The following is a 141,304-nucleotide window of genomic DNA, read 5'->3' as shown; positions in this document are numbered from 1 at the left end:
GCTGCAAGTGAGAGGGGAGTCAGGCCATGCAATACATGCAGCAAAGGCTACACCACTTTGACCCTTCACCACAAGCAGCCCACTTAGAAAAGAAAGAAACTGCAGGACACGTTCAGCCACACAACAGCTGGGATACTGAAGTATAAGATAGCCATCCCATTCAAAAGCTCAAAGATAAAAATCCTCCTCCAGTGGCACTGTTGTTTTCAGGAGCACCTTAAAGACGCTTTGATTTTTCATTTCTTATGTCCTTGTTATACAAAAGTAATGGAACAGCTCTCCACACAAGCACCATTAGCTGCTTAACACATCGGGGTCAGAAGGAATAAAACCTGGGTTTATGGCTATTCTTTGGGCCCAGCTCATCCAGCTCTGCAGAAATGTACCAAAATCCAAGGGACACACCACCCCTGTAGCCATTTCCATGGAAAAGACCATTGTGAGCTGATTTTATCATGATGACTTGTGGGTTTCATCTGATTTCAGCCTTCTTTTGAGCAAAACAGAATACATGAAGTGCAGGCTCCAAGCTCATTATAAACAGGGTTCAGCAAAGCTGCCCTCCTGAGCCACCCAGGCATACAACAGTGTAATTTGTTTTGGGAGATAACCACAAGGAATCCCATGCACAAGCCAAATTCCATGAGATGAAGGATTTGCTTGCCTATAGACAAGTCTATCAAACGCAGGGTAAGTCAGACCCAGATGTCAGACCCAAAACCACAGTGCAAACCATTCAGTGTTTCCCAGCAGTCATGCACGTTGCCTTTTTTCTGCTCCTTGCCTCCTGGCCCCTGGGATGCCTTGTAAAAAAGTTCCACGGTGAAACCAGCCAAAGGCAAGAATTTCCAAGAGATATGAAAATAGCAGAATGCAAATTTTGTGGAGGCTTGAAATTTCAAGTGATTTACCAGTGTCAAACCCGTAAAATCAATTTGGCAGGTGTTCACTGGTTAAAATTAGTTTTAACTGAAAGCTGGAGGCATTATTGTGGGTGTCTTTGAGCATTGTTTTGGATGCACAAGGCATAAGCATGACTGTGTGCATACAGCGCCTGCATGCATGTTGTAGAGTGTAATCCTTCTTGTGTGCCTTGTAATGGTTTTTGTGCATGCTCAGAGATCTCTGCGGACTGAAGCCATGTGGCTGGTTACTGCAAAACAGTATTTGCAGAGGTTTTCTGGCATTTAAAAATCCCTGTTTTGTTATGGTCCTGGGGTGGTCAGTGTGTGGTCAGCAGGGTGATGGCAGCAGGTCCCTGCCTGGCCCCTGCCTGCAGGTCTGCTCCCAGGCTAAGCCCAGCCCAGGCAGCTGGGTTTGAGGGCAGCGAGGGTGAGAGAGACCTGATGAACTTGTGGCATATAAAGGCAAACGGGTTTTGCTTGCCCTGACCGAGGCAGCACGGTCTGTGCTGCTTCCCCGTGGTGGAGCTGCCCTTCCCTCAGACCTGACTGCCTGTGGGCTGTGGGGTGGAATCACTCTGTACCCCTCCTGCCCCAGACACTGTTAGCTGCCCCCCCAGCTCCTGGCTTTCCCTGGCACTTCGCTTTCTAGGTTTGTCTCCACTAAGCATCTGGGCTTCTCGGGAGGGGTGCACAGGATTTCTGTGGGAGGGTGGAGCATGGTACTCTCCAGACAGAGCTACATGACACAACCCCATCTCTTCAGAGAGGCACTAGGCACTGCCTGCATGGACCACCAGAGCATCCTACCTGCCTCAGCATTGGCTGTGCACGCCTCCAGCAGCAATGGGAGCAGAGCACATCACGACCAGTTCCTCCAGCTTCTCCCCTGCCCACATAGGAGTAGGAACATGTCTTCTCCTGACTACTTATTCCTTTTCCCAAGGAGCATGAGAGATGCAGGAGGGGGATTCGGGGCTGCCACAGGAGGAAAGTGGCTGTGTTTTGCAGTGGTAGACGTCAGCGGCTGCACAGAGAAGGGGGTCAGTGGGTCTGGGGTGGACATGAGTGCAGACCTGTGCAGGCCCCACACCCCACCTTGTGAAAGAGAGGAATAGGTAGAACTCCTTCTTCATCCTGACTGTGCAAGTCTCACTGATAGTGTCTGCCATTGCAGTTCAGCCCCCTGGTACTCCACAGCCCCCCCTCAGACCCCCTTGGCCTTGGATTCCCCTTGCAGGACCTGCTTCTCTATTGCCTTGGGCACTTGGCTGGGAAGCCCAAAGCCAGTGCTGGAGGACTTGTCTGGAGGAACAAGCATCCTGCAAAATCAAGCAAGAGGGCCTGACTCTGCCCTTGCACAGCAGGCCAGCGGGGCACCATCTCCCTCATCAACCTTCATGAACTGAGAAGGGTCAGACTCCAGCTGCCTGTCTTGCCCTTTCCTCAAGTGGAGATGCCATTTCATGACAGTCCTGCTGTCACCAGAGAGCTGCTGCACAGCACTGCCTGCACATCCTGCTGTCTCTTGAAAAACCACCACATCCAGTGACCCTGGTACATCTCATCTACCTGCACAGCTCAACTGTGCCACTGCCTGGCGAAGTCCACCCCAAGGAGGAACTCCCACACTATGTCTCATCCTCCCAGAAGACCCCAGTGAAACCCAGTGGAATCCATTATACAACCCGCTATGCATTCCAGCATCCCATCACCTGGGCAGGAGCACCGTATGCAGCAGTGCCAGCAGACTCTTCCTCCCTCTGCTATTCCCTCCTCTCCCCATTCCTCACACCCAGCTGGTGTCCTGCAGGTGACTTCTTCCCACCAGCAGATCATCTGGCAGGGACTCTGCCTGATGCTGCCCTTGGCCAGTGCCTGCTGCAGCAGCGAAGTCAGGTACTTTTGGGAGCTGATGCTAAACATGCCAGCAGCTGGGTGGCCCCCCCTCCATCATGGTGCTGTATGGTGGCAAGGGCCCTGGGCTGTGCAGAAGCAGCCTTCAGAGCTCAGGTGATGAGTCCTTCAGCACATTTTGCATGAGAAACTTCATGAACTCCATTGCCCCTGTGAAATCCTCCTGCCATGTTCATGTCTGACCTCCTCCCTGCCCTCTTGGCTTATGGCTGGAAAACAAACCCTTCCCACCTCTCCTGCTGCTGCTGTGCAGTGGGGCTGGAGCCATGGGAGGCTCTGATGGTGCCTCTGCCTCTAGGCTAGGTACCACGTCCCCAGGCAGGCTGGCACCTGGGACTCCTTTTGGGGGTTTCCAGGCTCTTTTGCTCAGGCAGGCCCCTCTCAGACTGGCTAAGGCTCTCCAGACCCCTGAGCAACCCCTGCTCTCCTTTGCTCCACACCTCCAGCATGGACATCCACTCTCCATCCACTCCTCTCCAAACACAACATCTCTGCCCAGCTTCCCATCGTGCTGGGCTCCTCTTCTGCCTGGGGCATCACCCCCTTCCCCAGACCAAACCCATTCTCAAAGGCTTCCCAGGGAGCAGAAGCTGCTTCAGGACCCCAGGCCCGTGGGAGATGGGTTCAGCAGAGCAAGACATGCCCAGGTCCAGGGGCTCTGGGCTGGCTCTTCAACAAGCAGCAGCAGGGCTGGACCCACAGCACTCCTGTCCTCACTCCAGGGTCAGCAATGAGCCCGGAGGGCAGGGCAGGGACCCCTTTATCTCCCCTTTGGAAACTGAAAAAGAAGCAGAAATGGTTTTGTTTTCATTAATATTTTTCTTCAAAAGTTTTCTGGCTTCCCTTCCCTGTCTTCTGCCAATATTTCTTTGAGGGGGCGGGCGAGTGAGGAGCAGGGAACGTCTGGCAGGTTTTTGTTTTCAATTCACACAAACCAAATTTTTGTGTGTGTTTTTTCTCTTTCTGGAAATTCACTGCAGACAGGCACTTCCTGCAGAAATCATCATTTTCAAGGGAAGAATACCTTGCAAAGACGTTTTGTCCCTTTCGGTTTGCCCCAGGTCTGCAAAACCCTGGCCCAGGCTGCTTTGTGTTCCTGGTCCTGAACCAGCCCGTGCACTGGCCACCAGCACCAACCAGCACCGTGCTCCCACACCAGCCCTGCCCATCCCATCCCTGCCGTTCCCATCCCTGCCCATCCCATCCCTGCCCGTCCCATCCCTGCTGCCTGCCCCCTTGCTTCCAGCATGCTGCCTCCCCACGCTGCCCATCGCTCCTGGGGGGCTCAGGCTGCCTTTGTCTGGCTCCCATGAAGTCAAAGACACAGAGGGAAGCTCCAAGCCTGGGTGATGGATGTGACTTTTGGGTTTGGCCAAGAGAGGGCTCATGCCAATAGGTCCCCACCATGGTGTCCTGCCCCGGTGGGGCGGAGATGCCCTGCCTTGGCAGAAGGCCGCTCCAGATGTTTTACAGCTATTCACCTCTGGTTTTCTCCCTGCTGTCAGTGCTACCACCTGCCTCCACAGTGCTCTTGAGGTCAGGCAGGGTGATGGCTGCAGCAGGCTGGGGCATCTGGGGAGAGCAGGGGCATCTGCAACTCGCAGACCCAGCATCGACTCTGGCCTCTCCCCACCCGGGGTCCCCTGTCAGCCCCATGCCACGGGCCAAGCAGCATCGGCCACACGTTGGCCCATCTGGACCTGGGCTTCCTCAAAGTTCCCTGGTCCCAGAGTCTGCACTGGCAGGCAGGTGCGGAGGTAGCCAGGAGTGTGAGGTTAAATAATTCATTCCTCATAAATCTTTCCTAGAAACATTTTTTTTCTTCCCAGGGAGACACATTACCACCTTGCACATACAAACCTGACCAGGAATTATAAGAGTGGGTTTCTGCAGCAGCGAACGGGGCAGAGAGAAGGGAGAGAAGGGAAGGAATAAAATATAGATTCTTGAACTCAGACCTGGGAAGCAGCAAAGCATCAATCTTGTTAAAGGACTAGTGTGGACTCTCCAGCCAGCCCACTTCATCCTGACTCCTGACAGGCCCCAATGATTTGTGCCTGCTCAGCAGAGGAGAAGTCCCATAACTCACCCGCCAAGACGGCGTGGGATGGAAGCGCGACCCAGCAAGCAGGGAATGACTCACCGCGCGCCGCATCCTGCTGTGGCACTGGGGCTCCCCGCACGCCAACCGCCCACACCAGCCAGTGGGCTCCTGGGACAGGCGAGGGGTCCATCCCCCTCCCGCACCTCCAGGGTGGCACAAAATCCTTGCAGAGCCTGGCAGGATTTGCTCAAAGATTTATGGGGCTTGTAGTAGTTTTAGCCATTGCACGGTCTGGGTTTATAACTGGGGGCGAAATTCCTGGGTTGTCCCAAACTACTGTGCTGCTTGCCCCAGGAACAGGTGCAGCAGCTGTCCCCCATCTTGCAGGCTGGAAGGATTCGCTCTTTACACCCAGCCGTTGATAAACTGGAGGAATCCTGCCACTGCTTCTGACGGTGGCGGGTCGAGCCCGTAGGGCTCTGCGGAGATGTGCTGAGCATGGTTATCATCTCCGAGATGGACGGTACCTCTGCTCTGAGCCCTGCCCGCAGGCACCGGGACTGCATCGTTGATTAGCACAGAAGCCTGAGCAAGGAGAGGAAATTCTCCCTGGAGCCCTGCCAGGGCAAGTCCGCATCCAAAAATACATCCTGCCGTCCTGCTCGGAGCCCAAAGGTTTTTGGAAGGAAGGCTGCAGCTGCTTCGCATGCAAAAAATAATAGCAGCCCTGAGATCCCCACATCCTCATGAATAGCACTGGAGTCACTTTCAAATCACAGCATTTATTCCAAAAGAGAGATGGGGAGAAGAAAAAGAAAAAGACACACATGCACCACCACAGATCTGGCAGGCAAACACAGCTCCAGGGCTTCTGTTTGCCCATCACAGGAAGATTTACTAGGGGAAAAATATAGGCTGATTAATTATGCAGCCGGTTTGGTCCATTATATCATAAAACCCAGCTGTGTAGGACAACCTTGGAGATGCTACCTCTCCAGCATTATCTCAGCCCGGAACCAGGCGCCTGGAGCCAGAAGAAGCCGTCTCGGCACTAAATACTCGCCACCACGCGGAGCGATAGCATCTTCCGAAACCCACCTTTTCCATTTGAGATTAGGAGTGCAGTGAACTTTGATATTGTACCACTGCTAATTTCAATCGGCAGGCCCCTCGCTGGTGTCACCGGAGGCCTCGGGTTCATTCAGAGAGCTGCGGCAGCTCGAGAGGGGAGGAGGGAAAACAGCCAAAGACTCTCCTTGAATATTAATGAAGCATCAAAGCTTTTAGCTGCATGGCCGTGTCTGAGCGCGACTGCTCTCCAGGGCTCTGCTATGCTTGGCACAATAAAGCCTTGGTAATTATTTCCAATAACTAATTTAGATTATCATTAGCCCCACATTGGAGGCACAGAGAATGCTGCCCTTTCAAACACTTGAACCACTGAGCCTCAAAAATAAAACATTCGCTCTCTGCAAAGAGATCTTTGCCAGCTCTAATAAATTAGAATATATTTGTGTGCGTTAGCGCCTGTGGTGGCTCAGGATAATGAGAGCAGGTTGTGTCTGGGAACAGAGGAGAAGGCGGCACCTCCTCTGCCCCCCGCCTCCCCCTGCTCTGCACAGTGCACATTCCTTCGGGCCCCAATTTGTCCCCATTATCCTCCTGCACCCACCAACCCCGGCTCACCCAGGCCTGGCAGCCGACCCTGTCACAGCCACTAATAACCCATAAATCATTCCACGCCTTGGAAGAAAATTTCTACACGGTGTTAACAGCCCCTGTGCCCCAGCGCACACCGCAGCCCCATGTCAAGCTGGGCTCTGCACCCCATGGCTGATGCTCTGCCCTGACCCTGCTGCCCTCTGCAGCCAGGGGGGACCGGCAGCCCTGCTCACCCCCCCTGCAGTGCCCAGCAAGGCTCCCCAGCCGGCTGTGCAGCCATCGCGTCCAGCCCTGGGCACAGCCAGGAAGGTCCCAGCGCTGTGGTCCCCAACACCGTGGGGCTCCTCCAGCCACTGACAGGCAGCTCTCTGCCTGCCTGCCCACAGAGCCAGCCCCCTCAGCAGGGATGTCCCAGGGAGGAGGTGGGAATGAAGCACAGCTCTGGCCCCACACCAGCCAGCTGACCTCCGACTTCCCCAAGGTGAAGGAGAAGCTCTGGGTGCCCCCCCAGAGCCTGCCCTGCACCCCTGCCTGCACTGGGCAGACCTGCCTGTAACTCCTGCCTCTGCCACCGCAGGGGCCTTGGGACCTTGGGTGAATCACTCCAGCTTTCACAGCCTCCGTTTCATCAACCGTGTCATTAGGCTAATGATAATTAATGCCTACAAAGGGCTTTATGCTCTTCAGCTGGAAGGTGATAGTGAAGGGTAAATTATTGTTATTACCATAAACACAGGGTACCTACCACTTACCACGGGTGGGACCTGCTTTCTGACTTGCCTCAGCTCCTCTTGGATTAGGACCAGGGTCAGGTGTGAGCTTCGGTTCCTCCATCATTTCCAAGTGAACCTGCGTTTGAGACAGACACGGCTGGGGTCTGATCCTTTCTCATGCAAAGACTCAAAAATAAGGGTTGAGCTCATTTCAGGGAAGCGCGCGTGGTGCAGTGCTGCTGGGGCAGGATGCGAGAGCCTCCTCCACCATCTCCATGCCCGTTCTCCAAGGGGACAATCGCCGCCTTCTCATGGCTTTGGCATCTACCCCTTTAGTGGTGAAACCAGCTGAGCCGCATTCCCTTTCTTTGGTACATAAACGCGTGTATGTGCGTGTGTGTGCGTGTACATCGAAAACACACGTGTGCTAGGAAACGTGTGCATTCCTGGCAGGGATGCAGTGGGCAGCGTCCGGCAGGTGTGCAGGCAACCCGCCCTGCTGACCTGCCACAAAGCAGCCGTGACCCAGCACAGCCACTGTCCTGGCAGCTGCAGCCATCCAGTGTCCCCATGTGCCACCCACAGCCGCTAGCAGTAGGATGTGAGCAAACCCTCCAGCCCCGGGGGGGCACCCCACATCGCACAGTGCAATTCCACCTGTTCCAGATCTTCCTGACTTCCACTTGTCCATCCCTTTCTCCATCATGGCCACACATGTCAACATCTTTCCATCATTGCCACACCACTTCCCACTTTTTTATTAAACTTGTTTGTGGCTCAAATTTGGTTGGATGGTTGATAGATGCCTTTTTTTTAGGCTTGTGCTCCCTAAGGACAGTTTCAGTTTTCATTAAAAATCTTTCATCAGAATGAGCCAAAATTGTCAAAATCTGTTTCTGGTTTTTTATTAAAAACTGAAATCTGCAGTGGGGAAAAAAAAATATATATATATATATATATTTCCCTTCCTCTCTTCCCACCCCTCCTCACCGTTTTTATCGAAATTCTCCCTACAGAAGATTCCTGTTGCTGATCTGTGGGATCGCCTGCCGTGTAGGATGGAGTGGGAGCTCATTTCTGCCAGGCGGAGAGAGCAGGAGCATCCTCTAGACATGCCACCTCCTCGCCAACCCCACAAGCACTGCTGAAGGCTGAGAGCAAGTTCAGATCAGGTACGTGGTGACTGCTGCCATCCTTGGCCATTGTGACCAAGTTGGGACATCGGCAGGAGCAGGATGGCACAAGCAGGCGCACTGGTAGCATCTGTGCCCGCTGGTGGGCTCTCCCCAGGGCTGTGTCTGGCTGCATGGCTCATCTGCTCCGTCTGCCCACCCGCTCCCAGTCTTTGCAGAGTCAGAGCAATGCTCTGTGTGTGTGTGTGTGTGTGTGTGCGGATTCTGGAGGTCCCAATCCATCCTCCCTCTCGGAGCAGGACTGTCCCCAGCTCTAGGTCAGGGTAGGCGTGGCTCTGCCTAGCCAAGTCTCACCAAGGATGGAGAAGCCTGTGCCTCTGTGACCCTCCTCAGAGCTGCACCACGCTCCCGGGGAAAGAGGTTACCCTTGTCTCCAACCTGGGCCTCCCAAGCTGCACTCCGTGGACACTGTCCCTTGTCACTGTGTCTGCCACAGCCAGGAGTTTGGCTCCATCATCTCCGTATCTACCCTTCAAGCAGCTGCAGGCTGTCACCATCCCACATTTCCCTGGCTAACCCAGCCCAGCTCACTCTTGCTCTCCTCGCAGGTCCTGTGCCCCAGGCCCCAAACCACCCCTTCGCTTCAGTTTCCCCACATCCCTTTTGAACTGGGGGCCCAGCACTGGACACGGTACTGCAGATGCAGCCTCACCCATGCTGGGGGGGGGGGGGAGGGGGGGATAACTGCCCTCCATCTGCCGGCCGTGCCTGTCCCAGCACAGCACAGTGCCTTTGCCTTCCCTGCAGTGAGCGTGGGCTGCTGGCTAGCACTCAGCCCAGGCTCCACCAACCTCCAGGTTCTCCATAACCCGCTGCTCAGCCAGTCGTGTCCTAGTCCGGATCAGTGCACAGGGCTAACCTGCCCCTGGTGCACTGCTCTGTACTCCTCATTGCCCTCAAGAGAAATCAAGCAACTCCGGTTGAACCACTTTTCACCAGCAGCTGGACCAGCCAGCTGGTGTGCACCCAAGCTCGCAGCTCCTGATTTCTTTCCATGCTTGACCTGAAGCTGCCCCTCAAATTAACCTCTAGTCAAATGCACCGTTCCTGCCTTGTGTCGCAAACCAGGCATCTTCAAAGACCTTTGTAATCCACCGTTCACAGGTGGACCAGGAGCACCTGCCACTGCTCAGAGGGATGCTCTCCAGCCCCACCGCTGTCAGTGCACCCCTCCTGCCTCCTTACCACAGGGCCACGTTCTTGGTTCATGCCATATAAATCGTTATCTATGAAATGTAATTACCTCTTCTCCTTCCCTCTCCTGCCCTGGTTCCTCTCTCTCGGTCCCAAAGTGATTTCTTCCAGCCCATGTTAATGTTCTTAGAGGAAATGGGTTATCTTTCCTATCTTCCCATATGTGCAAAATCTCAGCTCCTACCCCCCTGGCTCAGCACTGCATACTAATAGGGAGGAGGCTGAGATTGAAATGTATCAAAATGCAAGAACTCAGCTTTGCTTTTGCATCCTCAGAAGCCTTATTTTGCTTTTTGGGCCAAACATATTGTGCATTTTCTGTAACAATGAACTTATCACACTTATTATGATAAACTGAGAAGGCACTTTCCAGAGTAGAATAAAATCCTGCAGACTGACTTCAACTCCAAAAATATTTTTGGATACACGTACATTTTTCCGTGGCTTTTCTGACAAGGGGAGTATGCTGTCTGCAGCTAGTCTTTGTGTGAGCACAGCAGCTAAGCCCCAAGCTATGGGACCTCTCGCTGCTCCTCCATGCGCTGGGTGTGGGCAGGTGATGTTCTGCCCTTGCTCCCTGGGCACTGCCACAGCATTAGTTGCCCTGCATAGGACTCATCTAGAAGTCCTGGAAAATGTTTATTTTGCCACTAGGGTAAGTCCAGTCCCAACCCTGTGACCATCCAAGGCACAGGGGCATTTCAGCCCTCCACCTGCCAGGACATCCCAGCCAGCCTGTGCAACAACCCACTGAACCGCACTGCAGAAATCATCCCCCTCTTGAACGCTGTCCCTTGGGTTCCTGATTAGTAGGAGGCACGGGAGAGCCTCTGGAAAACTAAGCCAGGCAGATACCCCTGTAGCTTTGTTCTCTTGCTAAGCAAGATGAGACAAGAAGTCTTGTTCTCCTAATGCCCCACCACAGCTAAGCCGCCACCTCAAAATCCCAGGCTAAGCAAACATCTGGCAATTACAGCTGGAGCATTCCCTGCATGGCAATCAAAGAGGATGGTGAACGCATCCCTCATATCCCACACTGGCCAGCTACATCCCAAAGCATCTGTATCTCCTTGACTGCACTCACCCAGTGCCACCTTGACCTGCCCGAGTCACCTTTTGCAGACACTGGGTTGCCCATTTCTCTGGACACCAGAGATCCCCCATCACCTGCACCCATCACATCCCCACCAAGCAGTGTCCAACCACCTGTTTCCAGGGACCATGAGCAGAAATGTGCTTAAAACCACACCAGATACATTAGTGTTTTCCTTCTTCTCACAGACTGGCCAAACCTGGGAGGATGCTGTGGAGACAGATCTTCAGGATGCAGCAGCCCACAGCCAGCTTGTCAGCCAGTCCCCTTTAAGCACATTTGGTGGCACGGGGAAATAACCACCGAGCAAAACTCTTTGGAGTTAATTCCTGGGAAACAAGAGTGCCACGCCGTGGTGAGCGCCCAGCAAGCCCGGAGAGCTCACCCCACAGATCCCGCGGGCAGCCACTCCAGCCCACAGCTTCTACCGAGGGCAAGAGCTGGGGCAGCAGGAAGCTGTACTTTGGCACATCACCTTCATCCTTCACCTTCAGAAATGAAGCGTGCAGAAAATGAGAGCAGAAATGCCTTTGCTGACAGGTTTGAATTAAGAGATTCCAGCTTTTTATAAACAGTCTTCGGATTTCCTGAAAGTTACAGTGCCAGGCATCATTTGTATGCAGGATGTATTCTAGCTCAAAGGTACCAGAACTAATGCTGTCCTGTTAATGAACTGAGTGAGTAATAGCCATGGGTATAGAAAGCTTATGTCTGAAACTAATCCTAGTTAATGAATCTATTGTTACAGGTATTAAATGGTGACAGGGGGTTTCATCCATCAGCCCTCCATTAATCACAGCGTCCCCGCCTATGCTTATTATTTAGAAGCCAGCAAAGGGATCTTAATGATATTAGTAATAGACCGGTTGTGGTACGTGACCTAGGACAAGCCGGGGATTTAAGGTGATAAGTGTCTGATCACATAAGGCCTTTTAGAGGTGATCCAAGCAGCTTTGCTCTCCATGGCATGTTATCTTGTCTCCGCCAGCTTGCTCTGTGCAGACAGTGCACTGCTCCGAGAGCATCGGTGTACAGAGCCACAGTGGCCATGCTGGGAGCCTCACCTCATCTGCAGCTGCCTGCGAGGAAATCCAGCGACTGCACAGGGGTCTGCCCATGTTCTTCAGTGACCCCCTCCCTGCAGACATGCACCAGGTGCCCAAGCGTGCAGGGGCACAACATAGGGCCTGACTATGCCTACAGGGTGCACGCATGGGCACAGGATGAATTTGTCTGCACAAGTAGCCAGGTGCAAGCCCACGTGCATGAGCACAAATACCCACACAGCCTCGGAGCAAATGACTCAAAGGTTTCTCTGGAAAGATGTGAGGAGCATCTGATATTCAACGCTAATTCTCCATCTGGACACTCTCGGCATGTATGTTGGGACAGGATTCATCTCATCATGGTCCCATAAAGTCAGAGATATTTCAGCCCAGCGAAGGGACACCACTATCTCCAGGGCAAGGCAGGCTTTCTGAGCAGGCCAGAACTATGTCTAGGGTAAAACAAGCCACCACCTTCAGGGATGGTCCTCTGCTGCCTGCCTGTAAGGCAGCTTGCATGGTTGGCTTCAACTGCATGCACCGCTTTCGGTTGCTGATGGTGGGAATGAGTCCCAGCTCTACGATTCTTGGCTCCAAGCAGGTGAGGCTGCATCTTATGAGGGTTTTCAATGGGGCAATGGATGGGTAGGTCTGGGAGAAGGTCTTGCACTGGTGGGTTAAATAGTTCCTCTCCAGTCTTCTCCTGAGACTACTGTGCCATGAAGATTACTTCTCCTGAAGATTGCTGCAGTGGCCCTGGGTGAGGGACATACCTGGAGCCACTGCAGCAAGGCTCAGTGGCCACCACAGTAGCAGCAGGGTCAGCAGGTCATCCTGGTGGGGTGGGCAGGGATGCCACCTAAGTCAGGAGCCTTCCCTCAGGATGTGAGTGCAAAATCCCAAATAGAAAAGCCTACAGTAAATGAACAACCCAGAGGTCCCCATGTCACTGCACAGCTTTCACCTTCAGCCACCACTGCAGTTCATGATCTGCTTACAATTTCCTGGTGACAGAGAAAGCTCCCCGGTTAGGTGGGTGCCGTAACTGCAGCAGCCCTGGTCAGCTGCTGGAGCTGATGGAAATCAAGGGATGCCCAGACACACACGGGCAGCCACAGCGCTGGAAAAGCAGTGGTCCCAGTGCTCAGTGCTTGGGTATCCACTGCCCCCACAGAGCTCCCAGCACGTAGGGAGCATCTACTCACCAGGCCAAAGCTGTTGGGGACAGGATATGCTGATCTGATGGCCAAGTGCAATGACTTCAAAAGGTGGCCACTGATTCACCTGCTCAGGGAAGACCACACACTGTTGAAGAATGCTCCAGCAGAGCTGGAGCAGAGCTGGGGGCTGGGGGTGAATCCATTCCTCTCTCCCATCAGATTGAAAGGAAGAGGTGGATACCCAGCACCTGCCACCATGAGAAGCTCTTGGGGAGCTCTGCTGTCAGGACATCTTGGGGTCACCCAGGTGATGGGAGGTGAAACTACATGGTCCAGCAGCCCTGGAAATCTGTGACCCTCCCCTCTTTTGTGGGAAGCCAGGAACTCAAATGGGCTCTAAGGTCATTTGCAGAAGAGGGGTTGCTAAGGTCTGGACTCCCCCCAGGGCTCCTTCTGTCTGCAGCAGAGGAACCTGCTCTGGCAGCTGGTGTGGGAGACCTGTATGATACGCACTGTCCTGCTCCGGGGAAAGAGCTGGGCTGTAACAAATGCTGTGTGTCCAAATGCGGGCTGGGCATCCTCAGTGTTTCTTTCCACCACTCCCATTTCACAGGGTCATCGTGCGGTGCATTAACACTGACAAGGCAAGCACAGACCCTCTCTGGAGACCTGCAGAGTTGATCTGTCCCTTTCTATTCTCTGCAAAGACTCAGAGCCTCGAATTTCCATGAAAAACCAGGAGAGGTAATCTGTCGCTCGGTTATATTTTTAGGTTAATAACAGATGTGTAAATATATATATGTCTCATCTTCACAGGTATTCAGAGCCAGGAGCTCACCACTTGCCAGTGTTTAAAACAAGCTCAGAGCTAACCTGATAAGCTGAGTGTAAACCCGGGCTAGCCTGACACCTTGCTTTGCCAACCATACAAACATCACCCTGGTGCTCTGCTGTTTGCACGATGCAGCCCCGCATGGCTGGAGCCCAGCGGCGAGACTCAAGGCTTTAGAGCTTGCTGCTCTGTGGGGCACCAGCCCAGCCCTGCTTGCTCCCCACAGCCTGCTCTTGCTCTGCTGCCCAGGCTGAGGTTGCGGGGCTTCCCAGGACAGCTGACCCCAAAATCTGCCCACAAGCAGGAAGGGGAGCCCTCCAGCTGAGTGCTCACCCCAAGCCCTCCTGCCACAAGAATGATGCCTTTTGGGGGATATGTTTTCTCATGGTGTCAAGAAACCATCCTCCCTTTGCTGCCTGCTCCAGAGGGAGATGAATCATGGCTCCAAGGGATGCATTGCCATGCTCAGGCCCCCCAAAACCAGGACACTGCCTAGAAATCTCTTTATAAAAGGGTAAGAAACCGTGGTGCCTTTGCTTTGTCAGTCTGTACTCACAGCTTTCTTCCTCACCAAAGAAGAAGGAGACTGCCTTTATCCAGCAAGGAGAGCTGAGGTCCTCCCATCGCCTGCTTCCAAGGGCTGAGGTTTTCAACAAAAACCCCAGGGCTGCAGGGTCTGACGAGCAAGGCTAAGCCCTGGCCAGGCCTGGCCAGAAAAAAAGAAGCAAGGTTTCACCTCCTCATGCTGCACATGCCCTGGCATGGAGCAGGTGGATACCTGGTCTCCAGCAGTATCATGCTGCACTAGGACAGCAGCCAGCAGAGGAGGAAAAAGGAAGAGGAGAGATAATTATTAGTGATTGAAACTGATTGCATGAAAGAAGGACAGATGTTTCTTGTTGTGCTTGTGTGCCTGAGGCTACAGAACCATGCAAGGGACCAGGGAAAACTCCTTCTCAGCCTGGGAATGCTGTGGCATTGAGCTGCATTCAAACGAGGACTGAAATCCACACACATGTTCCCTCTGACTCTTGCAGATTCATACAGGATCTAGTTAAAATGCCAGTCTCCTCGTTTCCCCTGTGCAGGCAGGTGATGTCCATATAGGCACCTGTGGGCCACAGGGTTCTGCAGAGATTGCCCAGCTTCCCCCCACACCCCGAGACGTGCAGCCACTCCAGTAAGGCCAAGGTGCTGGGAATTGATGGGCCTGGAGACAGTGCAGCCAGGTCTGGCAAAGCAAGCAGGGGGTAGAAATTCTGAGCACAGCACCGTATAAAGGCACAGGGCTGAAGGCACGGAAAGGTCCTGGCCATCCTGCTCCTAGAGCAAAACAGGCCTTGCTATGAGAGCAGGAGGATTTACTAGCCATTGTCCTTCGTTGTAGCACCCAGGATGGGGGAACCTGCTGTGTTTTCTTTCAGAAACTATGGGTCACCAAGGGGGAAAGCCAGCTGGTGTCCCCACCAAGCAGAGGAGTTGCTGTCGGGAGGACACAAAGCCCCTGTGGTGTGGTGTGTGGGCTGCAGTGCATGTTTAATGCTATGAAATATGTAAATAGAAGGCTTGTCTTAGCAATGTTACTGATGATGGTGATGCGCTTTTGGCACCAGTTCAGATAGCTTCAGTGCCAAGGCAGGATGGAGCTGGAGTTGTGTTAAGGGGGCTGAGAAGGGGTCTTGCCCCACCATGATAAGGATCAGCTCCCTCTAGCATGGCAGGGCTCCCTTGGGATGATCCAAGCTCCTCCCCTAGAGCCGTTGGGGGGACCATCCATAGTCAGATCTGCATCAGTTTCACTTTAAATAGCTGTTCCAGCACCTTAGTTTAAAGGGAGACTTTAGGGAAGGTCCGTGGGAGACAGTGGGGCCCAGAGCCATGTGGGTCTCGAGGAGGAATAAAAGGGACATTAAATGAGCAAGGGGTGCAGCGGGCTGGGGGAAGGTGGCAGCTCAGCCCTGGAGGTGCCAGCATCGGCACATAACCAGAGGACCCGCAAGAAGGAAAGGACAGTCACCACCCCAGCAGGTCCCTGTCCCCGGGCTGACCGCAGGGCTCCCCAGGTCACAGCAGGATGGCACTGGGTGCCCCGAGGATGAGCAGGGCGTGCTCCCCATCACCCGTGGGGTGCCGGTATCCCACCCCTGGAGCTCCTTCCCCACCACGGGCTGCAGCGGCCTCCGGCGCGGAGGGGCGAGGGCTGGGACCCCATCCTGCACCCCGGCACGGCAGCGGGGCCGGCTGCCCCCCCGCCGCTCGGCCCCTCCCGGGACCGCGGCGCATCCACGAGTGGCCAGTGCCCTCTGGTGGGGACCGCGCCGCTGCCGGGAGACTCCCGGTTGCCACGGAAACGGGATGTTCGCTTCGCCGCGCCGCTCCAGCGATGCCTTCGGTACCCGCGCCCGGGCGGCGGCACCAGGGCGGGCAGGGCAGGGGGGGCAGGGAGGGCAGCTCCCACCCGCAAACGGGCAGGTGCTGGGGGCAGACGTGCGGGGAAGGCACGCACCTGGCTGAGGGCGCCATTGCCTGTCACTTACCCCACCACGAACCCCCATCACAGTCCCTCCAAGAGCACAGTGTTGGCCTTTTCCCACACAAATCCCTGGTCCTGGGTGTCCCAGTTCCTCTCCAGCAGTTCCCTGGTCTGGCACCACACAGAGGGAGATCAAACACTCAACTCTCCAGTCGGGGGGAAAGCAGAGGAACTGGCCCCCAAAGTTTTTGCCACCTGGGGAAAGGGCCTACAGGCTCCCTGGTGCCTGGGCACTTGCGTGTCTCCTCCCTACTTTCCCTGGATGTTTTTTGGCAGAGCTACAGCAGGGCTCAGTGCAAGGACCCCCTTCTCAGCCCAGCGCTGACAGTAAGTGGGTCCCTGCCTCTGTGCAGCCCCAGGAAGCTGCCTGCTGCCCCTGTCTGACACTCAGTCCAAGACTGGCACGTTGCACTCACCCAGTCCTAGCCTGGCCCCTCAGGCTGCAGGACTTCATCCCTTCAATGGCTCTGCTCCAGCCCAAGGATGCTCCCCCAACTTACATCTCTTTTACCCCACGCTGTCTCCAGTCAGGTGCATCCTGCACCCAGGTATGGCAGCCCTCAGCTACTGCCCCACGGGCCAAAAATGGATCGAGAACAATGGGGTGGAGAGACCAGCCCACCCAACATCTACCATACATGGGATACATGGGATGTGCTGCCAAGGCAGGCCAACCTCTTGGTAAGGAACCCTTTGGCATCAGCTGTCTCCTGCCGGCACTGCAGCTCCGTTGGTACAGGCATCGCGTCAGGGCAGGTGATGCGAAATGAGAGCCAAGCACAGCCCCTGGGCCCCTCTGGGTCTTGCTGCTGGCATGGTGCTGCTGGCGGGGAGCAGCCTGTGGGACGGAGAAGAGCTGCCAGGGCTTGGAGCTGCCCCAGGGCATCACCCAGGGCATTCACGTCCTCCACACTTTGCGTGGGAGCACAGATGCAGCTCTGCCATGGCGGCTGGGCCAGGACAGCCCAGCACCCATCTCTGCACCTAGCAGAGAAGCAGCATGGAGCACACAGTGTACACAGGCATCTCACTACAGATGTCCCATGTGCTGGGCGGGAAGGTGAAGCACTGCAGTCCACATGCCTACCTCTCTCCCACCTCACCCCAGGCTCACAGCCCTGCTCCATACAGCTGCTGCCATGGCTGGACTGGTTTTGCCTGTACAGCTCCACACCAGGACCACAGGCCCTGCAGGACAGCCAGAGGGACATCCTGCTCAGAGGCTCAGCGCATCCACCATCCCTCCCTGCACACTGCACCGGGAGCCCAAGCCGGGCTGTGTGCGCTGCTGACAGCTTTGCTGTATCTCCATGCATTTCCTGCAAAGAATAAAACCGTTCACAGAGTGACAGAGCAGCTGAGGCTGGAAGGAGCCTCTGGAGGAGATGGTCTCCTCAGCGCATCCGTACATGTGCGTGTCACCAAGTGCATACCTGTGCACACGTGTCTAGACATGGTGTGCATGTGTGTCCATGTGAGTGTCTCTCCCCCTGCAGCTCTCTGCCTGGGATTACAGTTCTCAGCACAAAGCAGGCAGGCAGCGAAGTTCTGTAATTTGAAAGAGCTGCTTCTCCAGACATCAGTGCTGCCTTTCAAAGCACATAAAAGGCAGGCAGCTCATGAGCAACCAAAGCCCACCTCAGGGAGGCAAACGTCCTTCTACACATCCCCAGCCTTTTCCTGTGACGTGTGTGATCTTTCCCACTCTCCTTGGCGTGGGGGTTTGAAAGGCTGCTATTGTACCGAGCCCATTTGGGAGCATTCGAGAGGATTAGTGTGCCTGGGAAGGGGCTTGGCTCCTGTCAGGGCGCTGCTGGAGATGTGTGCCGCACACCCCACACTGCAGGGAGAGCAGCCACGTCCCAGCACTGGCCCCATGGGCCTCGCGTGTGGGGGTGTGGGGAGGAAGAGCAGCAGGGTCTCAGCCCCCCAGCACTGCCCCGACACCTCCCCGTTCTGGCCTTTTGCAGAGACCAGTTTGCAGCCCCAGTTCCACTTGCAGCAGGCCAGGTGAAGGCTGCGCACCCTGCCTGGGGCGGGATGGCTTGACCTGTCCCTGCGCCGTGCCAGGCTGGCACTGAAGCAGACACGGACCAGTCTTGGCAGGGCAACTGAGCCCTGAGACCTACGGGGGGCTGTGCCAAGTCTCATCCCTGAGGATCTGATGCACCCACTGGACCCTACCTCTCTGCTTTGCAAACCTGCTTTGGCTGCATTGACCACGCTCCAGGAGACCTGTGGTGTGGTGCAACATTCTGCTCCCCAGCACAGTGCCCAAGCACTGGGCTCCTTCCTGAGCCTCCAGCAGGTGAGGCCGCCTCACAGGGACTGCAGGAGGCCATGCACAGCCCCAGCTTCAACCACCCATGGCATCCCCCAGCCCCTGCAAGCTCCCAGCTACCCGCCAGCTCCTGTTCCAACCTTGGCTAGCCTCCTCTGCAGTCTCCCAGGACCAGAAATCACAACCTGGACCAGTGGGAAGCTCCTGACAATGGTTTAACCACAACCAAAGCCCTTCTGCAGCAAGTTTGGGGTTTAGGAAATCGCTGCTCAACTTGTGTCCTGGTGTTACTTGGTGTTCCTGACTTGTCTCAAAAAGCCTTTTGTTCTCTCAACTCTTCTCCTCTCACATTGGAGAATAATATTTTCACTCAGGTACTGAAAATAGATCCTGATGTTTTGGCCAGCAAGTCTTTTCAATTACTTGCTTATGTTCCTGGATGTAATTGCCTGGCAGAGTTTTGGCCCCTGTGCATAGGGGGGCAAGGGTGTGTGTGAAAAAAGACCCATTAATCTCCTGCAGCAGACCTAAGCACATTTTGGCTGCACTGTCGGAGTCCAGACAAGATCCAGAAGAGATCAGAGGGTGAGCACAGAGATGGGACGACCCCTCAGTCCGGTGCCACGAGGATGGGCGAGCTCTGGAGTCGGCATCCCCAGGCTCAGCAGCATGCAGCTCCCTAACACACAGCAGCAGGTTGGTGCAGAGCCCAGACCCCTCCCCAGCAGCTCGTGGCAGGACCTGAGCTGTGTCCCAGCCTGGAGGTCTCTGACAGTGGATGAGGGGTGCCAGCAAGTGGGGTCAGCAGCATCAGTGGCACCCTGCTAGATACAGTAGCAGAGGAAGACCCCCAAAGTGCTGCAGTGCCAGAGATGGGATTTAGTTTCTGGGGCTCCCTGAACTCCCAGCTTTCCCACTCTGCAGCAGCTGGCCAGGCAAGCACCTGGAAGTCCTGATGGTCCCAGCTGCTGAGCATTCTTCCAGGTTGCTGCAGCATTGGGCCAAGACACCCCGGGGAGCGGGCCAGCCTGGGGATGCCGACAGCCTGCCAAACGGGCAGCAAGGAGCAGACGATTCCTGCCAGCCTGGTGGTCCATCTGGCAAGCTGCGGAACGGTTTGGCAATCCCCGCTCTGCAGCAACCTGTGTGGCAAGCTGCTGAGGACTCAGCGAGCCTGGAAGCCATGGGTGCCCATCTGCCGGCCTGGCAAGCGCTGGGCAGCAGAGGAGCCCCGGCTCACAGCTCTAGTGGGGTGGAGCTGAGAGGCAGGCAGAGCATCCCGCAGGTTGCTGCCAGGAGTTTCAGCAAGCTTGGCAGGGGCTGGAGAGCCCCAAACACTGTCTGAGCCACTCTTATATTTCAGGAAATCAACCTAGGGAGGAAGCTCCCTTGCCCATCGGGAAATGACAGTTCTCGAGGCTGCAATTGCAAAGTTAGCCTTGTTATCCACACCTCCAGCCAGGCCGTTACAGCTCTGTACCGATGGCTGGTGCATCTTGGGGACCTGTGGCCATACACTATCTCCTGATGCTCTGGAGATCTGCTGCACCTGTGGCACTGCCTGCACCTCCGCGCACCCTCCGGGGACCAGTCACCCATGCCACCTGCCTGGCTCTGATGCTCAAAACCACTAATGCCCGCAATTTCCCATTTCAAAGCTTGGCAACCCATCCAAATCGTGATATCAAGTGTCAGGGCTCAGTGATGGAGCTGCTGGGTGCACCGAGCCGCCCATCATCGCAGCCTCGGTGGAGGTCATGTCGCTGCTGAACTCCAGCATCTCCCCATGGGCTCTTCCAGCTGCGGACCTGAACTTTTTGGAGGCACAAGAAGTTGATTATAAACAATGGGGAAATAATATCTGTCTCCTCATAGCCTCAGAAGTATCATGGTAATTTTCCTTTGGTTTTCCCAAAACAGCTCACCCTCTGGCGCAGACAGCGTGTGTGAATCTCAGCTGGACGTTTCAAACTATTATGAACATCTAGAAAAATGGATGTAAGCAGTCTCTGCACTGGCTATAGCAGTTTCTTAAACTATTGATGGCTTACTAATAAGCATCAGGATGGAAACAGTTATAGCCCAAGTCCTGCAAATGTTCCACACACAATAAACCTGAAGCTGGACTGTGCCCCCCTGGGAGCAGAGGTGCTGGCTGGCTCAGGGCTAGCAGGGTGCAGCGTGGTTACCCCTGAGCGAGATGATAGTGGAGCCTGAGGCAGTGGGTCTGACGCTGCTGGCACCACTGCTGACCTCCTCCCAGCACAGGGTTTTCACAGGCACCCAACGCCTGCCCAACAGATCACTTCCTAACCTGGGTTCAAACCAGCTCCGGTTCCCTGCTCTTGTTCGGAGGATGCTCTCAGCGCCTTCGAAGGAGGTTTGCAGGAGCAGGGCTGCTAACTTCTGGCTCAAGCCCTCCCAGTTACCACACAACCCAGCTGTCCTGGACAGTCTGTGCCTCCACCCTTGTCATAAACCCACCATCCAAGGAGCAGAGCATCCCAGGGCATGTGGCAGGAGACCTGTGTACACCAGGGAGAGTTGGGCCACACACATCTGAATTCCCCCATAGCATCTGTCAGGGATGGCAGTTGTTTTCCAGCCCTGTCTCCTCTGCTCCAGAGACGATGCTGCTCAGCCTGGGCCCTGCAGCAGGACCAGGAGGTGAACCCTTCGCAGGCCTTGGGGCCAGATGAACAAATGTAATCTGCCCCAGAGGCACGCAGGGAGGCTGCACCACACAGTGCATGGTAAAGGACAAGGCTGGCATGGCAGATCATACTTCCTTCGGTTTTGAAAGAGCACACGTTGCAAGCTTTTCTTTTTTTTAATCAGCTCTTGGAAACTCTGTCTCTTTCTACCTCCAACAGCCTGAATCCCTGCCCGCATTTCTTGTGGTTTCAGCTGGCTGTATAAACGCCTGTACTGGGGAGAAGAAAGACTGTTTGCTTCTCTCACATGAACCACACTCTCCAACAACAGTTGCTAATAATTCATGCCATGATCAAGTGTGTGTAATTCGGAGATATTTCACCTTGCGAGTGTGCTGCCACGGGGAGCAGGGGCTCCCAGGCGGGCTGGATGGCAGGAGCTCACCTCTCCCCTTATTGCAAGCAGGAGCCGCCTGTGAGAGGTCTGGCAGGATTTATTGCCTCCTATAAAGGGGCAGTAGGTGGCTGCTCGCTATTATTACAGGCTGTATTTCTCTTCTGCAACAACCTGCAGCTTTTACCCCTCCAGCAGGTTGCTGCAGCCGTCCCTTGCTGGAGCCTAATGGTGCAGACAGAGCTCAGCCCAGGCTCACACAGCTCCAGCCTCGGCTGCTCGGCTCGGGCATGGGGACCTGCTGTGGCGGGAGCGCGGGGCACCACGGAGCTGCAGCCCGGTGGGTGCCAGGGCACCAGGTGGCCACAGGACCGAAGCCTCCCCAGGGCACCTCTGTCCTCCTCCTCCTCCTCCTGTTGCTGCCAGTCTGCCCATCCCCTTGGAGGGCAAAAGCACAGCAAACAGGACCACGTCATGGTCCAGGTGCTCAGATATGGGGAGAGCTGTGATAGCACAGCCCTGTCAAGGACAGCTTCCGTGACTTCCAGGTGGGAGATTATAACAAATGAACCATCCATATTAAACATGACACCATCCATGCCACAACTTTGGCTGTTGTATGGCTAAAACAGTCAACCTGCAGTCTTTCTTGAGTCAAGGGGTAGAAACCGAAAGCTTTGCATCAGGAGTGTCTGTTCTGGATGTTCCCAACTGGTCTTTCTGCAATAAAACGTGTAGATCAAGTAGAAAATGGCAGGATTGTGCAGAGTCTGGAGTAGATCCGGCAAGTCACTTGGTGTAACTGGTGACTGTAGCAGGGAGGTCCCCAAATTCTCATGCTCCCTCAGTTTCCCCCTCTTGAGCACTAAAAATTGTCCAGCACCAAAGACTCAAACTACTTTATTTCCTAAAAAAGCATCCCTCTCCTCATCTCAGAACAAGCTCTCCAACCCATCTCCTTTTCCTTTTCCCTCGATGGTCTTTAAATACAGCCATGTCCAGCCTCCACAAAAATCAACCTCAGCATAACCCACCGCCCATGGCCAGACCAGATCTTCTTCCAGGCTCTTGCACCTGACGATGGGTACAATTGAGAGTCTTTTTGGAAGGAAGGAGACAAGATAGCTGGGAGCTGTTTGAGTCAGGAACCAGGTCCCTGGGACGTGCAGCCTGCTGAAGGCAGCACTGCCCCTTCCCACCTCCACAGCACTGCAGCCCCAGGCCCATGGAGAGCCCCTCCCTCACCGGCAGCAGCATGAGGGGTTGTTGCTGCACAGGTCGGTATATTGAGCAAGGAAGGAGCACTGGCAGCAAAGAGCTGAAGTGGCTAAAATGAAGCTAAAGGAAAATGCAGGTTTAAGGAAAGTCAACTAGCACATGAAAAGGCTGGAGTGCACCTTGAAAAATATAGGAAAGCAGAAGTTTTCTTTTTCTTTTCCCAAAGACTGGAAGAAATTGTCTTCTGAAATACTTGCATAAGCACCAGCCTCCCCTTCTAGTGAAGGAGCCCATGCACCTCATCACCTGTGCTGAGCCCAGGGCAGCTTCGACCAGGCGTGGGGCAGGTGACACAGCGTGGGGCAGGTGACACAGTGTGGGGCTTTTCCTGGGCACAGGGGTGTGCAAGAAGGTTTCACAAAGGTGAAACCTTCCAGGTTTCAGAGGGACTTGAGAAATCTGTGGCTAACATCGGTACTCTAATAAGCTCACTGCAAATCCGGCTGTCTCTAATTAATGGAGCCTCACGCTAATGTGCTCCAGCAGCGATTCGGAGCAGCCAGGGAGCCTTTCCATTACTGAACAAATATGGCTGGCCCCGAAAGCAAAGGAGCAGCCTGAGCCCAGGCAAGGTACCAAAAAACACAGCAGCTAGGGTCCCCTGTAGCATCACTCACACCTCTGTGCTGCTGCCTCCTGGTGAAGCACCCATGCCACCAGCTCTGCGGCATGGCAAGAACTCGGGCAGTGAAACTTTTAGAGGCAGGAAAGAAATTAACCTGCTGTGGTTACATTTTAAATTTTCTAGCTGTGCTGAGTCAGTATCGGACTGGGTCTTAGCATATTGGCCCGAGTTAGTCCCAGCTGGGTATGTTAGAGCATCCTCTCAGATGAGCTAGAGGTGGGAATGGCAGTCACAAGAGTTTTGCTGCTTTTACCAAAGCTTCAAAATTGTCCTCTCTGCTTAGGCTGAAAAAATGCCCCCGACTCCAACAGTGCTTTGTCTCAGTCCAGCTCCAAGAAGCAAAGACCTCTCTGGTTTTGCAGAAGGATCATCTCTCCACTGCTCTGGGCATCAGATAAGCCCAAGAAGGAGATCCCTCAGCCTGTACTTCATAATCTGGCACAGAAGAGCCAAGGAACGTAAACCTCCCCCAATCCCAATGCAAGCAGAGCTATCTGGTTTCCCAAGGGAGGCTCGTGGATGACCACGGCACCCTGAAGCCTCTTCTGGCTTCTGGGTGTCCACACGCAGCCCCAGCTGGTCCCACCACTGCCCAGGCACCATGGGAGCCCATCCGTGTGGGGCTCAGCTGGGCAGCGTCACCCATCACAGAGCCACATCCCTGCGTGCCACCACAAGGAGACCCACCAGGAGCCCCCGCGCCTGTGCCCTCTCCAGCATGCAGCCCCACACGGGTCACCCGCATGCTGGGGCAGAGCACGTGGAGAGGTCTGTGTGCAAGGGCTATGTGCTGTCTCAAACAGGGGAGAATGTGGATGGGGGTGAATTAATCTGGATGTGGATTTGGTTTAAAACCTTTTCTTCTGAGGATGGTTTCCCCCCAGGGACTTGGTCGGGCAGCCATAGCCCTTGCAGAAAGCAAGACCCCACTCCTCCCACGGCAACTTTCACTCTACACTTGTAGACCTGGACTTGCTAAAAGCTTTTCAAACTGCCAGGCTTTGGGGCAAGTTCACCAAGATTTTACCATTTTCAGATCCAAGCCAGTCTCCTGCAGGACCCTCTCCTTTCCCAGACTGCCTCGTTTCGTGCAGAAGGCAGTACAGTTCCAGCGCCAGCACTGCAAAGGCGATTGCATCAGGTCTGACAGCTTTGAGCATCAAGCGCTGCCTTGGATCACCTCATAAGCCCCTGGAGAGCTGGGCACAAGCTGGGTCACAGCCAGCCGTAAGGGCACGCAGGAGCAGCGCTTGCTTTCCTCCTGTACCCCATCTCTCTCATCCCCTTCAGCACTTACAGTCTGTTTTTCACAGCTTCACCTACTTATTTCCTTCTCTGGGACTACGACGAGAGTCAAGTCCAGACCTTTGAAGATTGCTTTAGCTGGAAGGGAAAATAGCAACTAGTTTTAAAACCTTGATATCACTAATTCCATCAGTTTCAAGAAATAAGTTTTTTCCTACCCTTTGTTTCATGTTGTTTTCCTTTTCTCTTCTAAGCATTTTCTCCCGCCTCTTTTCTCCTTCCTGTGCCTTGCCACTGAAACAGTGTACGCTGGAAGGGCAAAAGCAAGACTCCAAAACTGCCTTTTCTTCATTTCCAGTTTTGTCAAAATGGAAATGTAAAAAATAAGCTTCTCCAGGATTGGTTGGGGTTTTTTTTCTTATTTAACAAAAGGCACTCTTGCAAGGGAAACATAACTCTGAGCAGCTGTGCTTCCAGGCTGCTCAGCACCACCAGCGTGTCTCCTACCTATGAAAGCAGATGGAGAACCATGGTACCTGTGAGGCTTTCATCTCCTATCTGTTTTTCTCTCTCTTTCTCATGAGTATCATGTGTTTCTTTCATCTTTCAGACTCGTAAGTCCCACTGGAGTTGTCCCATGCATTGCTGTACTTCAGCTCTTCCTCTTCAGACATTTTTCCCATATACCATCAGTATCCTGAGATGAACTTACACATCTGCAGATCACTTTTTCTATGATATTTTTATGGGCTTGTTATTCATCCCTTACTGAAATTCCCCCAGGTTTTTTCATCCTCAGTGCTCAGGCACACTCCTCTATCTCTTCCCATGCTTAAATTGCTGTGGCCGCTTGCAGACATAGCCTCTCGGAAAACGTTTGATCTCCTCTGAGCCCCTCCTGAAGCCCGTCTCGTGCTGCCCTTGCTCCGCAGACACGTCATGCTCTTCAGGATCATCAGTGGGAAATCACTGCTGGCCATGTTCAGTGATGCCATGAGCAGCCACAAGCTGAGCTCAGCACTATTTTGCCTCAGAAGTAAGAGATGCTCCCTCAGAGGGAGGCACAGCTCTTAAAAAAGAGCAAGTTTGTAATTTTCAGCCCCTGCGTGACCACTACTACAGCATCCTCTTTATCACAAGATTTGGGTCAAGAGGGGACCTACCCTTCCCTGATCTGCCAAGGTTTTTGCTTCCTTCACATCAGGAGCACTCCTCACCTCCTACTCCTCTGGCTTATTTTTACCTAATTATTAGAAAGCAGGATCAGGAACTCAAGGCACTGGCACCACTCATCCTCTTGTCTCCTGTATGTCACTGCAGGCTCTGAGGCTCCATGTTTAGCATCCTGCAGATCTCACGCCTGTGGCATGGTTAGGGACACTGTAATGATCAGTGAAACTAATGGCAGGTATTTGTGAGCCATGTTTTGTTCTCCACAAAAAGTTAAAAAAGAAAAATATGGAGCACTGTGCCAGGAAATATTTTTATATCTTATTTCCAGAATACTCTAATATCAGTTTGTATCTGCAATTCAATTAATGTTTTGAGAGAGGCAAATTAGCATCCCCAGGTCCCTGCATTCTCAGCAAAGCAAGTTCCCACAGAGGGGAAACGTCTTGCATGGCCTTTCTCAGTGTCTCAGAGCAGATCAGGGCAAGATCCCAAACACACAGCAAGGCTGCGCACCCCTCTGCAGGGTAGTGCACAAAGCACTGCAGGGCGTCGCAGGCAGCGTGCGTGGTGCTGCAGGCAGTGCACCCGTCGATGCACAGCACTGGAGGCACTGCACGGTGGTGCATGGCGCAGGCAGCGCAGGGTGCAGGCACAGCACGGAGCAGCAGGCAGCGTGAGGCGCTGCAGGTGGTGCAGCACTGCACTGCAGGCAGTGCACGGGGCTGGCAGCGCGAGGTGCTGCAGGCAGGGAATAGCACTGCAGGCAGCGCGGGGTGCTGCAGGCAGAGCACAGTGCTGCAGGCAGAGCATCGCACAGGCGCTGCAGGGGGCTCTGGGCAGCACAGGGCACAGGAGGTGCAGGCAGTGCGGGTGCAGAGCAGTGCAGGGTGCTGCCGGTGGTGCACAAGGCAGGCAGTGCATGAGGAGGTGGCACAGGGCACTGCAAGTGCAGCGGGCTGCTGGTGCTGCAGGCAGGACAGTGCTGCAGGCAGGGCAGGTGCAGGCAGTGCCCGGTGCTGCAGGCAGCGTCCCAGATGCCATTGCAATGCAGTACTTTGCCCCAGGACCCCTGTGATCCTCGAGCTGAGGACTAGAAGAGGAGGCTAAACACCTAAGCCAGAGGGTGGGCGATAGGAGACAACCACCTGTCCAACGTCCACACCAAGCACAGCCCGTCGTGGGCAGGTACGGGTTGTGGGCTCCGTAGTTTGGGCAGATGCAAATTCTGTGCAAGCCCTGGAAAATAAAAAAAAATTCTCCTGCAGCTCTCCTAAGCATGCTGGCAGGGGCTGAAAGCAACGTCCTGAGGAGAGCTAAGACATTACATAGGAAAAGTATTTTTGAAAGCAAAGGCAGCTCCATTTCCGTATCGAACAGCCTGATTTCCGAGTTCGTGTCGCGAAATAGCCCTGTAAGCCATTTCCCAGCAGGACTGCACAGGAACCTCCCCCTTTCTTTAACACACTCTCTGTATTCTTGTCTTTATAGACGGGCAATAAATAAGCAAGTGACATATCTGTAGGAAAACAAAGTGATGCCCTGGAAAATTCTCTTACAAGGCCAACCCCAGGGGCTCCCCGCGGCCCCTGGCACCTGCCTGCGCTGTGAGCTGTGTCCCCGCAGAGCCCAGCCACCTGTCAATAATCAGAATGAACAACTTGCACAAATTAATGCACCAAAATGATTTTTCCAATGGGCTTTGGGCAGAGCACACATTCAAGGACCTGCTGCAAGTGGTAACGAGAAAAAGGTAAATGCAGGCTAGAAATGGTTGTCAACTATTGATCCAGCGAGCGAGCAAGCTCAGCAGGGAACATCACCTGTGGCAGCACAGTGGGCATCTGTGCGGCACCACGGCTGGTGCTGCAGGAGCAAGGAGCTTGCAGCAAGGGCTTCCCTGAAGCAGGGGAATTCAGAGCGATGCCAGCCCTGGGAAGGACCAAGAGCTGACCCCTGCTTTCCCACTGTCACTAGTCACGGGATGTATCCCCACCGGGCCATGGCACAGCAGCAGCCAGGCAGGGGGCGAGTGAAAGCGGCTGAGATCTGTCAACTCGGGAGGGGCTTCTCAATGCAAACAGCAAATAATTTTATTTAATGAGGAAGAGATGAATGGGCGGAGCAGCTATTTCTACCCACTGAGGGGCTGCAAAAATTAAAGCCGAAAGCAACCGTTACAGACCACTTACTGCAATTTTTATCTGTCGTAGGTCATAGCCTCACCCAAATACTCTCTACTGAGCCCAGACAGTGTAGTGAGGCTAAGTACTTCAGTTCTGTAGGACCCAGCTGCCAGCAGAAAAGGACCAGCAGGGCCACTGGATCAGGTGGGATCCACCACAATCCCCCCCTGGGCCAATGTGGCAAAGCATGTGCTTCGAGAGAGGTGGAAACCTCTCAGGTCTCTGCCAGCCTGAGGAGCAGATTCCTCCCGGGGTTCATGCTTGATCAAAAGACATCGGTCAGTGCCAGTGGAGACTCTGTTGTAGGTGACAGCAGGGTCCACCATGCTCCATCTCCAAGTGGGATGGGCCCGCAATAATGTGGAGAAAGGAAAGCCCAGACAAGTCTTTCTTCAGTAACAACAGCAGCTCAGTGTGTGATAGTTAAATATAATCACTGCTTCAGTGCAGGAATTCCCCTGTTCCACCAGGGGATGGCGTGGAACAATGAAGGGATAAAGCCCAAGAAACGTGACTCGGAGCACTGCCCGCAGGGAGATGCTCGGTTTCCCTCGTCCTGGTCAGGCCACGCTGGGCACAGGCAGCTCCTCCTGCTCTGCATCCCCCCCGTCTTCCATCCCCAGCTCCTCCATCTCACTGCACCGGCCAGTTGCTTCCCCACGAGAGGGGCACACCAAGGCCAAGATCTTCCAGCTTTCTGCACCAAGCATGAAGAGCTCCTTGACCTCAAGTCAAGGATGGTTTCCAGCCCCCAGAAGACTTTTGTAGCTTTTCTTCCAACCCTCTTTTGTGCTCCTGCAGGCCTCGTCAGAGGCTGACAGAAGAGCTGCCGCAGTGTTCCTGTAATAGCTTTCCCAATGCCATGTGAAGGATCTAGGTCACTCCTGACTTCTTGCTATTCCCCTTTTATAAACCCGATGTCAGGCGGATGCACAGAATGACTCTGAAGCTGCCCTGAATGACGCTTTGTGAGACAGTCTCTCAACCTGGAGAACATGTTTTCCTGCCTCTCAGATGTGGTTTTGTCAATGGCTTTTTAAACACAGTAGCTGGACTGGGACTATTTAATGATCCTGATGGTTTTGCATCAGCAACCTGTCCTGCTCAGGTTTTTTGTCATCTGCAAATGTTATTGTGGAATTCATTATTGGCATCTACATCTTTAAAAAAATTACTGCACAAACTCTGTGGTACCTTGGCCATACTGTTTCCATGTTAATTTGCGTTTGGTCTCCTGATCTCATGGTGCTGCCAAGGTGTCTGCTTAAAAGTGCTCAGACATGGCCTGCACCAGCATGGATGTTCTCACCAGCCCAAATCTCCCACAGCAAAGACCATGAGATTGTCCAGCAAGACTTACTTGCCATGCCAAAAACCATTAATTACTTGTTTAGCCAATGCTTAGCTGTAGAAATTCAGTTATGCTTCCCACCATTTGATCTGGTTTCGTGGCTTCCTTTCCCAAACCATCATGACAATTTTGTAATCCCCCAGTCCCTGGGGACTTTCCAAGTTTTCAAGGCTTGCTGAATCTCACCATTCACAACTCAGACAGCTTCCCAGCTAACCCCCTTGTGAGTCCCAGGTTTAGGCTTTCCAGAGTGTCAACTTGAAAATACTCAGTGTCATTGAGCTTGCACCCTCCTCAGTGCAAAATGACAGGTTTTCCAAGGACAACCAGCCGAGCTGGAGCAGTACTTAGATGAACTCATACCACACGCACAAAGAAAAGCTTCCTAAAAAGATGCATACAATCTTCAGTCGCTTGTGGACTATATGTTTTGGTTTGTTGATTTTGTATTTTTTAAATTAGCATAAATTATTTTTATTTTTTTGTATTCTAAAGGGATATTCTATTCTGAAGGAACTAGAAAGGTGCCGTGCTCACTGGGAGGGTGACCCCAGCCTGCAGTCTATGGGTCTGTTCCTTTGAAGGAGCTGCAAGCTATCAGCCAGGTCTCTGGGGAGGAAAAATTTGTTCAGAGAAATGGAACGGAGATGGAGGCTTCCTGGAAAAACTTTTTTTTAGATGCTCAGGATGGTTACAACTTCAGAGGGAGAGCAATGGCTGCAATCCCATCCTGTTTCACTGTAAAAGAAGGGAAAAAAGTAGTAAATTGATGATCTCAATTGATACGTATGTGTCAAAGAGCAGTAAGGGCAAACAAATAGTAAAACATATAAATAATAACATTTTATATCGATTCAAGTTCAATGAGTCCAAGATGACCCTGAATATAGGCAATGCCAGAAATGTAACAGACAGTTTAAGCAAAGATGAATCAAATTGAATCAATAACCTCAGCTGTTCCCTCCTTCCAATAGTTTATTATGATTCTGAAAAAAAAAATATCTATTGCTTGAAATTTTCTACAGGAACTTGAAAAGCAAAGCAGGTGTTGTGCTGGGGAAAATGGCAAAAAGGAAAGAAGAGAGAAAGTGCAAAAGAAGGACTGAACATGAGAACATTCCCTGCTAAATTAAATACTTCAAACAATCGAAGTTTGGACAGGGCGGGGAAAGTTCTTTTATTCTTTCTTTGTGCAAGAGAAAACCAATGAAAATTGGACCTGCCTGGTGCTGCCCCTGCGTGTGGGGCGTCAGAGGACAGGACTTAGAGACGTGATTGAAGTTCTCCCCCATCCAGCTGCATCTGCAAGCCTCGGGAAGCATCCCTCTTCTCTCTTGGCAGGAGTGACAACATGGGCACAGGCCACCAAGCAGCAAGCAACCATGCCCCGGCTCTTTCACATCCCTGCTGCCCCCTCCCACACGGCGTGAGGCTGCTGGCCCCCTGCCCCTTCCCTGCAGACCGCGTGCCAGTCGCCCCACGCCGCCTGGCCACCAGCCACCAGCCGCAGTGCCAGCGCTAATGACCCATCGGCAGCGGCTCACTATGTCCTGGGAATGGCGCTTCCTTCCGACAGGTGGATCAAAGAGGGCTCCTGAGTTGTGAATCCCTACGGGAGGAAGAGAGGGCAGCTTGTATTAAGACGTGCAGTAATTTGTGAAGGGTACGAAGAGAAGAAACAAGCTATTAGGAGAAGTATTCATGGCTGGCGGGACTAAAGAGCAACAGTAGGAAATGTTTGGAATAAGCTAGGAACAAAGGAAATTCAAATCCATTTGATTCTATTAATAGACGTAGGGAAATTTATTTGAACAACGGTAACAAATCAGGTATTCAATAACTTCTGATGTTCTGCTTTTTGCAGAGAAACAGGATCATTTTTCTGTAATACTTCAGGCTGCAAGACTGCTATTAGCCAAGAAATTTAAATAAATATTTAAAATATACTTCTTTTTTAAACCTAGGCCTGGATAACTGAAACAGAAGCACCCTTAAAGAGTTGATGGAGGTATATAGCAGGCTTCTGAAATACCAGTCAACTGCTGAGACAGGCAGGGTGCTGGTATCGAGCTATCGTGAGAGCCTGAAATCAGACAGTTACGGACTGGCTAGTTTGGTATTAGAATAACAGAAAGTGACACCTTGGCACTTTGTACCCAGGCTTGGTGTCCACGGTGGATGTGGAAAAGACAGAAAACATTGAAAAGAGCCATCAGAAAAAGGAGAAAGAGAAATGTGTTACAATGGGAAAATTCGTTGCCTCAGAAGGAGATTGAAAGGGGAGGGGGTCTGCAGGGCTTTACAGCGTGCAGCCTTTTTTTGAAGGACCACTGCAATCTGGCAGGGAAATGCAGAGCTGCCTCAAGCATTTGGGACATGAAGCTGGACATTTTCCCACTATCAAAGGAGCTTGCTTGTACAAACAAGGGTGATTTTCCAGCCTGTGAAGCCTTCAGAACAAAAATGGACCCTTTTGGGAAGGCACACCCCAGGTAAATTCAACAGCTGGTCTCAATAAGAGACTCCTTTGGGAAGGGGAACATATGGGAGGTCCTTGAGGTGATCTGCTGCTTGTCAGGACTCTAAACCCTGCAAATAACCTTTCTCCTGCCTTTTCAAGTCATGGGGAGGGATTCCCACCTCCCCTCTCCAAGGGAGAGGTCAGGTCAAAAAGCCTGTCAATGAGAGACCCAGAATTACTGTGTGCACATGTTCCTTTAGATCATCCTCCTCTGATTCCATCCCTGTGCCCTGTTATTCACCTTTTTATTAAATATCAGATTCAGAATAAGAAGGTCACAGACCATGAGACATTAGGGTTTTTTTCTAGCAGATCATGGTCTATATTTATATCATCCATGCCAGATTCGGGATCAGTTTCTGGCAAAAAACAGTCAATGGTATAATGGGAACATTGTAAATAGTGGGAACCAGCCTAGAAGGAAGTTTGGCCCCAGATTGCTGAGAGGCAGTAACGAGGGAGGAAGAGGGAGGGGGGAAGTGCAGACAGCAGGAGGTTTTCTTCCCAGTCACATTGGCTTATATTCACCTCCACCCTCTCCTTCTGAAGGTCCTGCTCCGGTGTGTCTGACACCACATGCATCAGGGGATCAGTACCCTTTTGTAGCTGTTAGCTCTCAGTCATTTATCGTGCTGGCACTCTCCAAGATCTGGCCCAAACCAGACTGCAAATGTGCTTAAGCTTTTTTGGCAACACTTCATAATAAATGGCAAACCATTTCTGCGGCTTGTTTCCATTGTAATATTAATCAAACTGAATTCCTGTGGTGCTCATATGGATGTCATATGTAAACCCTTCTGAACTCAGCTAGCTACTAACTCCAAATTAAAGTCAATGAGGAAATTTCTCTCCTGTCCCCATCTTGCAGCTCTTAGCTCTTGCACATTTATTCCATTCATGAAATCCTTGTTTACTGTGGAAATGAGGAAATACCAGAGTTGATGAAACCCATGAGAAGCATTGATAATACTTCTGAATTTATAGGGAAGGTGCTCAGATGCCATGCTGACAGGCAGCATCATGAAGCCCTGCTATGGAGGGAAACCTACCTCTGCATCCCACCGTAACTAATCCACATATTGAAACAAAAGCCCTCACCAGTGTTTCCAGCTGGCCATCCCCTCCATGTGGATATTTTAGGAACAAGAGTTTTTTCAGGCCAGTGCTTGTCTTCAGCAGTGGTCAGTACCACCATTCAAAAAAAAGACATGAGAAATCTCTGCACAGCAGTTCTGGAACAGCTCTGTCTCAAAGAGTTTTCTCCCCAGACCTTAGAAATCCCACCCTGTTTGATGAAGTACATGTCTCCCTTTTTCACGGGGAGAAGCAGGCAAATAGAGGTTGGATTTTGCTCTGAGAGTACTGATCCCTTTTTTTTTTTTTCCTGCAAAAGGAGTCAGAGAGCTGCAGACTAGTTGCTGGATCCCAGAAGTGAGCTACCAGCCAGGCAGAAGCTCATCTGGCTTTGGGCAGGATCTTAGGCCTTGCATAGTCTTGCAGCGTCTGAACTAGGACAGTGTTAGCACCTACACTGTGTCATCTATCACCTTCAGTAGATTTCTGTTCCTTGGGAATCCTCCTGTTGTCCCTCAAAGCAGAGTGGGATCGCTCACCCAGTGTGCGAGAGCCCCCTGACACGCCGAGTTAAGGTATTTCTTTGTTACAGATTTGCACAAACCTGAGGACTACCTGGCATTCTACGAAGCAAGCCCACCTACACACAAAAATCACACCGTATCTATCCTGTTACATGACTAATAAAAAACCCACCTAAATTTACACTTCTGGTCGGTAATTACCATCTTCTTTGCCATTGGTTAGTCACACTTAAATTAGCCCTGCCTGCTGTATGCATTAATTAGTGCACGTGCTTCATGTCTACCCCCTTTTGGGGAGGTAGGTTTCTGGAGCGGGTGGTTGTGATCTCCCCCTGCCAGATTTACCTTTCTCCTAGTTTGTCTCATTCTGCTGACTTCTTGTCTTTGCTGCAATTAACTGGCTGTTGGCACCTCCTGGGGTGGGATGTTTCCCCTTATCAGGCTTGCAGCTCTCCTTCAAGGGCACAGTCATTAACAGAGAGTTACAGATGTATGACTAACCTGACTTCACTAGAAAAAGAGAGTGATTTCGTATTGACTACCGTAAGGTAACGGGGACTGAGTGCATAGCCAGATACTGCTCCTGCAGCCTCTAGCCCAGCGCCGGAGATGGCATTAGCTTCCCTGAAGGAGAAGGGAAGAGCACAGGAATGGCTGAGGGGGTTTCAGACCTTCCTGAGGGGTTGCCCCATGGGCAGTGGGGGGAAGGTCCCTTCTCCCATTGCACCACCAGAGCCCTTGTTTCACCCTGTGCCTCTGCCCAGCACCAGCACGGGTTCCTGCCCGGGAGGTGCTGTGGGTTTGGCAGCGGGCAGTAGACACCACTCACAGCTTTATCTTCCCTCCATCGCATACAGCAAAGCCCCTTGCGGTAGGAAGTCCCACACTTGGCAGAGCCTTCTCAGGCACGACCTTTTCCAAACTCAGCCAAGCCCTGTCTGCACCAGGGGTGGCTCCTTCTGGTCTTTCGCTTCAACTTCGCCCTAAAGTGCACAAGTTTCCGTGTAATCCCCCAGAACAAGAAATCATTCAGGGAGAGACTCAGATGCTGGCCGTGTCACTGCACACACTTTGGAAAGTGTTCAGGTGCTTTCTCCCTGAGAAGACTTGTCACATACGTCTGTGAGTCACACCAAAGGGATGTCTCCATTGTCCCAGCGAGATATCTTGGTCGTGAAAAGTCACCGTTACCTAGCAGGGGCCCTTCAGGTCCATTTGCACGAGCAGCTTAGAAGATGACAACTGATCTCCAGGACCCAATAATTTTTGTTTTTTCTCCAGGCAATCCAGCAAGCAGGGAGAGGATGTGATCTCACGCTCTGTGTCCAGCTGCAGCGTGATGTGGTTGCTGTTTGAGAGGAACGGCTTGCTGAGCTGTGGTACCTTACAGTGGAAGTGGAGCCTTTGGCATGACCAGCCCCGCAGCCAGAGTGTGTGTGTGGAACACATGGGAAACAGCATCCCCAGTTGGGAGCTGGCACTGGGAATGCCGTGGCCTGACTGGCAAGGGTGGGAGATGACTGCCTTGGGTGGGGGCTTGGGGTGAGCAGGCGGTGGGTTCTGCTAATGCAGAGTGCTGGCGAGGCAGCTGCGTGTGTGCTGGTGCATGGGGCTCAGAGGGATGGGGGGGAAAGCAGCACTGATGGGGGTCATGGGGGCAACGGTGGCCCTTGCAGTAGCCATGTGTCAAATAGTTGGTTACACTGGAAAAGATCGTCGAGGCCAACTGTTACCCCAGCACTGCTGAGCCCCACCACCGGCCCATGTCCCCAAGCACCGTATCTACGTGGCTTTTCAGCACCCCCCGGGGACGGTGACTTTCCCCCCATCTCCCTGGGCAGCCTGTGCCAGTGCCTGGCCGCCCCCTCGGTGAAGAAATGTTTCCCAACACCCGATCTGACCGCCCCGGCGCAGCCTGAGCCCGTTTCCCCTTGTCCTGTCACTTGTTACTGGGGAGTTCCCTTGCTGAGGGGTGCTGGGGGCTGTTTTGGGGTACCGTGGGTGGGCTCTGGTTGCTCTACAGGGCGGAGGAGGTCCCCAGGGAGGTCTGTCTCTGGTCGGGAGAGGTCACTGAGGCCATGGGTGCTCCTGGGGTCCCTTGCACAGGGGTCCCTGGGCGCAAGCTGCGGATCGGGCCATGAGGGTGGTGAGACACCAGTGGTATCCTGTTAGCTGGGAGGGACAGGGGGGGCACTGACGTGTGTCTGGGAGAGGGCTGCAGGGTGGGCGGCGGGCAACGTGCTGCCGAGGGGTGGGAAGAAAGAGGGTACTAGGGGTTGCCTGTCCCCCTGGCTGGCTGCGCTTTGGGGTCCAGCCTGGCCCTGCGGTCCCCGGCAGGGCTTGGGGGCAGACCCACACATGGATGGACATGGCTGCCCGGTACCCAGAGGGTCCGGGTGGGCACTGGGGGTCCACCCCCAGGCTGGGCTCACAGTGGGGGGCTGCCCCGTGCCCAGGGTGTCCCGAGTGGGCACAGCGGAGCCTGTCCGCAGGCTGTGGGACCATGGCGTGGGTCTGCCCATACGCCGTGCGTGGGCTCACAGTGGGGGGCTGCCCCGTACCCGGGGTGCGGGCTGAGGGCAGCGGCCTGGCCCTGCGGGAGGCCCGGCCCGAGCGGACACGGCGCGGCGCCGCCCGCAGCGCTCAACGCGCGGGGGCAGTTCGTGAAGGCTGAAGCGGGCCGGGCCGGGCCGGGCCCTACCGAGCTGCCCCCGAGCGCGGCGCGGCGGCGCCGTCCCGGCGGCAGGGGGCGGCGCGGGGCCGGGCCGGGCCGGGCCGGGTCTGTCCGCTCCCTCCCCCGCTCCCCGCCTTCCCTGCGCATCGGAAACATGGCGGCGGCGAGGGACTGAGCAGCCCCAGCGCTCGGCGGCCGCGCAGGTGAGGGGGGGCGGCGGGGGCGGCACGGGGCGCCGCGGCCCGGCGAGGCGCTGCCGGGGGCCGGGCGGGGGTCGGGCCCGCAGGCCCCGCGGCGGCAGCGCGGCAGGCCCGGCCCGGCGCGGATCCCGCCTGTCAGCGCGGCCCGGCCGCCGCCTCACCCGCGGGGCCGGGCCGCGGCGGGTGCGGGCCGGGGCGGCCTGTCACCGCCGGCACCTGTTGGCGCCCGTCAGGGCCCGCCCGGCCCGGGGGCCCTCCCGCCGGCCCCCCGCCGGTCACGGGGCAGAGGCCCCGGGGGTCTGCGCCGGCCTCCCGCGCCTGCCCTGGGCCGCCTGCCTCGTCCCAGCCGGGGCGCAGCTCCCGGCGGAGCCGCCCCGAGGGGCTTTGTTGTTCTTCCAGGTGTCCCCGGCAGGGCCCGGCCGGGACGGCCCCCGCGGCGCGGGGGGGGGGACACGGGGCGCAGCAGCTCTGCCGCCTGCCGCGGGCCGCCGTCACCGGCTTCACCCGGAGGCCTCGGGGCGAGCTCGGCGGAGCGGCCGAGCCTGCGGGGCCCCAGCGCGCTGTGCGGGCCTGGGGACGGCGGTCGGGGGGTGCCCGGGGGTGGCCGCGGGCAGAGCCCGGGGAGGCTGTGCCCTGGCTGCCCCTCGTGGGCTCACGGTCCCCTCCGGTGGGCACGGCGCGTCGCGGAGCCGGACCGCGGCGCGCTGAGCGGGACCTGCCGCCGGCCCCTGCCCCCCGGGGGTCGGGGTGGTCCCGGGCACCGGGCGGAGAAACCCCGTAACCGCCGTCCCTGGGGAAACATCCGCGCCCCCTCCACAGCCCCCCGCACCCCACCCCCCCCGAGCCCCGCGCTTGACAGAGCGGGGGTAAGACGAGGGCTGCGCTTTCCGTGCACTCTAAAGTGTTTAAAAATGAACACAGTGTCAGGCAGGCTCCTGCTGCGCGTCGTTCAGGTTTAATCCGGAGGCTCTTTGAAGCTCCTGTGTAAAACCGTGGCAGCAGTTTGGAATCTTGACGACTAAAGGCAGAGACACCAAATTAAACAGGCAGCCTGAGTTCTGGATGCACTGAGCAACTTGGCTCCCTTTGGCCTGGGATGCTTTAGGATCAGCAGCGAAATAGTAAACTAATTACTTCGGTGCGTAAAGTCAGGACACGGAGACCCAGCTCCAGGGTACCCAGCTTTGATTTTTGGCTCTGTTTGGGTTTACTGTTGTTTATAGTAAACACTGTGCAGTGAGTGGCTGAGAACAGCCATGTGGTAGCTCCTCTCCGGCAGCCAGTAATATCGGGCAAAAATATTCTCCCAGCTCGGTTCGATTGCCTGCGCAATGGCGTGCAGCAGGCTGTCCCGAGGCTGCGGGCAGGGGGACAGCCACCTCTCCTCCTCCTCTTCCTCCCTGCCTTCCTCTTTCCTTACCCTCACCCTTCTGCTGGCTGGGCTGTGGTGCCCCCATGCCCTTGCTGCAAACGTTTGGAGTGCGGGATGGTGGTTTCATACCTCCCTTGTGCTTTGTATCAAGCACCGGCTTGTGGCTTGGCCCTGGGGATAAAACTTGTCTCATGGGGGGCTCAGCTTTGGACAAAGTGCTGTGGGCTGAGCCCCGCAGGGCCTGCGCTGTGCGATTGGGTAGTTCAGGATCTGCCCGGTAGATGGTATGAAAATGCAGACAGAAGTAGGGGAGCCCTTTACAGTGGGCAAGAAGGAAGTACAGGTATTTCTGTGATACTTAAAGTATTTATTAAAGGTAAAAGTGTGTTTTATTTGAGAGAGATACACTGACCCTCAGTCTTCCTGTATCAGTGTTTACATCTTAGGAAACAATAAATCTACATCTTGATGATCTGCTTTTTGGTCAAATAGTTGGTATTAAATAAATCAGATATTCAGCTAATTAAAGCAAATGCAGAGCTTAGAACAGGAGCACAAGTGGCATATCCTGCAAGTTGTACCCTGTGCCCTCTGGTTTTCCTGTGTCTAAAATGTTAGTAATATTTTAATTCTTGAAGTCACATCTCTAGAAAGTTGGTGAATTTTGCTGCAGAGTTTGGTGTCTTTAAATGAAAGATGCTGCTAGGGTATAAATCGTGATATATTATTCGTTAAGTAGTTGTGTTTCAGAGTAGAGTGGATTGTGTCTATGCCATAAATGTAATTTAAAGGAATCTCTGAAACTGTTTGATAGCCTCAGACACAGTGTGCCTAGAGAGGAGTTGCAGAGATGCTGTCCTTGTTTCCCAACCGTGGGGTAAGGTCAGGTGTACATTGAAACCCTTCCTGGGTAATGTTTCTTCTTTTGAAGCTCTTCCTGCTGGCAACTTCACATCCTATGCAGATGATGTATGCTGACACTTGGGCCTCTTCACCATTAAAGAGGTTTTTGTGGTGTTTAATCTAAAATCTTTGTCTTGCACTTTAAGCCTGTTCCTGCTTCTCTGATCTCCAGGGCACGTGAAGAACACTCTACTCCCTACATCTCTGTAGCAAAATTTGAAGTATTTGAAGACTATTTTTTTTTCCCTCTTCCTGAGCTGATTAGACTCTGTTTCTTTGCTATTTTGCATGGGCTTGTTGTCTGCACAGCTGATCTCTGCCCCTCTCTGGACTCTGTTGTTGATCCACACTTTCCTTAAAGCTCTGTGGTCAGGCTGGGCGTGGTAGGACTCTGTTAGTTGAGCTTCTGTGGAGCAGTTGTAATAAGTTGGTCCAAGTGACCCCGTTTTGGGTATGTCTAAGTTACTGTTATGTGAAAAAGGATGCAGATCAGATGTTTGCATATTTGCATGTTGAACCATGCATTTGTGGCAAAGGACTTGGCGTGCTCAGTGAACTCCTATTTGCAAAACCGGGAGTAGCGTGCTAGCAGTGTGGGCTCCAAGCTGGTATAAGTTAAAGCTTGGCATGTTTGGGTCTCTTAAAGCCATAATGTTTGCATCTAGCCCCCTGGTTTTTTTCCTTTTCGTTTTCTTCGCTGCAACTGAAATTCAGTTTGTGATGGGACAAGCAGATTTTGAGTCACTTACTTGTTCATTTATGTTTGAAAAGTTTCCTAACAAGATGGCCAGGAGGGGTCCATGAGACATGAAGCAAGATACATTCAGGACAGAGCAGCAGCTCTGGCTGCCAGCTTCTTTTGCAAGGTGGTTAATCTCCTGCATATGTGTATATTTTATATAATTCAGGAATAGGCCAAGGTAAAAATAATCCCCAGAACTAAACTTCAGTGTAATGGAACTATAACTCTTGACTCCCTCCTTCACCCCAGCAGTATGCCCTGGTGTAGCGTGTGCTCTCCAGGCTGAGTGATATGAACAATGTTTCATCCCGCTTTATTTGCAGGATGACAGGGTCTAGTCCTAAAGGAAAATGCCTTTTATTTGTTGTGGGTTTTTTTCAGATGCATTTGTGAAAAATTCCTTTCTTACCAAGCTTAAGTGTCTTAATAGTGGAAACTTTTATAGAATGCTTGCTTAGTGTTTAAAGTGATAGTGCATGTCTGAGAGGAAGCACGTGAAATCTTCCATCTCTATCACCAGGTCTCACTGGGCTTAGAGCAAAAGACTCATCCATATCTAGTGGCCTGAGACCGTGGTGTCAGACCAGTATCTGGTGAGAGCACCTGAGCACTGGAGATCACCACCACCTCTAGTTTGCAAAGCTGTGCTCTTTGCTGATTGTCCTGCATAGCAGTTTCCATTAATAGGAAATTGCAGAAGTAGCTTCAATTGTGAGCTCTCACCAAGCAGGACAGTTTGGTATAGGGACATCGCTGCAGCCTGGCTGGTACTGAAAACTTTAATGCCCAGAGATCTCCATCTGCATTAAATTTTCTTTAAAAAACCAGAATAGTACTTGACTCTTTTATGAAGTTTTCTGACAGACATCCTCTAGCAGATTTAGACACCATGATGTACAGTATTGCAATTCTGCAGGGTTCGCTCAGACACCTACCAAATGTTTCTGCCACTGTAGCAGGGATTTAAGCAGAATTTGCCTCTGTGCCTCCTCTCCTGCTGCGCATAGTCTCATGGTTTTATGCAGACTCATCCTGAGCAAAAGTTCAAGAAATTGTCTGTGAACTGAAGGGAAAGATGAATGTCCATTTTGCTGCCTCTGCTGATTGCATGGCAGCCTCGTCCAACAGGCCAGATGGACAGAGTGATGTCTTAAGCTGCTGTAGAGGAGTCTACCAGCACTTGTCTTCTTGAGATCTGACTTTGTCAGCAGCAGTAAGTCACCCTTGCAGCTCCACTCTCTGGTTGGTAACTGGTCATTTGAGATAAGGGAACGAGAGCAGACATGAGTCGATATGGTGATTACCGACATGAAGGAGTTGATGTGAGAGTTCAGTGCAGGATCTTTTTTTTTCCCCTGGGACAAGCTTGTGCTGCTGACATATGTACACCTCTCTCCATTTCTTGCTCACAAGTTATTTTGTATGTGTTGTAAATAGAATGGTGTTGGCACCAGACAGAAGCCTACCTCCTTTTGGAGCTACCTCCTCCCAGCCAAGTGCTCCAAGTTAACCAACTTCAGTTAGCTCTTATGTCTTCCAGACAGACACAGTGTGAACAGTCCAGAAACCTCTCAGTGTCTCAGTTGTGTTTTTAGCAATGGAAACCGTAGGAGTAGATGCCAGTGGAAATTTGTGAAGCTCCATCTTTGCCCATTGAGAAACACAGTTCCTCCTCCCTCCTGGCCCTTCCTGTGTTGCAGCGGACACTATGTCAGATCCCTTCTCCTGGATGTTGTGGTGAGGGAACAAGTTTGATTCACATGTTGCTGGAGCTACATCTGCTGTGGTTTGCTTGGGCTTGTAGGGGATAGGTGCACCCTTCTGAGCTCCCTGGGGTACTGCTGATATTTGGCTCCAGGGCAAGGTCCTGCGGGGGGAAGGGGAGGGGGGTGGTGGTGGAAAAGCTGTTGCTTTCCAGCAAGGAATTTGTGTTGGGGAGGGGGGTGGTGGCGGAGCTGGAGGATGCTTGTGCTGTTTCTTTCAGTTTAGCATTGGCAGAGCTCTGTGCAGGGTGAAAAGCCCAGCGTCGCTTCTACACCGAGCAAGCCACAGTCCCTCGGGATGCGGTTCAGCATCGCCCTCCTGCCGCCCGCCCGCCTGGAAGAGGCGGTGCTGCAATGCCTCCAGCCCGCTGCCGGCCTTTGTCCGCCTGACCTCCCTGCGTGCCACGGCTGCACCTTATCCCCTGCTCCTGGGCCTCTCTTTCCCTTCCCTGTTTCGGGTAAGCCCCTGCCTCCTCCCACCACGGCGAGCCCTCTCCGCCTGCCTGCGTTTGAAGCATCCGTGGGATGCGTGTCCAGCTGGGCCGCTTGCCAGAGGCTGCCTGCCCTCCCTGTGTCCCCTGCTGCCAGCAGCCAGCAAGCAGAGCCCTCAGGAAGCCGGGATGGGCTGCACACACGTCGTGGGGGGACACAGGGACGAGCAGCACTTCTCTGAGCCAAGAACCTGGACTTGGCTCTGGCTCCTAGCAGCACAAAAGACCGTCCACACCGTGCTGCTTTATGCCCTGAAACCGGCTGGTCTGCAGAGGTGACTGCGTTAGGGTGAGGTTGGCTCCCCAAGCTCGGATTGAACGTGCTCACTGCTGTTACTGCTGCAAAGAGGCCCCCACCTCTTTGCAGCTCTGTGTGGCTCCCCTCTTGTGCCAGAGCGTGGCCTTTCCTGCCCGTGTGGTGCACGTAAAGTATGAGAAATTTCTGCTGTATGTACACGGAGCGTTATTTAAATGAAGGCGCAGCGATCAGGCAGAAGAGCTGATGAAGTCTGATGTGGACTGAGGAGGAAGTCGCACCAATTCCACTTTCTAAAAATAAGTTGAGCGAACGTTCCTGCAGCCTGGAGGCTGCTGCTCTCTATACACTGAGTGTGTTTGCCTTTTTTTTTTTTTTTTTTTTTTTTTTTTTGGGGGTGTGTGTGTGTCTTGTTCTGGCAAATTTTAAAAAAAGATGCTACAGTCCAGCAAATTACTGCAACGGTTGTGTGATCAGATATATGCTTATGAAGAAAGTCTTGGTTGTTTCAGTGTTTCTAGGAGTGACCTTGAAGGATTAACTCGAGGTAGTGTTTCCTAGAAGTCTGTCTAAGCTGTTCTTAAAGATTTCCAATGATGGTGATTCAGACTTTCCTCGGCAATCTACTCCAGTGCCTGACTATCCAGATGATTAAGGAGCTTTGCTTGATTTCAGGCCGGTATTGCTGTACTTCAACCCCACCGTTTTGACATTTCACCTTCTCTCTGGCAGGCTACCAAACAGAAGAAAAATTCTGTATATGTAAAGGCAATCATTTGTGTAGAGTTTGATCTTCCTTTCTACCTTTCCCTTCTGTGTTCAGAGAATGTCTGCTGGCTCTTGTGCACTGCCGTGCGTTTAATTACACATGTGTGGCAGCTGGGAAGCCCTGGTCCCGACTCCTTGTGTTGTATCGGCCATAACTAACAGTCCTTGATCTGTGCTGATGTCAGTGAAAATGTGGTGCTTCAGGTGACATGTGTTTTATTAAAATTGTATATCATGAATTCCCCAGTTGTCTCATACTTCTATAGAAAAATGCACGTCTCAAACATCTTACAGAGTTTTTTGCTAGTAATACAAAAATCAAGATGACATTAAAAGTTAAATTACTTCAAAACATCATATAGAGACGCTGCTGATAAAACTGTTGCTGAGCAGAGAGGAGCAGAATATTGTTCTCTGTCATGGGGTTTTGTCTCCTTTTCCAGTGGTTGAACATTTTATGAAATGTGCATCTGCAGCTAGTTTCCCATCCCTTAACTTGCTGCAGTGGGTCTTCCTAATAATTTAAAGGCATTATCATAACATTTCTTCATTTCAGTCTGATAAAATTGTTACGATGCATTTCAGAGAGAGATCTACAGTTGAAATGGCTGTGATTGATTTTTTTTTTTTTTTTTTTTTTCAGGAAGGGGAAAGAAAAGGGGTGAGGCACTGAAATTCTTTCATGGGATGAGAGTTACTGCCTTGCAAAGCCCAGATGGGCTGGGGTGGACTGCTGGCCACTTACCATATTGAAGCTTACTGCGTTGCATGAAGATTTCTGTAACACAGTTATCCTGCTTTCTTACCGTATTTTCTAGCCACTAGTATCTGCTAATTGCTATCTCAGGGGCTCATATATTTCCTGGATTGTGTTTTTGTGCTGGCAGTGTGTGACTCTTCAGCAGCCCTGCAAGGCAGGACTTTAACAGCATATGTGCATGATGCATTTGCAGTGCCCCTGCCCTCTTATCTGCCCAGCTCCTGGAAATTGTTGCCGCTGTAGTTTTTAGTCTCATTATGTATTAAACTTCAAAATTTTACTTCCGTTTTGCTTCTGCAGAAGTCCTTGGTGAAACTTTTCACTGTCGCGTGTACCTAGAGCACAATTGTGTTGTCAAGCAGTTGTTTGAACGCTTCTGTTGGCTGGATGCCTCTACAGTCTGATAAGAAACACCCTTCTGCATGTGCGTACGCTGGCTCTCCAGACCTGTAAGACAGGTGGAAGGTACCTAGCAGGTGGAAAGTGATACTCCCTGCTTTTTGCTGGTAGCAAGCCCCATGCGAGGCAGCCCTGAACTGGGAGCCTTGTAGCTGCATAATGCTGTGTTTGGGCTGGGCAGCGGTGTACTGATTGCGATTGCACAGTTCCAGCCCAAGAGTTTCTGGTGTCTGGCAAGCTTGCACCTGCCAGCAAAAAGATGGTGGAATCATCCTCAGCATCAGCTTGCATCCTGAGTTCTTAGTCAGACTCTTGAAGGAAATAACTCTTGAGGTAGGACAGAATCATTAAAAAATGTTTTCAGGTGGGGGTCTCCATTAGAGTATCAGCTGCAGATGGAAGGTTGAAAACTTAGCACATCACTACATTAGCAATCAGCCACCAAATGCTAGGGCTGTTAATTTCCATCCATGTTAGTAGTTCTTACTGGTTCAGTAACAGTGTCATGCACGGTTCCCATGTTGTTCTCTAGGAGGTGGAAGTAACACCATTCAGGTTTTGGTGCTCTTAGTATTTCTGTCTTTAGGTGCAGATTACTCAGTAAAATGCTTTTTTTTCTGTAGCAGAATATCGGCTGTACCTCATGTTATGTGCAGTTGATGTGACATCATCCAGGAGATATGGGTGACTAATTGGCAAGAGGTATCAGCTCTAACCAGCAAGGCTACCACCTCGCTGCTTGCCTGGAGCACCTTGCCTTGACTCTTAGCACAAGGGAAATAAACTGTGGTGGACAGCCAGACCTCCTGGCTTGTCACATGTCTCCAGGGGTGAAATCCATGTTGTCATTTCTGCAGTCCCAAAATGGAGGGGTTTGGGTGGCTTTACAATGCCACATGTCTCCCAGCGTGGCAGGAGACAGTGGCTCACTTGATGGTGAATTGCCTGTGCCCCAGACAGGGCAGGAGGAACTGATTCCACTTGGGCATTATCCAAGTCCCTGCACTGTAAATCTGGGCAGTCCTGCTGTTGATCCAGCATTACAGGGAGGGTGAGGGATGGCTTTGTTATCTTGGCTCATTTTCCATCACCATGAGCTTTGCTCATCTTGTGCATTGCTGGCATGATTTCTGCTTGTGTATGTGGCAGTATATATTCAGTGTTATCCACTCTGCCTGACCAGAGGACTCTGTCTGTTCTGGGTCTGTTCAGTTATTTCATATTGTTGTCAGCTGGAAAAATCTGTAAATGCCCTGTGATATTTTATGGCTTTATAAGCTGTACAAAATGTCCAGCAGGTAGTTTAATGTCTAGCAGATAGAGTCTGTAAGAGTGCATTTTTTTCATTAGCTCTTTGGCAGCCATTGAACATACTTTCATAGCTGCAGGATGGACTTTTGGTCGCTTGTGGTCATGTTGTGTTGTGTTTTTTTATACTGGCGTCTACCGTATGTACATGTTGTTGCCAAAATAAGAGATTTCATAGTGGCTTGTACAGACAACAGTGGAGGGCCCCACAACGTATCTTAGTTTTTCAAACTCTTGGCCCTTCAGGATAGTAAAGTAGCCTAAGAACTTTTTCTTTACATCATTAAAAGCAATCTGCTCAGGGTTTCTTGCAGGATCTGGCTAGTGATTTTTCCTCTCTGGGAGTAATTCTCTTGAGATAATATTCCTGTGTACTGCTAGACTGTTTTTTCTTTTGTTATTAAAATTTACAGAAGTTTTTGATGGGTGCTTGTTAGAATTTTTTCTCCAGACTTTGCAGCCTGTAGAGGATATTTCACCTTTTTCAGTAGATTTACAGTTTTGACTCCTGGGATTTTAGCTCCTTAAGTCACAGACGAGACCAGAGTTATACACAGGATAAAAATAGAAAGCAGTAATTAATACCCATCCTTGGTGAGCCTGGCTCTTCTAGTCTGTCTTGACATGTTGCACTGTTGCAATTTCCTTTCTTTTTCCTAAGAAATGGATGAATTAATATCTCTCTACATGAGCCAGAAAATAAAACAAAGATGTTTGCTTCCTGCCCTGGCACGCTATTCCCCTTGGGGTACAGTGGGTTTCTGTGAGCTGTCTTCTCCCGTGCAGCCCTGGTGCCTTGGCAGGCTGCTGCTGGGCTGGAAGGGGCAGGCAACAGCAGTGGTGCAGCCTCTCCCTTCACCCTTCTGGACATCATTCTTTCCCTCTGTTGGGGACTGGATTATCTGTCTCCACACTCCAAGCAGCGGAGACTGACTCCTTTTCAGCTATAGCAGGGGCAAATCCAGGTTTGTGTGGCTCTGCTCTGTACTATGAGGGTTTGGGCATTTCTTTTGCAGATGGGGCAAATCAGTGGGAACTTTTGTGGTCTGTCCTGCATTTGCACAAGAAGAATCAGCTGCTGGGAGTGTTGGAAGGAAGAGCTTGACTCTGAATCTGGCTGTACTGCTTGACAGGAGAGATCCTGAGATTTGGCACTCTAAGGATATATAGATATAGATATATACTAAAGGGATCATCTTACCTGGTCTTCTTTGCCCTCCTGAACCTGTTTTCTCAGAGGCAGTTGTGTCTGGCAGGTGGGGAAGGTTGGCTGTATGGCTGGTGTGTCAGCGACAGAGTTTTGTATAGGGATCTATGTAAGAATTCACCCTTGAGTGTGTGACTTGAGTCGTTGCCCCCCACAGTGCTGCCTGCCAGTAAGGATGTGACTGGGTTGGTGGGGGACCCCAGGAAGTTAAGAAATAAGTAACTCTGGAGAAGGTCGTTACTTTGTGCTGGATGAGGGAAGGGAGCACCTTACACACTCTAAGTAACATGCTTAACGATTGCTTTGATGCCATGTGAGGCTTAAAGATGAAAGTTTTCATCCTGTATATCTTCCCAAGGGTTATTGCTAAGCATTCAATTTAATTGTTACAGAATTGTTACAGAAGAAAAGCACAAGACAGGAAAATGCAATGCTAGGTGTACATAACCATCATCATCCCCCACATCTCTAGTATTTTAGCTCATTAGAGAGTGGTGGTTTTGTTCCTTTTCTTCAGGGCTGGTTTGCTCTTGTCTGCTCCCTGAGCTCTCATCTCCCTTTCTGCTGTTTCAGTGGAAACACCTCACCCTGTGTGTCTGTCCCTGGGGAGCATCCTCCTCCCTTGTGCTGGAGTGCTTGCAAGATACAGGGGTAATATAAGGGATTGGGTCATCTCCTTCCCCTCTCTTTCCAAGGCTTTCCTCATTCACATTTCTGTTGTGTCCCTTAATTACCATCCCTTTGTTTTTTTTATTCCCCCTCAAGCTGCCTTTTCCTGCTTATGGTCTCCTGAGGATGTTATGCTGAAACTTTTATCGAATTTACATTACTAGAAATAGTTAATGCAAAACCTTTTTTCAGGAATTCTCACATCCAGCTTGCAGCATTGTTGCACGGTCTGTTGTGACATTTCCAATAGAGACACAACTGGAGGTCAGACCTTTCTTTCTGGATTAACTCCTGTTTCCCCTTGCTAGGGACGTGGGTATGTATTGTTTTCCTGGATTTAAGGTACATTCATTTCATCAATTAGTATTACAAACGATGCATATATTTATCCACCTGATACTGTCTTCCCATACCTCCCATCCCCTAAAGAGCTTAGGTTTTAGTAGTTTTTAGTAAGACGCAGTCCAGCAGAGAGTAAGTATAAGGTTGATTAAACAGGTTTTTGTACAATATATGTTCTGGCTGTTGAACAGAGACCTGTGAAGAGTGTACACATTGGGGCACATTTTTGAGGCCACGTACATCGTGTGTGTAACTGCTGTCTGGAAAAGCAGTCATGATTTACTGTGGGAGGGTGCTGTATTAGCTTGTCATATAGCTGGGAGAGAAGGTTGTGCCTCTGTTAGAGCCTGATGGTATGGAAACCATGCACTGTTTTGTTTCTTTTTTTTATGCACTCCTGTTTAAATTCTTATTTAAAGACTTCGAAGCGTCCTATTGTGTGCTTTTGTATGGGGTGACTTTGTAACTGTCATGGACAGAATCCCATTTCAAGGTCTTCTGTAAGCCATCTGCTTTCATTAATAGCTTTTGGATGTGGCTCAGTGCAGATTAAAATAGCCACATTGCTGCAAAACTTTACTGCCTGCATCAGTCTGGCCTGCCTGTTGAGCCTCGGCAGGCTGGGTGCACCCTCACGGGAGAGGGTGCTCTGCGTTGCACCCTGCTCTGTCTGTACCTTCCAGTTTGTGCCCGGGTGATGGGGAGGCGTGCTGGGGTGCACCACCTCTGCACCCCTCTGTGCTCCTGGGATTGCTTTGAAAGGAAACCCAGGTATGTGCAGAGCTGGCATGTGGCCTGGCTGCTGGCTATCGGGGTGTCAGGGTATGGTCGGAAAATACCAGGGTCAGGACTGTAGTGTGCATGTGTGATAGATTTTCTCCTCTGCTTCAAAGTGACCTCTGTGGGCTGGGTGTTGGATACACTGTCATCCCACTCCATATAGCTTCCACTGCTATAGCCCAAGCCATTCCCCTTCTAAAGGCAGAAAACTTAACATCTGACTGTGTGAGTCCTGCTGACACCTAATAGTTATAACACAGATGGTTCAGTGGCAGAAACATCAGGCTAGGGCACACAGATTCAATTCCTTGCTTTGGCATGTTCTTCCTATACAGCACTTGGTAAGTCCATCAGTCCCTCGGTTTGCTACATGTAAATGGTGCTTCACCTGCCCCAAAAGTCAGTCCTCTCTGTTGGTTTATGTTATGGTGCATCTGGGAGAGCTCCACTGGAGGTACAGTGGTGGTACAGGTCAGAAACGTCTGTGCTTAACACCCAGAAACAGAGACCTGCTGCTTTTCCCGGGGCTCCTTCAAAACATTTATGGTGAGCCATGGTCTTGTTGGCCCCGTTCACACTGGGAGGTGGTGCATGCGCATTGCTCACCCAAAGGGAAACAACGGCAACACAAAGCCTGAAAGTCAGTACAGCAACAGGACCAGCGATGAAGGATCCCTTTATGCTGGAGCATAAATTATGCTCCCTAATTCCGGAGCATAATGAAGCTCCCCTAACCCCAACTGCAATGAGGCCATTTTTTAAAAAGAAGGGCTCTTTTTCAAAGCCCTTCCCTCTCTCCGTTTCTCTCGGCCTGAGTATCCTGTTCCGGGAGCGTGCCAAACATGTAGTTTTTATTGCAGCCTCTTGAATCTTCATGGAGAGCAGGGTTTGCTCACTGCGATACACAGCAAGATATTTCTATTTTGAGCCAAGGCCCATGCTGGGTTTTTCTTGAGAGAGAAGGAAACCTTTATTGGAATCCTGCGAGGTTTTATTTCATTTCCTCCACAGTCATGAAAGCTGGTAACTGCTGCAGCCTCCCTTGCGGTGGGGAGTGATTGCTTCCAGTGATCCCAGCTTTTCACCATCATCCTGAGCCATCGGCTTTCCCTTAGGCTCGACTCAGCAGTGTCTGATGATCCAGCTGTCATTTCCTAGAAGGCTGACCCATCTCCTCTCCCTTCCAACCTGAAGGTGTTCAAAAGGAAGTCATAAAGTTGATATTTTCATTGTAGAGACATGGTCTATCCAAGTTTTGCACATGTTTTTGTCTCGCTTAAAATAAGTTCTCCCCTGAGACTTGGCTTAGAAGCTAAGGAAGTGCGTTGCTCGTGATCACGTCTTTGAGACACCTCCGTGTCTTAACATCTTTCACAAGAATGTGTTTCTGAGGAGCCAGTCACGATGTCTGGAGTTTATCAGTCCACTTCTTACATGGTAGAAAGAAAATTAGTTCCAGAGAGAGATATGTTGGAAATGACACAAAATCCTTCTGGTAGAAAAAGGAGTAATGGTTTGCAGCCATCAGATATTTCAGATCACACAAGGGGATCAGTACTCCAGATGGAAATACCAACCTTCATTGTTACAGTGTTTCTTTGAAAAATTTCCTAGTATGAACGTAAGGACCCTGGAGTCCTAAGGAGGGGGGATGCTTGCAGAGGTGCTGCAGCTTCATCAGCCTTTGTTCAGAGCTGCCAAACATGCAGCTTTGCACAGACAAGGAGAAATAAAACTCCGGTCTTGTCCAGGAGGATGGTAACAGGGAGGTGGAAGGAAATAAACCTGTTGGTCAAGAAAAATTTGGACTCGCCTCTTCAAACTTAGTGGCTGCTCATTCTTGAGAGTTTCCTTCAGGTCTGGTGTAAGCATTTGTTGCTAATTTTGTTTCAGTACTCCTTGTGGTGCTGAGGAGGCTGGTGTGCAGGGTGGTGCTGGGAGCTGTCTGCTGGTCATTGGCTTCTACCCAGAAGAGGGGTCAGTTGGCTGGCTCACTGGAGTGTGCTCTGGGGGGGGAAACCCATGATTTTAGAACAGAAAAAGTTATCCTGTCCACAGGTCAGGCAGAAATCTTAAGGAGCTAAGTCCAGTGTGAAAACCAGAAGAGGTAAGAAGCGTTTGGAATCACGTGCTGGCAGTCTTCTAATTTCTCAAGGAGGCTGAAAGTACCTTTCTTTCTCTAGCATAGAAATGAAAATTGGCAAAATGAGCAAGCCGAGGTGGTCATATGCAACTGGTCATCACTTCTCTTCCTGGTTTTCTAAGTGGGTCGGGATGCAACTGGGAGTGTAACTCATGGTGCATGTACGGGCTTCCAGAACGGTGCTGAAACAGGACCCGGCACAGCCTGAGCTTCCAGCTGGGAAGCTGCAATGGCAGCGCTGTCATCACCCTTGACGGGCAGGAACTTAAAACACTGCCATCACATCTCCTAAGGAAATTTGTAAGGGATAGCTCTTCATTATTGGAAACATTGATAGTGTCTGATGGGAAGATACCCATGAAGACAAACTCAATTGAAGCAGAGGTCATGTAGAAGGGATTTTTACTAGCTGGACTGGTCTTGGTGCTCAAGACCCATGCTTTTGTGGAAGGAAAAAACCCAATGACTGCAGGCATTTTGCATTATGTGGAGCCGGGATTCTCTTGTTGCTGTCCCATGGGATTTCTAAGAAGCGTCATTCTCACAGTCCTCTGGCAATATGCAGAGTTTTCTTTTTTTTTTCTTTTTTCCGCGATCCTAATCTGTGGGGTATGTATCTAACCTAATAAAACCATTTTTCAGCTTCACTGTTGGTAGTTCTCTTCCTCTTCTTTCTGAAAACATCTTGCCTGCTGGCAACTGCATTGTCCAAAGAGGTTTGAAGCTTGGCATGCTGTAAACAAAACTTCAGTTACCCTTTCAATCAAACATGGTAGCGCTGTGAACTGACTTGGCCTCCATCCCAAGGTTCACCATAATCTTCCTCATATAATAGGAAGTCCAGACAACCCCAGGAAATAATTCAGATGCAAGTGGTGCCTTTAGTGGAGTAAAGAAGTGCCTAGAAGAGACATTAAGAACCTCAGCTTTAACTCTTTTCATAATTATGCACTCTGAAGGAGCGGAGGCTTTGTAGATGAAGAGATTACATGCATCTTATGAGGTCTGTATAGATGTGACAGTGCCTTCCACCCACATTTTCTCACTTTTTGTTTTACTGACATCGCAATTGCAACATTTAGTGGAAGAATATTGCAGAGCAGGCTACCCTATAACACTGAAAGTCCCTTCCAGTCTGGCGCAGGTAAATTGAATCATTCTCCCCTTAGGGATGATAAGGATGAGCTTTGGGAAGAGTCTGTTGGTAAAAGCAGTGGGGGGGAGAACTTAATTAGATTAAGACGCATTTTGGCTGTGTTTGCGCTGAGGATTGTGCAGTGTGGCTGCTGGAGAGGCAGTCTGAGCTGGGAATGATCTGGGATGGTCTTCCCAGTCCTGGCTGCCTCTGTGCTGCCTTTATTTTTTTGAACAAGAAAAAGGAAAATACAGCTGAGGTGTAAATCTTGGTGTAAATCAATGGAAGAGATTACTGGGGTGCTAACTAACCCGTGTCTTGAGCTGTGTCCTGCCCCTGGCTGCAGGCTGGTAGGAAGGCAAGCGCTCGGCTTTTCCTTGCCAAAACACAGCAGCTAACACAGAAGTGTGGTGGGCAGGTTTTGACCGACCACCCCACCTTTTCAGTCAGCTTTTGCTTGAGGTGTGAGTACCAACGGCCTGTGTGTTTCATGTTTTGATGCAGTTACAAATGCTGGTTTTGCTTTTGAATGTCTTTGTCCTTTTTTACTGTTACTTGTTTACTTGTCTTTCAACTTCTTCGTGGAGGATGTTATCATGGCTGTTAGTTTCCAGTAAACAAAATTTCCTTCTCCTGGTATATACTTGGGGGTTTTCTTTTGTGTTATAGGTTTGCCCTGCTGTACTGTGGAAGGGATAATTTAGAGTCCCCAGTTCACTCCCTTCATGCTGTTCATTATGTTATATGCCTCTCCTGTGGTCTCTTTCCTTTTTATTACTAATCAGGTCTAGTCTTTTAAATCCTTCTTTGTGTGATAGTTTCATTTTACAAAAGCTGAACTATTTTATATCAACTCAGTTGATGTGATCTTACTCATATCAAAGGTGTTTAACAGCTGTGGTTCCATGTACTTATTGCAAGCTGAACTTAAATTGTGTCAAGTTCTGCGCTGCTTTGCTATGGCAAGTGGGAATGTTTGTTGCAGCTGTCTTTAAATTTAAATTTGGATGTTTTAAATGAATTAAATATGAACATGAATAATGCAGCTGGTAACCTAGCCTTTCTGCAATTAAGTGCAAACTTCTTCATTTTGTCTCTGTGCTTTCAGGTTTGATATGCTGCAGTATTTGTACTGACTTTACTGTCTTGTAGGAATGATGGGGAACTAGAGCCCATGACAGTTCAGTGGAGCCGCTGCCGCTTTTGATATCTCGGTGAGTGGAAGTTGTTTGAAACTGTGAGAAAGGTACTTTATTTGCTACAAAAGGCAGCAAATCAGTTGGCCTTCTTAGATTTTTAAGGTACCATCCTGCTGAAGTGAATTTATACGTTGATCTGTCCTTTCAGGATATAAATTCTAGAAACCAACACCATGTAAAGCTGTGGTCTGTGCTTGCAAGATTATCTTGATATACACAAGCATGAGAAATACAGCTTTTGAAAAAGAGGGGAGTTTTAACTCTGCTATGCAGCTTTGTACAAATGTTAGGTTCTGGAGATATGGAGTATTGGAGCATGTGGTGGGCTATGTAAATCTTGAGTACTTGATTTGATGCAAAAGTAAGATTGTCTCCTTCCTGTCATTGACACAGCTGGCAAATTCTCATCAGGGGCATGTTTTTGTCTAGGGTCATTCAGGAAGATCTCTCTGTGTGGAAATAGTCCTTTTTTCCCCCTTGGATACCAAACTGTAGCTTCTGCTATTTATTACTTTAAGATTTTTCTTTTAATCTTCAGTCCCTGAACGGTGTAAAGACCACATACATTCGTACTGCGTTACTTCCTGTCCTGCAGTGCCTGTGACCTTACATGTTCTGCTGTTCACTTTCTTCTCCCTAGACTGAAGACTGTCCTCTTCACTGGGGTGTTTCAGGCTTGCTAAAGCCTGTAGCGTGATTCCACCTAGGATATGTCAAGTTGGAAGGAGCTTTTGGATGTTGTCTGGTCCAGCCCCGCACACAGAGCTTGGCTGGCTTTGAATTCAGGCTCAGCTCCAAGGTTAGATCAGGCTGCTTAGGATGGTGGCTGGTGACACTTGGAGTGTCTCCAAAGGTGGAGATTTTACAGCTTCTTGAGGCAACTGTAGAATTAAATTACAGCCAGCGGGAGTTACCAGTTCTCAAGCCCTGTGTTAGTAAAGCCCACCTTATACCAGCGTCAGGAGGGCTGGGGTACACGGGCTACGTCTCCATAGCTAAAAAGAGCGGGCAGGGACTGGTCCCTATCGCTGGGACGCTGTGAGGCTGGTGGCTCACACCTGCACTGTGCAGAGCTAGCTGCAGTCAGGGCAGGCAGGCTGCACATTGTGGAGTGTGGCTCTGGCTCTTCCCTGGGTGTTATGTGGCCCTGAAGCACACAAATTATTTTGCACCTTTTATTTTTCTTTTTTTTTCTTTTTTAAGTTGTGATTTTGCAGGATGAAACCACATGTTGCTGTCCTGTGGTGTGAGAATGTATGGGGAGCTGGGTGGTGCAGAGCTGCAGTGGAGGACTGTGAAGGGTGCCAGGAGCCACACTGCAGCCATCTCATTTGGATGAGATGAGTTTTGTTTTGGAGCATGCAGTGCCCAGGCAGGCACCCATGTGGCTTTCGACAGGGTGGGAGTCCCCATACAGCCAAAGTCTTCTCCTTTGGGGAAGAGCCACTTATTTTTTTATTATTTTTCTTTTAACAGGAGCAACATTTACAATGTCCTGTTCTCTTCCACAGCATGAGATCTTGCTGGAAGCCCACTACAGTGTTGGCTGAGGGACACCAGCAGTCATCTGTGTGCTTTACAAGTAGTTAGAGTTACTCCTATTGTCATCTGTGTGAGGACAGAGGGTGCAGGAGTTTCACCCCTCCTCCCAAGCCACAGCCTTCCACAAGTTGTATCTGAGCATCTCATACATGGCCACAAATTTTTCCTCCAAATAATTCTGCAGGGAAGGGTTATGCATCCCTGCCGGGTAGAGCTCTGAAGGGCTCAGGCTGAAGCAGCTTTTCAAAAGCCGTCTGAGTGGCATGGGAGCACAGGTCCTGTGCCAAATGCGTGAGATTTATTATTAGTGTTTAGGTACTTCAGAAAGTCCCACGTCTGGAGGAGACAAGCAGACAGCAGAGGTGCAGAGCTAGAGATGGTGAATGCTTGTCTGATGCCTTTATATAACACCTTTCACCCTGGGTTTTATGGCTGGGGGACTTCTCCTACCATGACTGCTAGCTTTTAATAAAAATGACTGAAGAAAATTATGAAAAGAAGCATTAAAAGTTGTAAATAAGCTTTCACATGTAGGTTACCTTCCACTATTGAAAGGAAAAGAAACTTTACTCCTTTCACAAGTATGCACAAACAAACATGCTATTTATGAGAGAGGCAATAAGAGACTACTGTGTACCTTTTGATTTGGATTAAAAAAAACTAGGGAGATTTTTCCTTTAGTATTTAATATTCCTTTAGTATTTTCCTTCTCAGAGTATTGCTCAATGCTGCAAGCACTGCACGTAAAAGGCTGTAGTTTGTAGTGCTTGTACAGAAAATTAAAGTCTTTATTTCTCTTAAGTTTGGAAAAAGCCTGGTTTTCAAAGTCAAAACTTCTTGCCAAGTTGGATCTGTAAATAACCCTTTAAGCAGAAACTCAGTGTTGCGTCCTGAGACAGCTTCCTCTTACGTCCTCCAGCCTGACTGCCCCACTGTGAACAAAATGGAGTTATATTGACACAATTAATCTTTCATTAGTTAGTGTAGTGTCTAAACATGCTTTTACTAGCTTTCCTAAGGGCTTGTTTGTGGCTCAGCCATTCATTTAGATATTTTCTGTCAGGACTTGGCAAGGCTTGGTGCATGCAGTAGGTGCTGCCCTGCGAGTTCGGCTGTGCAGGAGCACTGGTCTCCGTGTACGTGTCCACATATCTCCCAAGAGCTTGGATTTTCAGTAACGTTTGCATATTACAAGAATGGAAATGTTTTCTCTTGTTGGGGACAGTCCAGCCATTTTTCCTCCAACTCAGAAAAAAAACCCCCGCAGCACAGCTTGGACACTCGTTGCCGTACTAAAAGCAAAAATATTTCCTGGGTCATTGTCCAATTTCTCATCCTTATTACCCAGAACTGCTGTGAGCGATTTGAATTGCAAGTGGCGAGCTGGGGATTGTGATGCTGTTTTGCCAGAGTTAATGTTTCCATGTATTTTCTTTCATAAATTTTAGCTCTGCCTCCCTTTGTTAGTAAGAGCAGCCCCCTCTTCCATGCACATGCTCGGGACCCGCTGTAGAGTTAGCATGAAGAGTGGCGTATGCTCCTCTTGCTTATTTATGCCACTCCTGCTGCCGTAAATTTGAAGTTGTCCACATATTGGAGAAAGACTTGTAGTTTCAGGGGGGTTGAAATGAATTGTTTGTGTTCAGTAGGAGATGTTCTGTGCAACCCATGGTGAAAGAGCATCTATTTTCTCCCCGCTGTGTGATTAGTTAATGTTGCAGATGACTGCGTGCTCCAGAATGGGGAATTTTCTCATGTTTATTTCTTTTGTCCTAGACATCTTCAGTTATCTAAAAGCAAGCCAGTCCCAGGATAAGGACAGCAGCAGGTGATATAATGCGGAAACCAGGCCCTCAAAAAGGTGAGCAGTGATGCTTTTGGCACAGCCAAAGGCCCAGTAGCAAGCTGGTGCGGACTGAGGGCTGAGTGCTTCGGGATGCTGGCGATGGGGTGCAAGCATGGGGGATAGGGGGTTGCAAGCTCGAAACAGAGCCGCTTGTTTCTCCAGCAGCATGCAGAGAACACTTCATCAATCGACCCCTGAGACAGGCAGAGGAAGAGCCCCTTGCTGGGTGCACCCCTGCGGCTTGTGGGGCACAGTGTCAGGCAGCAAGGGTGCTGTGCGGAGCCCGCAGCATGCACCATCTGCTAGTGATCCCAGCATGAGGCAAACTGCTTCTCCCCTGGCACAAGCCTCCCCCTTCTAATGAGGCGTGAAACCAAGACCAGCCTACCTTGTGGAGATGAAATCTGTTACGGACGCTTACCTCTCACCGCCTGATTCTCTTGTCCTGTTACACGCAGCAGCAGCCGTGATGCTCAGGGTGACTGCATGCATGGTACCTGTGTCGTGCTTGCCCCAACAAAAAGGGTGAAGTCAAGCAGGCTGCCTGCAGCTGAGCTGCTTCAACTTCTTGTGCTTAACAAAAATATTGATTTCCTTTAGTGTTGTGCCATGCATGTGCGTTCAACTGGAGTGATCTCATCACATGCGCTTCAGAGGATGGGGGAAGGGAGAAGTGTAGAGGATGGAGCATCCTCCGCAGTTCTTTGTTCACATCTGCTACACGCTCACAAGGTTTATTGCAGGAGATTTCTATGCTCAGTTTCTCTCCTCCCTTTATTTTTTCTAAACGTCTCCTTTGCTTCTCTGGTGGTTCATCTTACAGAAGCATTATCCTCTTCCTAACACTGCTTGTCCTTTAATGAAGTGAAAATAAATGAAGGAAAGCAGGGAATGGGGAGAGCCTGCTGCGAGGCAGCTGGAGGGCTTGGTAATAAAAGAGGCAGGTTGATTAGTCAGCAGTGTGGCCGCGGACTGGGCTGGCTGAATTTAGCCTCGCACACAGCTTGTCCTCTCTGCCTCGTGGAGCAGGGCACCTGCAGCCACTGTGGCTGTGTGACCTGTGCTGTGAATGCCGTGCCATAGGTTGCAGAAGCAACACCTGCATTGTGCACATGTGGGTTTCTGTCCTACTTACCTGCTTTTTTAATAATGCATTGAACTTTTTCTTTATTTGCCTGCAGAAATTCTTGTGTTTCTTTCCCTCTGTGGTGCTTTTGCAGCCTGCTTAATGAGGATTTTTGCATGTTAAAGGTTAAGAATAAAATGTAAATTCACCTGCAGAGTATGGTGAGAGGCTACTTTGAGTGCACAGAGGCTATTAAGACAGCTATTCTGCAACACTGAGAGGAGCGTTACTCATCCTGGGGGGCTTTTTTGCTTCTCACTTAAATACTTTGTGTGCTTTATTTTTGCTTTGTTAAGGAGATGGCAGAATACTGTCCTTCATAGGAGTACATTTACAGGAAGGGTGTCCTGCCATCCTTTCCATTCATTTGTGTCTCTCCAAGGAGGGTCTTTGTCTGCTCCATGTCTAGTGATGCTGTGACCATGCTCCATATGCCCCTCGTGTTCATTTAATGGATAAAACCATTGCTGTCCTGTCCATCAAAAAGAACACGTCAAGAAGAGAAGATTGCAAAAATAATGGTCCAAAAGCAGTTTCGGACATCTTAAGACTTACCAAGCCACTTTAGCAGCAGATTGTGGCCTGCCTCCTTCAGCTGCTTATCAGATTTCAAAACTTTTCCTGTTTTCTTTTTTCTTCCTTTCACATGGAATTGCTTTTTGTGGGGTCAAGGCATGTTTCATAGAGCACTACCGAACTGTTGTTTGCAGTAGCCCTAAAAATGCTTTGTAAAATCAATGAACTGGACTGCAGCAGCGGTCCCAGGGTGCGTGAGGCAGCAGCACGTGGAGGACCTTACTAAGGGCACGCTGGTCTGGCATCCCTCCATGGCTGGAGGCCACTAGAGGCAGGGATGGGCATTCGCTGCTTCTTGCTCGTATCACTTTCCAGAGCTGTTTTGGGAGCTTTTATTATTGCTTTTGCAACTCTGAGGCCCAAATCTGCTGTGAGCAAAGACAACTCAGATGAGATGCTCATCAGAGCTGGTGCTACTTCACTGTGCTCTCCTATGAGCTGTGCAGGACGCATGTTGGTAACCTGGTGTTGTGCATGGAAAGGGCAGTTGTGCAGACTTTTGGAGAAGTCCTGTCCCTATTGCCAGAGAGGGTCGAGGCTGATTGTGTGGGTAAAGCTGGCTGCAGTAACCTGGAGTTAATAAAAAAGGAGTGAATCAGGCTCCACTTCTCTGCATACAAGATCCACAGGAGCTGTTTTTAATGGCTTTCGTGTTTGTTCCTCTCAAGCCTTGCCACCTCTTCACGTAGTCAAAATGCTGAAGCTCTAGTAGTTTGCTGCTTTTTACATTATTGCTTGCCATTGTGGGACAACACTAGTTGGTGATGACTAGGCAGAGACTCAGATGCAAATGCAGATACCTCATGTCAGGTCTCCTGAGCTGTGTGGAGGAAGGGAGCACACCCCATAGATTTAGACAAATCGTCTGTGTTACCTGGGGTCACGATGGGGATGTTATTCCTCTAACAGAGTGCCTGTAAAGCAGGTGACATGAGCAGATAATGTTGGAAGAGTGCATTAGCTGGCTTGTTTCACTGACACAAATGTTTTATTTCTTGTCTCAGCCATAGACTGGAAAGATGGTAAAAAGCACAAGTACAGCCGCCCATCAGAGTCTCCCTCCCAGTACCAAGGTAAGAGCTCCCTTCTTCCTCCCTTTGTTGGTTTTTTACCCTAAAAAGCTTAAGTTGCTTGGATGTGGGAAACTGCAGCATGCCAAATTAGTTTACAGACAGAAACTGCTTTTGGACAGTCCTCATGTTTTTAATTCAGACCACAGTCAAAAATGGCTGAGAAGACGCCAGGGTAAGCACACAGCTGAGCTGGCTCATTTTTAAATCAGACAGGATTGAGCAGATCTGTTTCTTACTGCCCAGCCATGAGTGCCGCAGAGTAACTGCCCACATTCTCACATGCGTCCGGGGCATAAGGAGCCTCTTACTCCTCCACAAGCTCGTTTTCCACGTTCCCAGCAGCAGCTGGCCCACTCCTTGTGGCCATAGGAGAGACATGGTGTGACCTGTACTCCCTCCTCCCCAGCGGCAGGAATTTGGCCCTTAGCCCTGCAGAGGTGATGCTGGCTGGCTCAGCGGAGCACAGCGCAAGGGCTGGCTGTAGTGGCACAGGAGCTGGTCACTTCTTGCACCCTTTGGGGATCGGGTGTCCCATGCATGCTTAGGGCCGGCCGTGGCCCTGTGCACAGCGCCTGCAGGTTGAGTTCATAAAACTGGCAGCTCCGGCTGTCTCTCGAGGGGATATGCAGGAGACTTCCAACTTTAGGAAGTTTATGTAAGGCTTGTATAATTTAGTAAAGTATTTTAGGGTCTGTATTTCACTTACGGAGTATAAGAAGGTGATGTCCTTGTGTCCTTACATTCTGCATGTCCTTATATTAAGAGGATGATGTCCATACTTCCTACCAAGTATGGAGCAACAAGAAACTAAACGATTGCCTGAGTTAAGCTGTTTCTAAGAGGAAATGTGTTTGCCTTGATGAAAGGCTCTCCTAGGTTTCTTAGAGCCCTGGGAGGGCTGAAGTGGCTGCAGTGCTTCAGAGGCTCAGTTATCCTGGGCCCCGCGGTGAGACTCAGGGTGGTGACTCTCAGGTACATTGGCCTGTGGGCCACCATCAGCCATTATCATTCTCTCTTGGGGCATTTTGTCTGTCCTTACACTGAAGTACTATGGATCACAGTTTGGGAAGGACCTTCTCCAAGAGGACGAGGTTTGTTAGCACCTCCAGTAAAGTCCTGGGTCCTCCTATCACCCCATGCTGAGCTCCATGTGACATGACGGGGCACCAGCACAGCTCACGTGGCCTGTTTACAGCTAGCTGTCGGGGTGTTGGGGGCTCCATTGCAGTTCCCCATCTGCATGAGCTGCACCATTTGCAGATGTCGGAGGGCTGGTTGTTTTCATTGGCAACATGGACCTGAAATGGAGCTTTCTGTGAAATGCAGTGAAATCAATTAAGATTTCTGTGAAATTCAATGAAATTGATCAAGAATTCTGTGAAATTGAGAGTTGTGCTGTCCCATCAGTGGAAACTCTGAGCAGCTCATCACTGCCCAAAGCTTGTGTACATAGCGAGGGGGCTGAAACTGCAGCAGCTTTCTGGCACGGAGCGCCCTGTAATCCAGGCTGAAAGGATTTCTGCTCAAAGGTAATACTGAGCTGGGACACCTCTGAGAAGGAGCAAAGCAGACAGCATCCTGGTGTTTGAAACCTGTTAGTTTTGGCTTGCACGTTCTCACGTTTCTTCTGAGCAAGACAGTGAGTAAGTGGGATGATGTTATCGGTTGTAGCTGTTACCAATGGAGAATGTGCAGCCAGATTGACAGCTGAGCAAAGCGCCTGGAAATTATAATGGGTAGGACATGCAGGAGCTCTGCCATCGTGGTGGGAGAGCTGACCCCTTGGGAGGCTGCGCCCAGACATCGGGGAAGGCCACCATCGCATTTGGATCTGTAAGCAGAGACGATACTCTGCTGATTTTCATACAGGGTTTGCTCAGACTGTGCTGCTTTCATGTGCTGCCTTGATGCTCGTTAGCAGACACACATATGGGCTGCAGACTTTAATGGGATGCCTTGATCTGGGTAGGGCACGTTCTCCTTCACAGATGTGACCTGAAATGCACATGTATTGTTTCAGTTGGATTGATGACCCCTCGGGAGCTGAAATGCTAATGGAGCCCAAACCAGACTTCAGTTAAAGATATAAACAGAAACTCCATCTTCATTTAAATTCTGGGCAAAAGATCAACATTAAATGCAACATGATGAGAATCCAAACACAAGGGTGCAGACTTGCATTGTTCACAACTGCTGTAGTTTGACCCCTTGGGGGTGTGGAGTGTTTTGTTTTTAGTAAATATTTTTGAAGGTTAAGACATCAGAGCCCAAATCTGACTCTCTGCCTGCAAGTAATACCTCCCTTTGGCACAAGCGCACAGTAAGGAGCTTTCCAAAGGCAAGCAGAAGTGATAGACAGTCACCCTTAAGTAGGCATTTTCACAGCCAAGTTACAGGGAGTCACATAGGTTTACAATCCTTGGCTTTTGTTGGGCTCACAGATGTAATTACATAAAACGTGGTGTTTCTCATTAAGTGTCCTTCTCTCATTCCTTCCTGTAAAGATGATCTGATGTATGTTACACAGAGGAGCACAGTCCATTCAAATGATGATCTTTAGAGCCTGTGGGAGCATGGCGTGCTCTGCAAGGCAAGGGAGGGAACACAAAAGAGAAGGCAGAGACCAGGTAAAATAGAGGGCGATTTCAGGGCTGGTGGGAGAGTTTGCATATTGCACTGGATGTCAGCAGCAGCAGTGGAGCAAGCGCTGCCCTTTGCTTTTTGGGGCGAGAGAGGATTTCAGTCCCTACGGTCAGTTCTGTCCTTGGACACCCCTGTGCCATCACCAATGAAAGGGACACTTTAGGACTCTCTGAAGTACTGTTTGTTCGTGAAGCAAAGTGATTCACTGGCAGCTGGAAAAAAGCCCAGGGATTTTTGACCAACACTCAGAAAACATTCTCCTATGTTGCTTGCCCAGGCCAGATAAGAAACAGTCTTGTAGACTAAAATGTCCAGCACCTCTGCAGTAAGGCATCCAGTTTGTTAATATGAATGAGAACACAGAGTATGGAACACAAGATAGTCAGTCTGGGCTAACGAGAAAGACAAGCAAGATATTCTCAGTGTTTCCCTCTGGCCTTATAACCTCCGTGCACAGCGAGCCTGTAAACGGCATCAGCCGGTACCTGGCAGCTTTGGCGTCCTGGCCGACAGCATGACTGGTGTGGAGGCTCCAGTGCAGATCCATCCGTTTGGAGCCAAGTGTTGGAAGTGGATCAGTATGGCGAGCAGGATCTGGGTATGGTCCAGACAAGCTAAGGTTGAGAGGGCCAAGCGTGATTTATCCATCTTCAACCATGCGCACTCTTTCTTTGGTACAGAGCTCAGGGCTTGTTCTTTGCTCCCCAATTAAAAATGCCTTAAGTGGGTCCTACTTTTTTCTTTTTTACTGGCGGCTCTCCTTTTATTGTAAAAAAAACCCCAACTTTTGTTACGCCATTTTCTTCTGATTCTTCCTGCAGTTTTTAGGTTAAAGCTGATTGTTATTTGGTTGTTTAAGTGTACTTTGAAATTCCTGCTTGAAAAAACATTGTATCACAAGCTAAATAATGTTACTGAATTAATGAGAAACCATTTCCTACATTCTGTTCAGGGCTTTCTTTTGCTCTAAGGCAATGGTGGCAGCCTCCAATTCCAGTATGCAGTTTCTGTCCTGGTTTGAGAGTAATTCTGAAAAAAAGGTGCAGTCTTTAATTGCACTTGTCATGCCATTTTTATGTGAAGAAATGGCTGATAGTGAGCAGAGAAGGAAGGAAGGCTTAACTGTGCTGGTTTGGCTCTGTCTTTTCTTAGACTTCAGAGAAGTCTTTCTGCTGCTTTTGCTTTTCTTTGCAAAATAAGTCACCGGAACTGTGAGTTGTAAGTAGCTGCAGTTTTAGTATTGTGTGTGTCTTCGTATGGAGGTTGGGTCCCAACAGCGTCTAGAATTAAATCTCAAATAAGTTCCATGTCCAGACACTATTTTTAGTGGCATGCAGCTGTCTCAGAAATTTACTGCTCCTGCTGGGATTGTGCAGCATTGATCCCAACTGTAGTGTGAGCTGCTGCGGGGAGCAGAATGGCCTCGATTGGTGCGGAGTGAGTGAAAAGTGGAAGGATTAAAACCATGACTACTTTTAATAGCAAGGGATTGAAACCAGCTGAGGGGAGGGTATGTTTCTTTTTTGAAATAAAATTACCAAGCGCAGCTGATCCTTTTCAAGATGCTTGCTCAGGCCCTGGGGCTGAGGCTTGTGCCCCTCGCCCCAGTGCTGTTGCCGTGGGCATCCTCTGTGCTGCATGGACAAGGGCCTCTGAAGGGCCACCCCAGGCTGAGATGGACCCGGATCAGCAGCCAGAGCTCAGGGGTGGGACACAGAAGGCGCCTGAGTTTGCTTTGCCTGGATATTTATTACACATTATTCATACAAAGAGTTTCATTTGCATAACTGAGTGTAAAATCATATCTTCAGTTAAAGGAAAAGAATTCTGGTTTTGTGAGAGTATCATTGGAGTAAGTCACTGAATTTCTTCATTCACCCCAGTGTGAGACCTTGGCTGAAAAGAAAATACATGCCAACGGATGGAAATGCATACTCTGAGGATTGCAGAGATGCTGTCAGAGTATGTAAGCAGAAATATATTCAGGCAGTGTAGCAACAAAACTGTATCTTTTTCTGTTCATTTCCACGGTATTTAACAGTGTGCTAGTCATCTGCATAGGAGGTGGCAAGAAAGCAGCGTTTCTTTTCTTTATTTGAAGCTAGTAAGATTATCAAGCCCTTAAGGCTTCTCTATGCACATGAGGCAGAACTGAAGTAATGTGTGCTGACCTTAATGCCTGAATTTTTAGAGGTGTGGTGTGCACTGCAGTAGCTCAAATGGCTCTTAATGTAGCTTTTGTTTTGAAAATAGACTGATTAAAAACTTGACGTGAATAGGAGAAGCGGTAGCTGACTCTTTAATTGTGCTGCCACCAATGCTCTTGAAATGACTTGAAAACAGCGGTCTCCCGGGAGCCATTCAGATGAATACAAGCTAATGTCATGCTGGAAGGATCCTTTCCCAGCTGCTCAGTTTAAATGGCAAAAGTCATGATTTGCTCGGATCACAGAAGCTTTTAATTCCTCATTTAATAACAGGTTTCCCTGGATGGCATATTGCTTTTACCCTTCCTACTGTACACAGGAAAGGTGCAGGGAAGGATAAAATGCACTTCCCCCAGCAGCAGCACTCAGTGGTGGAGCAGGCTTTGGTGCTGGATGTGAGCTACTGTGTCCAGTAAATCCGTTTGGAGGATCCATGCTTTCATCCTGCCCAAGCTATGGACTCCGTGTCCGCTTCAGGGAAGTAATTGCTGACCTGTCCTCTGATTGCTGGGGATGGGCTGATACCTCCTGAGTTGCTGGCTCGTGGGGCAGGCTGTGTGCATGCTGGACCAGGGGAACTGTAACATCGGCACGGTGCAGTTTTCCTGGTGATTTGGGCTGCTTGTAGCCCACAGTGACAGTTTAGCTCGCAATCCCCAGACTGAAAAATGTATTTCTGACAAATGAATTTTAAGGGACAGTTGTCTAGAAGAGCCCACAGATTCCCATCTGTACTGGGTATTTCATATTAAGTTGTAGTTGTTATCCGCACTTTTCGCAGACCCTTCTCGGCAGTGTGGAGGCGGTAAGATGCCATAGGCAGCGCCGTGCTTTGTTCTGCCTGTCAGCTGCAGTTGTAAATCTTCTGTGGTCACAAACATCAGAGGATCTTGATGAAAACATGTTGCCTGTGAGCACCTCCTCTGTGAGATCTGGAGAACTGCCGGTGTTAGAGGAGTCCAGCCATCAATTTTTCTGAGATTTTTGCTTGTCAGTTCCTATTTGAATCCTTTTGTTTTCTCTTCTCAGGTCACTTCACCTGGGAGAAATACCTGAAAGAGACATGTGCCATCCCCGCTCCTGCCCATTGCTTCAAGCAGGTAAGAGGGTGAAGACAAGAAAGGTCAAGGGTGATGATGGTTCATGGGTGACCCAGGAGTTCTGTGCCTGAGATAGGCCCCTTTTTGACAAGGAAGACGCTTAAGGATATTGGAGGCTTAATAGGAATCCAAATGTGCTGAAGCAAAGATAAAAAAGAAGATTTTACTCTCAGATGTGCATGAAGAGGAACATGAGAAGGTTTTTACTCTGCCAAGCACAGGCCTTTGGAGAAAATGTTTTGAGTGGGCTGTGATCCAGCTACTGGTAGATCCTGCCCAGCCAGGAGATTTTCTGCGGAATTGACCCGATCTTTGTGCATGGTATAGCAGCCCCCTGAGCATCAGGTACTTGAGCACAGAAGTAGTTGTGTTGAGTACAGGGGATTCAGGAGGGAATCGGCATGGAACACCTGGGTCCGGCTGGAGGGTCAGCAGCGTGGAGGAGTATCTGTTTGGGTCTTGGGTCAGCTCGGTGATTCTCTTGAGAAGAGGGCTGAGAGAAAAGGCTGGGTCTAGTTGTCTAGATGATGCAGTACCAAAAGATGGTGGTCTGGGTTACAGGCCTGCCAGGGCTTGCCACTCTCTTTCCTGCTCTGTGGTGTCTGCTCCCAATATTGTCCTTGGAGGATGCTGTCAGTCTTCTGTAGAATCAGTTTTGATGCTCTTAGGGCTTAAGCTTTATGACTGAGGTGGTGCATATATTGGAAATCCTGGCTCTGACCAAGTCCCTGTTTTTCTCTTTGCAGTCATACACTCCACCTGCAAATGAATTCAAGATCAGTATGAAACTAGAAGCCCAGGACCCCAGGAACACCACCTCCACTTGCATTGCCACAGTGGTGGGTCTGACAGGCGCACGCCTCCGCCTGCGCCTCGATGGCAGCGACAACAAGAATGACTTCTGGCGGCTGGTGGACTCTGCTGAAATCCAGCCCATAGGAAACTGTGAGAAGAATGGAGGGATGCTGCAGCCTCCACTGGGTGAGCTGAAGTTCAGCTGTCCAGCAAGTACCTACATTACCTGTGGGGAAAAATCCTAGAGGTTTTTTACGTTTCTGTGCTTGGGACAGGGACCCATGGGCTGCCCCTGCCTACCACTGTGATGTAGACCAGCCCCGTTAGCTTGAGCTGTTAAACAGGTGTATGTTACACCAGTTCTGTATTTCCACATGGACATCGTGGCATGGGTAGGGGGATGTATTAGAGTGTAGGTGGAAGAGCTCTTCACACCTGGGTGAGCTGCTAGCATTCTTTGCAGCTCAATGTCAGGATTAGCACATGCTGACCATGCTCCTGTGCCTTTTGAAATTCTCCCTGTGTACCTCAGAGGGAAAACACATTTTCCACACATTTGGTGAAAGAATGCCAGAGCTGCTTCATTTCCCAGAGGATACACAAGCAATCAAGGGGCACCCCGAAGCCCTGGTGACCCAGGGGTGTGGGTGGTAGCGATGGAGGCAGGGCAACTGTGATGGCCTTTCCTGGGTGGTGCCTGCGTAAGGACAGAACAAATCCAGGTTGTTTTTTTCTGGGAGGCAGTGCATAGTCACACAGGCAGTGCTGGCACATAGCTCTAGCAATGGCTTGATCTCTGGCCATTGCCCATCGCCTTAGGCCTCTGATCCTGCTTGCAGGCACTGTCATCTCAAAGGTGTGCTTCACGTGAGACGGCTGCTGTTTGTCAGTGCTTTCCCCCGCGCTCCCACTTCGAGCCGAGCGCAGTACTGGTGTCTGTGGAGGTGCTTTCCTGGGGATGTGTAAAACTTGATGTAGAGAATAACCAAGAAAGCAATTAAGGCTGAGGCATCTGCTAATCCTGACACTGTGATTTCAAAAGCATTTAGATTTTCATTCATGCTGTCTGAGTATATTTGTGTCCAGGTGTCTTTGGGGCAATAGCAGGTTAGCTGGAGACCGTCTGATGGGGTAACATAATGTCTGAAAAGGTTCCCAGTGATTTAAGTCCTGTCTCATATGAAGGGACGCTTGCAATATTTCATCTGTTTATTTATTTAATTTTGCTTGACTACAGCTTTGTAGATAACCTGGACAGTCAGACACTTCTTCCAGTCTTTTCTTCAGTTAAACACACATCTTTTTCTTTTTTTTTTTTTTCCTTTTTTTTTTTTTTTGACACTAGCCAAATGATAAGCTGATTCACTGGTTCTTTCCTGATTAAGCAGCAAGATTAACCTGCTTTTTCATTCTGCTGCCCATTATTTTTGAAGTGTCTTCATAAATCTCTCTCTCAGCATCCCCAAATAACGTCAAGCCGTTTTATAGTGATACAAGAAACCTTCAATAGGGTACCTCGAGTTAGAAATATTTTTATTCCTGTTTTTTCGTGGAGCATCATTTGCTAGCTTTTCTGGAAGTGAAGTCTAAATTGCAGCGGAACACTTGGGACTGACCTTTCTGAAGAAGGAAGAAACATCAGCAGATGCATGTTTTTTGCACATCATACCACATGAAGCTGTGTGTATGGAAGTCTAATTATACCCTTTCCCTTCATAATTGTTGCAGACAAAACCTGCTGCAGCTATTAACATGAAAGTTGCCATTTTTTATGTTACTTTCATGCATGCTGCTGTCCGTTTGCAGACATCTCTTTGAAACCTTGGTCCCAGGGCGCAGCTCCCAGCTCTGGTGCGGCCCTCCCAGGCAGTGGGGGTACCTGTCCCAGCTGGCACTGGTGGGCTCCTCCTGTGCCTTGTTTGGGGTTTGCCAGCAGATGGCAATAGGTGTAACCGAGTTGCACAGCAAAATTAATTTCTGACTGTGCCAGAGGAGAGGGTTCATGCTCTGAAAGAAATCTGTGTGCCCAGCTCCGATCTGTGTCTCCTGCTTAACCTTGGGCCAGGCAGGAGTGGTTCTCTTGCACCCAGCGTAAAGGCAGGTAACAAATAGCTACTTCTGCAGTTGTCCTTTCTGCCTGCAGTGTGCAAGGGCCCAGAAAACCCAACAAGGATTTTCTGTGTTCCTTGTGGTATTTTCCATGTGTACACATCTGCTTCTGCTCCCCTTCTTTTCGTAAGTAATTCATGTAAAAGGTTATCTTTTCCTGTCTGGGAGCTTAGCTTTCCCACCCCCTGAGGTCTGTGGCTAGCTTGTTTGGTTTCCAAGCTGCTCTGAGCTGCAGGGCTGGCAGGGTGGGCTGTACTGAGCTGGTTGTGTCCTGGCATTTCAACCCCGGCAAAACTTTGCCATGTTAATCATCATGGGATGCTCTCCATCTAGGTCCAGTCCCAAGGTTACCATCAAAACACCGCAAATAGAGAAAATGCAATGCCGTGTTCAGCTGAGCAGCAGGAACTGCCAGGAAAGGAAGGTGCACGTTTAGCAGAGATTGTGTTTTGTGGTATCTGGGGGCTTCTGTCAGTTGTGCAGTCATGCTCTGTGCCATAAACTCGAGAATGTGAATCTGCTTTTTTCTTCCCATAAACCCCTTCCTGTTATTTCTCTACTTTTATTCACAGAAGGCGTTGAGCCAAAAACTTCCATCCTTTCCTGTAATGATTAAATCTGTTTCCCAGCCAAGTCACAGCCTCTTTAGTTCTTCAGGTTGGCTTGCCTGAAGCTCACTCTAAATGGTGGAGGAGGCCACCCAGAAGCTGAGATTCCCTATTGAGGAAGAAATTTCATAGTCTTGAGTGTGCACTTGCTGATTCATGTCTCCCCCGTAGCAGAACCACTGAAGCTGCCAGCAGTAGCACTACACAAAGTGCATGGTCAATGTACAGACTTTTGTTATGATAGGTGAATACTGCAGTCAAACATCCATTTCCAGATGTTTCTTTTCAACAACATAAAGTTTTGTGTTCAGAGTATCTGGAAAAGGTCAAACCTGACTCTGCAGCATGAGGAGGAGGGTGGTGTGGGATCACAGTGTGTGCCCATTGCAAAATTCCCCAAGGAGCAGGAATGTGCTGCTGGATCCAGTGGCCCCGCAGTCTTAAAGTCTCCATCTCTGCTTCCTTCTCTGCAGGCTTTCGGCTGAATGCCTCCTCTTGGCCCATGTTCCTTCTGAAGACTCTGAACGGAGCAGAGATGGCTCCTGTCCGGATTTTTCACAAGGTATTTTACTGTTTGTGAAGACATCCTTCTGGCATGTTCCCTTTACTGCAGAGCACCAAAATCACAGCTGGCACTTCATGTGAGGTCCGGTCCCACAGGAGATGAACGTTGCCCAGCTTTGCCACAGTGCCGCTTCTCTGGAACAGACCCTCTGTGGCAGTGTCGTAGCAGTGTCAGGACACGGACAGAGCTGTACTAAGAAAGTGTCTTGGGCTTCAGCACTAGGGCTTGAGGGATGTGCTTGGTTTTCACTTGGTCTGCAGGTGCTACTAGAAGTCAGGAATGCAATATGTGAAAGTCAACACCTCTCCAAAACTTTGTACGATACCAGAGCTTGTAAGGAATAGAAATATTGCAGTGAGGCAACACTGCAAGTAGGATTTAGTAGTTTGTATTCTCACAGCCTTAGTGAAGTCAGAGAGAGACAGAAGCCAGTCTAGAGGCGTGAGCTGTGGTGTGGGATGGCTGTTGTGGCTTTAGTGTATCTCAAGTATAAAAGACTAGGAAGAACAAGCCCCACATAAGGCTGGGTGGTGGATCTCTCGCATGTCTAGCAAAGCTGAATGTGGGGGAAGAATGATGGAGAAAGACTGTCATATCTCAGGTTTTCCTGCTCTGAGATAAAAAGGTGAGAGTATCCTACAGAGGCTCTTTTCTTTGGAGCTTTATTTTCTGCCTGTGTGGTGTGACAGTTATGGCAGGGTGCAGCGTTAATGTAGCACTGTCTGGATTGGGTCCAGCAGCCAGGTGGTGGCAGACCATTCAGTAGTGGACTTCGTTGCCTCTTGACTTAAGGGCACATGATTGCGTAGCTAGGCCAGCACGTGCACACCTAATTGGGGTTCAGATCCAGGCCACGGGCTCTCTTCCTTATCTGCTCGTGGAGGTGGGTTTGCTGATGGAGGAGACAGCCCTGGTCTGGGGAGGTGCTAGCATATCCTCTTTCAGCACATTTTCAATTTGTCCTTGTAGGAACCACCATCTCCATCCCAAAACTTCTTCAAGACAGGTATGAAGCTGGAGGCAGTGGACAGGAAGAACCCTCACTTCATCTGCCCGGCCACCATTGGGGAGGTGAGAGGTTCTGAGGTCCTCATAACATTTGATGGCTGGAGAGGTGCCTTCGATTACTGGTGCCGATATGATTCCCGGGACATCTTTCCCGTAGGCTGGTGCTCGCTGACTGGAGATAATCTGCAGCCCCCTGGAACAAAAGGTAAGGCCCATGTTATTGCTTAGCTGTCTTCCTCCTCCGCTCAGCTCTCAAAGAGCAGCAAAACAGGCAGAGGCTAGCAGCAAGGACACCTAGGTGCCCTGTCTGGCTTTCTTACGCTGCTTCATGCATGGTAAAGGTACAGATGGTCATACCTATAAGCAGCGTAACAGCCTGACGTCAAGGTGCTAAGGAACAGTCATCTGTAAAGATGGGCAGGATGATGGCTCTCTGGAGGGATGGTGGTGCTGTACAACACTGATGAGGTCTGCTCCTCTTCAGGTACTTCCTTGGAGTCTTTCCTGTGCCTTTGGAACACACATTCCTGGGGACTTTTTCACAGGGGGACTGGGCTATTTGTGGATAAAATAAGGGAATAATAAAACTATTTAAGTTGCAGGACTGTGCCTGTTTGTACTGACAGTTATCTTGCTCTGTGATCTCTACTGTGAATGTGGAAAAAGCAGGTCTGAATCAGATTGTACTTGCCTTGTTCCTAGAACCGTGATTGCGGGTTGGGAATGGTATTGTGGAACTTCCTGCCTTGCAAAGGTCAGAGCATCGGCTGTTGAGACTTTCAGATGTGTCTCTGGCTTGCTAGCTTTGCAGTTGTGTTTAGGACCAGAGGAGCTGTCTTTGTCCCTGTGCACATCCCTCTGGCATTTGCTGGCTGGTGGTTCCGGCACATGCCTGTCAATGAAATAAGAGGCAGGAGAGCAATCTCTCTACCAGAGCTCAAGCATTACTTTGGAAAGGCATTTCTCTGATGAGAGTGTTCCTCTTGAAAATCCAGGTTCAGTTTGTGCTAACCTGTCAGGCTGGTGCTTTCCTGCTGTCCCTTGATGTGAGCTAGTTCTGTGCTCTGTGCTGCAAGGCTGGTGTCAGGGCAGGTTGCCTTAGATCATCTCACATGGCCTGTATGCAAGCCAGGCTGTGGGCTCCCCTCGAGTGGAGATGATTTCTGTTATGATTGGGAACCAAAAGTCACTCTCACTGTTTATCTTGGATTTCTGCATTTTGCCTTGATGTTCCCAGCACCCTGCAGGCTCTGTAGAGCTGCTGGGGACCTCCCAGCCGGTGGGTGACCTCTTCAGCAGTGCCCTGGAGTCAGGGGCTCTTGCCCAGCATCGCCAAGGTGCTTCTCAGGTACTGCATGAGTGGCTAAAGACATGTTTGTCTTGGGTGGGAGCTTTTCTGGCCTTAAACTGGGGTTGGAAGGTTTCAGGAGCAAGGTGGAAGCTGCCTTTCCAGGAGGAGTGGCAACCTCCATCTGACCCACGGCACCCAATGCAGGCAGTTCTGTTCCTCTCCAGCCTCCCTGTGCCAGGGGCTGAAGTTGTGAGTGAGCAGAGCATACAGAAATAGCACTCCATCATGGGGCTGGAACTGTGGTAACTTGGAGCCATCATGAGAAGCATTTACTTCCCCCCTTGGCAGGCAGCAGCGACAGGCTCTCCCTCTCACATCGGCTCCATCGGCAGTGACTCTGCAGTTCCTGCTCATGTACAAAAACAGTGAACCCCAAAAGTCACATCTCCCCACTCCCCGGCAGGGGCAGCCCTTGCTCTCACGCAGATTTCTGCTCTCTTTGCTGTGTTTTTCAAGTACTGGGGCAAGAGGAGCCATGCAAAAATGCCATGGAGTCAGGATCAGCCTTGTCTTTGTGGTATTTTACTTTCCTCTCTGTGGCTACCGCCTCCCTTTTCCTGACCCAGACTTTCCAAATTCCATTTTGTGGGATTAAACCAAAAGAAGGGGGCACTGGGAGCTCTCCTCTTCTGTAATTAAATTCTTCCTTTCTTTACTCCTCAGCCCTGCTTTGGAGGAGGGTTGATTTCAGTCCTCCCAGGTCCTGAGAATGCTGCTCTTGGCAGGGTTGGAGGATGCTTCTCGCAGAGGGATGCCCCTTTCCTGCAGCTCCCATAAAGCTTCCCTGTGTGCTAGCCTGGAGCCTGCAAGACCATGCAGTGTTGTTGGGCAGGTTCCCTTTCCTGGTGGGAATTCCCCTTAAATCAGGGAGACCCGGGGAGGGAGACAGGAGGTCGATGCTAACTGGTTATACCTGGCTCTGCTCACACACTGGACTGACCATCTTGCCCTGAGCTGATGGGTACCGGGAGGGTGAGGTGCTCGAGGGAGCGGTGAAGTCCTGTGAAGAGTTAATTCCATCGAAACTGATGAAAAGAGGCCTCATGAAATGAGCTCATGTTCAAGGGAAGCAGAACTTCAAAGAGGCTAGGCATGTTTATTTAATGCTGGTAACTTAATTCAGCTCTAATCTGTCCCTTCTGCTGGTTGCCAGCAGAGGTGGAGGAGTGTGGGGCTTCTCCTGGGCACATCCCCCCTCTGGCTCCGGGGCCTCTGCTCCCACCAGTGTTTGCTTAGCTGGGGCGACTGGGTAGGGTGCTGGTGGAGCTGGGGCCCAGCCAGCCACGCTGAGGGGAGCTTTCATCAGGGCATGTGTGTGCGAAGGGAGGAAAGGGAGGTCAAACGGTGAGGAGGAACAGCTCTCTGCGTGCCAGGCTGATAATTACATCACTGTCAGGACGAGCTGTCTGTGCGGTGGCCTGCTGGGAGAGCTCTGCCACGGCCGGCAGCCAGATGGCTGTGGGCTCCCAGGCATCTCCTGGAGCTCCTCTCTTGATGCAGTCTACCTTGGAGCTGGGAGGTTCAAATAAACACGCACTGCAGGGAAAAACTTAGCTCCAGGGGTACCTACACGTGCAGCCGGTCCTCATCCCCTTTCTGCTCTGTGTCTGTCTGTGGGCTGGGGTTGGAAGGTGGCTTTGCTGGGCTTACAAAGCAACAAAACGTGGCAGAGCTCGTCCTGTGCATCCTCAGCTCCTCCACACCAGCGTGGCAGCAGTCAGGGAAGGCAGGTCCCTGTGACCATCCCAAAAGGGAGGGGGTTTTCTGTGGGTGTGCAGCAAGGTTCCTCTGGCTTCCCACCCGTGCCAGTGGGATGCTCCTAGAGTTGTCTCTTGCCCAGGAACCCCACTCCACGCCTCACATGTAGTGTACAGCATCTCATATGTCTTGTCATGCCTCTTACGCACGTGGTCTTTTACCCTTAAACACATCTCCAGGGCTTTTAGGATATAAGGTGAGGTGGACTTTCCGTTAAACTAAGCGCTGTATGGCAGCTTTGGGCTCTGCTGGAAGGGCAGGCTGTGTTAATAGTAGTTTCTGCAGTTACTTTGTACAGAGGACCTCGTGATTGTGGGTTCACTTCAGAGTTTTAGAAATTAGCTTCTTTTTTTATTATTTCCAGAAGAGCTGTTTGCACATCCATTTTTACCAAGTCAAGCAGTCATCCTAGAGAAAAATGGTTTGAAAAATATTTATCTGTCACAGCACATACGCATAAACCAGCTGAGTTAAGGTTGCATGGGGCATCAAACCCAAACTTACTGCAAAAGTTTTGGACTTTCCTGTTGCATGGTGGAGTCAGAATTACGGCAAAACAGAGGAGAATGATGTTTCCCCATCTTTAGATACTGCAGCAGACAAAAGTGAGACCAAAATATCCTGCATGCGCATCACTAACGACATGGATTTTTTTCAGCAGTAGACCCTAAAGGTGTGTTGGGTAGGGGTTAGCCTCATCTGCCAGGTCTCTGTGCTTTTCCATGTGAGTTATGTAGTGGTGAGCCGATGCTGTAGTAGATACAGTGCACATCCTCCGCTCCCACCAGTGTTTGCTTAGCTGGGGCGACTGGGTAGGGTGCTGGTGGAGCTGGGGCCCAGCCAGCCACGCTGAGGGGAGCTTTCATCAGGGCATGTGTGTGCGAAGGGAGGAAAGGGAGGTCAAACGGTGAGGAGGAACAGCTCTCTGCGTGCCAGGCTGATAATTACATCACTGTCAGGACGAGCTAGCTTGTCAGGAGGAGGTAGCTGATACTTCTCAAGCAGAAAGCTTCAAGGTTTGTTCAGTATTAAGTTGTGATGCACATAAGGAGTGTACGAATCTGTGCACTGTAGCAATGTTAGGTAGAAATGTAAACTGGGAGGAAAGCGGAGATTGAAGGAGTAAAATATGTAGGTTAGCTGTTATAGGTTAAGCTTCTGTAGGTAGCTGAGCTCCCCACAGCTGCCCACTCACCCCAGCAGTGGGATGGGGGAGACAATCAGAAGGGTGAAGGTGCAAAAACTCATGGGTTTCGATGCAGACAGCTTAACAGGTAAAGCAAAAGCTGCACACGCAAGGCAAAGGCGGGCGTTCATTCACCGCTCCCCATCGGCAGGTAGGCGCTCAGCCACCCCCGGGAAAGCATGGCTCCATCATGTGTAACGGTGACTTGGGAAGACAAACACCATCACTCTGCTCGTTCCCCCTTCCTCCTTCTTCCCCCAGCTTTTCTTGCTGAGCACGGCATCATATGGTCTGGCATATCCCTTGGGGCACTCTGCTCCAGCTGTCCCAGCTGTGCCCCCTCCCAGCTCCTTGTGTCCCCCAGCCTACATGCTGGCAAGGTGGCATGAGAAACAGAGAAGACCTTGACACTGCAAGGCTAGCTCAGCAATAGCTAAAACATGGGTGTGTTACCAGTGCTGTTTTGTTCACAAATCCAAAACACAGCACCATGCAAGCTATTATTAAAGAAAGTAAACTCTAACCCAGCCAAAACCAGTACAGTACCTTTGAAAAACTTTTTGCATGCATTTTACTCCTTGGGGAGTGTGTAAGCAACTCAAGCTTTCATGGATCTTAAGCAGGGTAGTAACAATCCTGCTCTCAGGTTGCTGACTTAAGTGGAGCGTGGATTTGGAAAGCTGCTTTGGAGAGTCTCTCTCCATTATAAGAGTACAGAAAATCAATATTTAGGATCGACCTAAAAAATGAGGATTGTTGCTTAGTTACTTTAAATCATGTCTGGGGAGAGAGAGAGATACACACACAAATGGAGGTGCTGCTGCAAAGGTTCAGGGCAAAACAGATTGAAGAGGGAAATAAGAGACTGTGATAAAAATCACTGAGAAGAAAGAAGGAAGAGATAAGAGGCTGGTTAATGATTATCATTTCCGGGGCCACCTGCCCTCAGCAGGGAGGTGGGATGAGGGAAATCTCCCATCAGCCAGGAGATGGTTTTATAGCAACAGATGTGTCTGCTTCTGTTCTCCATGGGAAATTTGGGGTTTGCAACCAAGCAAAGACAAGAGGAAAGTTCAGTTCTTTGCAGTTAAGGAAACACACATTGGAAGAGGATCCATGAGAAGTTATTTTCCTTTCTGAAGTGGTCTGTGTGATGGAGAGCTGTGAGCCCCCAGAGAAAGAGAAACCAAACTGAGGTCTTCTCAGGTACCTCTGTGAAGTGGCTTCCAGCTCTGAGCTCTTCACCTGAGGAGGTGAGGCCATGAAGCATCTCCCTACACCAGGTAAAGGGACACAGGCTGGGACAAAGGGACTGAGCAGATGGAATCAGGGCCTTCTGCCTATACATGCTGATTGTGGGTGCAGGAATCTGAGATTTTCTGCAAGATCTGGGTCTTTGCACAAGAAAGCTTGTAGAACTCTTTGATTTAAACATGAACTTTAAATTTCAGAGAAATGCATGCATTTTTCTGGGGTTTATGCTACAGTGTCAGGAGCTTTAGCTGTGGTTTGCCTCAGGAAGTGTGTGACATTTACAGGACTTCCCAGGAGCCCTTAGAGCTGGGCGCCGTGGCTGTGTGCATGGTCCCAACTGTACTGCTGCTGGAAGGTGCTGTGGCAGGGATAGTCTTCCCTGGCCTCTTGAAAAGCAGCTCGTTCTCCAGGTCCGGAGAAATCCACTTTTAATCTGTACCTGCACAAGGACCTTCCCCACACATGCATGCATAAACACACCTTTTCCATTGTAACAGCGTCCCCGACATCTGCTCCACCATGTTTCATACATCACTGCTGGAGGGCAGGAAAATACTGTAACCTTAAAAACAAGGGTGCAGGAACGCATGCAGCCTGCAGCAGCCTGCCCACAGTCGCAAGTATAGCCGTCAAAGTCCGTAACTTGTAAGGTCCTTGCACCATGCCTCCATTTGGGCTATGCCTCCCGCTGCTGCCAAGTTCCTCTGGAGTTCCATGCTGGGTTCGTTACACCCTTTTCCACCTTTCTGGATGCTCTGTAACAGAGAGAGGAGTGATGCCATGCTGGGTGTGAGAGAGGGGCAGCAGTGAAAGCGTTAAGGCTGGGCGGGCAGAGCTGGAAGCAGCTCCAGCGCTGGAATTTGGAGGAGTGGAGTTGCTGCCTTGGCACCAGCCCAGCTGGCGGGAAGCTTGGCTGGGCAGGGAGAGCTAACACCAAGCACACATGTCCTCCCGGCCGCTGTGGCCACGCTGGTGGCAGCTGCAGTGAGGGCACTGGAGACCCTGGTGCTCGGCACGCTTTAACAGCAGGCACTTGCCTTGACTGCCTTCGCTGGGGTCTGCTGGGAGCTGTCAGCACGCTGCTCCCTCTCCCTGGGCTTGGCTGCCTTGAGAGCATTTCCCTCTGCTTGCAAAGCAAGCATAAGTTGATAGTTTTAGATAGTTACCATGGGGATACGTTGAAGTGGAGCTCACAGCCACTGCTGGACTCGCCATCTGTTGCATGTGTTACACAGCCCACCCATGTTGCCGAAGGGACCGGAGCGTGCTGGCAGGGCCTGGCCCACCTGCGTGGGTGCTGAGCCGGGAGGTAACACAGAGGCACAAAATGCTGACCCTGGATAGAAAGTTCGTGAAGTTCTTCATTCCTCACCACCATTGCTGCCATGTGATTTATTGGTTGACAGCTTGGTGTCTTCAAATTAAGATGATGATCGGATGCTAGATTTTCTGCCCATGGGCAAAGGTAATGTGTATTTTATGACTTTTCTTTATTTTTGATGTTGCTTGGTTTCTCCTCCTCCTTCGGGGTAAGAGCACAGCAGTGGGTGGAGGAGCCCCACCAGGAGTAGTTGGCAGGGTGCTGCTCAGGTGAGCTCCTCTGCTTTACTGCTTGGGGGAGATGGAAAAGTACTAATTACTGTCAGTTCAGGACTGAGCTGGTATCTGAAGCTCATACATCAAGCTGGGTGATGATCGTTTGTGTGTGGTGGCTGCATTTGGGACCACACAGGTAGAGCTTACGTACTGACAGCGGGAGAAGGTTATACAAAAAAGTTCCACATCTTTCTTATGCACGAGTCTAAGGCACGTGCAGCCGCGGTGCCTGGGTGCCACTGCCTTTGAGACCGCTGTCAGAAGATACAAAAAAATGTCTTGAGCCAGTGGAGCACAGCACCAAGGCACTTAGCAGTAATTCTGGCTCAGCTTGGATGTGTGTCCTGGAATATGCATTGGCTTTGGAGGTCTGGAGGCTTGGAGAAACGCAGCCCAGCACTGCAGGAGGGTGAGGGTGGGCTGTTGTTCCCCCCCCCCCCCCCCCCCCCCACACACACACGGCTTTGGGTGCTGGCAGTGCCTGCAGCTCAGCAAACGGCAAATCTGTGGCTCAGCGGGAATGGTGAATCTGGCGCGCCAGAGACCCGATGTCACTGTGTGATGTCGTGGGGCTGGCAAGAGCCTCTGAGGAGAGGAGCTGGCCTGGGAAAGGCAGTTTCCACTGTCCCCATGTCTGTCCTTATTATCAGTGTCTAGGCCTTCCTCCCAGTTTGACTCTTCCTCATGTGTTTTATTCTGAAATATTTCATAACTCAGAGAGGCTGGGTTGTATTCAGGATGTTTCCTTCCCTTTTCCATGCTACTCCCTGGCGCAAAACAAGGTTTCAGAATCTGAGGATGTTAACGGAGTCTTGGCAGGATGTTCCTACAGGAGCCTCGCTGTTGAAGCCTTCCTCTCTTTGGGTCAGTAGCACTGGGGTTGCTGTGCCGTCTCTGCAAGATCTCTCATCAGTAACAACACTTCTGCTGATGGGACGTGGAGCAGGGCTCTGCTTGTGTAGGCTGAAGGTCTGAGCGCTTTTTTTGGAGAGGGGAGGTGAATGCTCTTGAGCCCAACTCTCACAGTGGCTTTGGCAAACAGGTATAGGTTGCCATGATATTCATTTTTATTGAGTCTAGGAACTTTGTACTGAACATACAGCCCTACTTATTACAAAGGTCAGACCTTTTGCGGCTTGTCACAATTCTCCTCTTCATCTTCAGTATTTTTATAAATTCTGAACAGCTTTAAAAAAGAAAAGGTGGAATAAACCGCCTAGAAGTCTCCTTGTTCTTTGCGCACTAATATGTTGAAGGTGTTCTGCTGATATTTAACCAGGAAGCCAAAGCTAAAAAAAGAGCTTCAGAGAAGATCAGAACAAGCAGAAACCCCAGGAACAGTCCTGAATAGCCTGAGTTACAGCAGGAGTACAGAACCATTCTCGACATGGGGTTTTGGAAACCCACTGGTACATGATCAGTCAGTAGATGGACCGTGGTGGTCTCCCATGCCACATATTTTCGCTGAATGTATGTCCCCTGAACACACTGGATATAAACAGCAGTACGGCCATGCCATTGCAAGCTTCTCACAGGCTGTAAATCTTTGAAGAAACTAGTGACCTCTGTCGTGCTGCAGGTGGAGTTCAGGTTGGCTTGGGCACGCTTGCACAAGTTGAAGTCTTACCCCATCTGCAAGTTGATTGCTTCCTAAGCCCTGGCTCTGGGATTTGCCTGAGGGCTGCTATGCGGACCAGATGTGTTGGTCATCCCTGGTGTTTTGGTAGCCCCCTGTGGGTATGTGCTCTGCTGGTGGCCTCTCTTGAAGCAGTAAGCCTGGAAGAGCTGCAATACAATGGTTTTCCTGAGGTGTGGAAATGAATTTGTTTTTTATTATGTTATTGTAAGTTGTCTAAGCACTGGAGAAATAAAAAACGATGCTGGTGCAAAATGTGCAGCCAAGGCTGCCAGCTTTGTAAAAACAGCTACAAAGATTGCTGGACACTGGCTTATACAGGTGAGAATTTCTTTAAGGGTGATGAGGATACTCTGCATAGAATGAGTAACAGCGCTGTGGCAGTATGGGCTGTAGTTCTGTTGAGGGCTTCCTGTGCAATCCAGATCTGCACGCTAAACCCTTCAAACCAGCCCCACTGCCCAAAGCTGCCATTTTTCTCGATGGTGTAAATGCCGATGCCAAGTCCATTCCCTGGTCTTTCTGCTCCCTTGCTTTGCCTTCTGGGAGCTGGAGTAGGGGACGGCAGGGGAAAGAGGGGCTGAAGAAGCAGGAATGTGCTGCGTCTCCAAGCTCCAGACATAAAGTTGGCAGCGTGAGCCGTTTATGGCTAGTTGTGCAGATGTTCCACAGCAAACGTGCTGAGAGATGAGGGGCTTATGAGCTGTTATCTGGGGAGAAGCTTGCTTGGCTGCTCCAGTGGTGGCAGGCATGATGGCATTTTCCCTTATCCAAACACTAGCCTTTGTAGTATTTTATAAAAAAGATGCAAAACTCAGTTTACACATTCATTTTATAATGCTACCCAGAGGTTACAAAGCAGTTGATTTCTTTCCTGTATGGGGGAGAAATTAAGACCAGGGTTTTGGGACTAAGTAAATCTGTGTGCTCAGCACTAATCTGAGAATGACTTTTGCTGAGGACAACAATTTGGGCATCTTTGCTCTTCACAGTGCTGTCGCTGTCTTTGTCTCTGATCATGAGCCAGTCACTTATCTCTTGTTTATTTTGCCATCAGCAAAACGGGGACTGTGCTGACCCCCAGGGCACTTTGATGAATAAGTCTATTGTGTTATACATCCTTAACACTTGTTGTGCTGGGTCTCAAAACACCTTCCTCCTGCATTGAGGAATGTCTGTGCAAGTATGTTTACACTCTAAAAGGCGTCAATAACTGCTAAGTAATAATAACAGGTACTGTCTCTGAAATGATGCTGCAAACCGGGTAAAAACATTGAAGGGTATTTTACATTGTATGCTAAGCAGAAGAGCCAAAGCAGTGGGAAGGAACTCTTAAAAATGCTCTATCTGGTCAAAGAGTTTCCTTAATAGGAGCAGTGAAGGGCAGACTCGGGGTGGCTCAGCATGCAGGAGGCTGGCTGAAGATCTCCCTGGAAAGGCTGGAACTCTAGAAATGAGAATCCATGGATCAACTGCAAGTTTTGGGGCTCTGTGCTTGATTTTTAGCCTGTGTAAATGAGGATTTCTCTTCAGCTGGTTTCTACCATGATGTCCAGTGTCCTGATTTCTCATTTTTCCAAAGTGGAATCTTTTTCCCTGGCTTTTTCTGGCCACTGCTGCACTTTGAGCTGTTGTTCTTGTGCAGTGAATGTTACAGCTCAAGTTCTCCCTCCTGGAGGAGCACCTGGCAGCTCAGAGCCCATCATTTTGCATCTGAAGGTAGGACTGGTTTTTCTCCACACTTACTGCTTTGTATTGATCAACATGGTGGTCACCTGCTGTTTTCTGGTCCAGAAACTGAGTCTCCTAGCTTCTCTCTGGAGCTGCTCACAGGCTACCACTGTCCTGTGTGCTCTGGGAAGTGTGAATGAATCCGAAAAAATTTTTACCACGCTTACCCCCTCACCAGGTAACTCATGAGTATGTTGAGCAGTGCAGATGCCTGTGCAGATCCCAGTGTCCTCCACATAGGTCTCTCTCTTCTGTGAGAATGACTGTTTGCCCCTACCTCTTCTAACCCTTGATTTATCCATATAGAAACCTTTCCTCTTATCCAGTGGCCGTTTAGGTTTTATAAAAGCCTTTGGTGAGGATCTCAGAGACTCTGTGGAAAGGCAGGCAGGCTTTGTTGCATCTGTCCACGTGGTTGCTAACCAGTGCAGACCCTTCCAGGTTCACAAGGCCACATTTCTGTTACAGAAGCTGTATTGACACTGCCCAAGTAGGAAAGGTTCCTCTTGGGAGCCGTGTTTTGTTTCAGAAAATATTTCAGCCAGAGGCAGTTTGTGCTTGGGTAAAATTAACTGCTTGTGTTTAGCAAATGACTGGGTGAATGGGACGGATGGTGATGCACAGAAGGGCAACCTTGGTCTCTTCAGGTTGTGCGTTCTGTTGTTTGATTCATGTAAGCAGATCCTGCATGTCCAGAATAGGGTTTTTCTGGTCTTCAGCTCCATCAGCACCGACTGCAGTCTTCACTTGTTCTTTTTCATGTATCCGTATGTGGTTATAAGTAGAGGCAGGACACTTGGGATGTTTTGCAATACTGTTACTGGTCTGACACTTCAGGCAAGTTACTAAACCTCTGGCTGTCAGCCTGCTGCCCAGCATCTCCGAGGTGTGACACAAGGTGCAGTGAACGCCTGGGGAGGTTTTTAAGATCCCTGGCTGCACTGTCTTTGGAAAATGCTGAGTGTAATTACCAGTGTGGTTTAGGGCACACAGGAGTGCTGCCTTGAGAGCTGTAAATGTAAGACTTGTGCATAAAGCAAGTAACAGTTGCTGCTATCACTGTGACTCCTGAGACTTTTTTTTTCAGTTGTTTTATTTACAAAAAACAAAACAACCATAAAAATGCCACAGCTTATGCCAGTGGGATATACAGTGGCATCTGCAGCGCGCAGAGCTCATCCAGGCGCATGCAAACAATTAAAGTAAGAAAATTGCTGCTCCAGACTGTGCAGATTTTGAAGCATTTAAGAAATGGAACACTCATGATGAATGTTCACAGCCTCCTCAGGTTCAACAAATGTGTAAGGCATTGCTTTAGTTTTAAGTAACCACTTTTCTTCATGTGCTTATCGATGTCCTGCTCAAAAATGGACATTAAAATGCAACCCAATCATCAGGATAAGCAAGATGGAGACAGTTTTAGGGACTGTGGTTTTGCATTTTTCTGTGTGCTGCCGTGTAACCACTGGCCAGTGAGGTCTGGGAAGGGATCAGTGAATAAAGCACCTCATGGCTTTCAGCAAAGGCAGCAGTGAGTTTCAGTAGTTGAAAGCTGAAACTAGACAAATCTTGTGTAAAAAGAAACTGCATCTTTGGGAGTTAACGTAACTAATCATGAAGACATCTGGAACATGCCGAATCATGCAGTGTTTGGATCCTCTTGCTGTATTATTGCATTAGATATATCCACTGATCTCTCAGCCTTAGCTCAAGCAGACATTTTAGGCTGGAGAGCAAGAATTCCTGCAGGAAAAAATTATCAGAATAATTACATTCTGTCTTTTAAATTCCAGGGTTTGGAGGGTTGTTCTTAATTCCTGTCCTTGCAAGGAGCTCGTGTCTCCCGCCCACTGAACTTTTCTGAACTTTACTCCTGTGTTACGATTGTATAGCCTGCTGGGAGCTCAGCACATACCAAGTCTTGAGCCTTCCCAGTGCCTGTATTTATGTCCCAGTTGTGCTCGTGGTGGCCAGTGGTGTCTGCTTTGGGGAGAAGCACAGAGGTTTGAAGCTTTCACATCTTATTCTTGGACAGGCACTGAGCTCTGGCTCCTGTCCAGCTCCAGCCTTCAGGATGTCTAGGTTTGAACTGCTGCATCCAGGGAAGGATGCAGCCAGATTCCAACAAGATTTCTGTTCTCTGGTAAATTTGCTTATCTTAAATGTGTGTCTCTAACTCATTTGAGTCCTGCTTCTGACTGTGCAGTGCTGAAGGTGGGACAGGGGACAGCTGGAGCACCAAAGAACTGCTGGACGGGTGGCCTGCAGGGCATTCCTCATAGGTGCTCAGAAATGGATGTGAATGGCATGTTCAGTCTTCTCAGAAACCACCTCCTGTGTTCTGGGACACTGTAGTGGTCATTACTGATACCTCTAGAGAAAATGGTTGTGAACTGTGGCTACATCTGGGAGTTTGGTAGCCCTTAGCACATGAAATGGAGATTTTGGGTTTTGTGATCCAGCAGCTGTTCGTAAATGCAGAGTGTTAAATAACTGGTGTATCGGAGAGAAAGGTAGGAAACTGTTCTCCATCTTCAACTCTTCTGCTCCATGTTTTCATACATGTTTTGGCTTTGTTATTCTTATCCCAAGACCATAATTTTGTCGTCTTCAAGCTGTGACATGTCCTGAGATAAGCTGATGAGTGACAAACGCTGCTTTCTAGTGTTGGCTAACACTCAAAAGTGTGGACAGCAACTCTACAGTCTTCTGTAAATAATAGTTGGAGTCACTGTGCGGTGGGCAGCTGCAGGTGCTGCCGTGCTGTGTGTCAATTGGCAAGGGATATTTCGGCATTAGGATATAGGGCCTGAAAGTCTTCAGTTCTTGTCAAGTCTCTGTGTTTCTGCAGGAAGCTTGGAACTCTTGTTTGAACTAATCCTTCAGTGATTAATGGCCCAGTCAGTGGTGCCTGTCTTTTCTTTGGCTCTAAGCTCAGCAGTGTTTGATTCTGCATCTTTAGGGTGATGTTTCTCATTGCAGCCAAACCGACCTGGTGCCAGCCAGCCCAGCAAGGAGCCACCCCATTCTTCCATGTCCACCCTTGTGCCGGATGCCTGTATGACCCAAAACAAGACAGTTCAGCCAGCAGAAACCTTGTTGATTAGTTTCCTGTTCCATTAATGAGCTGAAATGATTAACCATGAGTTCAGATCACAGAATAATTCAGGTCAGACGGGATCTCTGGAGGCTGCATGGCCCAGCACCTTGCCTAAAGCAAGGCCAGCTTTGGGGTCACATCAGATTGCTCAGAGCTCATGTGAGCACCAAAGCTGTGGGGCAGAGGGACGCTCCTTTTCTCAGCAACAGCAAACTGTTGATTTTTTAAGAGGGCCCCTCTTGATTTTCTGAAAATTTGGCTCCTCTCAGTGGCTCACCATGAGGTGAAGACAGTGGTACAAGGAAGAAGAAGGTAGGGATGTCTCTGGCAGATGCTCACTGTTGGGCTGGCACCATCACCAGCGGAATGAAATGCTGTTAATTGTAACTTCTGGCAGTTAAAGGATATGTGGGCGATGGTTTGCAGCTGTGAGGTGAGCCTGCTTGCTGCCACAGCTGTTACCACTGCTGGGGCTCATTGGATGTCAGGCTGGGCACGAGCAGGGCTGAGCAGTCTGCACGGCTGCTTGCTGCAGCAATCCTGTGCATCTTGACCATGTCCTTGTAATGTCAGGGGCTGAAATCCTGAAGGAAAATTAACAGGCACCTGGCAAAAACTTTAGGCTTCTGTAGGAAGCATCGAGTCACTGGAAGTGGTTGTAAATGCCTCAGTGATGAGACAGCAGTGTGGCCAACAGTAACTGTGTTTTTGGGGCCGTGCCATTGCTGCATGGATGCAGCTGGTGGGACAACTCTGCTCTGAAGTGGCTGGTGTCTCCTCATTATGCTGATGGTGTGCAGCTCAGTACATCTGGTCGGGGCAAGAGACATGAATTAACACAGGCTGGTGTTTTCTCAGGTTCTGGTTAAAATCAAACAACAAGCCAGACAAGCCTGCAGGATGGTGTTGGATCGTGGGATTATAAGACCTTGTTTCATTAAATTGCTCCAGGTCAGAAAAATGTCTGTGCGTTGTATTAGTCTCATGGAAGCAGCCACAGGAAAAAATATTAGTGCATATTCAGCAACGTATTCAGCAATACTGTTAGGCACAAAGCAACAATCTAGGTAATTTTCTGTGTATTTATGCCTTGAGCCGGCTGCACTTGTAACTTACCCTGTTTCGTTGAACAGTCTTCTGAGCTGTAGCGGCTCCTCCATCCCTGCAGGAGCCACGGCTGTGGCAGGGACGTGCTGCCAGGGGTGGCAGGCACCGTGGAAACTCCTCTGGCTGGGTGAATGAAGTGAGGTTTCCTATCATGTGGTCTGTTCACACCGAGTTATGGGCTTTTATTGCCCTAAAACCAAAACTGATTCCTTAAGCCTGGTAAACTAACATTACCCATAATATCTTCAGGGCTGAGATGGACAACAGATCTTTCTAGCATTTATTGCACCAAAAGATGAAATAATTTGTTATTATAAAATTATACAGTGAAAGCTTGCACAGCAGTTCACCTGACATCAGTCTCCTTTTCCCTGCCACTGGATTTTCTCTGAGACGTCATTCCAGCCTGGGAGCCAAGGGTGCAGTTCAGCTGCCCACTGCATCCCAGCTTCCCAAATGCACCATTTCTGTGGGTTTTCAACTAGTAAAACTGAGATCTTGTGTTTGCTTCACAGCATGTCTGTAGAACCCTCAGTTTCTCTTCCAGGTTCAAGAAACCTCGTTGCGGCACAGCTTTGTTTAGGCACTTAGCATTGGTGCAGATTGCGAATGAAATGCCCCCTCACTGGTTTACACATCTCTCTGATGTTTAAGAGTTTCTTTGAAGTACAGAGCATTTTACCTCTGTTTATCCTTGTTCTATCAACTTGCAGGATGCTAGTAAATCCTTTAATACAAATATTTCTCCGCTGAGATGAGCCATGCACACGAAAAGCTGGAGGCACAGTGATTCAGCGATCAGTGCCTGTCCTGTCTGTGCCATTCCTCTCTGCTAGTGCAGCTTGGTGCCAGATGTCACCTGTAGCAGGTGATACTGTCCTGGAAAACCATCAACTGTAAGAAGCACATGAGCTACTTTATTCCTTTTCTTGCCAGCAAAGTAGTCTTGCTGCTAATATATTAATACCTGAAGGAATAGTAAAACATTGTTTCTACCACAATTCTCTGTATCTGCTTGACGCAAAAAAAGACATTACTTGGAAAGTTAGGTGAATGACTGTGTACTTCTCCCCAGTATCCAATAAGAACACTGATGCACAAAAGCAAGGAAATAACGTTAAAACTAAACAAAAAAATTGAGGGCACCAGAAATCTTACCCTGCCCACGTGACAGGCAGAATGGGGCTGGTTCCTTGATGCACCATGCACCATTATTTGCGTCTGTGCAAAATGAGGTTAGGGTGGGTGTAAACTGCTTGAAGATGACTGTGGGACATTCCGCACCTCACTTTTTGTGCAGGCTGCTTGTAGCAACACCCAGGAGCTCAGTGCAATAGGGCAGGGACAGCAGAGTTCATCATCTCACAGCAGCCAGGGGAAGCAAAGTGTATGCAAGGTTTACTTTGCCTGTGGCAGCAGTCATCACTGGCAGCAGCAGGAGTGCTGCCCGGTGTTCCTGGCCTTCCTCTGCAGTTCCTGCTGACCTCTGTGTCCTAAAGGAGCCCCAGGCAAGCGGCCTCCACTGCAACACTGAGCTGGCAGCTGGGGGTCAGCTCTGTCTGCCCTCCTGCCCCTGCATGGCTGGCTGTGGTGTGCCAACGAGACAGAAATACCCGTGTGGCTGGAGGTTGGGTGTCCCAACAGCTGCTTGGACCTGGAGGAGTGCCTGGCTGCTGTGTCCGCCTGTGTGAAGCCATCTGGTCCTGCTGTGAGATAACGCCAGCCCTGGTTCTGAACTGCCTGAATGAACCATTTGCTCAGGTTTTCTGGGGCCTGGCAGCCAGGTTCATGCCCAGTCTCCCCATGAAGAGCACAGGGTATCCCAGAGTCAAAGCTGGTGAGTGGAGTCAGACCAAAAGAGCAGAGCAGGATCCTCCACCTTCAGTGGCTCATTCACGTAAGGCCAAAATAAGCTGCCACTGATCCCCGTACCAGCCAGTATGCAGTAGCAGTGAAGAAGTGAGCAGAGCCGTCAGCTCGCTGCCCCATCCCTGGAGTATCTGCTGTCTCAGGGCTTGCTGCTGTCACCTCGCAGTCCACTGAACTTCTCCACACCGCTGGGAAGTTTGACCCAGCTCAGTTGCTATTTCTGAGCTGTTGGTAGGAAATGGTGTCTTTGTGCCAAGAGAATGAGTCCTTCCTCACAGTAACTGCTCATAAAACCCTCGTTAGAAAAAACTTAAGAATCTCTTCATATACCCACAGTTGTGCCACTGTTAGGGCTGCATGCCCTCTCTTTCCTTGGCCAAGATTCTCTCCTTAACTATAAAGTCTCTCACTTTAAAAGTGAGAGGGGTTTCAAATTCAGAGTCCCCTTGTTGAATACACTGTGAGGTTTCTAGGTCTGAGAAACAAGACATCCTAAAGGTCACTGTGCATTTTTAAAAATCTGGGAGGGTTTTGTTTTGTTTCTTTTCAGCAGAAGTTTAAATCTAAAGGAAAGATTGGTCTGCTGAACTGGGCCAGCTTATCTCTAGCCTTTAGCAGGACTTAGGAATGATCAATGGCCAAATTCAGGGTATTTGTGGGCAAATACACCAGAAACCTGGTTTTGTCATAGAAAGTGTGAGAAGATAAGAAGGAACAGATTATGTGCTGGCATTTCATGTACATCTGGCATTGTGTGTGAGGAGCAGGTCAGCTGATCCAACTAAGATAAGCTATTACTCATGGCCAGGAGCAATGGTCTTTGCAGGCATCCAGGATGGAGCTGGTACCTTCCCCTGCAGTTCACTGGTAATTCAGGGACAGGGCAAATCTGACTTCTGCCTTGAGAGAGGGGATTTCCAGCACAGCACTGGCTCTGTGACTGTCAGGCAGGTCTTGACTGATCCTTCTGTAGGAATGCTTTCAGTGAATTTTACGTGATCACTGGCAGGTCACCACTCGCAGAAGAAAGAAGTGTAGGTGCCATTTATTTTCAGGAAGGAAGGTATGGCTGAAAGCGTGATCCTTCTGGAGTTCAGCCCATCCAGGCTAAGCCACAGTGTCCCACAGCTCGAGTGCTGAAGCAAGGATCAGTGCATTTGGTTTTTATTCTGGCCTGGAGAGCAGTAGCCTCCATTCAGGGGGCTGTGAATACTCCAGGTTTTTCCATGTGACACAGTATAAAGATGGAGGCTGCTCTTGTTTTGATTCTCGCCTGATTTAATTATATTTGCTTTTTCTCTTTTTATTTCAGTTGTGATTCCAAAGAGCCCTTTACCTGCCTCCGAAGTAAACTCGGAGAAACCTAGCATGCACAGTAGCACAAAGACTGTTTTGGGGCATCAACAAGGGCAAAGGCGTCGCAAAACAGGGAAGAAGCGTGGTCGAACGACCAAAGCGCTAATCCATCACCCCATGCCTACACCCTCCAAGTCAGTGGAGCCTTTGAAATTCCCCAGAAAGAGAGGCCCCAAGCCTGGCAGTAAGGTAAAAGCTGATGCTGATGCAGGCGGGTGAAAAGCAGGTGCTGCAAGGTCTGCCATGGGATGGTGCATGCGTGTGTTTGTGCACGTTTGTCTCAGCCTCTGGCTGTATGACTGCAGCAAGTAGGAGACCAAAGGGGTTTGTGGGCTGGGAATGTCCCTCAGAGTCCAGCCCCAGAGCTGTAGAGAATGTCTGTGTCCTAAAGATCATTTCCATCAAGAAACTGTGTCTTTGGAGCTGCATTAGCTGTGAAGTAGCATGGCAGATGCTGTGATTATGACAGGATGGCCAAATGGTGGAATAAGCTCTTCCATCCATCGTGTGTAGCTAGTCTAAGTCAAGCAGAGGTGGCAGATCTCAGGCTTGTTATTTTTTCAGGATTGTGGTTTATAAAATACACACTTATCGATTACTAGGTTCTTGAGACTCCCCATCATCACCATCAGAAGTGTGTCATGTTCCACAGTGCCTTGTCTGTTGGATGCAGAGGAGAGAGTGTAGTGATCGTGGGTGGTAAAGGAGAGCAGGGGTAAAAGGAGAAATATCTCCTCTTTTTCTGCAGAGGAAACCTAGGACATTGCTGAACCCAGCACCCACCTCTCCAACAACCAGTACCCCAGAACCAGACACAAGCACTGTGCCCCAGGACGCTGCTACAATCCCCAGCTCTGCCATGCAGGCTCCCACAGGTAAGGGTCTCGAACCGCATTCTTGACAAGATTGCACAGTTAGGAGCAGCATCAGTCAGAAAACGGCATGCTGAGATACTTCCATTTCTTCCTAAAACTGTAAACCAGCAAATGTTACAATTCCAGAAAGGCTGGCCTAAGAGAGAGTGTGTCAGGAGGAAAAGAGAGGCACATGAGTTCAGATCAGCTGTTTGTTTATCTCTCTCTGTTTCGGAAATAATGAAGTCATAGGAAGATTGCAGGTCCATCTGTTCAGTGCAAGGACCCCTTTCCCTGAGTTACCACATGCATGCTAGTGACTCCACAGCTCTCAAAAGGCACTTCTCGTGGCCCATTGTGCCCAGGCAGTACAGTGTGCAGCACTGTTCCTGAGTCCAGAGCATGAGCTTTCCCAGACCGTGCCCAGCACAGCTGCTGAAGCTACAGCGAGATGCAGAACAATTGCTGAATGACAGTGACAGGGATCTGTTCAGCTTCAGCCAGGATATTGAGGCAAACAGGGACAAAAGGGAGCACAGGAGGGGTGGCAGTGCGGAGTGTATGCTCTGCTACAGCTGTAAGATGTAGCTGAAGATGATTCTGGACAGGAAAGTCTAATGTAAAGCTGCTTTTTATATGTTCAGTCAAACGCTGCATAAGGGCTGAGCCCTGTTTCCCCAGAACATAGCTGGCCAGTTTTCAGAGGAACCTAAAGAACCAAGTTTCCCTAAAAAGTGGGGGCTGCATTCCTTCATCTCCTTTGACCATGGCAGCCACCTTACCTGGCTGGCATGGGAGCCACTTTGCAGCCTGCCTTTGGGAGCCCGACTACAGGGGAAAGTGTAGGAGAAACAGCGGCATCTTGGAAGGTGGATGTGAGGCAGGAAGATTCAGAGGTGATTCCCCTTTATAAGCGGCTTTGCTGTTAGGGTACAGACAGGCAGTTGTGGTGGATTCCCCTTTGTGAGTGATTTGAGAGTCTTAAAATCTCAGCATCTCTCAAATTGGTTTTTTGGCATCTGTTTCTTGCTTTCTTGAGTGGGTTAATGGCAAACACATTTCTCATCTTGGCAGTTTGCATTTACTTGAACAAGAATGGCAGCACTGGGCCCCACCTAGACAAGAAGAAAGTTCAGCAGCTGCCGGACCATTTTGGACCAGCTCGAGCTTCTGTTGTCCTGCAGCAAGCAGTACAGGCCTGCATTGATTGCGCTTATCATCAGAAAACAGTCTTCTCCTTCTTAAAACAAGGCCACGGGGGAGAGGTCATCTCAGGTGAGAACTGGCCCACAGCACTTAGCCTCCAGAGATGCCATTGCAAGAACTCGCTCATTGGAAGATGTCTCTCCTGAAGCTTGGTGCAGTCATGGGCTAGGGACAGACAGATTTCTGTCTTCTCTTTCTCACCAAACATCTGTGTCAGTGAAGCAGTAGCTAGTGGCTGACTGGGAGCAGAGCAGTTAGCGTGGCCGCCAGGCACAGCTGCTGGAGAAGGCAGTCCATGGCCCTGCTGCCGGCCTGGGCAGCGCTGTGCTTCGCCCATCACCCCGCAGCACTGCCCGAGCCCCCAGAAGGAGGCGGAACGGGTGGGATTTTCAGAACTCCTGACGGAAATACAAGAAATACCCTGGCTTTTAATTTTGCTTTTAAGCCCGTGTTTACCTGGCCGCTGAGAGTGCGGGCCCCTCCTCAACTGCCTTTCCATTCCCTCGAAGGCAGCTCCGCGGGCCCTGCAGCCCCGGCCGGGTGCTGGGTGCAGCAGGCTGGTTTTAGCCTGTCCCAGGGAAGCGAGCTCGCCAGCGCGCAGCCAGCGGAAGGCAGTGGCTTTTGTTTGCTCTAGTCTAGACCAGCGATGCTGAGATACAGAAGCTGGCTGTGCAGCCCTGGGCGTAGTCTCCTGCCTTTGCTGGGGGTTTACGTGTTGGGCTCTGTTTGTTTCTGTCTCCAGCTGTGTTTGATCGGGAACAGCACACTCTGAACCTGCCAGCAGTAAACAGTATCACCTACGTCCTCCGCTTCCTGGAGAAGCTCTGCCACAATCTTCGCAGTGACAACCTCTTTGGGAACCAGCCTTTCACTCAGAGCAGCCACATGCAGCGGTCACACGAGTACGACCACGACAGGTATCTACCAGGTAGGAGCTGGGGCGGGGGTGGCGTTGTAGGGACCCCAGGTGCTCTTAACCCAGATTTTATCTTTATCTCAGGAGGCAGGCGTGTGTTTCAGAGCCCTCTCTGCAGGGTTCATTGCATCACACCTAGTGTCGTGCACGTGTCCGCAGGGCTCTTTTTGCACAGGATTCAAGTTGCAGTATTTTCTGCCTGTCAGTCTGATTTCCATCTGTGCCTGTAGGTTTCCACTCATCCGTGCTTGTCTCCTTGTCTTCCCTCCTCTCCTTGTACCCCCCTGCTCCCCGCCCCCCCCCCCCCCCCCCCCCCCCCGGTCCTTCCTGCTTCCTGTAATCTGATTATGGTGACTTCATCCAGTTAGGAATTAAGGTGAAAGACTGCATGAGAAATAGAAGAGTGATAACATGCAGCAAGTAAACTGTAATTAGAAATGGAATGAAAGGCTAGCAGCGCAGTTTCCACACTGGCCATGGATCTGCTGCCAGCAGACGGCACATCCAGCCCTCAGTGAAAGCGTAGCCTGTTCAGGGATGATGCATGCTGCAGTGGTCTGAGGCATAGGTGGCTTTGTTTTTCTTGGCACGGCTGACACTCCACTGCATTGAAGCAACACACCCCTGGCAAGATAGTTCATGCCACAATGCAAATCGTCAGGCTGCAAAATTGCTCTTAAGTGAAAGTGGTGGAAAATAAGAAGACCTGTAGCTTTCCCTGCAGTGCTGTGTAGTGGCAGCAACCCCTGGGGTGATAGCTGCCTGCCTGGGCTGGTTGTGGGGCTCTGGAAGCACTACTGCCAGTCATGGAGAGCATGAAACGTACCTGCATCTCTTTAGGTAGTTAGCAGGTGTCTTGTGCTGATCTCTCCTGTCTTGCTTCCTCCACTGCCTTCCTGCCCCCAAGACAGCAGATAGCTGTCATGCTGTTTGAGGTCTTTCCAAACTTAGTCCTTTGGATAATTGTGGCTCTGATGAGAAAAGCAAGAATTTCTGATGTAAAAGGATAAGCACTTAGGAAGAATTGTCTAAGGAAAAGGTGCTAAGCGTGAAGCTTAGGGGCAACGGCCTAATGCCACGGTGCTTCGTTGCATCTTGGATAGCACTCGTACTCAGGGGAGGGGATTAGCAAGAGTCTAAAGCGCATGAGGATCTCGGAGTGACTGTCCTCTGCTTCCTCCCTGGCTGCTCAGCTGCCTGCAGGCTGGGGCTGTGCAGAGCCATGCTGGAGCCAGCAATGCCAGGGAGCCGTGCTGTGCTGTAAGAAGAGGAGCTGTAGGAAGTGGGTTGGCTGCTGTGGCAAGTCCAGGAGCAGCATGTCTAGTTACTGGGACTAGAGGCTACCGCTCTAGGGAACCTTGCGTTAGAAGAAATACCCATTTTTCAGTGTGGAAGTACCCTCTTGTCATGAGATAGAGCAAAGCCAGGATGGAAGAAAGAGGACTCGGGGTCTGGGCATGGCAGCAGGCTTGGATGGAGAGGGTCCTGTAACTCTCACACGTGGTTTCTAACCACCATAAGATGTCAGCAATGTGGGTCTAGGAGCTGAGCTGTCTGGCAGGGTGGAAAAGTGTAAAAACCGAAGTCAGAATTCAGGGAAACTCAAGCAGAGCACCAGATAAATGACACAATGCTGAGACCTACCCATCCTGAAGTCTTCTTTTGTTTTTAGTGTTTGCAGGGATTAAGGAAAGATTCAGCACAATCCAGAGAAGTGGTAACACCTAGTCCTGTAGCTCATAACTGATGTCTCAGGGATTGTTGGGCATCTGGTCATCTAACACCTTTCTCAAGCACCTGAAAGAAGATTGTAAACATTGTTATCTACACATTCCAGTGGCTTCTGGTGAGAGCAAAAAAAACAGTACTGGCATTTTGAGAGGTTAGGGATGGTCATGGAAGAATGAGGATAGAGTTGTACATCAGTTTAAATCACACCAAGTGTCAAGGCTGCCATGGTCTCACCTTCAGCTCTGTGTGTCCTGCCTTGTTTCCTCTGCAGTACAGGTGCTCGTGTGCCTGAGTGGGGCTGGTTCTTCTAGAAAACGATCACTGGTTAGAACTGGGAGCTGGTCTCAGTTCCAGCTTGTGAGAACAAACTCACTTTACAGGAGGACCACTGTTCTCTGTGGAGAATTCATATGTGTGCTTGGGGCAGAAGAAGGAAGGTCTGCAGCAGCCCTTAGGTCAGCCGCACCCTGGCATTCTGTCTCGCTAAGTAAGGCATAATCATGAAAACAAGGGGAAACAGATCAAGTTGTACATCAGGAGACAGCAGTTTTGCAAGAAAACTGGAAGTTTTCTTTCTGTTAATAGGGACAGGGATGGGCTGTGAGGTGTTGTGAACAGGTAGATCTGATCTGGAGCTGTCTGAAAAACAGGACTGGAGGGACCTTCTAGACCACTGAACCTTGGGTCCTGTCACTGCAGGCACCGCAGCATACGGTGTTGCTTTAATTGACTATGGAGCTGGGGATTTTGCTTTTCCGCTGGAGGCTACTGCAAGGTTTTCTGCTGAATTTTTTGAAACCACGTTGTAGTCTCTAGCCCAGATTTATTCTTGGGCAACTTTGTATCTGTGTCTTCTTGTCTTAACATTGTCTTTAGCTTAGTTCTCCTTCTGGAATTAGTTAGAGGGCAGCTGTATCCTTCAGGGGAGCTCGCCTTTTAGCTGCTCTGGTAAGGAAGGCTCTCAGCAATCCTTACCTAGTGTTGGTTTGAATTAAACTTAATGAGGTGACCGGAGTGTCACCCAGCACTCTGGGGAAGAGCTCGTGGGGGCCTGGTGCAACAACACCGGCACCACCATGTTCACAAGAAACGTCTCTGGAAGCCTCTTTTTGTTACTGCATCCTTGTAGCAGGTAATGATCAGCCTGTACTGGTCACACACCCTGTTCTTCTCATCCATTATTATCAACTGCAAGTTCCCAGCTGATGGGATAACGCTTTAAGTGCATACCTGCGTTTTGCTGCTGGATTTATCTCCTTTCTGGTACTCCATTCTATTTTTTTTTTCCTGCGTAATTTCAAGTGCTACTTTATCTGGCCTGACGTATGGGGAAGACATCAGCAGATTTCATTGGTGAATGTCTAAAATCGGTGCCAAAGTTATTAATAAAAATATTAAATGACACTGGGGTTAAGAATGGTCCTCAAGAAAATTCATTAGCAATTGCTCTTCAGCGTCATGCTCTTGCTTAGTGCTCTGCCAACTGCTTTTCCCCTCAGGTCAGGTGTTCGTGCATATAACAAGGCTTCTGGTAGTCCTCATGTTCTCTGTCTTAGCTGGTGGTTCTCCATATCAAATGCCTTGCTGAATTCCAGGTAAATGAGATTGGCCATTCTTCCTTTGTGCGATAGATCAGTTATTTTCCCATGATAAGGAAATTGTTGGGTTAGCCTCCTCTGACGAACACCTGTCGCAATATGTGCCGTGTGTAATTGCAGTATTTTCTCTACCCTTTCTTTCAGAACCTCTTACATGCCTTGTGGTACTGTTGAGGTCAGACGTGAGCAATTTGTTGCCAAAATCATTTTTTCACCTTCTTTTTTAAATGTTAACACAGTGTTTCCAGTCATTCTGAGCCGTGTGTCCCTGAATTTTATTAGAACATTTGGTGCAGCAGACCCAGGGTTTAATGTACGCCTTCTTTCTTAAGTTATGGTTTGGCTTCCTCCACACCCTCACATCCTCAGTTTGATACATTCAGTTATTTGACTTCCACTTAGTCAGTGGCGTATATTTTCATTCCTGTCCCATTCCTTTTATCCCTTGAGCCTTGTCCTGGTGTTCAGCGTGGCTGCAGCTGGAAGTGAAGGGTAGGATTTGTTCTGTGGAATGCCTGTGGATGTCACAGAGGCATCGACGATGGCTGAGCTAGTTGTGTAGGCATGCTCTGCAGTCGGGGCAGTCAGCACTTCTCCAGGAGCAGGAGCCTTGACTGGCTTTGAGTTGATGAGATGAGGTGAGCAGCCTGTCGCTGACTGACAGGCGTCCATCCTGACTGCCTCGTGATGGCCAGCAGCACAGACCCAGGCACGGGCAGGTGTGCTTCTCTTCTTCCCCACCAACCTCTCCGGTCAGGTGAGCTGAAATGTCCCTCAAAGCTGTCCCATCATTTGCAGACAAGGACGACCTTTCTTTTTCTTTTTTCTCAGTCTTTACCTTTCTGCACAGTCTCTTCTCGCTCTGTTCCCATGCACTTGTTACTTCTGTAGCTGAAAACACAGTCCTGTCTTTTCCTTTGCACTGCATGAAAAGACAGAATGAGTTAAACAGTTCATCCCTGTACTTGCCATCCTCTGAGGTATAGGACCCCATGCTGAGCAGGTCCTTTTCATCTCCAGTAAATTATCTGCCTGTTCTCAGCACCCTTCTCAAATGAACATTTATCTACTTAGATTTGGGATCCTTTCCTCCCAGATTATTTCCTCATCAATGATACACACTCTTGATGTTTATGGCCTCTTTTGAACTGAAGGTATTTTCTTTTTTCCTGGTGATCCACACTGTGACTGCTGAGTGCAGCTTTATGTATCACTCCATTTCTTTATTTTCTTAGCATTTGTCCTTTAAAATCAGAGACCCTAGCTACAGAGCTTCTTTGGGTTTATCCTTCCATTAATTTACACTGATGTCACTTCTGATCCGCTGCATTATCTTCTATAACCTGACCTTCTGTGTTCGCATTACTTTTAAAGTCAAGCAGTTTTAAAATAACCCAAAACAAAACTTGGTAAAACCTTTAAAAAGCATCACCTTTTGTTGTGGTTCCGTGACTGTTTGGTGAAGAAGATCGTGCAGTTTTACATTTAGAGATATCCAGAGGCGTTACTAAGAGCATGTTTTTCCCATCTCTCTCTGGGCAGTGAATGTTTCTTACAGGGACTTGTCCTGAGGACAATGTTTGTCCTTCTAATAACGTTACGGTGATTTTTGGTCATACGTGTGTGGGAGTCCCAGGGGCTCGGTATAAGCAGCTTACCTTCCGTTTCCCCAAAGGATTTTGATAAACAGATATTTACCTTTGTATTTCTCTGTAGCCAACTAAATTGTGACTGTCTGATGCTTCCCACCCGTCTGTACCTTCGTTTCTTTGTTTGGCGTGATGCATCTCTCCTGGTGTCCCGTCCCAGTCCCTCCCTGCTGTATTTCTGTCACCCCTCTGGCACTCGTTCCTGCCCCGCACCCGCAGCTGGGGCAGCTTCGTGCTGTTGTCCCGCTCCCAGCGTCTGTCTACGAGCATTTCACCCCTCTCTCCCCGCCCACCTTGAATGCTGCAGGCTCACACGTGTCACCCGTGCTCGGGGCAGCTTCAGGGACCAGCCAGGAGCGCTGGTGGCCCACGTGGGCAGGTGGTGGCTGGTGGGTGACCTCTTCATTGCTTCTCAGTTCACTGGGGCATGGTCTGCCACCCCCTGTATCGCTTGCCTGGCTGCTGTTCCCATCAGTGTTAGCGCTTCCATTCTCTGTGTTCATCCACCCACTGACACTTGTGTGCAGCCTTGAGCCACCTGCAAAGAGGCGTCTCGCAGCCCAGCCTGACATCTCGTCTGCTGCATACAATATGGAGATCCCCATCGTTGGGAAGCATTTGGAGAAGAGCAACAGCGACAGCTGGGATGCTGGAGGGATCCATTTGGGGAAAGATTGAAAATTTGAGTATGGTTTAAATTGGTCTGTGGCACCAGGTGTTTGCACATCGTCCAAGGGTTGTTTGCAAATTGTCCAAGGATCACGTGCGTCTGAAAGGTGAAGAGTGGGGAGGAGCAGGAATTGTGGGGGATGAGCCAAGGGGTAAAATGAGGAGAAATAGAATTAAGTCAATCAGAGGTGATATTTGTGATGAAATATGGCAAAACGTGGCTAAGATTCTTCTTTAGGTTTCTCAACACCCTTTTTCTCTGATAAAACTTGCAAAGCAAAATATAAAGTGTTAAGCGCTGACAGATGTGCTGGATTGCAGTTTCAATGGGCTGTTACCAAGCTGGAGATGCATGCAAGTCTCAGGTGACTCTGGCAAGACTGAATTTCCCAGAGAGTCTCCACTCCTAAATAGGGCTTGTTCTCTTTTCCTAGACAGAAGCAGTTCGTTAGACGGCACTCTGCAGGGACCAGGCCGGGGTACAAAGCGATATTCCCAAGATTCCCCTCCATACAGTGCTCCTCTCTCCCCCAAGTTACCAAAGAATGATCGTCACCCTTTGGAAGGTGAGCACAGCGTCTCTGCCCAAAGCTGGTTGTTTATAGTGACTTGTAACGGATACAGCAGGATTAGATTTGCTGTGCCAAATCAAGCCGTGGGTTTAGGAAGTCTGTTTTGCTTTGTCTCTGGCATGGTTTGGTGCTTGGTGTTTCACAGAGAAGAAACCACTCTGTACCAGGGCAGGTTCCCCAAGCAGTTGTGTAAGGCATGTGGAATGCAGGGAGAATTCCTTCTAACTCTGATAGTCATCATCTAATACCATGTAATCTGGGATTTAATTACCCATATTTTAGCTTCCATTGCTATGCATGGTATGAACGGTCATAAAACTGCCCAGTTGCTTCAGTCAGTCTTCCCCTGAATTTTTTCGTGATGGTTTGCTGCAGTGTATTGTACAGATGCTGATGTGCAGCTGTACGGCCAGGAATCTGCTGCCCTTTCCCAGGATCCCATCTTGTTCTTCACAGTCCTCCCTAAATAGCAGGGAGGGTCTCACTAGCATGTGCTCCACCAGTGAAACCAGATCAAATTGGGGCTGCAGTGCTGCTGGGTAACTGGGGCAGGTGTGCTGTGCCACGTTCTCAAAAGCAATTGCAGGGACATCTTTGGTCTGTGGCCCGCAGGTGTCCCTTGCACGTGCAGGTGGGAGATTTCTGGGGGTCCAGGTAGTTGGGGGGCTACCTGAACCCTGAGCAGGGGTCTTCAGTAAATACACTTCCACCTTCCGTTTTCTTTTGAACTGCCCACACTCCATAACACAGACCCGAAGTTTAACCTTGCTGCAGCCCTTTAATTAATTGGTGGTGGAATCTGCCAAGGTGTTAGTCTCTGTTCTTTGTAATGTGTCCCTAAAAAATTGCTGGAAACCCTTGGCTGGGCTCACAGTTCAGTGGCTTTGTGCTCTGTTGCTGTCCCTTGAATCACCATTTCTTGCTGAGTTTGCTGGGCTTGGCTTGTTGAGCCTAGATTTGAGAGTGCGCAGCCTCCCATGCGCTGTGGCGTAATTTAGACTCCATCCATCACTGTGCCCTGTGCTCTTCAGGATTATTGGCCCCGTATCTAAGCACAGCTGATCTGAATTTGCATCTTGTGACAGTTTCTAGTGGCCGTAGTATCTACATTGATTAAAATTGGAAGTTTGTCATGTAGCTGAAGCGAAGAACAAGGTGATTTGTGGGACTGTCTCATCTATTCCAGCATACTGAGAAGTCAAAAATTGTTTCCTGAGTCCCAGGCTGTTTCTCACCTCTAGATACACATCCTTGCTGGTTTTGACATTCTCCTCTAATGTGTCAGCTGCTGCACACAGGTAACCATCAGCAAAGCCAGTCAGTGCTCTACCAGCAGGTGGAACGCGGAGTGTTCACCTGTTCCTGCAGCGTGGCGGTGTACTCCAAGGTGCCTTGGGTGAATATTGTACACTCGGTGTTGTCAGCGAAGAGACAAAGCTTCCTTAATGGGTAATTCCAAGAGAAGTTAGGTTGTCTGCAAGACTGATTCTTAGCCTACTTCAAAATCTACTCAGTTATCTCTTGGCCTTTGAATGGGTCGTGCCATCTGGATGCCCAGAATACTCCAGCCTCTTCTGTAGAAGTAGGTACAAGTGAGCAGAAAGTGTGCCTTCATATGAGGGTGATTCTGCCGGTGTGTGAACTTCCTACAGCAACTTGGTCTTGTTCTGTTCCTGGCCCAGGCAGGGGGGTGTACAGGGCAGGGGGAGATGAGGTGCGGTTCCAAATTCCATCTAGAAATTCATTTTTGTCCCACAGCTAAAAGCCTATTCATGGAGGAGGCTCCACCATGAAATGTAAGTACAAGCAGGAATATTTGCATTTCAAGAGGGTATATTTTAAGAATATGAGGCTGAAATACCCAGATACGGAATATTTCTTGAGCAAGGAGGTACATCTCACGGTGATGAACTCCCTCAGCAGAGCACAGCCTGGCCTCAGCAGTGTGACAGACAGCAGTACCTGAACAGTTTCCAGTTTGCCAAATTGAAGGCAGTGAGTAGCAGTGGGATGTCTTCGTTCATCATGCCTTTGGCAAGAAGTCAGAAAGATAAGGAGGGGATCTCACTTCTTACATTGTTCTTCCTCTTGCATCCAGTGGCATTTATGTAGCTTTTTGCTAAAAAGCTGCAGTTCCAGCACAGTGGGGACCTGCTTTTCAAAGACTACCATTTGTGGGAAACAGTGGGTGTTTAGTAGTTGTGCAAATCAGATTTATGCTTGTGGCCAAACTCTGTGTTTTAGCAGTAAAACGGCACTCTTGAATCTATAGCACTATTTGTTTAATTAAACTTTAATTATCTGCTCCCTGCCTCTCTGCCACTAATCGTGGCATGTTTTCCTACAATGCTCTAAATGCAAGCCTTTATTTAAAACTAGCAGTTTCTATAAGAAAATCTGCCTAAGAATTAACCACCGCCTCCTCGCTCCGAAGCTGCTTATCAAGGGTGAAAGGATTCTTGATAACGTATGTGCCTGAATGCAGTCTGTGCCCTGCCGCTTGCAGAAGCGTGTTGCCTTCTGCTACAGATGATTCACAGGGCTAGTAATTGTTCCCCTCTTGCCTTGTTTCCCTGTCCCCTTTCTGGAGGTATCGTTCATCGGAGCAGTTCTCTGTGTGGTTGTGTTTTTAAGAAAATCCTAAATCTCTCTTGCATTGACCCTACCAAGAAACCTCCAGCTCTGCTGCGATGTTTGCAGCACAGCCAGGACCCCACCAGTCCAGAGGTGGGTAACCTGGGAATGGACATGCAGCTTCAGTTCTGCCTCTGGGGCAAAACAAAGGAGTGCTCCCCAGTGGCATGGCCTCATCCTCCTCTTCAGATGGTCATAAGCACGTGCGAGAACACGATCACCTATTTGAAGAATGTGTCACAGTGCATTCACATCAGAATAACGACTGGGTTAATTGTTGATTTGAATATTTCCTGAGGGTGAGTTTTGGATCCATTGCACTGACATGAACCTGCTCACGTGGTCTCCCAGCCTCCCAAGCTGTAGACTTCCCTAGCTGAGCCCAGAAATTCCTTCTGCTGACACAAATCCCCTCTTGTGTGAACTTTGGGGTCTTCACAAGCGGTTAGATGAGCGTGTTTGCCTGACCCAGCACATCTGGGATGAGTGTCCTGGAGCTTCCTGGCAAGTTGAAGCTTTGTGCCACCTCACAGAGGGTGCTGGTTTCCTTGGAGGATGGAGATGTGCAGCACAGGCCTGTGCCCGCTGGTCCCTCTCAGGCCTCGGCACTTCCCTGTGAGTCAGACATCACCTTTAATGGGAAGTGGTTTGGGTTTTAAGCAAAACCGTCCTGTTGGAGAGGGGCCCAAATGTCATTGCTGTGAAGAAGCTCATGTGGAGTGTGTGTGGGTTGGGCTGGGCTGGGCCAGGGAACCTCTGTCCACCCCGGAGCCAGAGCAGCCGGCTCAGGGCTGGGTTTGCATCCAGCCTTGTGCTGAGATTGGATGGTGGCAAAGCGGTGCAGGAGTGGAGGGAGGGGACCAAAGTTGTTCAGGAATAGTCACAAGTCAGAAAGCCTTCTTTTATGCTTGAGGAGCAGGTGAAAACACATCTACCTGTGTGGGAAGCAGGCCAGCACACAGGTCACCAGGGGAGTAACAGCCTTCACACCCGACCTGTTTCTAGATGAGATTTAAGGATGTGGTGCTGGTTTCTGAGAGCATCCCAGAGACCTAAAAGCAAAGAAGGGCAGAAATGCCTCAAGTGGAGGATGACAGCTCAGGAGATGGAGGGTTGCAGATGCGAAGGTGATAACCACATACCAGCTTTGCTGAACTGCAGAACAGCTGGGCGAGGGGGATGTTTCTGTCCTGTGGCTTTACGAGATGAAGCCAGGGAGGTGTGGGCTGGCTCCCTGCAGCTGATCTCACTCCTGGGATCTCTGCTCAAACACAAACAGCAGAAGCACTGAAACCAGAGCTTCCCAGTTCCCAGAATAGTCCTGTAGTTCATAGAAACCAGGGAAAATAATGTGCCTCAGGAGAGATTGCCCCCCAGTTGGTGGGGCCCAGTGTCTGCAACACTCATGTACCACTTCAGGCTCTGGCAGGCTGCGTCTCCCTTCAGTGGAGCGTGGCAGCACCAGCTTAGCAGGCAAGTTTGGGAAGATCTTAACAGCCTTTGGGTCTCATGGGCTGCAGTATCACCTCTGCACCCTCGCCACCATCCCAGTTCAGTACAGCTGTGCTGGCTTCTCATCTGCAGCTCCTGTGGTCTGTGAAGTCCCAGGGAAGAAACGCAGAGCCTGGCTGGGGCAGTTGCTCAGGTTTCTTCATCCTTGTCACCTGCCACGGTGTTTGAGTGGCAGCAGCTCAGGGCCGTGAGCTGCCCTCATGGTCTCTGGGGATGCTGGCAGAGGAGCTCCAGCTGCCAGCCAGATGCAGTGGCCCAGCCTAGAGTGCACAGGCAATACTCCTCATTGTAGGAGCTGCTTTCCTCTTTGGCTGTATGAACTTGCCAGGCATTTAATAATTAAGAACACAGGTATTTGAGGATGACTCATGAGGCATCAGGTCCACCTTTGCTGAGACTAGGTTGTGCGTGCCATAGTAAAATCTACAAACACGTGGTCCTAGGATGAAGCTGTCACAGTCTTAACAGCAAAGGGAGATCCTGCTGGCTCAGCCGATACAGTATATCACCCCAGATAGTTTCCTGAGCGCCTCCATCCTGATGCTGCCATTGACAGCTGGAAATTAAATGTGTTGCTGGAAGAGAAGGTGAGGAAGCCAGTCTCAGTGGGACCCCTGCCCAGGGAGAGCCTTCTGCCCTGTCCCTTCAGCACTGTGTCCCAGCAAAGGGTGTTGTCACTGACTTGGTTAGGCAATGGAAAAGGGCCCAGCAGGAGGTCAGGAGGGGTGAGCAGCTGGTCACCAGCACCTTGCCTTTGGGGCAGGAGGATCAGCAGGCTGTGCTCTCTGGCTGTGACAGTGCAGCAGAGCTGCTCAGAGGAGCCTGCTGCTCCCCCCTGCTCTGCACGTGTGCTGCTCTACAGGCCACAGCGTGGGTCTTGCTGAATATCCCCCACGATTCCAACCACTTGGTCCGTTACCTCACACACTAATGCCGGTGATGTGCGGTGCTTGACCCCTTGGGGAGCCTTCTTTCCCCACTCAGGGCTGTTGTGTGACTCCTGTGTCCATTGGCATCCAGAACGGGCAGCCCTGCACCACCTGACCCTGCGGTGCTCACAGCCGCAGAAGGGCCTCGGGAAGCAGCAAGGGCGCGGGACTGCGGGCGGGAGCTGGTGGTGGCGTTAGCAGAGTGGCTGAGCTGTTACTCCAGTCTCAGTACCGACCATAATCACTGCCAGCTGGTTGGACTGGCATTTGCTGGGCAAATAGCAGGCTGGGGCGCTTTAGCAGTGCCTGGTTTAATTTATGTGCTTTCGAGGAGACCACCCACGTGGTGGTTTGACCTGCAGCCGTGCACCAGCGCTGCCTTTGCTGCGGTTCTGCTCTCTGCCACCGAGCGTAACTTCGGGCTGCGTGGCGTTCGGGTGCACTGACTGCAGCTTGGTGCGTTCCAGGTGAAACCTTTGTTCTGGGAGATGGCCTCCCAGGGCCCTTGGAGCCTCGCCTGGACCCCATGGACTCTGCCTTGAACTCTGTCAATTCATCCAGCCACAGCAGGAGCTCCAGAGACTATCGCCTGCAAGGATACAGGCACCTGCACCAACCCTCTAGCCTCACCCAGGGCAGTACCTCTGCCTTGCGTAGGCTTAGCTCTGGGGGTAAGAGAGTTAAGAAGCCAGCCCTCTGATTGTAAATTTGGCAATAAAGGGCTTGTCTAACTCCAGTTACACCTTTCTAACTCCAGCAAGTACCAGAGACTGGCCTCTACACTGTTAAACAGGTAGTCTGTTAGGTTTAACAGTAGCTCTAGAGACATGGCAGATGGGTGGGTGGAAATACGGAGAGGTGATGCTTGCAGGGTCGCTCGTTGGGCCTGGTGACTAGGTGGACCTGGAGTCAGTGGAGAGGAAGGAGAAGGCAGGAGCTGAACTTGCAAGCGTGGGCAGGGGGTTGTCAAGTGGTAAATGGGTGTTTGAGTCTGTGAGGACGGATCAGGAATGGGCAGGGAGTCGAGAACTGATGAGGCTGGGAGCGGGCGGCCAGGAGGGTGGGTGTATGTGTGGATGGCATGTGTCTGTATGGAGGAATAGGGGCAGGAGAGCTGTTCATCGGAGTAAAGCAGCACGTCGAATCCAGGTGTTTGCAAAAAAAGTTGTGATTTTAGGTGCACGGCATCAATCAAACTTTCTAAAAAGCTCAGGTTGCTGATGCCTTGATCCGTGTGCCTCCTCCCACATCTGTGTACGCAGGCAGAGCCAGTGCTGGCACGTTAGGAGCAGGACTTCTGTTAGTTCGGGCAGTGCTTCAAGACAAGAGGATTCCACATACGGGCTCAGTCCATCAGAAAATGCAGCTGGTGAAAACGTAAACCAGCTTTGCCGTGTTAGATTTGCTAAAAGTGCTGTTCGGAGTGGGGGGAGCATGGGGAGAAGCAGTGCACAGGGAGGGAAGTGGGAATGGAAGATTGTTTTCTGCAAAGGTGGGAGCCGTCAGCAGAGTGGGAACTGGGGGGGGGGGGGGGCAAACTCGGCTGAAGGGGGGCAAGGGGAAATGGGGGTTTAGACTGAGGAAAAGGGCTCAGTGTAGGAGGCTGCCCTGAGAAGTAAGGCCGAAGGAGAGGGAATAAGGCTTCGGTGCTGAGCCTGCGCTGCAGGAATCTCTGGGGCACAGCTGGGACGTGCCCTTCTCATTGTCTCTGCCACTGCTTTGGGAGAGGAGACAGAGCGGTAGCTTAAGGGTGAATAACTGATGGAGTGGTGCCGTGGGGATGCTCGGAGTAACGGCTGCTGTCTCACCATCCCCCCAGGTTCAGATAGATACCTTGGGTCTCGAGACGTCTCGCGGCTGAGCAGCCGTGACCCCTCGTCCTGGACGGTGGAGGAGGTGATGCAGTTCATACGAGAATCAGATCCACAGCTGGGACCCCACGCTGACCTCTTTCGAAAACATGTAAGTATGTCTGTATATATGTATATAAATACATATATGCATGTGTATACATATATATGTGTATATTGTATATGGGAGGAGGCAGATCATCACACAAGGAAAATCTAGGAGAGTCAGCAGCACTTTGTACCAGCTGAAGTTTTGTGCTAAGAAAAACATCTTCATAAATCCTGCTCATATCGTGTTCAGGCTTGGGATCTTCTTACTCAGAAATCATCAAGGGGAAGACATCGCAGCCCAGCTGGAGCTAAAGCACTGCTGCCTCTCTGCGGGTGGAGCTCAGCTCTTCGCTGCATTTGAACCCTCTCACTGAAAACACAAAACCTTGTTCATTCTGGAGTCTTAATATTCACCTCATAGCAAATTTATCCTGGCAAGGAACATGTTCTAAGTGGAATTCATTGAGTGTGTAGCTGCTAAACTCCCCGATTTCCTCTAAAAAGGAGTCTCCCAGGGCTCTGGTTCTGGTGCATATCTTTAAATGTGTAAAATAGCTGCAGACGTATAGCATGGAGTTTGTACAACTAAAGCTACAAAAATTTTGACAGCTCCATGTCCTGATTCCTGTCAAACAGTTTGTCTTCCTTCTGCCTTTTGATTAAGTCCATGTCATAGCTGGTGGTTCTCATGAAGTCAGAAGAGCATATGAGAAAATAACTGTCTTCCCCAGGCAGGAGAGGTGGACGCGATGCTTCTTGGTCTGTGCTGGGACAACACTCGTTTTGTTTTGTTTTAATTAGTTCTATTTTAGAACCACCAGTAAATTGAAAGTGTTTTGTTTTAATTACACAAGAGAGTGCTCAGCTCTGTAAGGGATAAAAGTCCCCTGTATTGGCAATCCTGAGGAAGAACTTCTCTGTCATCTGAAGAGGGGAAAAGCAGAACAAACCTGGTACTGGAGCTCACTGGACATCTTGCCAAGTGTGAGACCTAACTGAGCATCGACATAGGACAGGATTTTCTGTTGTTTGAAGTTGTGATTTTTATTTTTCCTTTATAAGTCCAATAACGTTTTCTTCTTGGAAACCTGTCCCATGCAAAGCTTTGGACCAAGCCTGGATTAAGTCAAGGAAGGGAGTGCTGCAAGGGACTGGAAAAGTTAGACTTGCAGATGCTAAGTGCAAAGCTGTTCTCTGGTTATTCCGAGCTTCATGATCCTTCCCCTCCTGAGCCTCAGTGAGGGACACATCTGGCTCAGCTGTAAAGCATCAGATACTTTGAAAGCTGTTATGTTGAAATGAGCCTGGCTGGAGTCAAGATGCTCCACCATTGCTCTGCCAGCTGCTGGGACTTTGCTTAGAAAGTCCAGAAACCCTCTTTGCATGCAGTGGCAGCCTCTGTGGGGTTATGGGGTTTGGTCCCTTGTCTCCTTCTTCAGCCTTGGCTGCAGGGCTGTTGTGTCCCAGCAGGGCTGCTGGCAGGGCTGGTGCATCCTCTGCCAGGAGATGTCTCCTGCAGTGGGATGACGATGCCCTTGAGTGAGAGGCTGCTCCCTTTGCACTGCCACTGCCTCGATGGTTCCCCTGTCAAGGAAACCCCCCACGTTTCCTTCCTCCCCACCTCCCTTCAGGATTTGCTGACCAGCTGGACATGGCTCCTTCGTGCCTTATCACCCAGCAGATTTCCCACCACCTGGGGGGGTTGGGGCTGAACCCCTGTGCCGCAGGCAGGGTGGGATACAGGGATGCCTGTGCTGGGATGTTGCAGTTCGGTGCAACCTGCCCTGGCTGCCACAGCTGTGCTCCCCCAGCTGTCCTGACGCTGGGCACGGCCTGGCTCAGCCTGGGTCGGCCGTACCGGTGTAGTCACAAGTGCTGCCGTTTCGCCTCCTTGCAGGAGATCGATGGCAAAGCCCTGCTCTTGCTGCGGAGTGACATGATGATGAAGTACATGGGGCTGAAGCTGGGGCCAGCCCTGAAGCTCACTTACCACATCGACAAGCTAAAGCAAGGCAAGTTCTGAGAGGACGCTTGGCAGGACAGACCCTGGAAGCTCCGCTCCTGGCCACCCATGCCTGCGCTTGCCTGCCGACAGGTACGCATGCACACACACCCATTTATGCCGCAGATGGACACCTCGCCGACAGCCTGGCCCCGCCACAGGGGTCCAGCCACCCACCCGCCCCCGCACCAGCGGCCAGGCCCCGGCAGGTGCTCGGGAGGAGGCTGGTGCACAGTTGTCCTGGGGCTTCGCACTGGACTCAAGTCGTGGGCATCCTGTTGGAAGCGGAGGGTCTCTCCCTGCTGCGCAGCCAGCGCTTCTCCGTGGGCTCCCGCTCCTGCTTCCCTGGGATGGAGCCTGTGGGGACTGGGTGCTCACACTGCCTCCTCTCCCTCTCGCTGTGGCTTGTGCGCTCCTGGCCTCGCCTGTCCGGGCTGACCCTTGGCTCCCATCCCCTCGGAGGGGTGGGGGGCTGCCGGCTGCGAGGGGGAATGGTGCCCCCGACCTGCACTCAGCCTTGTAGCACCGCAGCGAGCTCAGAGCAACGACCACCCCCATCCCCGTCTTCCATGCCTTGGGGGAGCCCAGCTGCCCAGCCCAGGCACCACGCACCTCCTGAGCTCTGCCTGGCCCTCAGCTCCCAGCATGCCTCCAGCTGGGGACGCCGGGCTGGGGATGGAGCCGTATTTATTTCTGACTGGGGAGGCCGTGCGGCAGCACACAGCGCTGCCCGGGAGCGCAGGGCGAGCTGTGAGAGAGCTGGGGAGCGTGGCTGGGTCTGGGGGGCCCACGGCAAGGACAGGCTGGGGTTGGCGCCAGAGGCTGGCTGGATGCTGCAGGACTCCACCGATCCTTCTCTCTTTTTTTTTTTTTTTGAGTAGGGTTTTTTTTTTTGGTTGGTTTTTTTTTTTTTCTCCAATAAGGAGTTGCCTGTTTAAAACGATGAAATGATTTTTCTACCTGTTGTTGAACTCACAGCTCTTGGAGATTTTTAGCCAGAGATGCAAAGGTTCGTCTTCCCAGGGGCCCTCCCCATCCTCTGGTGTTTTGGTCCGTCCTAGCTCAGTGTGTGTGAGAGGGTGTTGGGTCTGGCAGGTCAGAGGAGCCCAGTGCAGTGACCTGCCCTTGCGCTGCTCTTCCTGCGAGGGCTTTGCCCTACCCCGGGGCACCTATTTGTTTCAGACAGTCTAATGTATTTATTTTTGATGGCACTTGAGCAGTAACCCGCTGCTCCAGACACGTTACTGCAGCTGCAGGAGTATCAGGGCTGCCTGTGGGACCGGGGCTGCGCGGGCCCCTGGAGCATCGCCTGCCCCGGCCCAGGCCAAGCTGGGGAAGGGCTGGCGGGGGCAGTGGGGGCTGCCCAGGTGTGTGCCCCCACATGCACCCACAGTGCGCTGCCGCACATGCTTCCTTTCTGCAGTGACCCAAGGGCCGGGACAGGATGCTCCACTGCAAGCACTTCCTTCGTCTGTCCTTAGCTCACCCTCTGCATCCAGAGCAGCGTCTCGCCCTCCTCCGTGCCAGCCGCGAGGGCCCTGGCCAGCACCAGAACTGGCCCCGTGGCAAACAACTCTCCAGTCTCTTGCACTGGGTCAGGTTTACCCCTAAGGGGAAAAGTTGAAAAAAAAAAAAAAAAAAAAAAAAAAACTAACCCCAAAGTAATAAAAAGGCTTTTTGTTGTACAGCACAGTCCGTGCTGCAGTCCCTGCCCTTGCACCACCGTGCTCGGAGCGAGGGGGGCTGTGGCCGCTCACAGAGCCCCATCGCTCACAGCATCGGTCCTGGGACGCCCCCATTTTTACCTGACGCTGATCCCGCTGGCCCGCTGCAGACAGGCCCCCATGCGGGGTCAGCCAGTGCTTTTCTCTGCACTTATTTTACGTTGATTTGTTTATAAATAAAAGGATAACTAAGTTCCTCCCCACTGTTTGTGTGTGCACCAATGGGAGCCTGTGGCTGCCGGAGGGGGGGATCCCGGGACGGGGTGGGGGGTTGCTTCAGGACAGACCCCTGGCTGCTGCCCAGCGCATGCAGGAGAGCAGGGCCAGGCCAGAGAAAAACAAAGCGGCACAAGCAAAGTGGTGGTGCAAGGAACAAGGGCTGGTCAGTGAGTGACCTCAGCCCTGCGCCTCTGCCCCACGAGGGTGCCCCGAGGTGGGAAACGGGGGTGGGCAACCGCCACCCGCGGCCAGAGGGTGGGCACGAGGTGGGGGGAACAGCCGAGCCCCCTGCATCGCTCGCTGACACAGACCGTGACCATGGTCTCCACATCGGAGCAGCTGCACGTTGGCCAGGAGCCCCGATGTGCTGCTGGGGGCTGCCCTGTCCCCCAGGGAGGGGGCTGGTGGCACGGGCCGGGCAGCACAGGGGGGGGGGCAGAGACCGCGGGGGCCCCGCCAGGCCCCACACCGGGGCACCCTGACCCTGGGCCTCCAGCGGCAGCACGAGTTGGGGAGGAAGCCGGGGTCAGCCCCACCTTCATGCGCCACGAGCACCTTGTGGGGTCTCCTCGGGGCTGGTGGTTGGAGGGGCAGGGGGGAGCCCAGCCCCAGGGCGGGCAGGGCGGTGGGTGCTGCTGGCCAGAAGGGGTCCCAGCTGGTCCCGCCCCGGTGGGAGCAGCACCCGTCTCTCCTGCAGCCGTGGCGTTGCTGCCCCGGGGCTCTGTACGCCCCAGGGCCTCCGTCCAGCCGCCTCTGCCCAAACCTGCCCCTTGCAGCTCTTGCCGGCCGCACGGTGCCCCCAGCCCGGGCCGACGGGGCCCTGCACCAGCCCCCAGCGCTGCGCCCAGCCGGCCCGTCCCCCAGCACGGCTCCGGGCGAGCAGCGCGCCCAGCCGCGGGGGCAGAGGCAGAACGTCCCACAGCAGGTCACCACCCAATTCGGGTAAGAACTGACATGTTTCTGCCCTCCAGAGGCTGGAGGCTCAGACCGGCTTCCCCAGGTTTCCCCGCTGCTGGGGGAAGCCCCGTTATTTCAGCCAGACTTTGGACAACCCACTGCGAACACTGCTAACAAACCTAGCTTACACTGGATGAATTTCGAACGGGACAGTACTACAGTTCAGCCCTTTTCCTCCCTCTGAGCTACGGAAGGAAGAGAGCAAGCTCCTGCCTAGTTACTCATTTTATTACAAATATGCATTTAATGACCAAGTCAGATGCACAGTTTTGGCCAAAACAAAAACAATTCAGAAGAAAGAAAACCAAGCTGTGCTACAGATGAGGAATGATCTCGCACGGCTAGAGGGCCAGCCGTTCCGTGGCCGGTGTTCAGCATCTCGACTCGGTTGATCATTCTTGCAGAACTGTTGTAATTGGCACACACAGAGAACGCGCAAAGCTTTCCGGGCTAAATGCAGCTTTACAGCAGATACTGAAAATAATTGAGCAATAAAGCAAGAGGGGCTGTGGAAAAGATCACTTAGGATGAGACAGGACAGCATTTAGATTTGGCATCAGACAACACAGGAGTTAGCACCGAGCCAGGCTCGAGGCATACAGCTTTCTCCAAACTTTAATGAACTGAAGAGTTCTGAACATACAACACTCCAGACAACTGAGACACTTTCCTCCTTTCTTCTAAACAACCAAAGACCAAAATCTGTGTTGCCTGTACTGCAGCAAGAGGCAGGGGATAATAAAAACACAAAGCAAGTGTGTTTCCCACCCCAGAACTGCCAGCGCTGAGCTTACCGTAGGACAGCACACATCTACCAACTACACCAGAACACTGTAGGCGAATTACGAAGCCCCTCCCTCAGGAAACAGCACTTCGGTATTGCATTGAGTGCGGGACACGCGGCTCTGCTGTATAAAAAAAGGCAACGGAAGGCTCCACTTCCAATCAATGAAAAAAAAGCACCATGAACTGTTCAGTCCAAGGCAAATCACCACGGGAGCTGTTAAAGGCAGCATCTGAAAGTAGTTCACTTTCTTTTCTGTACCTCCCCCTTGATGCAAGGAGTTGAAATTTCCCAGCCCAAGCAGCAGCACCAGCAAACACTGGTGCAGAAAGGGCTAGCAGTTACGCCTCATTTCAGGCAACGATGGGCTTTTCCTGACAGTTTTGCTTGGGGTTTTCCCCCACATGTTCCAAGATAATTGCATCCCTGCGGAGTGACATATCACAGTTAGAGCTGATCATGTTCCAGATTAACTCTATTCCAGGAAGATGTTCCTGGTTAAAAGTTCATTGCCGGCAATGAAAGTACCAAGACCACCAATGCCAAACATTTTTAAATACTACTGAAAAAAAAAACCCAAACAAAAAAGAACAAAACATTCCACCACCATCACACCCCCCTCAAAAAAAAAAAACCACCTGCATAAAGCTGCACAGACCCATCCTCTGCAGCACAGCACAGCTCAAGAACCGAGCAAGCCCCCAAAATAAGTTCACCAGTAAGTAATAAAGACTGCTAAGGGAGCAGAAAGGCTGGAGAAAGCAACTCAACTGTCATTGTCCAAGATACAAACCCATGCCAGTGTTACCATGCACTAGGAAGGAAGTGTGCAACTGGATTCTCCCCAACACAGCGAATCCCATACCCAAATTTGCTTTTTATCTCCAACATGGTGCTAACTGAAGTCTAGAGGTGCATGTGCTGTGATGAGCTCTCCTCCAGAAATAAATAAAGAGTCTACACAGAAAATAAACTTAAGTACAGAAGAGTTGGGGAAATAAAGGGACAGGATTTCATAACGAAAATTATAAAACTGTAACTTAAAAAAGCCCAAAGCTGACAGCGTTCAAGCTATTGCTGTAAGAATGCCTGGAAAATCTAATGAAGGCTCTTCTCTTCAGCGAAGACACATCTGAAAAAAGAGAGAAAGAAAAAGAGCAGGAATTACTGACAGTGAAGAGCAACAGGCTGGAATTGCACAGCACACTGGGTCTTACATGCACCACCCCAGGCAAACACAGCACGTGGGACCTGACTACACTCCTCTTCCCGGGATAAAAGGTGCTTATTAGTTTTACAGGGGCACTATGGCAACGTTAAGACCAGTGTATTACACCCCTGAGAAAGCAAGGTCCTTCGAGAAGTTGACGTTTAAATAAACCATAGGAAGTGAGCACTGTTCAGCTGAGAGATGACTTCCTGCCCTTCCCAGCGCTGCCCACAGCAGGGACCAAAGGAAAATCTTCATGACGATGCAGCTATTGATTCGAGCTGGATGTGTACCAACAGGCCAGTCAGCCAGACACGCCACGCATGCCAGTGTCACTTTCCCTACAATTTCTTCACGCGAGGACAGCCTCCAAGCCATCGGGTATCAACACAGCACCCAGATTGTCACACTACGGAGCACACCGGATACTGTCAGCAAGTCAGAGGTTCAGAATAGCTTTAGGAGGATAAAAACAGAGAGAGGATTCTTCAGCTTTTAGTTTGCTGCTGTACCCGACACCTAGCGATCCCAGCCACCTTCAGCACCGCAGAGGCCCAGTCTCATGGCCAGGGATGGGAGAGTTACTTCTGTGCTAGACTCAGGCTAACCCTCACTTTCACTCTGCAGTTAGCTTTGGAAGCAAGGAGAGAGGGAGGAGAGGAAAGCTGGACATCCCTGGTCCCCTCGCATTCAGCAATAAACCCCTGCTCTCACTTGACATGTGTGTGCACAAATGCTGACTAACTTCCCCAAAACCACCATACAAAACCAGCCAGAGCAGTGGGAAAATGTGTTATGTCCAGGATCACATACTGCACAGAGAGAGAACTGATTTAAAAATTAAGTCTACCTTTTTCTGCTGAAGTCCAAAAGCCAGGTTTTCGTGCCCCCACTCCACAACTGGATGACATGCATGCAATTTTCACATCCACACAACAACTGCAGCAGCTATTGCATTTCAGAGCTCACAGGTTTGACAAAGAAACCTGCTCTATCAGGAGATGGGGGAGAATGGCTGTTTCAAAAATGTTCTTTGGCAAAGGCGAGAGATTGCTCCTCCAATATTCAACTTTCTAAATCCAGTAACCCCTTGCTCAGCTTTGCCTCCATTTTCAGGAATGTGTGCTATATTTGTGCTTTGTTTCTTTACTGGAGTTTAATCTCAAACTCCCGCATGTATTTTTATACTTTATTATGTGTCAATTTGCTAAGGAAATACCCACTGACATCTGTTACACAGACATGAGGTATTATGCATCCCTCGGCACAGCTGAAGCATGTGTGTGAGCACCAGTTTTTACCGTGTGCCAGTTTTCTGCCAACTGATGTGAAATGTTCAGATGCCAGGAGGAAAGACTGGGCAAGGAATTTTTTCAATAATGAAGAGGTTCAGGTCATTAAAAGTTACCAGGAATCAGTCATGATTTACTGATGGGAACTTCAGCTCTGTTATCTCCAAGTCAGGCGAGCTGCTGCCACTTCTATCGCTGTAGGTGTCCCTGCAGAATTCAGAAAGATTTTATTTTATGGTGCACAAGTGCTTTATAGACCTAGATTTATCAGCAATTAGCGGGGTGTGGTAGCAAGTACTGCTAGCCGAGGCTGAAAAGCAGAGCACACAAAATTCCTAGTGTAGCTAGCTGTCCCTTTGGAAATTGGGCTGAGTCATCATCACTTTTAAGGTTTGTAAATTAAAATGATTATACATATAATAAGCATTTTGTAAGGCAAAGTTATTCTAAATTAAATTCATTAAATAGGAAATAGGAGACTGGTTAACCACCCATAAGCCATTCTATTTCAGCTTCCTGGTAAAAGCTGATTGCCTTTAATCCATTAAACAGCTTTTTCAGAATCACAAAATAATTGCAATCGGCAGGACCACAGGACAGTTACACCACAGGGACAACTCTCACATCAGACACGGCTGCTCAGGGCTTTATCCAGTCACGTTGTGAAATTCTGCAAGGACAGAGAGACTGTGCAGCCTTTCTGGGCAACTTGCACCAATAACATGTGGCTGTTCTAATGGTGAGTAAGATTTTCCTTATATCCTGTCAGAACCTTCTTATTTCAATTCATGTCCGTCCGTTGTGTCTCATCCTCCTACCATGCACTTCTGTAAAGGTCCCGTTTTCATCTTCTTGATAACATTTTTGTAGGTGTTGGCAGGCTGCTCTCAGGTCCCCCATAAAGGCTTCCCTTCTCCGGGCTGAGCAAGCCCAGTTCCTTTGGCTTCTTATTCACCGGGCACATACTCCAAACGCCTGACCTTAGCAGCCCTCCACTGAACTCTGACCAATTTATCCGTGTTCCACTTGTACTGGGCGACCCCAAACTACATAGGATATTCCAGATGTGGTCTAACAAATGCCAAGTAAAGAGACATAATAACTTCTCTCCATCCTGCTGGCTGTGCTCTTACTCATACAGCCCAGGATGCTGGTTGGTGTTCACCAGGACCTCACCAGCAGAGCTGCTCCCCAGCTGCTCAGTCCCCAGCCTGTGTTCCTCCAAGGGGTTCCTAGATGCAGGACTCTGCATTTGTCCTTGTTAAGCCCCGTCAGGTTCCTGCTGGCCCACTCCTCCAGCCCAGGTCCCCGCAAACAGCAGTCCCATCCTCAAGTGTACAGTCCCTTCCCCCTAGTTTGGTGTCACGTGCAAACCTCACAAGAGTGCAATGAGCCTCCCCTGAAAACGTGATGACACAGGAATGAAGGGGAGTACAGGATGGGCTGTAACACCCACCAATACTTTTTTAGATTACATGATAACCATGGAACAATTCGTGACCACCATCACAAAAAGACTCCAAGAGCAGATATACTAACTTAGGATGCTGCAGTCACCTCCCCCGCTCTGAGAAGCCATTTCAAACTCAGATGTCCAAAAGCAGGAAATTAAAATACCCCTCAGCATTTACAGGTGTTGAAATGAGGCATCTTGACACAAAAACTCTCTTCAGAGCAGGTCAGTCAGAGCACAACTGACAGCCGTTCTCCAGGCATCGACACAGGAATTCCTGTGGTGCAGCTGTATTGCAGCTCGACCCAGAAAAGGCCAATACTTTCCTTTTTGCATTCTTTAGCTTAATACATTCAGTGTTATTTCTCTTTTGCATTTAGTTTGGACTTTGCTGCTTAGTGCACTGTAGCAGCATTCCAGCTACACTACAAATCCTCTGTTCTCCTCTATAAGGAAGAAAACGGGTCACTACCAAAGTGATGTTTAGGTGTTGCATATTGCCATGACTGCTGAGCAGAACTGCGGGGCATGGGGGAGCAGCAGCAGAAGTAAATGCACCATTAGGTCTACCCAAACATTAGCTGCTTTGCAAGCGGAGACAAAAGAAAGCTTAAGTCAGCAGAAAAAGAAAAAAGAAAGAAAAAAACCCCAAAGCTGCAACCACCAGGGCCCATTCTTTAAACCAGCAACAGGAACAAGTTTCTTAAGGACCAGCCTGGACCCAGGACTCATAGAGGGAATGGGGGGAAAACCCCAGGAGGCCTCCAAACACCCAAAAGAGCAGGTCCAGCTGCAGTTTCCCCAAACATCTCTGACTAACATGAGACTGCAGTTACTCTCACTGAAGTCGGGTCCTCGCTGCAGGACAGCTCTACGGCACTACTGTCAATCTTAAAATGCAAGAGAAGAGAAGAGGTTTCACAGAAAAAGTGGAAAAAAGAGATGCTGTAAATACCCCCTAGTTACCCTGCAGTAACTGTGCCAAGAGGATTCTCTGGTTTATCCTGTAGGAAGAAGCACTGCCCTGTGAAAGGTCTGAGTGGTGTCTTCCTTCAACCTACCTGGGTGAGAGCCTGCAGCCCTTTTGCAGATAATGTGTAAGTCTTCCTGCAGATGCCAAGAGGAGGCCGAAGTATGGGGGAGATGGCTTAATTGGTCTAGAGAGGAATTCAGGGTGATACTGAACACCAACGAAGAAAGGATGCTCTAAAAGAAAGAAACAGAAAATATTAATGCCAAGTCTCTTAAGCCTGTGGCTGAACTGCAGTCCAAAGCACTGATCACGGTGAAGGCCTGATGATGGGGAAGAACTGTCATTTCTATCCTGCCTTTTGCCCCCAAACGGACAGGCACATGGGATTTTTTTTTTTTAGCATAACTTTATGGATGGAATCATTCTGAGAGAGTCTGGGCTGGTCCCACACAAAAACCTGCTCAATTACCCTATGAACACTCTCCCTTGTAAATACCTGCACCCACAAACTTACTGCACAAGTACTCACCTTCCAGCTCAACCACTTCCATTCGCTCTCCCTCCTCATCCTGGCCTACAAACTTCAAACCTTGCTCTTCAAAACACTTTTTCAATTCTGGATTGACCTAGAAGACCAGAAGCAAGAAAACCCATGATCCCCTGTGTTTGGATTACACAAAAAAGCTCAATACCTACAGTAGCATTTTTACCTCAAATCTGTGTCTATGTCTCTCTTCCAAGAAATCATGATCTCCATACAGCTTCCCTACACCAAAAGGAAGACTTTTCTTAGAGCAAATGCCAAACAGTTTCCACAATGCCAATTTTTAACAAGTTCATATGAATAGCATCCATCCATCAGAATCTGCCACTTCTAGAGGGGACCAATTTCATTGATCTCCATACCGCTATCAGAAAAAAAATCTGCAAACACCTACAGTGCAATGATACTTTTAACATCCCCAGGTCTGATTTCCCCACACCCACCATACATGCATGTCATCCCCAGGAAACACTTCCAAAAGAGGTAAGAAATGCCTTACTCATGATTGAATTCTTGGTTTGGAAGAGTGTCCTTCTCTTGCCAAGCCTCATGGTCCCACCCATTTGCCCAGGATTATGTTCCGGCATGTCTATGACCTGTGAAGAGCATTCAGGGAGGTGAGAATGAAGGAGCAGTAACAGTCCCAGGCAGACTCTGAAACCTTAAAGGGGGGAAAAAACCTCAACATCTATACAGAAAACAAGCAAACCACGTTTGTGGGTGTTCAGGAAGCTTTAGCATAGGAAATGGTCTCAGTCAAAGCCTACGCAGATCACACACACTAATACTGTGCTATTTACTGAACTAAATGTTAAAACAAACAAACAAGCAAAGTTACAGAAAAAAAAAAATCCCCAAATCAGAATCACTTATACTTTGATAAATAACTTCACAAGCCGTTTTTTTGAGAACTTCTTCCTTTTGAGTAGCATTTTAAATTGTAGCAGAAGCCAGTCATTATGGTGGACCCTGGAGGAGGCACACAGTCTCAGAAATGCAGGTTCAGAAATCTGTCCACAAATGTTCCAAGGATTTCATGTCTGTCTATGTTAATTTCCGAGTTCATAATTAAACAGTTATGCAGTGGAATCTGGGTATCATTAAAGCTTTACTCTGTGAAATCAGTTAGCTTTCAAGCTGCCCCTTAAGAAGCTTTTATCTCTTAGAAAACACCTTGCTTTATGAAAAAGTGTAACTAAAAATAGAAGTGTTACGAGTTTCACGTATAATAAGCACTGCAGTCTTCTATGAAGCAGCAACTGCCATGCAGTTAACGAGGCAAAGGCATTTTCTTTTCAGGTTAGTAAATGATGGCAGACAGGCTTAAAACAAGACACAGTAATCCAAGCTCTTAACTGTACCAACAGGTATGTGCAGAGAAGTCTAGCACAGCACAGTAAGGACATTACAAGCAAGTCACCGTGAACTCACCACCGGATGACCAGTCTTGGGGTCAAATTCTGTCGAGTTAGCATCTGCAATGTAATATTCATTAATGAGAAACATGACGGTCCCTCACACCATGACATGCATTTCCAGCTGCATCTCATCCCTGTGCTTCTGGCAAGCGGCAGCCTGAACTGTGCGGAGCCACCCAGCTGCACAGAGCTGCCAGCTCAGCCCCAGGCAGCAGAAACAGGACTCTTATCTGTTCCTGTGTCAGTGCTGACGATAGGATGAATTCCCGAGACTGCCTGGATGTTGCAATCTGGGGGCAACCAGTCTAGTGCAATCGGTGATGAAAGCGAGGGTCGTTCAGGAAAATCACACGTTCAACAGCTTAGAATATCTTAAATAAAGCCAGGGAGGGGAAAGGGAGCAGAAGTACTCCAAGAAGCACACCTCCCCCTACGTTCACTACTAGTGAAACTCAGAACCAGGCTGAGCAATTAAATTTAGCACTCTGTAAAGGGAGTTTTGACAACAGGGACCTAGTCAATTCAAACAGTGGAGCTCAAAGCAATTCAGCTCACTGAACTAGGTGCAACTGCCTGGTCGGCTGAATTGCTTTTTGGTCTTCATTCCCACTGGCTATTATAATGGGAATTTAGGATGTCCAGCACACAGGCACAACTCCATTGAGGCATTTTATTCAGGAGATGAACCTCACTCTAAATAATGGAAAGTTTTGTCACTGTAAGTATGCCTTACTCCACTGATATTTATTTAAATAGGATAAGGAATTTTTTCCTTTTCCTCTGAAATAGCAAACCAAATGGGGAATTTCACAGGCTTAGGAAAAAAAAAATCTACCCACCAATGAAAAATTTAAAATTACACGTATTACTCAAGCAATCAAAAAAATTACCAAAAAACAGGAATGGTTTTGTGCAATTACCTTGCCAACCAAGAACACTGCGCGCAAACTCCACAACTGCTAACTGCATTCCCAAACAAACTCCTGCAGAAGGAAAGACAGAACCAAGTCAGGACAAGGACCACTGACCCGTATCACGAAGCACGCACACTTTCACAGAGCAGTCCTGAGTTAGAGGAAAACCTGGATGAGACAGACCTTTGACTCAGATTTAGGGGTCTGTTCACTCTGCACCAAGTAGCTCCGACAACTTTTGCTCCGCACCTCCCTTCCCCACGCACTCTGCTCACACATTTCCAGTCTCTCACCATGTTAATTTTGTTTAAATGCAGCCATATATTCCTTCGTGCCAAGACCACCAACAGCCTCCTCCGAAACCTCCTCTCAGACTCCCACCCCCTCATTACAGAGACTCCCTGTAATCACATCCCGCCCCGCTCTGACCACTTCAGAGCTAACTACAGACGACAGCTGTATCACCCCGTTATGCTGAGCATAGATCGCTGCCTTCCTCAGCCAATCCTCTTCCAAAGCGTACATTCTACACACCAATGAAAATCAGTAAACCTCTTGCCGCAGATCAGTTAGGCTGTTATTCAACCTCTTTATTTCTTCTTATGGATGAAACATATTTTCTCACCTAAGAAGGGTTTTTTCTGTTTTCTTGCCCAGGAAATAGCTTGAATTTTGCCTTCTGTCCCTCGAACACCAAATCCACCAGGAACCAGAACTCCGCTACATGAGGATGAGAAGATTCCATTCACATGGGGCTCACCAGTGTGATTCCCCCCATTCCCACCTCTCTCCCATAAAATCTTGGACTTGCAAGACCTCACTCCTGAAAAGTAGCTGATGTGACAAGGCCTGCCTGCAGCACATCTTCCACACGACTTCACATGAGCCGTCACATAAAATGTCACCGAATTTTCAGGGAAACATTTTGTAAATGCACATTTTACCTTCCCGAGAAATCTCAAATACGATGCAGGTTACAACACTAGAGCGGTTCACGTCACACGACTCCCATGCTCTGCACCAAACATGTTCACGAACATGTCACCCTGCCCGCCCTGCTGAGGAAGCCGCTGGCTGCAGTGTCCAGTGCTCTCCCCGCAGGCACAAGGCCACCGAATTCTGCAGGAAGTTCTTTGTTCTCCTGGTACCACCCAACATCTGCTTCCCTGAGGGATAACAAGCCCCACTTATTCTTGTTTTCTGGGCTAACTCTTGGCACTCCTCTGCATCCTAATGCTTCTTCCCTTCACACACTGTCTTCCTAAAGAACTTTATACCACACTTAAACCTTACGCCCTCTTCATCTGGCTTTAATAGCCTTTACCAGCACCTACCCTTTCCCCTTATTTCCTCTCACCCTGTTTCCCCACTAAGTCTGTGCACATCCTTATGGGCACCATCATTTCCCCCACCGATGCCTTTCACGAACTCGCTCATTTATTTAACAATCCTCCATTTTACATCTTATCCTAAAGTTCGCTGAGGTGGATTTGGGGCAATGTCAGCGTGCTGGTAGAGTGCCTAAGAAAATAGTCTCTGGTGAGGCTCTTAATTCCAAAACTGTCAATAGCAGCAAGTTTATCAGACATGCTCCAAAGAAACAGCCAGAGTGTAAGAGTCTTACTCAGCACCACACAGCTTCTGCCACGCTTCATGGTATCGGACAGGTTCTTCCTGCAGAGTCTCTGGCTCCAAGTCAGCAGAGTCAATATACTGGGAAGAAATCCAAAAAAGGATGAGATACTGCCACAGGAGTGTACAGGGTCTCCTTGATTCTCATTAAATTATCACCATTCCTCCTGGATAGCTCTGGATTTGTTTCCCACTGGATACGTGCTTATGTTTTTTCTGGGCTGATTTCCTGACAGCTAGTCAACAAAACTGCTTTCCCCCACCATCCTACTACTGATGCACCAGCAGAAGCCACGGGTTTTTGTCTTCCTCCCTTGGCCGCTCCTCTGTGACATACATGAAGGCCATGAAACACAGACTCATAAAACGTGAAGTCTTAATGGAGCACAGCAAGATGGGAACACACAGAAATGCAGACAGAAACAACCACACAGCAAGAAAAACATGAATCATTATTCATCAAATAAATAATTTAATCTCTTCAAGAGGGACTGAAGAACAGACAGGACATGGTGAAACAGACTGTTGTAATTAAAGGATGTTATGACCAATGCCACATATAGAAAAAACCTGCAAATGTTCCAGTTTCTCATCTCCATATTGCAGTATCTCTGAACTGCTGAATGTTCTGGCTAACCCTTTTGAACAACATTTTTGTCTTTTTTTTTTTCCTCCTTAAAGGTTGGAATACTGCCAAACAGTTCTTTAACCCAATATAGGATCTCCATGTACAGGGCTTGCAGAATCCATTCCCTTCTGAATCATACAAATGCAGCTGTGTCAGAAACTACCCACAGATGCATGTGCAGAATTTACCCTTCACTCGTCTTACTTGTTTTTCTTTTCTCCTCTACTGATTTTGTAAGGTGAAAGGTAACCCAAACATAGAACAGTGCTGTTATAAAGCAAGCACCTATCTCCATGACTCACCGGAATCACGAAATCACCAAAGATTTTAAAAGTATATTTAAATGAAAGTAAAATTTCTGACAACAGGTATGTATTTCACTTCTTCAGAGCACCTAGCTACAGCCAAGACCCTTGGAAGCACCTGTGCAGCCAAACCAGCATTAAAACCTTAATAAAGCCTAAGGCACAAGCATCATAAAACCTATGAATACCAGAAGGTTAACAGCAACAACCCTAAAAAAAGGATCACTTTCAACAACTGTCATAGGAATTAAAGCAAACAGGCCCTCCTCAAATATATCTACCACTCTATCACAGTTCAGCACGCAACACTGAGCGCTGAGGAGTTCCCATCAATTATACAGACACCTTGTATATCTTACAGGATAAAAGGCTGGTTTGCTTTAAGCTGTTTCATGCCTGACAACAGATTTTGATGCTGTAATCCAAGGACAATTTTAAAGTTCACTGGCAGAATCAACTCTCCCTTACCGTCTATGGGTTTGCAAAAAACTTAAATAAGACGAGCAGCACAGTAGGTGGAAGGAGAAACCCGGGGGGGGGGGGGGGGGGGGGAGGTTTATTTTATTTTTACTTTTAAACACACACATGCCCACCCCTACCTTAATTTCAAGTTTGTGGTTGATAGCCAGTGCAGAATGCTCCAGTGCTTTAATGACAGATGCATAAGAATCTGAAAACTTGGTGTATTTGCCAACAAGCGCAATGGAACATGTTTCAAGGAGACGGTCATACCTAACACAAAATCAAAACACAAGTGTTATTTCATCATTAACAGAAAATGGGGGCAAGAATCACATTCTGTTCAAGTAACATAAACAGTTGGGCTCTTGAAAGTCTGTCCAACTAGAGAGATGACGACTTTGGAAGAGATGACCTTTTATAATAATTACGACTTTAAAACATCAAAGCAACATTAAAAGAAAGAAAAAAACGCCAACGACAGAGAAAAACAGTTGCAGAAAGTCACATACAAATTAACTCATCTGTGCTTATGCTGAAAAGCCATTCTGAGTAGATCCAAACTGTCTTTTCAGGAAGCTGTATTAGGTTCAAAGTCTGCAGTGAACTATTAGGAGAGAGGATCAAAGCCCAACTCTGCATATGTTTATACTGTACAGCATCTTCCCACGCTGCTTCTGACTGAGTTCACTTCAGCAGCCAGAAATACAGAAAGGATTCCTAGAGTTCTAAGGCTGAAGTGCCAACACCTTCAATCCCCAGCACCTGGCAGCTTGTGATTTGCACAGCGCTCTTGGCTACAGCCAGGAGATTGTTTAAAGTTTATTTCAGAATGCTGAGTACCTTCAACCAAGCTGGTTACTGAGGGCTTTCCCCATCAAAAGGACATGTTATTGACGGTAGTGGCTTGTGTCGGGCATATGAATAAAGGGAAACATCTAGATCTTGAAAATTAACTTCTTATATCGGCAAATATACTTAAGGCTTCAGAAAGGCTCTGAATGGTGACTGAAAAGACTCAATTCACTATTTCCCCACAATCACGCAGTCTACTCCCCACAAGAAAACGCAACACTGTGTCCTAGGAGCCTCAGACAGATCAGTTACAAAACAGTCATTTCACTCGCTTGACAGCATACTCAAAAGGTACATTTTTATAGACACTCCTGATGGCTCCTACATACACCTACAAAAAGGATTTCAACACTTTGTAATGTCACAGGGTTTTTTTGTATAAGAAGTGAGGGCAGAGCTGTCTACCTTTTAACTACTTCGAACTGGCTTTGACATACACAGTACACTACCAACACAAGATAAGGAACTCATTAACATTATCTTACAGGATTTTATGAAGGCAGGCTGAGAGAGGTGGGTTGTTAAGCCTGGAGAAGAGAAGGCTCCCGGGACACCTTACTGCAGCCTTTCAATACTTCAAGGGAGCTTATAAGAAAGATGGGGACAAATTTTCAGTAGGAGCTGTAGCAACAGGACAAGGGGTAATGGTTTTAAACTGAAATAGAGTAGATTCAGACTAGGTATAAGGAAGAAACATTTTATGATGAGGGTGGTGAGACAGTGGCACAAGTTGCCCACAGAGGCGGTAGATGCCCCATCCCTGGAAACGTTCAAGGTCAGGTTGGATGGGGCTCTGAGCAACCCGATCTAGTTGAAGATGTCCCTGCTCACTGCAGGGGGGTTGGGGATTGGACTAAATGACCTTTAAAGGTCCCTTCCAACAGAAAACCATTCTGTGATCCTATGATTCTCACGTTGAAGAATATTTTTTTCCAAACTGTTAAACATCTAGGAATAAAATGCGTTTTTGCAGTTAAAAAAAAAAAAAGAGAGAGAAAAAAAATTGAGCACGTAAGAATACTCGAGGACCATGAAGAACACTCATCACTTAATAACCAGCAACCAACAAGGGAAATCTAATCTACAGCCTTAAATCAAACTATGCCCAGCGGTGCAACTCACCTGTCAGCCATTTCCTTCCACTTCATGAGCATCCTCCTCGGCTGCCTCTCAATGGGAAGGTCAAGCCTGTGTCTGAAGTAGTCAACAACTCCCTGCTCCTCTAACAACAGAGGAACCCGGTAGATAGAAGAGACATCATGAACACAGATGACCTGTTCATAAAATATGAATGTCATTAAAAATTCCTATGAAATTATTTTTGGACAGATATTCAGAGTGCCTCTGTCTCCACCAGACAACCACATGACCACCTAAACTTCCAGGAAATAACATCTGTTGAATAACCTAAAAACATATAAATAGTTTAATACTAGTTTCCATACACCTGAAAAGGTCATCCTTCAACACTTCCCAGGTATTACTGCTCACTGGAGCTCCTTGGAAAGGGCTATAACATGATAACCTACCCGTAAGGAAGTCAGCTGCTACGCAGGTTATGTGACTGCACAGTAAAATTCAAAGAACACTTCAGCGAGACTTTGCCCGTGACACAGCCTTCTTGGTCATCCTAATTGAAACTACACTTAACCTGCCCACAAGCCCAGCTTCCCCGTTTCCCACCACTGTTGTTCTTAACAGGGGTCCCAGTTTGATTAAGGCCCAGGGAAATCTGTGATCTCAATACAGCAATAAATTTTACAGAGTGTCCTTCATCAAATTTAGGATTAAACAACTGTGAGCAAAGAATTCTTAGATCAATGAGGAGTATCTATGTCAACTGCTCTAGTTCACTGAAATGGGCTTCTTCAGAAAAGGAAAGACGCTCTGGACAACTGTCAACTGTCCATCAAGAATGAGACTCATACTTTAAGGATTAAAAATACACCAGCACAACTATTTTTAAATTCATATTTCTCTTGACTCAAATGAAAGCAGAGTTCAACTTTGCAGCAGTAAAACCCCCTAGGCCGCAAATTTTCCTCCTTTACAGTCAATAAAGTTTACTTCTCAGTAAGTGTAACTTCAGTCAGAGAAACAATCACGTAAAACTGCATTAAACTTCCTGGAAAGTGACTGACAAGAGCCAATTTTCAATTCCTGGCCAACAAGAGGTAGATATTGTACTGCTAACAGATTGGTATTATTGCCAGCTAATTCTGAATTTAATACTTGAAACTGCAAGACTCAGTTTGATCTCACTGTATAGAAAATTAATAAAAATTACTTGACAAAGCCTGGAATTCCAAAGTGATACTCAGTCCTTCACAAAAAGGCAAAATTTTTCAAGCTCCAGCTGGACTGGAAAGTGCTAGTATTAAGCCTACAGACTGTTTGATAATTTTCCAAGGTCTATCTCAAACTATGCTATGCAGAGTAGCCTCAGTACAAAAAGAATGATGCTAGCATGGAATTTTTACGTATCACATAACATTGCAGTGAAGCAATGCTTCTCTCAAATACCATTTCAACTTTTCTGTGCAATCTCTCCTCATGAAATCTTGGGAAGAAGAACAGTATTGTAAAAGAGTAGTGTACGAAATATATTCATGCACAATTTAAACCTAATTTTGGGCAACTACTCTTTGGCTTCTAAATATTGAAAAATCTCATTCTTCTGTATTCACAGAAGGAATGTGGAAGGATAACTAAGGTCAAGAACAGCTATTCAGAAAATACCTTGGATTCCATAGAATTCTCTGAGCCTATGCTAACTACCTTATAAGAAAACCCAGGTACTGGCACGAAAAGGACTATTTTTGCAACAGTTACGCATGTAAAGAATGCAAGTAAGACAAAGCAGCAAATGAATTATGCAGCTAACAAAAACCACAGCTACAACACAAAAATGCTACGTACAGATAGAACTCCACTCAGCATGTGACAAACAGCTAGAATATTTACTGCAAGAAGTGCAGACAGCAATCTTTACCTGTTCTGGTTCAACATGACAGAACATGGAAATCTTTTCTTTTACTGAGGTATCCAATGGAGTGGAGCACCTGCAAACAATCTGACAGAACAGCAACATCAAGGCTGTGAAACAAAACAGAAGTACTCAGACATTCCTGTAACAAACCTGTAAAAAACCTGTCTTTCTGCAGTCTCCGTGGCTTGGGAAAAAAAACCAACTCAGTTACTTCTACTTGTTTATAACCAATGCGCAACAGCTCTCAACCTAAGCATTGCTCAGACTAGCATGGTCTTGCAACATCCCAGTACTGCATTTTTAAATTCAAAACCATGCAGCAAACCTTACCAGATCTGGTGAGAGACCAAGACCTCTGAGTTCACGAACACTGTTTTGGGTGGGTTTAGTCTTCTGTTCTCCTGTAGAGCTTGGCTGGTCAGAGAAGAGCAGAAGTTAGTCTATCAAATTATGATGATACGTAGCAATGATTCATCAAGCTAATAAGGACTTTCCATCCTGTTAATCTTATAACTTTGATCCAGCTCTCAGACCATTCACATGAACTTTAAATATCCCAGTACTCTATCATTTACATCTCAAAGACTGAAAGCAACCAGCAGAAACCACAGTTCATGTCTCTACAGTCAGTAGGTATTCACCAAAAGGGTGGTCAAGCACCGGAGCAGGCTGCCCAGGGAAGTGGTGGGGTCACCATCCCTGGAGGTATTTAAAAGCCGTGTAGACGCGGTGCTTAGGGACATGGGTCAGTGGTGGGCTCGGCAGTGCTGGGTTAGCGGTTGGACTCAATGACCTTAAAGGTCTTTTCCAACATAAACAGTTCTACGATTCTATGCATTAGTGAGGGAAGGGGAGAGCAGAGACCTTAAGGTTTTTATCCACTGCTTTCTCCAAACACCCAGTATTTTACATTTCTCATTTTTTAATCCGTAAATCACCTGGCCTGGACAGGAGAAAGACAGAGAGCAAAGACTGATCTGCACTCCAGTGACTATCAAGTTGCTCTGCCAAATCCAGTTCCGAGACAAGGAACACCCATGCTTTCCAGTACTGTTAACATAACCATGGAAGAATTTTTTCAGCAGTGACTCCTGCAGTAGAGATATTTTTGTCTGGTTAAGACTGTAAATCGTCTCCAAAACCAGAGCAGATAATACAGATGAGGATATAAGAGGCATTATATGGCATAAAACACCTTCATATGCTTTTGATATTAACTGGAGTTCAACCCATCTACTTGGCACATACGCGTGTTTTGTTTTTCTTTGTAATTCCTAATTAACTGATTCTTATCGTGCACTGCTTCATAATACTTTTTCTTAGTTGGACCTCTGAACCAAGGGCAACAGCTACTCAAACTGAAAAGGCTTACATAGCAGTGAGATGTGTGAGTCTATGAAATGACGGTTAAAAGATCAAAACACACATTAATAATATTGTCTAGGGATTAAAAAAACAGATCATGTTTCAACACAGCATTATGTTTTGAAATTACAAAGGTAACCCAACCTATTTCATGAACTACAGCTAATGAAAATCTGGGGAGTGGCGGGGGGCATCAGGGGGAAGCACACAGCAACAGAAATATTAAAGAACTCGAGGAAGAGCTTGGAATATGATCTTATTTAAAAAAGTCCAAAGGGTTGTGAAGGCTGGCTATACCACTGAATTTTATATTAGCTTTGCAGAAATGAAAGGATATGCAAATGAAGAGGAAATAAAAGTTTTCAGCCCTAGAAAGCAAGTTTACCTGTAAAAGCTAGCAGACAATTCCATAGAGGAAAAACAGCAGTTGAAGATGCAAAACTGCATTTGCTGCAACTCCCAACTATTTATTACACATTTATGCACTTTGAAAAGTTTCTGTTCACTCCTTGCAAACCTTTTTAACTACATATTCTCTGCATTTCTTCCAGAAGTTTCTACATATAGAAATACAAATATAGCTGTGTCTATAGACACAGCATTTCAGAAACATATTCAGAAAGCAAATTCTGGACTGAGGAAGCCTCTGACCAGCAAAACAATTTGGGTCCTTACCTGGGGAACTAGACTGACATGAATGTTACAGAAATTCTCTCTTTTGGCTTTGAACTGGAACTGGCGGAAAGCTTCAATGAAAGGCATGCTTTCAATATCGCCTACCGTCCCACCAAGCTAAAAAAGACAAAGGCATTTAGAATTAAAGTTAGTACCAAAACATCACCTACTGGATTCGTACACTAAAGCATACTAAAACATACTTAAAAGGACACTAAAACATCTCCCCAGCACCTCCCTCTGATTCCCTAAAGCAGCACCAATACCAATATGAAAAGTACCAGGATTTGCCAGTCATTTGTACTGCTCCCACAGCCCCCAATCTACCCCAACTATTATTTTACCTTCATGATTTCCCCAAAAATCAAAGTCACAATAAAACCAGCTTCTCATATGGGCAGCATCTCTCCACAGAGATTAGGTTTACTTTTATTCTCTCTTTGGGGAAAAGATTAAGGTGTTTAAATTATCATTTAGGAACATTAGGTGGCACTGAGAAGCAAAACTTCTGTTAAGTTTTAATAACTGTATTATAGAGAGTGGTTTTGGACACATGCAGGAACAGAGACAAGGCGTTCTTTGGAGCACTGCCAGCCTCCCATGCGTTGACAGATAGTGCCTCCTAGGTACTTCAGGATCCAGGCTTGTGAATCCCAGAACAGAAATTGGCACTCAAGCTGCAGAGAGTCCTATGTCACCATGACCCGGGCACTCTGACAAGCTCCGTCTCCCCTGTATTAGCATATTCCGCCAGCCAACTCAGCAGACTCAGAGCCTTCGCCCTCCTCTGTCTCCTCTGGCACCAGGACATCCCATACAACACACGGGAAACTGCACAGGGCTTGTCACCACTGACCTGTGCCATTCCCTTTTCTAGGTCTACGCTTGAACTAGTCGCTCCAAGGCTCCCTTCACTGCTAAGGAGGAAAGATGACTGTTTTCAGAGGGCGATTTACCTGCCCTCCCTCTATCCACCAAGGAAGAGGGCACCGCACAGTTAACTCAGACTCTGGCACATGAAAGTTACAAGAGCTAAAATTCATTCTGTAGACTAATTCACATTACACTAGAGAGCAAAGCACCTCAAAAATACAACTGTCCAAGATTTAAGTCCTTCTGCGTGCAGATTCAGACACAGAACATTCAGAAGATTAGACCACGTCAGTGAAGCCAACAAGGGAGATTTTTAAGAATTCAACAAATTTGAATTCATGCAAAGTTGAACATTACTGGGGAAAAAATGTATTATGCAAAATATGCACATAGTTCAGTTTACTCCATACAAGAAGCAAAACTATTTTTTTGTTTTTTAAGAGCTACAAACCTCAATCACACAAACTTGGGGTTCAATGCCATCTTCATCTACAGGAATTCGTGCCTGCCTCATTACCCATTCCTGTATAGCATCTGTGATGTGGGGAACAACTGGAAAAGAAACCCAGGCGAGGGTTAAAGCCACAACCCACACACATTTCTCCCTTTAACTCATTACAGAGCAAATTACTGAAAGTAACTAGCCAGCGATTCCCACATGACTTGAGCAGGTATTTGCGTCTTTAAAGAAGTATGCATTTTTGAAGTGATTATTCTTGGCTGTGATTTTGCAAGAGAAGTGCCTCGGCAGGAAATGTAATCCTGCCTCAATTTAAACACATGTAAGCAATGTTTCCTTTAAGCTGGAAGATTCAAGTACAAACAGTTCTTAGCTCTAAGCAGAGAGAGTTACTCTGCTTTAAATTGGCTGTAAATGTCCTTATCCAAACCAGCTGTGGAGAATGCTTAAAAAGGGAAGGGACTGATCTGGTCCTCAAAGATCCTTTGGGTTTTCTACTGATGTGACAGTTGTCAATAACCATTTTAACCAGCTAACAAGTAATCCACAGGTGTATTAGTCTGAAGTTGGTTCACATTTAATATCAGCTACGTTAGACAGTTGGACCCAAGTCCAGCACTCGGTCCAAACAATAGGCAGTACGCTGCTGAGGACTGGGAAGTTTTGAGGGAGGGGCGAACAGGTAACCTGATTCAGCACGGCACACACCAATATACCTGCACCAGTGCGCCTTCTGCCTCTCATTTTGAAAAAACTAAACAAAATTAATCACAATTGTAGATATTATTACATACATGTGAAATCACAATCATGTATGACAAAGATCTCAAGTTAAGATGAAATGCAAAAGTCCCCAACCAGAAGAGAAATACAGAATACATTTCTAAGCATCAGAAAGGAAGCTTCACATCACCTTGGACAGTTTTACCAAGATAGTCTCCCTTCCTCTCCTTGTTGATGACATACTGGTAGATCTTCCCAGTAGTCAGATTGTTGTCTTTGGTGAGTCGGATATCGAGGAAGCGCTCGTAGTTACCCAGGTCCAGGTCCACTTCTCCTCCATCGTCCAGCACGAACACCTCCCCTGTGCACACAGGAAAAGGCACAAGCGCACCCGTCAACGGGAAACGGCCCACAGCAGCAAGGTGCTGGGTTTGCCTGTGACAGCTGGAAGAACTCAACGTGAGGAAACACCTTCCCTGACTGCTACGGCCAGTTTCGGAGCAGCCAATAACACGAAAAGCCTTATGTAACGCGGAGGCCGGCTGCACCGGGGACCGGATCCCCCAGCCGGGCAGCAACGGCAAGAGGCCGGGGAGCTCGGCCGGGCCCGGCGCCGTGAGGGGCTCAGCCCGCGGGCCCGGCCCCCCGCCCCGGCCCACACCGCGACCCCGGCCCCGCGGGGCACTCACCGTGCTCGTACGGGGAGAAGGTGCCGGCGTCGATGTTGATGTAGGGGTCGATCTTGATGGAGGTGACACGCAGCCCGCAGGACTTGAGGATGGTGCCGATGCTGCTGGCGATGATCCCCTTGCCGATGCCCGAGATCACGCCGCCCGTGACCAGGATGTACTTCATCTGCCTCGCTGCGGGCGGCGGCACCGCCTCAGCCGCGGCTCTGCGCCGGGCAGGCGGGCACAGGGCCAGGTGGCGCCCGCCCCGCCGCCCCCCCACCCCCCGCCGTTCCCGCCTCTCAGCGCGGGCCGCGCGCCGCCCCCCCCGCCAGCAGCCCCCGCCGCGGCCCCGCTGAGCCCCCGCGCGTGTGCGTGGGGTGCGCGTGTCCCGCCCCGCCCCGCGGGGTGCGCGCGGTGCCGCCCGCCGCCCCTCACCTGTGCCCGCCGGGGCGGCGCGCGGAGGGCGCGTGGCGAGCGGGCGGGGGCTCCGGGCGCGCGCGGCGCTGCGGCCGGCGGGGCGGGCAAAGCGCATGAGGCCGGCGCGCGGCGGGGCGCAGGCGCCCGGGGGGGCGCGCGGGGGAGCTGCGCGTGCGCGGTGGCGGGGCGCGCGCGGGTGGGCGGGCTGGCAGGGGGGCGCGGCCGAGAGCCGGGGCGTGGCCGAGAGCCGGGCCCCGCCCCAGCCCCCCCGCCGCTCCCGGGGCGGCCGCGGGCGGCGGGCCGCGTCCCGTGTCCAGCGCGTTGCTCGGCTGCTGCGGAGGCAGCGCTCCGGGACGCCGGGAGATGTTCTGTAGCCTCAGCCGTGTCCCGGGACTCGGTGCGGCGGCTCCCCAGGGCGGGAGGGAGCCCGGGGACGTTCGGCCCTGTCAGGAGGGGGAGGAGGAGGCAGCCTGCCTTCGGCTGGGCGCGAACCTGCTCTGTGTGCTGGGGAACCGGGCCCCAAAGCAACTCGAGGGCCCAAAGGCCTCCGTGCAGTGCCGGCCGTGCCCCCTTTCAGCCAGCCCCACCAGCCCCAGCAGAAGCCTGGCCCGGGGGTCCGGGGGCGGCAGCTCCTCGGCGGGGCTCCCTGTGGCTGCTGGTCGGGCCCGGCTGTTCACGCTAGGGACACTGGTGATGCTCCACAGGCGCTTCCCACTTCCCACTCGCGCAGCTCCGCTAGCCATGTGTTGCCCAAACTGGTCTCAAAGGCTTCGTGCAGTGAGTTGTGTGCACGCCTTCATCACCCCACTCGCCTACGGCAAACACCATTTGTACGTGGAAATGCAGTAATAAATCACTCGGTCTCTTGGCATCGTGATACATTGCCTCGAGCAGCCGTTCTGTCTTCTACTTTCCGTTCTCTGCTATCCTTGCAGCTGGTCCCCCCGCTCTGACAAGCATCACTTCTGCCTTGCTGGCTGGCACAGTGCATATCAGTGCATATTCCAATGACTTAAGAAATTAAAAACACTGCTCCATGACCCATATACTCGTAGGGGTTTGCATCTGAAGAGCTTTGATATTTTGGTGTGCAGCCTGTGTGTATTCACAGCAAATGGGTTACAGGTGAAATGCATTGCTGTTGATTACAGGTAATTACATTCCAAGTTATGTTCCCCACCCCATCACAATTCCTAATTACACCAGCTGCTGTGCTGGGGGGTGGGGGGATGCTGTTCCAGGCTCTCCTTGTTCTGTTGCTGTTTTGCTTCTCCACTGTCATGATTTAACTCTGGCCAGGAGCTAAGCACCACACAGCCACTTGCTTGCTCCCCCCCGCACTGAGAGATGGAGAGGAGAACTCGGAAAAAGGTAAAACTTGAGGGCTGAGACAAGAACAATTTAATAGTTAAAATAAAATAAAATTACGATGAATAATAATTGTAATGAAAAGGAGGGAGTAGTGGAGAGGAATAAAATCCAAAGGGGGAGGGACCCTAACTGATGCCAATAGAGTTTCTCACCCCCTGCTGAGTGATGCCCAGCCATGCCCAAGCAGCAATCAGCTGGCCCCAGCCAACCCCCCCAGTTTGTACACTGGGCATGGCGTTCTGTGGTCTGGCATATCCCTCTGGGCAGTTGGGGCTGGCTGTCCCAGCTGTGCCCCCTCCCAGCTCCTTGTGCCCCCCCAGCCCTCCCACTGGCAGGGCCTCAGAAACCCAGAAGTCCATGGCTTAGTATAAACATCACTTAGCAACAACCAAAACCTTCAGTGTGTTATCAAGGTGATTCTCACACCAAATCCAGCGCACACCCTGAACCAGCTGCTGAGAAAAAAATTCGCTCTCTCCCAGCTGGAAGGAGGACATCTGTGGAGGGCTCGTCCTGCTTTCTTGTGTTACACAGGTAGCTCACAAGTGAGAAGAACATCAGTTTCCAACATCTTTTTTAAGGACGGAGTGGAGATGGGTCTGACAAAGGGGTGACGGGGGGGCTGGTGGTTCATCCTGGTGAGGCTGGGGGAGGCTGAGCTCTTCCAGGCTGCTCCCAGCTTCTCCCCTTTGTGAGTAGTGCATAACATACCTGCCTCTGGCAGGGGCTCTGTGACCCAAGGCAAGTCCTCCTTCCAGAGGTGTGTGTAACCTGAACGTGAGCGTCCCCTCTTAGACACACAAATCATTTTCTCAGTGCCTAATTAAGGCCTCAGGGGTCGGATATCCAGTGGTGCTTAAGAGATAACTGCACTCAGTGGGACCTATTGTGAATGTTAAATGGTGTGGAACAACACTGACCCAGAAAAGTCAAATCACAAATATCTCAAGGTACAAAAAATTGCATCAACTTTTTGGAGGAGAGGTGGGGGAAGGGGGATGGGAGTGTGTTTCATCCTTAGTTTTGCCCTTAGTAAGTTTTGCCCTTACGATGTCTTGTTCTCAGCCCTCTGTAAAATACAGATTGTGAATATTTTCCTTTCAGAAATGTGATGTGAGATGTGGTTCACTCTATTTATTTAACAGGGTTTGATTCATAGCAGAACTAATTAACTGGAAAGCATTGCTCAGAGGACTGGCATCTTTCTGGTGAATATTAATGTGTTACCGGGATTATGTGAGGAAAGAATATACTGGAATCCTCTCATACTCACTTGAACTTTGTTATTGTTTAGGTGCCTATTGATGCCAGAAAATGCTTATTATGGTATTATATTTATATAATATTAATGATGTTAATAAATTATATACTATGTAATATTTATATTGTATTATAATCCTGATTATAGGTATTGGGGTTTGTATTTTCTCTGAAAGGTACATTTAACTTTTTTTTTTTTCAAGTGAGGGCTTTTCTTAACAAGTTCACTTTGTTCATCATTGGTTTTGCATCTTTTTCTTTGATTGCCTTAAAATTCCACAGAAAAGTTGATTTTGCCTAATGACAATAACCTGCAAGATGCAAGCCCTTATCTTTTGCTTATAAGCAAAAGGAGTCCTGTCAAACCTGCTTCTGCTGGCCCCCATACATCTACCCCAACAGCACGTGGGAGAACTAGCCCGTGAAGATGACAAATGTGCACAAACATTTTTAAGCAGGTGATGGAGTTTTATTCACCACATTAGCGCACCATGTCACACACTGGTGATGCGCACACTGCCTCGGTGCACGGAGATGGCTCAGCATGGTGTTAGCCAGGGTGTCCCACCTGGAGGTGCCTGGGCGGGCGTCTTGGGGGATGGATGTGGAGGGGGGTGTCCATAAGGTCACTGCTTCACGTGTACCTCACGACGCCCTCCCTGCCGTTTCGGAGGGCTGTCTCGGCGGTGCCAGAGTGTTGTGGGCTCTCACCATGCTGTGCCTCTGCAGCAGCCACCTCTGCCATTGCTAACAGCGATCTCCACCGTGCAGAACCAGCTGCCTTCAGGTGTCAGCCAGCCGTCCAGTAACCTGGGTCATGCTATTGCCCTGTATTCTTGCTGCTGAAATGGAGCGTTTCGAATGTGGGTTTGCCGTTGTTCTGGGCTCTGCTTCCCCCGCGATGCCGCTCTGCCCAGGCGGTGCCGCAGTCCCAGCCAGCGCGTGGAGAGCCGGGCTGCTGGCGAGTGCCAGAACATGCCGGACCTGCAGACGCAGGTGGAATGGCACGTGCTTGGCGTGGTATTCAGTGCCGACTGAGCTGGCTGTTGGTGCCCCTCTCCCGGGCGGAGGAGCCGGGTGCCCCTTGGAGGCAGGGGGCTGCCAGCCCAGGGTGGCTGCCCCTCCATGGGGGGATGCACACAGGAACGGCGGCCAGGGCTCCTGCAGCCTCCTCACAGTACAGTCACTCCTGAAGATGAAAACATGACCTATTGCAGCAAGATTTTGAGAAGGGGCTATCAGTTCAGGCCAGTGACTCTTCTCCGTGACAGGTGAGAGAAGTGATGGGCAGTGACGGGATCTCCAGAAGCTTGACTCAGACCCTGTGGAGAAGGGTCTTCAGCCATGTGGGCTCACCACCACCCCACCGCTGGGCAGCACTGCAGAGAAAATGTTTTGGTTTTACTGTTACCGGTATTGCACATCACCACACACCCCCAGTATTTATGTTTAGCACCTGTCTCGGTCGTATCGTGTTGGGTGGGCTTCAGCTCTTACCCTTCTGACTGCTGCCTACTCCAGATGCCCCCCTCATGCCCCAAATGGCACTGCGGTGGGTGAGGACACCCCTGACACCATCCTTATCCCCCCTGGCCTGTCCCTTGGTGGCAGCAGAAAGCTTTGCCAAAGGCTGGAACCAGCAAGGACAGGCTGGACACTTGTTCCCCGTCCTCTCTGGCTTAAGCCAGGGTCAGCTGGCTGTCACCTCAGCACCCTGCCAGCTGCTCGGCCCGAGGCCAGAGCTGGCCCTGATGGGTCCCTGGGAGCCTGAGAAAGTACCTGGGGAGAGCCAAACCCTCCAAGTCTTGCAAAATAAAATGCCCTTTTCTTTTACTTAAAACCCTATCACTTACTCTTATTGCCATTTATAAAAGGGTTTAGTCTTTTTTTCCCCCCCTTTTTTTTTTTGACTGTGCTGTGCAGTTTAGCAGCTTCACAGAACACTTGGACAGCAGCGCACCCATGCATGTGGACAGCACCAGCAGCACCAGTAGCACCCGCCCGGTGCTGGTGGGCGTACAGGAGGTGCAGCTGCTCCAGCTGCTCTGTACCCTCTGCACTGTGCAGGCATGCCAAGCAACATCTGCAGAGAGCAAATCCAGCTGATTTATGTGGCACTAACACCACGAGGAGCAACCTGAAATGGGAGGCAGAGAACGTACCCAAATGCTGCACTTCCCCTGGAGGAGCGCACAAAGGCAAGGCGGACCACCTTGCATGCTGCCAAAGTGCCCTGGACCTCTCTGCCTCTGCGGGCCTCTGCAAATCATTGTTGGCTGTTTTTTTCACACAGAACATTGCAGGCAGCTAAAAATCAAAATATGAGAGCAGTTGCCATTCTTTCCTTCTCCAGATTCACCCTCAGTTCTTACTCTGTGGCTGCTGAAATGGTGACGGAATAGTTCCTGCTGTGATCCAAATGTCTCCTAAAAGGCTTCTTCTGTGGTGGCAGTGGCAGCTCTCCCTTAGCAGTGGCAGTATGTACCACCTGAGGTACGACGCTGCACTTTCTTCTGTAGCAATGACACTAAAAATCCCAGGTTTTAAGTTTCTTCTGACCAGTTCCCATCAGCACATGGCTCAAAGCCACTGCGGGGTCAGCCAGCCTTGGAACACACCGGAGAAGCTCTTCTACACCTGGTTTCCGCTGTGTGCTGACCGCTGGATTTCATCTGCTGTTTCATTGTCCTAAACTTAGCAGGGGCAATGTGGAGTCATGGGCAATGTCGATCATTGGCAAGTGGCAAGCAGACTGCACAGAATTTGATTTGGGAAGAAAATTTCCTCTTACAAGTGGGGTCCAGCCCCACGTCCACGTAACAGGATGTTCACTTTGAGTCTTCTGTACAGCTCCTGTAGGTTTCCACGTGCAGGATTAACACAGGGTTTGTGTAAGTTGTTCAGGTGCTTTACTGAGTCTGCACACTTCTGCTCTGAACTTGATCAGGTTTTCAGCGAGATGCCAAACAAACACAACCGTTACCCTGAGCAAACAGAGGAGTTTGGGCAGCTCCTACAAAAGGCGCAGGCTGCTGCGGGCATGGGAGCCAGGTGGGTGCCAGGGGCTGCGGACTCTGTGGGGGCTTCTCGCCCTCCCCTCTGGCCCAGCGCATGGCTGCACTGTGTCTTCTCCAGAAACGTCCACGAGATGGTGGAATTGGACAGGGAAAGAAGAGTTTCTGCAGTAACCAAGGGAAGGTCAGGAGCGGTGGCAGGCTGGGACCTCAGAGCTGCTCTGGGCCAGGTGGCGTGTGGCCGCTAGCTGCAGCATGTCCTGCTGCCACCGGGGGACTGCGACCCTCCCTCGTAGGGCCGGGCTCTTTCAGGCAGGGTTTCCCCACCTTCAGGCCTCCTCTTATCTACTTTCCTCCGGGAAGCAGGTCTCTTTCCTAGGAAGCAAGGAGCGAGCACTGCGGTGCTGCGGTGCTCACCCTGCGGGGAGGGAACGCCGGGGTCAGGGGACGGTGACCTGACCGAAGGTGGCAGCGAGCAGACCTGGCTGAGCATGTCACCAGAAAGTGGCGTGGGTGGGAAGAAAAAGTTTTGCACATGCAGAATGTTGTGATTTAACCCCAGACAGCAACTCAGCCCCCGCAGCGGCTCACTCACTCACACCCCCGGTGGGATGGGGGGCAGAGTCGGAAAAGTGAAAGTGAGAACACTGGTGGATGAAACAGGCAGTTTAATGGGTAAAGCAAAGGCTGCGCATGCAAGCAAAGCAGAAGGAGTTCATCCACCGCTCCCCTGGGCAGGCGGCCGCTCGGCCATCCCCGGGAAAGCAGGGCTCCGTCACGCCCAACAGGCACTTGGGAACACGGAGACCATCACTGTGATCATTCCCCTTTCCTCCTTCTTCCCCCAGTTTGTACACTGGGCATGGCGTTCTGTGGTCTGGCATATCCCTCTGGGCAGTTGGGGCTGGCTGTCCCAGCTGTGCCCCCTCCCAGCTCCTTGTGCCCCCCCCAGCCCTCCCGCTGGCAGGGCCTCAGAAACCCAGAAGTCCATGGCTTAGTATAAACATCACTTAGCAACAACCAAAACCTTCAGTGTGTTATCAAGGTGATTCTCACACCAAATCCAGCGCACACACTGAACCAGCTGCTGAGAAGAAAATTAACTCTCTCCCAGCTGGAACCAGGGCACCAAGGCAGCACGTGCTGGGTGTTGATGCTCTCAGCTGTGTGTGACGAAGCCTGCGCTGCCCTTGGGCACAGCGCTGCGCTGGGACCAGCAACAGCCCTCCCTCCCAGGAGGTCACCCCACAGTCCTGTGCCTCAGTTTCTGTGTAAGGTGGAGTCAAGGAGTCCGAGCCTTTTGGGCCAGTCCTTTGATATCTACAACGAAAAGGGCGCTGGAGCTCTGCATTTTCATTACTGACTCTGCTGGTCACTTGTGAGCCCGTGTGTCCCTGCCTGGTGTCACAGCCAGAGGGGATTTTAGCCTCATGCATGAGACTGGCCGGCCGGGGCCGAACCTGCGCGGGCTGGTGTCCTCCTTTCCCTCATGTCCATTGGAGTGGGATCTCCTACAGAAAGCCACCCGGGGTCTGCCAAAACCAGCTGCTGTTCGAGGTGTGACCGGCACTGACCGAGCTGCCTGGGCAGCCTGGCGTGGGTGCGCTCTGCAGGCTCCCGTGTTTGCAGCAAGACTCATGCAGTTTTCATGCATGGTGAGGTTGCAGACCTAGAATGAGACATTTTCCTTCGAAAAAATGAAGTTTACTTCTTTGAGGGATGCTGTGCTGGTGAGAGCTTTGCTGGACTCCTTCTTTCTGAGGAGAGAAACCAGATGGACCATCTGAAGCCTATGGGGTGTCCCCAGCTCCCCCAGCATTCTGGGTTTCCAGCTTGTGCATTCTGGAGAGGCAAGGCCAGCTGCTGCGCAGCCTGTTACGGAGGCGTGCAAGGGCGAGAGGCAAGACTGTCAAGAGCTTCTTCTCTACCTGCACGACTGAGCAGAATTTAATTACGTCTGCTCCCAGAAGAGCTGGCCGGTCCTTGTACATGAACCACGCGATATAGGCTTCCCAACAATCCACAGCACTGTGACGGGTCTGCTAGTCCTCTGGCCCAGTAAGTTGCCTCTAGCAGTGAGCAGGGAAAGCTGGTACAAGGACTTTGTAGTGAATCGTTCAAGAAAAATAACAGTATAGGGAAAAGAGTCTTGCTACTCCCAGGCAACATGTTGGTTGGATTTTGCCCTGAATCCTCTGCTTTTAATGGTTTTAGTCTGTCATATTTCCACAGTGTCATTTACATCTGCCTCTAATTCTGTGAGCTTGACTATCCGAGGGATTCCCCCGATGCCTCCCAGGCCAGCACCCGGATCCTCCTGCACTCAGCTGGGTTTGTGTTTGCATGATGCACATTTATCTGCTGTCAGGTAACACCTTCTGTTCTTACTGACCAAAGTGAGTCATTGCTCCCTTTCCTCTTAGTAGCAACAGGTAGCGATGTAAAATTATCTCACGGAGCTGCTCATCAGACACGGTCGTGGTAATGAATGAAGTTTTGAAGAAGAGGTTTGGTACAGGGAGGTGAAAGGGCTGGGTGAGGTAAAAGACCTGCAGGAACACTGGTGGAGGGGACCTCACCCTGGGATGCCGGGTGTGCCAGCAGGTTCCATGGGCAGACACCAGCCATCCTTGCTACTTGTGCATTTGTCAGTCACGCTTGTCTTGCCTTTGTGACAGAGGAAAGCTTGTCTGTCCAGGTGTTCGATAAATGGGCAGAATTTGCTGTGATGGGACTTTCTGCATGGGGACGAGAAGGTCGATGCTAGCCACAGAACATGGGGGCTCAGTGCCAAGCAAGACAGTGCAACTGCTCTCTGAAGGGTGGGATTCAGAAAGCCTGAAGCATGATATGTACAGAGCAGGGCAGGAACGCTCGGCAAAGCAGCGAGGTGCCAGGAGGCAAAACAGGTTTTGGTCCCATCATTTGCAACGTACAATACATAGAGTGTGACCCAGGTTTATGTCAATGCCTGCTGGTTGCGCTAGCCAGGCATGCCCAGGCGTGGGGAGGCTGTGGGGCACTGCGCAGGCACACCTTCGGGTCACCTCTCACCAAACAATTCATATCTGCAACAGAACAGCCAGAGAAAAAAATAAGTGTGGTTCTCTGTACCATTTTTCTTTGAATTAAAATATACACCAGGCTCATTGTTCCCCCAGCAGCTTTTTGGCTACCGCCATGTCTAAACCTTGATTCAAGAGGGACGTTGCCAGTATAGGCTTGCAGAAAGCATGTTTGTCCATGCTTTGACCGGGCTGCCACAAGCAAAAGCCATCGCTGCTGTGGAATTAGGTGGGACCGGTTCATAGGAGGCTTGTGTGTCAGAGGAAACCACCGCGAGGAAACACCAGAACCGCAGAGGAGGTTTGGAGATGTGAAATTACAATTCCCTAATTCAGGATGCTTTTGTGGATGTGCCAAAGACCAGAATTTTATTTAAGTACTGATTGTCCACCACATCACTGCGTAAGTGTCCCAGCAGCTCACCGACCGCAGGAAACAACCCATCCAGAGCTAACGTAAAGCTCTGTTTACACGCTCCCTTATTTCTGTACCTGTCTTTAAACGTATACTGACAATATTTGCGTTGTAATGACTGAACTCTGCTTTCACCTTAAAATTTGCCTGGTAGCAAAAGTGATTTCTGGATAACTGGAGAACACTGAGCCTTCCCATTCCTCTGGGAATGGTCTCGCCTCCATGCAGGATTCAGCTCTATCCAAGGCATAAGGGAGCTGCTTTTTCCCCAACAGTGCAGGGGAAGGTTCAGAGCTGCAAGCAGCTGCTGAGGTGCAAGAAATACCTTTCAGGGTCCAGCATCAGCCAGGCAGCTCTGGGAGAAAGCTGGGTTCTCCCACAAGTTTGTGGGTGCCTCTTTGAAGAGGATGGTGATCGAAGGATGAAGGCACTCGGTGTTTTTGCTGAAGGTCACATGAGACTTCTGGCAGAGTTAAGGGGTGAGATCGGGTCTCCATGTTTCACTCCACAACATAAATCCTACAAGATCGTTCTCTGGTGCAGAGAACAGGTGACACAGCTTCTCACCCAGGGGTCACTTTCCCTCAGGTTCTTTTGCCTGTAAAAAAGGAGCATCCTCCTTCCATTTCAGGAGCAGAGCACGTGTGATCACCAGCAAGAGGGAGCATACCACTAGCACAGCAATGTGTCTGAGCTGTGGGACCCGACCTTGGCTAGAGGACAGCGAAGCACATGCAGAAGGAGCAACGCTGACAAAGTGCAAAGCAAACAGAGGAACTAGTGTGAGCGGACACCTGCACGAGCAGAGGGTGTGAGGATCAAATGAGCACATGGGCAGGCAGAAGAGTTTTCAGGCCAGCATGGCTGGCTGAAAAATACCAGGTCCCATGGTGAGACTCCTGTGAGGTTCTTCCTGGCAAGCTGGGCACGGACTGGAGAGCCGTAACGGTTCCAGAGAGTGACAGAAATTCAGCTTGACACTGAACTCTGAGACATGAAGACTGTCCTGGGAGCATTCTTGGGTGGACTTTTAGCAGAGGTGAAGCTGGGCTGGCAAGGAAACCTCACAGAAGCAGCTGAGCTCATGTTCTGCCCAAATCATCTGCAGGTCTGCCATCCCACAGCGAGTGATGGCCACTCCGCAGGCACATCCATGGGGTCACTGCCAGGTCTGCTATTTTTGGTCAGTGCCCAAGTCAAAGAAATCAAACATAGGCTTTGCCTCTAACCACCAGCCTCTCTCTCTGCAACAGGTGTCAGCAGAACTGGTGTGGTGTGGTCATTTCAGGAGCTGGATGGGCTTTAAGCCACCCCATCTAACTCCTTCTTCATAAAACCCTGAGTCTCTGCACAACATTTGGTTATGTGAACAGCAGGTGTAGTACAACACGCATTATGACCGAGTAGAAGCTCCGCATGAAGAGCTTGTCACCATCAGTGACATCCCTGTATCCACCCTGATAACAGCTCCACAATGCAGTCATTTGAGGGACACCCACCAGTCTAAAATGTCTTTCATTCTCTCACACTGACTTTTTTGGACTCCTACATCTTGAGCCTGACTCTGCAGGTGGCCTCTTCCTCCTTCTCTGCCATTTAAAGAGGCAAAAAAGTTGAGGGATTTCAATTCCTTTCTGAAGGCATACGTGCTAGCTTTGTTGGTTGGTAATGAGTGTATCACATAAACAGTGTGGGATCTCTCAGAATGGACTGCATGGAAAAGGACAAATCACTCATAGTTCACACAGTCTTCAAGGCAGCAAACCCCTGCTGTAAGTACTCTTTAAATTCTTACGTGATTGGATTATTCACCTTTATGAAATGTGTGAGAAATACAGCGACTTTCGGTTAATTCCATTGCAGGATAATTTGAACTTCTATTTAATTCAATCAAAACCCCCAATATAAAACCATTAGCATTCTTGAAACAAAATCATTTGCACGCTATTTCTACCAGGCTGATGTAGCTGTAATGGGTTTTTCATTGAGAGGCCACTGCACAGCTCATTTTTATGCTGTTTTTGCTTAACTGTCAATGAAGAAATATTCGCACACTTGTGCTACTAATTTCTGCCTAAATTTATAACATTTCCCTGCACAAAGTGAGTCATTACAGAAGAAACCCTTAAGTGCAGTCAAAGGATTTTGGTGCGCTTTCCTGCTGGGCTACTGTCAAGCTACTGCTTGCAGCTCATTTTGTTAAACATTCCCGCAAACCCCACTCCACGCCTGCGGACAAGACAGGCTGCTAAGTACGAGCAGGTTATACACTCGGATCCATGCTGAGAAGAGGCCAACACTGTGAAAGACATGAAAGAATAAAGAGCTCGCAGGGAAGGAAGGTGTGAAAGGACAGGCAGCACGAGCGTGTTGGGCTGCCCGCGCCTGCGGTGCACGGGCTGGGTGCGCAGGGGCAGCGAGGTTTGGTGGTTTCAGTCAGGAGAAGCAGAAGACACTGGGTCAGGAGATGAGGAGAGCTCTGCACAAGCACAGCTGAGTCATTTTCAGATAGACATGAATGCTGTTCATCGCCTTTGTTCCAGGAGAAGGGGAAGAGCAAGCGGTCCTGCCAACGGCCGGCCAGGCGACAGGAGCACCGGGAGGGTAAACCCAGCAGTATT

The 141,304-nt window shown here is 49.9% G+C and overlaps 2 protein-coding genes across 11 annotated transcripts; one reads left to right on the top strand and one right to left on the bottom strand.

The window, feature by feature from the left end:
• Positions 1-36,338: 36,338 nt before the first annotated feature.
• SCMH1 (Scm polycomb group protein homolog 1) lies at positions 36,339-107,941 on the top strand. Of its 10 annotated transcripts, XR_008746454.1 has the most exons (17): positions 36,339-36,469; positions 52,657-52,718; positions 56,022-56,106; positions 58,798-58,866; positions 64,746-64,816; positions 65,563-65,797; positions 68,802-68,890; positions 69,863-70,106; positions 87,802-88,034; positions 88,594-88,720; positions 89,774-89,974; positions 90,648-90,833; positions 96,903-97,034; positions 102,583-102,786; positions 103,935-104,077; positions 105,914-106,111; positions 107,442-107,941. XR_008746454.1 is itself a non-coding variant. In XM_055799527.1 (16 exons), exons 3-16 carry the CDS (start codon positions 56,082-56,084, stop codon positions 106,037-106,039), a joined length of 2,085 nt encoding a protein of 694 aa, XP_055655502.1. In that variant the 5' UTR covers positions 36,339-36,469; positions 52,657-52,718; positions 56,022-56,081; the 3' UTR covers positions 106,040-107,941. The 10 variants fall into 10 exon arrangements, 8 of the variants coding, with proteins under 8 accessions (XP_055655502.1, XP_055655505.1, XP_055655506.1 ...); XM_055799527.1 differs by having other exon boundaries at positions 105,914-107,941; XM_055799528.1 differs by having other exon boundaries at positions 36,357-36,469; positions 52,613-52,718; positions 105,914-107,941.
• A 1,189-nt stretch (positions 107,942-109,130) lies between these two features.
• Positions 109,131-129,724, bottom strand: CTPS1 (CTP synthase 1). The gene is made up of 19 exons (XM_055799818.1): positions 129,577-129,724; positions 129,160-129,333; positions 128,661-128,831; positions 127,739-127,839; positions 126,415-126,531; positions 124,705-124,788; positions 124,378-124,458; positions 122,508-122,659; positions 120,671-120,803; positions 119,131-119,219; positions 118,132-118,226; positions 117,513-117,575; positions 116,606-116,649; positions 115,674-115,770; positions 115,341-115,396; positions 115,160-115,256; positions 114,719-114,863; positions 112,321-112,411; positions 109,131-110,834 (listed from the first exon to the last, which is right to left on the bottom strand). Exons 1-18 carry the CDS (start codon positions 129,671-129,673, stop codon positions 112,327-112,329), a joined length of 1,881 nt encoding a protein of 626 aa, XP_055655793.1. The 5' UTR covers positions 129,674-129,724; the 3' UTR covers positions 109,131-110,834; positions 112,321-112,326.
• Positions 129,725-141,304: the final 11,580 nt, after the last annotated feature.

The sequence above is a fragment of the Falco peregrinus genome, chromosome 3 (genome assembly GCF_023634155.1).
Source record: "Falco peregrinus isolate bFalPer1 chromosome 3, bFalPer1.pri, whole genome shotgun sequence".
Classification (NCBI taxonomy): domain Eukaryota; kingdom Metazoa; phylum Chordata; class Aves; order Falconiformes; family Falconidae; genus Falco; species Falco peregrinus.
This window is presented reverse-complemented; position numbering and strand designations above follow the sequence as displayed.

Excerpts from the sequence above, each read along its gene's own strand:
- SCMH1 (XM_055799527.1), top strand. The coding sequence starts at position 56,082 with ATGCGGAAACCAGGCCCTCAAAAAG. Across the intron at positions 56,107-58,797 it reads GAAACCAGGCCCTCAAAAAG|CCATAGACTGGAAAGATGGT; the intron begins GTGAGCAGTGAT and ends TTCTTGTCTCAG. Across the intron at positions 88,035-88,593 it reads GCCCCAAGCCTGGCAGTAAG|AGGAAACCTAGGACATTGCT; the intron begins GTAAAAGCTGAT and ends CTTTTTCTGCAG.
- CTPS1 (XM_055799818.1), bottom strand. The coding sequence starts at position 129,673 with ATGCGCTTTGCCCGCCCCGCCGGCCGCAGCGCCGCGCGCGCCCGGAGC. Across the intron at positions 116,650-117,512 it reads CAGTGTTCTTGGTTGGCAAG|ATGCTAACTCGACAGAATTT; the intron begins GTAATTGCACAA and ends ATTACATTGCAG. Across the intron at positions 115,397-115,673 it reads AACCAAGAATTCAATCATGA|GGAAGCTGTATGGAGATCAT; the intron begins GTAAGGCATTTC and ends CTTTTGGTGTAG.